Source organism: Podarcis muralis, chromosome 7 (assembly GCF_964188315.1).
Source record: "Podarcis muralis chromosome 7, rPodMur119.hap1.1, whole genome shotgun sequence".
Classification (NCBI taxonomy): Eukaryota; Metazoa; Chordata; class Lepidosauria; order Squamata; family Lacertidae; genus Podarcis; species Podarcis muralis.
The window spans coordinates 71,857,388-71,979,283 of record NC_135661.1 but is presented as its reverse complement, the minus strand read 5'-3'; the positions used below and the strand labels follow the sequence as shown (position 1 = coordinate 71,979,283).

The following is a 121,896-nucleotide window of genomic DNA, read 5'->3' as shown; positions in this document are numbered from 1 at the left end:
TCTAGCTGAGGGCGCCTGTCCCAGCGGCACGTGCTACGGCGGCCGCTACGGGACTAAAAACGGTTCGCTGGTCAAGAACACCGCCCCCCTTCCTCCCCTGGGAATCGCGCGTTCGTAGGAAGGGGGCGGGGCGTCGCGGGCAGTGACGTCGCGCCGCCGCCGCCGCCAGGGGCGGGGCTTCTCTGCGCGTTCGCTCCCTCGCGCGCGCGGGGGCCGCCTTTGTCCCGCGGCCTGACTCGGCTCGTCTGAGGGGATGCTGTCTGCGGGGAAGAAAGCGGCCGCGGCGGAGGCTCCGGTAGGCGGTGGCGGCGGCGCGGGCGGCCCGGCGGGCGATGTCTCTGCCGAAGCCCCGGCGCCCCCTCCGCCGCCCCCACCCCCGCCGCCTCCGCCCCCCCCTCCGCCGGCCCTGTCGGGCTCCCTGGGCTCCTCGGAGGGCGGCGGCTCGGGGCCCTCGGAGCGCACGCCCCGCAAGAAGGAGCCTCCGCGCGCCTCGCCGCCGGGGGGCTTGTCCGAGCCGTCTCCCCCCGCGGGGCCGGGGGGGCCCGTCGGGGCCTCCGAGACCCCCAGCATCGCCGAGACCCCCGAGGGACGCAGGACCAGCCGCCGCAAGCGGCCCAAGGTGGGTGCTCTTGCCCCGGCCGCCGCTGCCGCCCACCGGGGCCTTACCTACCCGGGGCGGCGGAATGGCTGGCTTGGGTGGGCCGGGCATCGTCTCACACGAACCGGTTTGTGAGGAAATTTATTACTTTAAAACGGTGGAGGTTCAAAAAAGCGGCTTCGGGCTCCCGGAGCGGGCTAGTGGTTTTTATTTTTATTATTTTCGCTGCACGTTCAAGCAGAAACCGAGCGGTTACTTCCTGCAAGGAGAAACGTAAAGGCCGGGCAGGCCTGTAAGTTGCAGTCCGGCTGAGCCGGGATGTTCGCTGCGTGGCCTTCAGCCAGTGAGGATGTTTCTCAGCCTGACCTACTTCCCAGGGTTGCTGTGGGGCCGAAATGGGAGCGGGGAGCGCGCCTTTTATCCACACGGGTCATTTGGGGGAAAGCGGGGAGTAAAAGAACAACGAGAATAATCGCAATAAGTAGAAGGTTGGCATTGTAGTCTTTCCCCCGTAAGTGCTGGATTCCTCCTTATTGGCGGAGTCCAAACAAAAAAAATACAAAAGTGAGATGTCAACATCTAAAGTGGTACAGCCCACTCTTAAGGATTTAAGGGGGCGGGCAGTGGTATTGTGGCACACCGTAAAGAATGGCAGTTCTTGTGGCACAGGTTTGTATAGATTAAAGCTCATATCATCAGATACAGCTGGGATCTGGCTGACGAAACAGGCCACAAACAGTCTGCAGGGCTTGCTTGTGGGGGTTGTGTGTTCTGGGTTACTACCCCTCTGGTATCTCTTGGGCATATACTACCTTCTGCTGTATGTACCATATATTGATTATCCATTATTGTTAAATAGGTTTTTTATTCCAAAACGGTACACAAGGTTGATGTGACGTCAGAAAGTAGCTGGAGCCTATGTTGCAAGGCACTAATGAATGTCATTTATTGTTTGCTTCTTAATGTGTAGGCTAGACTGCTACCTTTGTTTTACAGAAGCAGATTTAATAGTGTGCAATGCAGTAAATGCCCCAAAGCCATCTTAATAAGGAAGGGAAATAGATCCTAACAAAATCAAGGTTTTTTCCTTTTGGCTCTTGCTTTTCTAACACAAAGGATCCTTTGTGATCAAATAAAGCTTTGAAATATGTTTTGATATGTGTATATTTGTATCATGTAAGATGCACAGGGAAGATGAATATACCTTTGGAGAGCATTGTATATTTAACAATTAGACATTGATTTCATTATATGATCATCAAGACTTGAGGGTTCTACTTTCTTTAATACAGGGAAATGCTTGTAATACATACAAGGAAGTATATAACACATGGCTTGACTAGTTTTTAGCATTGATTAATTTGGGCCCTTTTCCACTCTGAGTTCTCTGCAGGGCTTACAAATAGGAATGCTTTTTTGAAATGAGGGCTTACAGTTAGATCTGTTGGTCCTTTTTAGTTTACCTGTAAAATTTATGAAGAATTATTATTTAATTTACTCGAATCAGTTTGTACAGTATAGTGGGTAGAGGACTTGAATTTTGGGAGGGCTTTGAAAACAAAAATTATGCTGTCCTTCTCCCAATGCTTCCTTATTTATGGCTAGCAGCAGCTGCACAGGAGTTGGAGCTGCACTTGTGAGGCTCAACAATGCTTTCCATCCCTTCCTGGAATCCTATGCCTTTGTAGGATTTCATATATAATGTGTAGCCTAATTTAGTTTGAGTTTATGTGACTTAGGTTGCTACAGAACCTGTACAGATCCATATAAGAAAAAGCTTCAAAACACATTATAATGTACTTAGACTGTACATAACGTGAAATCAAAGGCTAACTCATTTTTATGGCATAAAGCTTTTGTGGATTAGAATCCAATTCATCCAATTTTGTGAAGTGCTATTCTCAGATGTGTGTGGGGGTGCTGAACAGAATAAATATACCAAATAAATTAAAAAAGAATTACAGACACAGAAAATTCAGTTAAATATGTATAAGAATGATAATAATAATGATAATAATAATAATAATTTCGTATTATTTATACCCCGCCCATCTGGCTGGGTTTCCGCAGCCACTCTGGGCGGCTTCCAACAAAAAATTAAAAATACAATAAAACATCAGACATTAAAAACTTCCCTAAACAGGGCTGCCTTCAGATATCTTCTAAAAGTCGGATAGTTGTTTATTTCCTTGACCTCTGGTGGTAGGGACAACCACACAACTTATATGTAGACTGTTTTGGTTTAAAATATTTTTACAGTATTGTAAACACAAAATTAAACATATATTAACAATTTTTGTTAAAATGTGATATTAACAATTTGCCACTTATGTGAATTATTTTCATGATTATCAAAATAAGAAATAAAAAGTGTTGCCGACCCCTTCAGTATTTTCTAAATATATTATTAACTGCCGGGAAACACTAATTGCACTAATTACACAAAAATTAAGTTACAGACCGTAGCAGTCTAATGTGGACAATGTTAGAGTGAAATATAGTGTAGTTTGCATTATTTTTAATTTAAGTGGATGAAATGAGGTATTCAGTGGATAGTGGGTTAGTCGTAGAAAAAGAGAATTGCAAATTGTAGAGTGCACAAACAGGCAACAATGCGTTATGGCACTGTCTTCAGCTTGTGTGTCAGGATATACTAGTGGGTTGCAGCCTGATCTAAGGTGGGTTGCAACAGGAGCACTACCACCATGCAAATATATAGTGGGGGGAAAAGGGAGACGTCACATCCAGTCTCCCATTCCCATGGGAATCCAACAGTAACTCTGACTGTGGAATGCAAAACAATGTCTTGTGACTGCAGTTGCTGCTCAGTGAGGGAAATAGAAACCAACATCCCCAAATGTATGTTTGTGTTTAAAGTCCTGGAACGGAAAAGGTTGACCAAGGTATAGACCCAAGTGTGAGGGACTTTTGGCCCTCCAGATTTGCTGAACTACAACCCCATCATCTTTGGGATTCAACAACATGAGGTCCACAGGTTCCTTACTTTTGCTTTAAAGCGAACTGTTCAATTTACCCATGAGAATTCATTTTAAAAGTTTGTTAATCTACTTTGCCAATTTGCTTGTTCTATATTGATTGTATTGTGGGGGCATTCTGCTTACAGGTAGAATATAGAGAAATGGATGAAAGCCTTGCTAACCTTTCTGAAGATGAGTATTACTCTGAAGAAGAAAGGAATGCTAAAGCAGAAAAAGAGAAAAAGCTGCCTCCTCCCCCTCCCCCACCACCTCCTGAGGAAGAGAATGAAAGTGAGCCTGAAGAGCCATCTGGTGAGTAAAGGGCCCCCATTCAGCAGGACAACAATGGTCTTGCACATTTGAAGGCAATATGGTTGCACAGACACTCCCCCTCCACTGAGTTTAGCTTAGATTAGCTATGGCATGAAGGACTGAATGCCATCAGAAAGTATGGATGATAGGCCACACATGAGCAGCATTAATGTGACCCTGGAAAATATTATTTGCTTTGAACATGTATCTTCAGATTTATTAATCAACATCCTTAATAGAATGACTTTACTGACTCCATTGCTTCCTTACCTGGCCTTAGAGTTTCTATGCTCGCAATCATCTTTCTGTGGTCTGTTGAGAATCCCAGAAATTGGCTGATGAAATTTTCTAGCTTTGCTTTGCTAAATTGAGTCATTCTCATCTCACTCTTTTTTGTATTCTGGGTTTTCCCCCATACATTTTAGCTACTTGGCAACACGTTCAGTTGCCTTTAATCCTGTTAATAAAACTGGTTCTGCCTGGTCTAAAACTACTGTGAATCTAGATTTCTTAATAAAAGGGACACTGTGTGTGTGTGTGTGTGTGTGTGTGTGTGTGTGTGTGTGTGAATCAAGTTTTAGCTTTGTTCTCCCTCTATTAAATGTCAGAAGTATAGCTTGAGGAGAGTAAAGAGTCTCGTTTATGTCCATCCCTAAAATACTGTCTCCAACTTGTAAGAATTAGTGGTTGTGAGCCAAAGCTGCACCCTGGGGAAGTTCCTAGCTGGCTGACAAGAGTATGCCCTCTGTTGTTTCTAAAGCTGCCTATGTCAAACTTCAATTGTAGGGTGTTATGGTAGCATGAAAGCAAAATGGCAATTGACATACTACCATGTGCTTTGGGGGGCGGCAAATTTCATTCATTCTGCATAGCACACTTCCTCACAGTTTGGGCAGGGGCTGATGAGAAGCCTAAGTGGAGCTGTAGCAACCCTTTAGCCGCTGATCTCCTGGCTCTATTATTTGGGTTGAGGAGTAGGCATCAGCTGAGTGAGTACAGCTTGTTTTAGGCCACATAAGTAGGTTTCAGACAAAATGTTTTCTAATTGAACTTGTGTTCATACTTGAAAGATCCATGTGCTTACCTTCCTTGTTACATGTCATTGTCATCTGTTGCAAAAGGGGAGAGATGTCCATCTCATGCAAAATGCAAGTCTTCTGCAATTGGATATTTTTGTCATTATTTTTTTCTGCCACAAGCTTTTTCATAGCCCACATCTGCTAAGAGTTCAGCTTCATGGAGTAGATGCTAAGGACATTTCCTCTTCCTCTGGTGAAGAGGGAAGTGGATGTTTGTGCCTCTTGCTATGAGAATGGACTAGTCATACAGGGTGCGGCTTCCAATTGTCTGCAGGAGCATCCTGCACTCAATCGGAAGTTGTGTTGGACGTTTGGCTTCCAAAAAGCGTTCACAAACCGGAACACTCACTTCCGGGTTTGTGGTGTTTGGGAGCCATATTGTTCAAGTCACAAGGCATTCCTGAACCAAGGTACGACTGTATTTATGTTCAATGCCTTTCTGCTGTCAGTTATAAACATAAATATTTTGGGTTTGGTCCAACCTAAATTAGTTGAATTTGCTCACTGATTTCAAGTTAGTAATGACTTAATTTAGATTGACTTTGAGGGGTTTAGTGCAATGAACGTTGTAAATAAATAAATTAGTTTGGATCAAGCCCATTATCTCAAATTTATGAGTATTTTCTCTCCACTTTAAGGCTCCATTCTTTCCCCATTATTCATTTTAGACATTTTGCTAGCTTTAGTCCAAAGTGCTACATATCTGTACTCCTACACTAGTTCACCTGTATATTTCTTCTTAGTGACCTATTTTGCCTCCCTTTTATAGCAGATAACTAGTCACATGCCAGCCTAAAATGGTAAAATCTTCAACCTCACTGCTTTTCATACTGCCCTGGAATGCGTGCCACTCCTAAGCCAAACCATGTTCTAGTGAGAGAGTGCAGGCTTCCAAGGTGGAACTCACAGCTGCCTCCCTAGTTATTTTTGCTGACACTCTGCACTGAGCTAAGCCAAGGTCTGGTTTCACATTTTGTTTGAACAGGCACTCATGGTTAAGCATTCTCTGGACCAGGGTTTCCCAAATTTGGGTTTCCAACTGTTTTTGGACTACAACTCCTATCATCCCTAGCTAGCAGGACCAGTGATCAGGGATGATGGGAATTGTAGTCCAGAAACATCTGCAGACTCAAGTTTGGGAAACCCTGTTCTAAACTAACCATGAGGAAATAACAGACCTTGGCTACATGTGGTTGTTAGTCTGGAGAGTGCTTAACTACAAGCCTAGGTCTGGACAACACACTAAACCAAACCTTGCCTTAACTCATAGCAGCAAAAGGATTGGGAGCCAACAGGTTTGCATTATGCCATAGCTAGGCTTAGTGTGTTGTGCAAACCAGGCTATTGAGATAGGGTCTTTTTTTTGGCTCCTTTGTCAAGAACAACCATGTTCTTATGTTAATAGGACAGCAAGATGTTGAAATTACTGACCACTTCAGTGTTCTGCAGATATGCAGGAGAGCCAGAATTAGAAAAGTGAGTTGTTTTGTATGGAACATAAATTTGCTTTGTGATTTACTGAGAGAAGCTGTTTCGAAATATCCGAATAAAACGTTTTAAACTCTCCACCTGCATTCTTGTGGTTTTTGGAGCTTTCCAGAAATAAATCAGAACTTTATATTCATTTAAATAAAAGAACTTTGAAAGGTATATTTTATTATATTTTTATTTTTTAAGACCCCAACATATTTTGTGTCATTTCCCTATGTGTAAACATGGCTTTAGAGAGAAACGTTAGGGAATATTTTTAATTTTTTTGCCAGCAACTCTATAGTTGTAGTTCAATCACATGCTTTTATATTTTCCCTGCCACAAAAATGGAATGCAAATGAAATATGTTGACTTTGAAGTGAGAGTACTCTTACAAGGTCGTTATGAAGTTAATGGTACAGAAGACTTTTGTTCAGAAATAGTTTGGTTGAGAATCAGTGTGGTGGTAATAGAGTGCCAGTCTAGGACTGGGAGAGCTGGGTTCAGATTCCATGCTAGCTCCATGCAAAACACAGTTGGCTAGTCTGTGGTTTAAGCATTGCTTCCTCTGTTCTTTCTTCACAGTAATGCCCCCTGTAATTTCACAGCTTTAGTCATTATTTCACATTGCGTATGCTCCAACATAAACTGTAGATAAGACAACCCATTATTGAAGTAGTTTGCACATTACAGCAAACCATTGTTAAACTATGGTTTAAGAAGTCTGAGCATCATGATGGTGCATGCTACTTATTAACACCTGCTTTGTTCCTCTGTTCCTGTCTTTGTTGTGCTGAGAGGAAAACAAAGCAGAGGCTGGCTTTGCATTTTGTATGAATCCACTTGCTTTGTTTGTTTCCTCCAAAACATCATAGAGTACTGGTTTGCACATAACTCTAAGCTAACTCTAAGCTAGCCTCTAATTTGACACAGCAAAGGCAGGAATGGGGAAGTGGGCACGAAGGAACAGTGTGATCAGCACACTACTCATTCTTTTGTAATCAGAGATTGAATTCAATATACGCATGGTTACAAGGCAATGTGATATATATTGGTTTTGTTTATAATGTATAATGCAAAATCATGTTTCATACTGGAAGTGGGGTTGGGTACACAAGTGCTCCTGAGGTCAGCTCCCAGTTTGCAAACAATGTCTTGCAAGGAACTAGCATTATGTCTGCACAGAACCCAAGTGACTTTAGCCAGTGCTAGGAATTGGGATAGAAAAGCTTGGGGCCAAATGGCTTCTGGGACCTGGGTTGTGGGTGCCAAAACAAGACACTTCATTATTTTGATAAGCATGAATTAATATGTAATTCACATAAGTGAAATATTGGGATGGTAAAATGTGGGGAATGAAGGAAGGTGAGGACAGGTGACCCCACCTAGGCCCGAAGTTGTCCCCCCAACCAGGCCTCAAGCTGTCCAAAATTCCTTTTGTCTTCTAAAAATCCAAAACAGCTTTTCTCTGCTCTTCTCTGCTTTTCTCATAAGATGCTGTGGCAAAAGGCAAAATGTTACTTTTAAAGGCTAATGAATAGGCTCTGTCATTGCCAAGAATACTCAGGCCTGTAAACGAATCTTATCTCATTTGGTTGCAACAAATCTGAACATGCTGAACCACTCTCATTCCCCTTTCCTGGGAAGGATGCCAAGAGTCCCAAGACAGCTTTCTGTTCATGCTCAGAGGAACTCATGAGGCAAGACTCCTGAGGGAGGAGAAAGGGGTATATATGCTTGTGCACATGATTGTGAACTCGTGCATGCTTTTTGTGAACTATCACACTTGCTCCTTCTACCAGTTCATGGATGGTAGAAATAAAAGCCTTTTCTCCAAAACTATTCCTTGAGTGTCTGTTGACTCCCATTTCCCTTTCCCAGGCGCAATATTTTTCCCACCCGAGGGCAAAGCCTCATAAGGCTACAGGAAGACCCGTAAGGATAAAGAATGGGTTACCTAGGACATAAATTTAAACACACAGATTATGATTGGAGAAATATGCTTGGCCAAGCAATTTGAAATCCTGTTTTACAACTCCAAATGCTTCATAGATGTGTGTGAAATAGTATAGTCTGCTAGAAAGAAAACCTTTGCAGTAAATGTGTAGTTCTGTATTTCTGTGAAGCCCATTTTAATTGAGGGGCAGAGGAGAGTGTTGGTTAGAATTGGAGTTTGCGGGAGGCACAAGTTGTGTGTTTCCACACAATAAGTGCAAGCTGCTAGTTCACTTTTCCATAATAGAATGGAAATAATTGTTACACACGCATGCACATGTTACCTATGGTCTGTTTTCATTTTTTATGTCAGTAGTCAATAACTGTTGTGGCTGAGGAATCAGATTGAGTACCACTGTTGAGCAGGAAGCCAAGTCCCAGGACTCTCCTATCTTCTGTGCTTCTTCTCTGCCTTTGCATTCCTTTCTTAGTGCATGTGTCTTTCACTGTGCTGCCCCTTCATGTTCCATATAGAATTTCTTTCTCTATTACTTCATGGACAACTAAAAAGGGCAAAATGGGGTGGGGGGATAATATCCGTTCTTTAAAAATTCTGAGCATAATAAAGACACATGACCATATGGCCCTTGTATTTTATTGTGATCCCCTCTTCTGAAAAAGGGAGACTGGAGAGCAAAAGTGAAACAGTGCCAGGAGCAGGTCAGAAATAATTCACACGGCTTCAGTGAAGTTAACTCTTTAGTCAGAGAAACAAGGCAGCTTAGGAGGTCAGGCCTAGAGAGCACAGCAACACTGGGTATCTCAGACGAAAGAAGGAGCTAATTTATAAGTGAGAGGGTGATTTTTAAATGATTATATAAGATAAAGAAGTGATTATAGAAATGTGATAAATATGTTAACGTTATAGGAAAGTCAGAAAAGGGAGGGAAGGAGGTCGTTGCTCTTTTTGAGTAAAAATGTAAGCTTTGGATATGTATTATGAAATGAAATATGGAAAACTCAATAAAAATCATTATAATAAAAAAAAGAAAATTCCAAGGATGCAGGTTCGATCCCCTTAAGAGACAGCTGCATATTCCTGCATTGCAGGGAGCTGGACTAGATGATTCTCAGGGTCCCTTCCAACTCTTGTGATTATGATTATCCTTCCTGATAGAACTTGCCCCTAAATAATAATAATAATAATAATAATAATAATAATAATAATAATAATAATAATAATTAACAACAACAACAACAACAACAGCTTTATTGTCATTGCCCCCACAACAACAACAACAATAGCTTTATTGTCATTGCCCCCTTCGGGGACAACGAAATTACTTGGCTGCTCCATAAAAACACTAATTAAACAATACAGTATAGTACAGCAAGGAAGATTAGATGACTTTCAAAGTCCAGGCTTCCCAATCAGGGCCGAGATCGCTCTGGAGAAGAAGCTGTTCTTAAGACGGCTCGTTCTTGTCTTCATCGTCCTGTATCTCCGTCCCGACGGCAGGAGCTCGAAGAGACAGTGACCAGGATGCGATGGATCTTTTACTATGTCCAGTGCCTTCCTATGGCACCTTGTGGCATAAATCTGCTCTAAGGTGGAGAGTGGGCAGCCAACAATGCTCTCTGCTGCCTTAACAACTCTGCACAACCCCATCCTGTCCTGAGTAGTACAGCTTCCGTACCACACACATAAGCCATAAGTAAGCACGCTCTCAATGGCACAGTGATAGAAGGCAAGCAGCAGTTTCTGCGGAAGATGGTTTTTCCTTAGAATTCTCAAAAAGTACAGTCTCTGCTGTGCCTTCTTCACAAGCCCCCTTGTGTTGACACTCCAGGACAGATCCTCTTGTAATTCAATGCCCAAAAATCTGAACGTTGTTACCCTCTCCACACAGACCCCATCAATCAAAAGTGGCTGGACATTGCTCTTCTGTCTCCTGAAGTCCACCACAAGCTCCTTTGTCTTCCTTGTATTTATGAGCAAGTTGTTAGCTATGCACCACTCTGTCAGCCGCTCCACCTCATCTCTATAATCCGTTTCACCCTCCCTATTTGCAAGGACCGAAGGTCTCCTTCACATCTCCTTTTGTCTCCTCTTCCTCCAGTTCCTTTCCAAGCAATCTGAGGCTCCTTTGTCTTCAGCCTGGCTTCCTAACCAGCCTGACTCATTGCTGCCCCTATGCCCCCCTCCTCTCCAGCCTCTTTTTCTGCCTCTTGTTCTGGACTGCTCTCTGTCACAGACTCTTCCTTCTCACTAAACCCTGTTAACTCTTCAGCTTCCGACACCTCCTCCTCCTCCTCCTAGTCTGCTTCCTCTGACTACTCAGCATTGTTGCACCACCAGTCCCCTGGCTCTGAGCCTTCTTCCCTTGGGAGTTCCCCAGCTGATGCCTCTCATCACTCCTCTGCATCCAGTCAGTCTATGACAAGACAGGTGGTACCCTGGACTACTATTTGCTGGCCATTTAAACCTTGAATGTAGTAGTTGAATGAATGTAGTTCATCATTAGGATTCAATAAATCCTCTCACCTTCTCATCATACGTAAGTGCCTTTTTCCATCTGGTGAGCACCCATGCTTCAACTCAAAGCCCTGCTTTTCAGAAACTACCTTTCCCTTCCCACTTGTAGGTGCATTATCTCCTACAAGTTGAGCTTTTGTATTTTAAAATAAAAAAGTGCTTTAAAATAAAAAAAAGTGCCAACAGCACATTGCTGCTGCTTTCTTTAAAAATCTGATGGGAATGGATAGATGTTTGCCAAAGAAACAAGACATAGTCCATTCCTCTTACCTTTTTGCAAGCAACAGGGAGAAGGTGCTGCTTTCTCCCAAATGCCAACCCACAGGGAGAAAGTCAGCACTGGTTCTCTGCTAGCCCAAGCACAGGAAGGAAAGGTGGTTTCACTCTGTGTTGGGGCTTTTGCAGAAAACCCCAGCTTTGCCTCTTTGTTGCCTCTTGTAAAAACCTAAGGGGAAGAGAGTAAAGTTGCCTTTTTCATCAACTGACCTCCATTGCAAAAAGAGCCAGTAGTTGCTTTCTCTTTCTCTTATTTTTTCACAAAGAATGAGGGAAAGTGAGAAGTGGCTTCCCACCTGCAGACTGTGCTTTTGCAGAATATGCAAAGCATTGTCTTGCTGCTTCTGCCTCCTGGAAACTCGCAACAGAAAGCAAAGAAATGAGATCTTGCCTTGGCAGAGGAGAAGGGAGGGTTTCTCTTGCTTCCTATTGAGCTTATAGAGGTGGTAGCAACACAGACGATGTTCTGCTGGTGTTTTCTGCAAAACCACAGCTTGCAAGATGGAAACCTCTCCTTTCTCTTCCCCCACCCCCAGTCAGCACAAATAAAAGAAGTGTTTTTTTCTCTTTCCCCCTTGTGCTTTTGGAGGAGGCAGCACTAGGGCTGCTCAAACCCTTCTTTTCTCTGAGTTGAGGAAAGGAGGGTTCAGTACAAACACAGTAATAGTAAGCCAGCCAAAAGATGTCACCACTGTTCAAAGTGCCCTTTTCACCATATGAAACAGAAAAGATGGGGATAGTAGTTCATTGAGAATAGATAGCCATGATATGGCTCCTACTGGGTCTGATTACCAAATCCTTTGAAGTTTTACTGTGTTCAGAGTAGGCCAGAATGGTATGGTGAGCTGCTTACTGATATGTTAGTATATGGATCAAATATGCTCCCCTGTTAGCACCCATTGAGTGCACCCTGAAAGGTTATTTTGCATGTAGGAGACCTTTATTAATCATACTCGTTCAGAGAATTGGAGCTTCCCACAAGGTACTGTTTTGGAGGCATGTTGATGTAGGCGCAGCCTAGCAATGTGTAGCAGAAGTGTATTCCCAATCCTTTTCCTTTTAGAGATGAATTACATAGTTAGAAGCAGTAGAATGAAGCTCAGGCCTGGTGTGTGTGTACACGTGTACACACACACACACACACACACACACACACACCATACACACACACACACAGTGGTACCTCGCAAGACGAATGCCTCGCAAGACGGAAAACTCGCAAGACGAAAGGTTTTTTTGTTTTTTGAGCTGCTTCGCAAGACGATTTTCCCTATGGGCTTGATTCGCAAGAAGGAAACGTCTTGCAAGTTTGTTTCCTTTTTCTTAACACCGTTAATACAGTTGCAACTTGACTTCGAGGAGCAACTCATAGCACGTGGTGTGGTAGCCTTTTTTGAGGTTTTTTAAGACTTTGGTGATTTTTGAAGCTTTTCCAAAACTTTTCTGACACCGTGCTTCGCAAGATGAAAAAAATCGCAAGACGACAAAACTCGTGGAACGAATTAATTTCGTCTTGCGAGGCACCACTCTCTCTATATATATATAGTTTAGTGGTATACATACATATAACACTAAACTATAGTTTGATATTACAGGAATGATCCTGCTTCAACTCAAGTTATCCCATCTCCCATTCCTCCTCGCAGGCACGGCTAAGGAGATTTGAAGCATTCAATTCCGGTTTAAAAGAACTGTAGCTTCTTATTGCCTTCACTATGATTTATTGAAACAAGCACGGATCAAACCATGGCTTCTCACCCTGGCTTGTTTAAATAAATGGTAGTTGAAACTACGGTAATTACAGTTTGCCTTTATGACCCACAGTGACAAACTGCTGTCACTTTAAAACAACTCATCCTGGTTGTGTGCCTGGTTGTGTGGTGGGCTTATTGGGCATGCTCATTCCCATAATGTAGGGGAGAGATAATTTAAAGACTTATTTCAGGGACATGTTTTTCATGCTTCTTTCTTAGGATCTCTTGAAAGTTCTAAATCCTGTAGTTCAGTTCTTTATATGTGACAACAGTACGTTTATGGGTGAATGCTAGCACAGTCAGCATAAATGTTATTTAGTATTTGTGTAGTTGTAGCCTGCATATAGAGTCAGTGAGTTTCTAGCCTTAATATGTTTGTAGCTTATGGAAGAGAAGTAAGGTAGCATCAGATTGGTTCATGTTTCCAAGCAAGACTTGGCTAAGCCGTAACAGATCCTTGGTGTTTCAAACCCTTGGCTAGACTGTCCATCTACATATTCCTCCTACTGGTCACAGGAAGTATTATCTTTATTTTGTACTAATCTGTTTAAAAAATTGTTTCATAAATTTTTAACAGCCAGGTGCCCTGCCAATACGGTGTATATCTATTGCTCACGCCCCGCAGGAGTCTGACAAAGGGTTCCAACCACAAGGATGAAGCGTTAGAAGATTGCAGAGTGTGATGCCCTTGACCCACATTCCAGAAGATGGAATTCTCAGGAAATGTCCCCTCACTAGTTGGTGAACTACTAAACCTGAATCGCCAGCTATCAGGCCTTCATGTCCCCAAATGACTTGAACTTGTGGAGCAAGGTCCCTGAGATCTCCTCTTTCCTTCCACAGGGCAAGCAGGAGGACTTCAAGACGACAGTTCTGGAGGGTATGGAGACTGCCAAGCATCAGGTGAGGGTGGCGTTTGATGCTTGCCACTTTGTAGCAAGAGCCCCCAAAATCAGGGATTGATGCTTGCAAGTGCATGTGTGTGTGGGGGGGGGGTGCTCAGGTTTTAGCATGAGGTGGAGGAGAAATCATTTGCCCACTGAAAAGGAGGGATTTCTATTGCAGCTGGAGAACATGATGGGAAATGAAAAGAACTCTGAAATTCATTGGACCCTAACCCTAACCCCTTCCCTGTGTTTGGTAGAGAAAACAGAGTCACTTTACAAGTTGAAGGGGGAGTTAGACTCCCTCCTTTCGGAGCTGTAGGACTTTTTGCACAGTGTGACTCTGAGTGGGATTCCAAGGAATGATATTGAAAGGAATATCTTTTTTCTAGTTAGTTGCTGTATGTTTACATAGAATTAGGGAGGAAAGCCCCATGAACTTTGTGAGACTTAATTCTCAGTAAACATGCAGGAGGACTTCAAGTGGATAGTTCTGGAAGGCATGTGGACTCTCCTTCCTTGGAGGTTTTCAAGCAGAGGTTGGATGGCCATCTGTCATGGATGCTTTAGCTGAGATTCCTGCATTGCAGGGGTTGGACCAGATGACCCTTGGGTCCCTTTCAACTTTACGATTCTATGATTCTGTGCATAGGATTGTATTGTAAGTGATATAATAAGCTCAGGGTATGCAGACTGTTTTAGTGTGGTTTCTTTAAGAACACCTCAGACAGTTCCAGTTGATGCACATGGACTAGAATTTATGTCTAAGAAACCACAATTTTGAAAGCTCTTTTTGGTTCATGAAACAAAATCTATGGAGTTGGCTCTAGGTACATTTGAAATTGTAAAACCAGTGCCGATAAGATGTGGTTTCTAGATACGGTAGATTTAGGGGTGCATAGTTTTCAATTTTTTCTTCAATTCATTTGCAAACCAGTGCATGTTTTAGATATATGACTTCTTCAGCTTCACTGATTTGTGTGAGTGGTGGAGCAAGAGAGCAAGATGTAAATGATTAGAAATTCAGCCTGAAATCTCCATGGTAGACATGTCAGAAGTCAGACAGTTCTTACTTTGAAATGTATTGTAAGCATTTTAAGTACTGCTTGAAAGGTCTGCAGTGTTGTCTTTTGAAAGAGTGGGCAGGGGAAATGCTTGGCTGCATTTCTGATGCAGTTTGATGAAGCTTTAAAGATTTAAGGTTTGTGTACAAATATTTCAACGGGTTTTTTTTCCTTTCATGTCTCAACAAGGTGTTATATTTGTATGTGCGATTATTTTGAGTCCTTAAGTGGAGACTGCCCTAAATCATTTTTTCTGAATTTGGGGTAAGTGGGTCATTTGCTTGTTAAATTGTATCCTGCTTTTCTTTCATAGAGGAGGGAGATCCAACATATTTGGGTTTCCCGGGCAGGCTGCTATTCAGTGCTTGCCTGGCCGACCGCTAAGCGTCAGACTTCAAAAATGGAACTGTGTCAGTACGTTTGTTTTGTTTTCTGGGCAATCTTTTGGAAGGCAGGAGTTAACACACATAAGCCAGATATGCACCTTGATTCAGGCCACATGATGGTATCATTTCCAAGTCATGCATTAGAAGTGGATTTCTGTCATTGCCAGAGATTGGTGTGACTAATTCCTACCCTCAAACTTTAGGAACCAGCCAGAGATGGAAAAACTCAAGCTCAAGGGCCAGCCAAATGGTGATCTCCACGCCCTTGGGTTTCTGCCCAGACCACAGCCCTCACTGCTCTACGCCCTCCACTGATTTTACCTGGCTGGAATGTATGTTTGGTCTGTGATAATACCTTTTGCTTTCCTGGATGGAGAGTATTGTGCATCTAGCCACACCTACACTTCGGCCATACCCAGCCACTTGTGTGTAGCCCGCAGAAGATCACACATGGAGTGTTGCCCTCAGGCAGAAAAGGTGCCCTGGTTCTACTTCAGACCCATGGGACCCTGCTAGCATTTTCTTTTTCATATACAGTACTTGCATTTTGGTTGAATGCTGCTAGGGTATATTTTTGTCTTTGGCATAACTGCGCACATTGACATAGAGGAGCTTGCTTTATGAATTGCTATTCCAAACAAAACATTTGAAAATAGTTTCACCTGTATCAGGATTTATTTAGCTGGCTCCACACCAGGAAGACTTTCTTAAGTGAAATCTGAAAGCTGTTCATCATACAGTGGTGCCTCGCAAGACGAAATTAATTTGTTCCGCAAGTTTTTTCTTCTTGCGAGTTTTTCGTCTTGCGAAGCACGGTTTCCCATAGGAATGCATTGAAAATCAATTAATGCGTTCCTAGGGAAACCGCTTGCCAGGCTGGCGGTGCGGAGAAGGGCTTTTCTCCCCACCGCAAGCCTTCAGGACAGGTACGGGAACAGAGGGGAAGGCGCGCAGCGCTTTCCCTCTGTTCCCGGGGCTTGCGTGGGAGGAGGGTTTTTCCTCCCCACCGCCAACATTCAGAACAGCATTCTGAATGTTGGTGGTGGGAAGGAAAACCCTCCTCCCACCCCAAGTCTTCAGGAAAGCCATCCGAAGCTGGGCGGCGGGAGAAGGCGTTCCCGCCCCGCCGCCCGGCTTCGGAGCTTCGTTCCAATGCCGGGCGGCGGGAGGAGGCGTTCCCGCCCCGCCGCCCGGCATCGGAGCTTCGTTCCAAAGCCGGGCGGCGGGAGGAGGCGTTCCCGCCCCGCCGCCCGGCATCGGAGCTTCGTTCCAAAGCCGGGCGGCGGGAGGAGGCGTTCCCGCCCCGCCGCCCGGCTTCGGAGCATCGTTCCGAAGCCGGGCGGCGGGAGGAGGCGTTCCCGCCCCGCCGCCCGGCTTCGGAGTATCGTTCCGAAGCCGGGCGGCGGGAGGAGGTCCGAGGACAGTGGGGAAGACGCGCTGCGCTTCCCCGCTGTCCCGGAGATTTCCCTATGGGCTTTCGTCTTGCGAAGCAAGCCCATAGGGAAATTCGTTTTGCGAAGCGCCTCCAAAACGGAAAACCCTTTCGTCTAGCGGGTTTTCCGTCTTGCGAGGCGTTCGTCTTGCGGGGTACCACTGTATTGATCTATATTAAAATGTGCACTGTGCTGCTGATTATATTCTACACACTTTTGACTTGATTTACAAGTCACTTCCTCAGTGTACAATGAGTTCCTGAGCAAGATAAAGCAGATGTGTCTCTAACATAGGGACTTAGAAACTAGTTCTTTGTTGTTACACTGAACTGTGTGTTGACAGCTGCTCTGTGCTAAAGCACCCATGCTTAAATAACCTGCAAGTTTGTACGCTTCCTTATTTTGTGTGTTTCTGTCATACAATTTTAAGCTTAACTGCAGGTATAAGGCCTAGAGATCTGATTACTTAAAATAAAATTGAAACATCTCAAGATACTGAATTATGTGGCAAAAACCAAATTTCAGCAATTGCACTCTGTGGCAGCAAATAATTGAACATTGCATTGTAACAAATACCTTTCCAAAATATGTAACCATAATGCTCTTGCAGCTGAAAGAGACTGATTTTCATCGAGGAGAACACGATGCTGGACTTAGATGGGAAGATCTAGCACAACTCTTTTCTGTTTAATTTGGGTAACTAGTAGACTGCAGCTTCTCAAATCTCCTGGCTGGATTTATATATTTTTAAAATACAAATGTGCTCTTGGGAGCTTGCCGTGTTATGAATATTTATGTAGTGAATGTGTTAACCACCCTTCATGACAAAACTGCCGGTGTCTTATGTGGCTACAGCAGGCGGTTGCCAATGTGCCTGCATGCCCTCCTCTGGCACCTACGAAGGGTCTAAATAAATATCCCCTCAAAAATCCACAATGCACGGGAGACGGTGTTCCTCTTGGCACTAGCTTGACCTCATAAACATGCTCCCATTTCTTGGATGGCAGTGTTAGTCACCCACTTCTGTTTCATTCTGAACAGAGGAGAAGTACAAAGTGCTTCTCTCTGTAAAGCTGGTGTACGTTTCATTTCCCCATCGATGTGGGGCATGCCGGTACCATTGTGTTGTCCTGTCTTTATTCTGTTCTTTTAGATGTGGCAGCCATTTTGTGTTATGCTACCACCACCACAATTTTGTACTATGCCATGCCCTACTGAAGCCATTTTCTGACTGGTGCCCTTGGCACTTCCTCAAAATTCCAAATGTGCTCTGTAGATTTAGTTGGCAAAGGCAATTGCTCCATCCTCAGGATGCCCACTGCAAAGTTCTTTCCTGATTTTTCAGCATATTTGAGAGAAAATGAGGAGGAAGGGAGTTCCCCTCCCCTCCGTGTTGTGGTTTTCCAGAAAGCAGAAGCTTTGAGGGCAAACTGTGCAGGAAATGAGATAAGACCCTGTTCCTTGACCAAGTCTATACAGCACAGGCAGAAGACAACTGGGATTGGGGGCTGTCAGGGTGGCAAGGAAGGGACTGGTGACTACTATGAAGTCAATGCTTCAGTGTGGATATATGTTTGAAGGTACAAGGTTGGAATGTAGTTACCTGAAGCAAGCTTTAAAAGGTACAGAAAACTTGCAAGAAGAAAAGGTACCCCTGGGAGAAACAGTTACCAAGGGAAAGGAAGGTGAAGCAAAGCTTGTGGCGAGCAGGAAAAGGAAAGTTTGCTTACCCAGCCACAACTACAACCCAACATTATGGCCATATTTGCAGGCACATTCCTACCATTGGGGGAGATCTTGCTAAGAATATTTATAATATCTGTATCCAGTTATCTGAAAGGTAGGGAGGGCTGCCATACTTTATCTAACCAATTGAGCTAACTGAGTCCTATTGTTTTAGATTTCCATTCTGTTGTTCCCCACAGAAGATTAGGTTAACCAGTGGGGTATAACACCCGTCACTTCAGTCACATTTCTTCCTTAAAGGTAAAGGTACCCCTGCCCGTACAGGCCAGTCTTGCCAGACTCTAGGGTTGTGCGCTCATCTCACTCTATAGGCCGGGAGCCAGTGCTGTCCGCAGACACTTCCGGGTCACGTGGCCAGCGTGACAAGCTGCATCTGGCGAGCCAGCGCAGCACACGGAACACCGTTTACCTTCCCGCTAGTAAGCGGTCCCTATTTATCTACTTGCACCCGAAGGTGCTTTCGAACTGCTAGGTTGGCAGGCGCTGGGACCGAACGACAGGAGCGCACCCCGCCGCAGGGATTCGAACCGCCGACCTTTCGATCGGCAAGTCCTAGGTGCTGAGGCTTTAACCCACAGCGCCACCTGCGTCCCCAATTTCTTCCTTAGTTGACTCATTTTCTCCCAGGTTTAGTTTGTCCTCTGAATGTGTTTTCAGCAGTGCCAAACTGAAATGCGTTTTCAGTTGTCTTGTGTCAGTCTGAAGAGCGTGGTCTGTTTATCCCTAACTCATCATTTAGAGCTGTTGTTATTGCGCTTCCAGGAGACATTTATCAGTGCATTTGTCACTACATGTCTGCCATCATCTCTTGGGATTGTTCTACACAGATATTAGCCAGTAACCTTTACACAAGGCTTGTTCTTAGTCCTGCAGGTGTTGCTTATTGTCCAGATCACTCATTGTATAAAGGCACAGAGTATTTGGGCAGAATTCAGTAACTTAGCTACTGAAATTTAAGTTAAAGCTATTTTGTTTTTAAGAAACTTGCACAAGTTAAATTTAGCTTTAATGGCATAATATGTATTAGAAAAGCAATTTATTTCACTCATCACATTACAACTTGTAAGTCCATACTGTGTCCCTAATATTGTTAAGATGCCAAGTTTTTCCATTTTCAGTGTAGTGCAAATACTTAGGCTGTCATTATAAGTTTGCATATTCAGCCTGAATTCCTAGAAATACTTAATAGGGAATACAATGAACCTTACTTGGATTCAGTGGACCTTACTTCTGAATAAGCATGCATAGGAGTTTGCTTTCAGTTATATTCCTATTGATTACAGTGGATAATGATCTACATTCAACTGCCTCAATGAACATTTGAGCAGTCATGTAAATTATTTGTAGGATTTTAATCTTATGCACTCAGGTCTGTGTTGAAGCATCAGTGTAGAACCAATGACTAGATCTGTATTTTGTGACCTTTTAGCACTTTAGCTGTTTTTATTTCTGAAGAACTTAATACCTAAATAATGCTCATTCTTGCAATAGGAATGAGTGTTATTTTTAGGGCATTTTATGAATTCAGAGAAGCCGTCTGTTAATTGCACATGAAGTTGTTGCAGAGTTTTAGCCCACCCACTTTTTGGTAGGTGACATTAAAAACAAAAAACATTTCAATATAAACCTGCAGTTGTTTTTACTTCAGTCTTTATTTCAATCAATCAGCTTCTTGGCCTTACTAATATCTGGAAATGTCAACGAGAGCTTAACTGTTTTTGACATTGTGAAATTGGAAATGAGAAATTTTGTGCACTCAGTACAAGTTGTTGTAGAAGAGAAGGGCTTCTGCCATAGAGACATTAAGAACTCAGTCCTAAACCCACTTATCTGTGGGTGAGCCCCATTGAACTTTCTGTGACTTACATGTGGGTAAATTTACTTAAGAGTTCCCCATAAAAGGTGGGATTTGGTAGGGCTGTGTCCTGATATTTAGAAAAAAATGATAAAAATTGTAAGTAAATCAAATTAATATTTGTGAACATTTGCATATGATTAAACAGATGTTGGATGACCATCTGTCACAGATGCTTTACTTGAGATTCCTGTTTCACAGAGGGTTGGACTAGATGATCCTCAGGGTCTCTTCCAACTCTGATTCTATGATAAATTAATATTTTTAATAGAAAAAGTATACTTTCGGTGGTTGTCAGCTAAATTAGAATAATCCCACTGAAATTAATGAACATGAGTTAGTTAGGGACATTAATTTCATTGGGTCTACTCTGAGTAGAACTTTGTTGGCTACAATCCATAGTTGTCGGTTTTTTGTTTTTAAACGATTGCCCAGTTACAGATGCCCATTGCATGTATTGAAAAAAAATTTAATTGGTTAATCTTATAGATTAATCAATGAAGGATTGCATTCCTAGATTTTATTGAAGATGAGTTTCATTGCCTCCTTTCATTCCAATCCAAAATGCCTGTAAAATGCAATGGTGTAAAAGTGAAATGCCTGGGTATGGAATTAGTGTTGCAGTGTTGCCCTCAGATTAATAGTCAAAAACCTGTTTGAGGGACTTGGGTGGTGTTGTGACGAAAATAACCTTGCTAATGTAAACTAGAATCCCCCCTCTAAGTAATCCTGTGTAACAAATACATTTTGGCATTCTTGATTAGATTGTTGAATTGATGCTTCTTGCAAATCGCTTGGGTTTCTAGGTTAACCATTAAGATGCACCTTGACGTGATAGCCTTCCTTCCTCAGTCTTCCTGATCCTGGAGTCTGACCCCTTTTTTTACTTCCTCCATTCTGTCTTCCCCCTATTCCTACAGATGTACCAGACAACTTAGCCTCTCCTGAGGTCTGTGATTGCCTCCTGGTCTCAGTGGGTTGCTGCTGTTGACCGAACTGCCCCACACTCCATGTCCTTTTGTGCTCCTTGCCTCCTGCCATCCCATACCTGGTCATGCCTGACCTGATTCCTTTGTTCATCTGTGTCCTTGCTGTTCCTGAGAGGCAGCTGTGCACTCACACAATGAAGATAACTTCTCCTATCCACTATTGACAGCAGAAGTGCTCTGCTTTCTGTACAAAGCACTTTGGTAGTTGCCTGCTGTTAGGCTGGCTGTATGAATGCTTGCCCAATACCCCCCACCGCACCCTGTTCCACAGTTGTCCACAGTGGCTGACTTTTAAATGGGCAATTATTGCATTCTGCACTTTACAGTATATAAATCAAGAACTTTGCCATTGGTTGATCTGCCTAACTGCACTATGACACCGTGAATGTGTTCATACACATTTGAGTGCTAGCCTGTTAAGTTGTGTCTTGCGTTAATATATCAAAGAACTAAGTTTTTAAAAGTAAGGAGGTCCAAATATTTTGCAGGCAGACACAGTTTGAGGTGACACACTTGCACCTCTTAGGCAGGGATGAAAGTGTCTCCTGGGTTGCAGCATCCTGGCTTCCCAGGTGTTTCGGCAGTACTTGTCACATGTGGGTTCTTTCATTGTAGGTGTGGAAGGTGCAGCTTTCCAGAGCAGACTTCCACATGATCGGATGACATCACAAGAAGCTGCTTGTTTTCCGGATATCATCAGTGGGCCACAGCAGACTCAGAAGGTCTTCCTTTACATCCGAAATCGGACGGTATGTTGATTGCTAAAAGTTTGATGGAATATTCTCAGTGGTCTTTGGTACTGGGGTCTTTAGTTTTAGATGGTTGTTGTTGTTGTTGTTGTTAATTGAATTTATATACCGCCCTATACCAGGAGGTCTCAGGGTGATTCACAGAAAAGGTTGTGTATGCACTATATCTTCAAAGCACAATCTTTCCCTCAAAGAATTTGGGGCACTGTAGTTTGTTAAGGGTTACTGTGAATGGTAATTTGGGGAGGGTTAAACCACAGTGCCCAAAATTCTTTGAGGGAAAGAAGTTTCTTTGTTTTTGTTTTAATGTGCTTTAAACGCATAGCGTTTACACAGACTAAGACTCCAGAGTGAGGAAGCCACACACAGTCCTCAGGGCCAAATATTCAGATGCACCAGCTTCTTAACAACAACAACCAACCAGTCTCAGGAGGTCTGGATAAAGGAAGCTGGTAGACATGGAGACGAGTTATGACACTGCAGGAATTAAAATGTTGAAAATATTTCAGATTCTTTAAAGAAGCCCATTCTGCTCCAAACCCAGCTGTCCAAATACTGATTCTTGTGGCACATCCTGACAAACATTCATTTTATTAAGAACAGAATTTGTAGCCTTCCATGGCATTTGCATTTTAGGGCTTGACTACTCAGATGAACTATGCAGCCCAATTAACTTCTGTTTCATTAGCCATACTCTTTTCTGCACGTCACTGGGGAAGCATGCCAGTCATTTCACTTCATTAAGAACAGGGGTCAGCACACTTTTTCAGCAGGGGGCCGGTCCACTGTCCCTCAGACCTTGTGGGGGGCTGGACTATATATATATATTTTAAAATGAACGAATTCCTATGCCCCACAAATAACCTGGAGATGCATTTCAAATAAAAGGGCACATTCTACTCATGTAAAAACATGCTGATTCCCGGACGTCCGCTGGCCGGATTTAGAAGGCAATTAGGCTGGATCCAGTGCCCGGGCCTTAGTTTGCCTACCCATGATTAAGAAAGTTACCCATAGGCAGCATAATCACTGCACATTAGAATTCTTAAGTGGCCACAAAGCATATATATGAAGGGTTTTCCCCCTCAAAGCTTTCTGGTAATTACTAGCTCAGTTACAGAATTTACAACAGTTTTGTATGTTTGTGTGATTCAAATAGTTGCAGCTTTGGTTGGATAACCCAAAGATTCAGTTGACGTTTGAAGCAACACTACAACAGTTGGAAACACCCTATAATAGTAAGTTGCCATTCTTACCTTGCGCATAATTGTAAGCTCCTTGGGATACTTGACTAGTAAAGCTGGATAAAGAAAATAATAACAATAATCTTTTTCATGTACAGTCGTGCCTTGGTTTTCGAACAGCTTAGTTCTTGAACGTTTAGACTCCTGAACGCCGCAAACTTGGAAGTGACTGTTCCGGTTTGCAAACTATTTTTGGAAGCCGAACGTCTGACGGGGCTTCCGGGGCTTCCAGTTGGCTGCAGGAGCTTCCAACGTTTTCAAACGTTTTGGAAGTCGAACGGACTTTCAGAACTGATTCCGTTTGACTTCCAAGGTACAACTGTAAATCCAAACTGCTGTTACAAATAGACATTTGTACAGTCAAGTCTCTTCTTCAGGTGCTGAGCAGAAAAAGCCTCTTGTGACTATTAAAAACATATTTTGCTTGAGGTTATTTCTAGGAAAGGAGTTTCCCAATTTGTGTGTGCCTTGGGGAAATTCGCTCTGAAAATGCCTTGTTTATGTACATGCCATTCAGAGCCCATGACTTCCCCATCCAGTAGATCAATATGCGAGCTATTACTGCAGGGAGATATCTAAGGATATGAATTCAAACTAAAGCATGGTATTTCAGAATAAGCTTTCCCCCCACTATAGTGAAACTAGCAGCATTGTAGGCCTGCTCTTCAGCAGTTTGTATATTAAGGGACTTTTCTATTTTGTAGGTGATACTGTACTAGTTCACAGAGTCCACAGCTATCTGGAACGCCATGGCTTGATCAATTTTGGCATCTACAAAAGAGTGAAGCCCCTGCCAAGTAAGGAGTTCAAGTCAACACTTGTTCTTTGAATCAGAACGTGTCATTTGCTTCATCATTACAATAAAGATTTGGCAGTGGGTGGGATGGTTAATTGTTCATTTTCAGGCTTGATCTGTCATACATCGCTGTCTGGAGTGCAGACTCACCTTTGTGGTTTATGCCATATATAAATTCAGTTTGAAGCCCAGTGCTCTTTCCGCAGCCCAGCATGTCTGTTTGCCTCCTATGTTGCAGCCCTTCCTCTGAAGCTGTTTGAAGACAGTTTTGAGACTAGACTGAACCCTTCAGCTGCTAGTTCTCATCCCTAATATATTGCCCACTCATTTGTTGTGTTTACATCTTCCCTTTCTTTCACTAGAGAAATTCAAGGCAGTTAACTATCGAATCAAAATGGTTCAAAGCAGTCCCGTGGAAGGAGCCTCATCCTTTCTTTTCTCCTGCAAAATAGTCACTGAAAGCAAGAGAGGGGAGGGATTGGAGCTGCATCATCTGGCTACTGTGTCCTTCTGTAGATCTGAGTGCCTGGCCTTGTGGTGCTGTATGCCCGTCAAGTTCAGAGGGTCACTATTTATGAAATTCTGACCCTTTGGAACAATTACTTTTCTGTCAGGGTTCCAGGTTTGATCCAAGAGTTCTTTCTGGGTTGCTGATTTGCTAATATTTTCTGATGCATCTGAAAACTTAGTTCAGGGGTTTGTTCAGAAAGGCTTGGTTTGCTTTCCCTCCTAGTGCTAGCATGCAGTGTTAAGCAAATTTCTTAATCTTGTCACCTACAAATATTTCCCCAGCTGACAGAGAGGGAGAAAGAGAAAGAAACAGAAACAGTGATCATAGCTCATATTGGTCCTAGCCTTGCTTATTTCCCCAGAACCTAGCCTGGGCTAATCAGTTCCCTAACATACCATTGTTTATCCATGCATTTGTTCTTTTAGCTAAGAAGACTGGCAAGGTGATCATTATTGGTTCTGGGGTCTCCGGCTTAGCAGCAGCTCGCCAGCTACAGAGCTTCGGAATGGATGTCACACTTCTAGAAGCAAGAGTGAGTGTCTTGCGCAGTATGTCTCAGCCTTGTAATTAAGTCCAGAAGTTACTGGTCTACAGTATTTTTTACTAGGAGCCTGCTTACCTACACATACCTGTACAAATCATTTGTGGCTTACTGACAGCTCACATGATGGCACCACACATCAAAACCAGTAGAAAACCTCTGCTGAATGAGAAGGAGGAGGCTAAGATATCCCTGGAAACTGCCTGAACATCTTTACATCGCGTTTCGGTCCCTGTCACATGTACCTTTGAGCACGGCCTCTTCTGCACATCTATGTTCTGTCTTTTGCAAAAGTGTAAGATGCAAGGGTTATGAGGACAGACTTTCTCTGCAGTGGCATTTGCAATCTGTGGTCCTCTCAGGTACACTAGCGGGGTCCTTGCTGATCATTTTCTATCACTACGTAAAAACCTGGCTTTTTGAAAAAAGCCTTCTATGCAGACTGATCTATGCTGTTGTAAAACAGTAATACCCACCAGCTTGGATGGTTTTGATTAGACAAATCCATGGGGTATAAGGCTATAAGCAGCAACTAGCCACGGTGGCTGTGCTCCGCCTCCATGATTTGAGGCACTATGCTTCTGAATACCAGTTGCTGGAAACAGCAGGAAGGGAGAGTGCTATTGTGCCCATGTCCTTGCAGGTTTCCCACAGGCATCTATCTGGTTGGTTACCATGGCAACAGGATGCTGGACCAGATGGGTCATTGGCCTCACCCAGCAGCCTCTTCTTATGTTCTTAAATGGCTGTGTAGCACTTTAATAAGTCTTATTACCTGTTTTATTTTACTGTAGATGGTTTACCATTTTTATTGTAATATATTTTTATATTTTTTTGATATTTTATTTTGCAAGCTGCTTTGGGGGCTGTGTGAAGAAGAGAATGAGGCACAATAATAATTTGAATAAGCACATGAAAAACTTGTTTGTTCTTATGCAGACCTGTTTCTTGTTTACAAGCCTCTTCATTTCCCCACACAGGATGCTACAGGGCCTGAGAGATGGATTTGATTAGACACAAATTACAATGAATTCAGGCAAGAGATGAGAAATGTAGAATGATTTTGTCACCAAGAGTATAGTGGTGTAACAAAAAAACCCTAAAAGTCTTCTGATTCCCTGGCCTTTTATAACTGCTTCATGTTTTTAAGATACACACCTAAAATACTTTCTGTATATCTAAAAGTGCAGCTTGTATAACATGGAGTTTGGATTGACAGTGGCTCCCAATAGTGGTTTTAGGCATTGGAACTTGACTTTGCCACTGAAAAAACTGTGAAGCAGCCCACATTAACATTCATTTTAACCAATAACATGGCCTTGAGCCCTCTTGTTCAGTGTCCTCTTATCCTTGACCATACCTAATTCTTCCCGTGCCAGAGTGCTATTGCCAGTCTAGGGTAGACAATACTGAACTAGATAGACCAATAGTTTGAAATACAGGCAACTCTGTAACTGCTTCCGGCAGTGTATTTGAAGTTAGATAAATATTTACTCTTAATTAATACTGAAATGGAGCTCCCAGATAGTTTTCCTATTCATGCACTGACCAGACTGAGACTTAGTTGTATTACCGTATTTTTTGCACCATAACACTCACTTTTTTCCTCCTAGAAAGTAAGGGGAAATGTCTGTGCGTGTTATGGAGGGAATGCCTACGGGTGGCATGCCTACGGATTTTCCTCCTCTAAAAACTATGTGCGTGTTATGGTCGGGTGCGTGTTATAGAGCGAAAAATACGGTACGCGCCTTCAGATCATGCTTGGGATTGATGAGAAGTTCAGAGTGTGGCCGCAGGGACATAGTTACCGTACTTTTCTCTCTATAACACGCAGATTTTTTCTCCTAAAAAGTAAGGGGAAATGTCTGTGCGTGTTACTGAGCAAATGTGTGGTCCCTGGAGCTGACTCGCCTGAGCGCAGGGGCAAAAATCAGGCAAAAATCCGTTCAGATCCGGCGAGAGAGGAAGCTGTTGCTTTCCTGCATTCTGCCTCAGGGTCCTACTGCCCACCCTCTTCTGTTTCGTTTTCTGTTTGCTCAAACGGAACAAAGAGCAGGGAAAGCCCCTCCCCTCCAGGCGTCCTTCCTTCTAATTCCACTCCATGCTCCGGTGCTGCTGCGTCCAGGGAAGCATTTTAGGGATTCGCAGGCAGCCGGAAAACATGCAGGTGGGAGGGGGGGGGGGGCTGGCTTGGGTGGCTGGGTGGGGGGAAACTTTTGCCTTCCTTTCCTCCCTCCCGTTAAATCCCTCTCCTGCATTCTTAGCCAGCTGCTTCTCTGCACACCCCTCTCGTGCTCCTTGTCCCTTCTGTGTTTTTCCTTCCCTCCCCACTTAAAACGTGGTTACAAAGCACGGATCCACATGGATCCTCAGGATCTTTGCATTGGGTCACCCCAAATTCACCATCAGATCACATAGCATGTCCATGGTTACAGCCTGTACCAAAAAAATCACGCACCCACTGTTGCCTGGGGCCACAATGGTGCAAAAACGTGGTTACAAAGCACAGATCCACAGCGTTTCTCAGGATTTTTGCATTGGGTCACCGCAAATTCACAATCAGATCACATGTCTGTGGCCACAGCATGAGGCACAAAAATGATACATCCACTGTTTCATTCAGAATCCCCCCCCCCCCCTGTTTTCCTCCTCTAAAAATGATGTGCGTGTTATGGTCAGGTGCGTGTTATAGAGCGAAAAATACTGTAATAAAGAGAAAAGTAAGACAGGTGTCAGGGTAATACTTTACAGGTACAATTCTCCATCAAGCTGCTGCAGTCTGTTTCCTCTCAAGGGGCTTCCTGTTTAGTTTTAAACATATTTGGATTTACTAACCTGTTAGCCAGTTTCAACACACTTGTTTCCTACTCTGTTTTTTGGTTTCTTTTACAAGAGGGTTGAGTTTTATTTAAAATTCACTGTCCAACGCTTTTTGAAAAATAAAGCATTACTGCTAGTGTTTCAAAGGGTTTATTAAAATTAGCATATTGTTTCAGTGAAAGCCCTGTAAATGTAACCCCTGGAATTTTTCTCTCTTAAAGGATCGTGTAGGGGGCAGAGTTGCCACTTTTCGCAAAGGAAACTACGTTGCAGACCTAGGAGCCATGGTGGTAACAGGACTTGGTGAGTCTTAAAAACAAATCTGAATTCAAACTGCATCTATGGGCTAATTACTGAGTAGTTTTGCGCATTCCTTGGCACCCATTTTTTATGATTAGCAATAGCAGTACTCCATAGCTTCCCCATGAATATTTTTTCTCCCTTTTTTCTATCTGGCCTTACTTGGTGGGCCTGTGGCCTGATTCAGATTTTCAGTTTATTTCATCAGACAGTTGATCAGTCCTAGATCATTCTCTCTCCGAAAGGGAATGGTGAGAGAAAGCAAAACTAGAAGGAGAGGAGGGCTCTTCCCAATCTCACTACTGGGACTCAGAGTAAACTATCCAATATTTGTGATTAGTTTTATCTAGCTGTATTGTAAGAATGAGATGTGTTCCTTCTGCAAGTTTTCCAGGTTTCACTTCCTTCCATTTGCTAGATACAATCCCTCTGGAAATGGGAATCGAAACGATTATATTCTTCTCTGTACAATCTCTCTCTCTCTTTTTTTTAGGAGGAAACCCAATGGCTGTAGTGAGCAAGCAAGTAAATATGGAACTGGCCAAAATAAAACAGAAGTGTCCACTCTATGAAGCCAATGGACAAGCGGTAAGTTTGATGTTTCTTGGAAAGTTCACTTGAGAGAATAGTTTGGAGCAAAATTACATACTGGCTTGAAAATATAAGTCTGTTGCTAAGCTGGTGTTATACTAGATAATATTGTCTTACTGTTTAATCAAACTCGTCCTCCTACAACTTAAAGCCTTTAGCTGCTCTGTCCACATTTTAAAAGGGCTGGGTGGTATATATTGTGTGATTGGAAAGTGCTGCTTGAGCTTTTGTTCCTGTTTTACTTATGATTAACTTCAAGGATCTTTCTTGTAGGTTCCAAAGGAGAAAGATGAAATGGTAGAGCAAGAGTTCAATCGTTTGCTGGAAGCTACTTCATATCTCAGCCACCAGCTGGACTTCAATGTCCTTAATAACAAGCCTGTCTCCCTGGGTCAGGCTTTAGAAGTCGTCATACAGTAAGTGAGGTTACATTTTATTGATAACTCTGAAAATGTCCTCAGTTGTTACTGCTGCTGCTGATGAAATTAATCTGTGTGAAGAAAGAAGCCTAGATTAAATTCAGTGGATCTGGCCACTGTGTGTTAAGTATATTTTGCTGGAACATGTCTTCAGGTTTGTAGTATATTAACTCTCAGATCTCACTTTTGCCCGCATGCCTTCAGAGAAGCCCTATATACCGTATTTTTTGCCCTATAGGACGCACTGGCCCATACGATGCACCTATTTTTTGGGGGGGGGGGGAATAAAGAAAAAAAATTGTATTCCCCCAGCCGCGGGGGAAGCCCGAGCTTTTAAAAACACACCTACCGTAGTTTTTAGAGGAGAAAAGGATATCTTCCCGAAGCGCGGGGCGTTCTGCTTCAGCGCGCCCCGCGCTCCGGGCAGCAGGCTGCTATCCGCAGCCTAGGGAGCCTTGCGGGAACTCCCGCAGGGGTCCCCAGGCTTGCTGATAGCTTCCTGAAGCCTGGAGAGCAAGTGGGGTCGGTGCGCACCGACCCCTCTCGCTCTCCAAGCTTCAGCGAAAGCCTGAATTCACCCCATAGGACACACACAGATTTCCCCTTCATTTTTGGAGGGGGAAAAAGTGCGTCCTATAGTGCGAAAAATACGGTAAGCAATGACAGTGACCATTTCATGTGGGGGTTCTGTTCCAGGCCCCCATGTGTGTCAGCAAAGTGGGTAGAAGCATGCCCCACTCCTTTACACCCCACATTCCTTCTGCTGCCTTAAGGGTCCAAAAGGACCTGTGCGTTGGCGCTCACATGTCAATTCGACGCACCTAGAATGGTTGCCACTTGTATTCATGTTTGATTCTGCCTTGAACCAAGGAGGAGACTGCCAGTCAGTGGGCTTTACACCTTTCCTTGAGTGTTAAATACGGGTTTCTTGTGTTTTTGAAATGCTTGCCAAATGTTTCTGTATGCCCCACCACTTCATCTGGGAATTTGATGGAGTTGGCTGCTGATGGAAGGCAGTTTCACACATGACCAGAACAGTACTTTGAGGCAGCTGCTTGAACTGCTATCTAGCAAGTGTTGCAATATGGCCTAAGCCATGTGTGGAGAACTTCATACCCAGGGGTCAAATGCAGCTCTTGGGGGTCTCTCTTTCTGGCCCTTGGGGCTTTCCCAGACCCCCCCCCCCCACCGGCTCTGCTTTGCACCCTCCTTGAGTGTTTTTGTGTTGGTAGAATACATCCTTGAACTCTGACAATGTCTCTTGCTTGTTTGTATGGAGGATAGGGATATGTGTGTGTGTGTGTGTGTGTGTGTGTGAGAGAGAGAGAGAGAGAGAGAGAGAGAGAGAGAGAGAGTAGAAACTACCCGATACAAAGGTAATATTTGAATTTGTCGCTCAAGCCACTTTTGCCTTTGGACCTGCCCACAAGAGGCATGTGCCTTGTAGAAGGTTTGCAGAAGGGAATGTGGATCTTGGGCTGAAAAATGTTTCCCTATCCCTGGTCTAGGCCCTAGATACTGCTGCGGCCTGAAATCCTTACTCTACCTCTTGTTTTGCCATCTGCCATTCTTTCTCTTTTCCCTACGTAGATTGCAAGAGAAGCATGTGAAAGATGAACAGATTGAACACTGGAAGAAGATAGTGAAAACTCAAGAAGAGCTTAAAGATCTTCTTAATAAGGTCAGATGCTTATCCCAGCTTGAGACACGCACAGCTCCGTTCCCTTTACGTACAACTTACTTCTTGGTGTAGGAAGGTTTTGGACCCATTTTGGGGTCAGTGCAGTGGCTTGAAAGAGTCATTTATCTGTGCAGTCCTACATATAAGAGTATGATACGCCATTGCTGTAGAACAGAGCTTTCCAAACTTTTCAGGTTGGTGACACGCTTTTTAGACATGCATCATTTCGCGACACAGTAATTCAGTTTTACTAGCAAACCGGAGGTTAAACTAACCCCTTTCCAGCTCTGGGCAGAGTGTGGGGAGCATTTGCCCAGCAAACCTACAGTACACCTTGCAGCCGATACACTAATGTGTCGTGACACACAGTTCAGTAAGCTCTTCTGCAGAGTCCTGAAAGGTACAAAAGGGCTTTCCCCCTCTCTTCCTGCTAAGTGTTTTTTCTTTCTACCCCACCCGCCTTTATAGATGGTGAACTTGAAAGAGAAGATAAAGGAGCTCCACCAGCAGTACAAGGAGGCATCTGAAGTAAAACCGCCTCGAGACATCACTGCAGAGTTCCTTGTGAAGAGTAAGCATAGAGATCTTACTGCTCTCTGTAAGGTAAGGATCAATGTGAAAATGGCTTTGCCTACTGAATACATTTCTTTTTGAAAAAGAGTCCTCCAGCTGCTTTATATCACAGCTCATGTAGTTTGCACTGCTACATATGACTGAATTTTGCATCTCATTTTTGGATTGGTGCATAAAATTTTTTATTTCATGAAGCTGTGTGTGTGTGTGTCAAGGCAAGTTACAAAGATGTCATAGAAGATAGTTAAGCATCGTTTCAAAAAACAGCATAAAAAATAACTGAATGTAGCATTAAAAACAATACAAAATGAACAACTGAGGCAGAATTCTTTTTATCCAGCTGAAGAAGCCTGTTGAAACAAAAAATGTTTCCAGAAACTGCAAATGGTGGGCTGTGCAGCCCCGCTGGTCAGTCCTAAAAGTTATAGTAGAGAAGGAAGATTATCTCCTATCCTCCTCGGGCGTAATAATTACAGAGACCTTACTGGCTTCAACCAGAAATCAGCCAATTTAGTGTTGCCAGTCCCATGCTATGGAAAACTCTTCAAGCAGAGATTCAGCAGCACTCTTGCTTTTGACTCTCAGAGGTCTCTTAAATATTTTTTTATACTGACAACACCTATGCAGCTATTAAAAACTTCTTGACTCACCAATCATTTTAATAATTATTTTGATCTGTTTTTAATGTTTTTATATTGCCATGTATTCATATGGCTGTATACCAGCCCAATATTTTATCAGAGGGTAAATACTATTATAAACACTAAATAATAAGAGATTTCTTCAACATTGCGCTTCAGTAATGTTCTCTTTATCTATGCACTTATCAGGAGTATGATGAGCTGGCTGAAACACAAGCAAAGCTGGAAGAGAAGCTTCAGGAGCTAGAAGCCAATCCTCCAAGGTATAAAAATGTAGACGCACTCATCTGAGTGGCTGGATGCTAGTGAAGGTGCTCCCCCCCCCCTTTTAGTTACGTCTTCCTTGAGTTCTGCTTGTCAAAGAGATGCAGTGGAATAGTTCAGGTGATGAAGAATAAGCCAGTGGTTCTTGAACGGTGTTCTGAAGACCAGAGGGTTTTGTCGTATTCACAGCTAGTCCCCAAGTTCATGGTGAAAGTAGCATTCTGAAGAGTTGGTGGTTTCTTGGAGGCTCCCACCGCATGTCGAAGAGGAAATTTGCTTCTCAGCCTAATGTTAGTTTTAACCAAAAGTGGTTTGCAGTGGTGGAAGCATCAAAGAAAGCTTTGCAGTGCGCACAGTTCTCTCCTGCGTGCACATAGCACTTAGTTCAGTTGCAGCAGAAGGCAAATGCAGCACTTGAGCTCTAATTCATACTGCCTTTCAAGCATCACCTTTCACAATTGTTTTATTTATTTCATAAAATTTGTACACAACTTGATTGTAAAAAAACACACACCCAAAACCTCAAAGTGGCTTTAAGGGGAGTAAACGTGGTCCTCGACAGAGCCGTGTTTAAGAAAAACTCAGTAAATTTATTGTAAAGCAAAAAGCCTTCACGGTTGAAGCAAGCTGCCATGGGATATAAAATCTGGAAGCTAGAAATAGATATTGAGTGAACAAGTGCGTAGGTTAATAAGTGCACCTTAAAATGTTGACAACTTAAGAGGATGAACAATGGGGAAAAGTGGTCAGGGGGAGGGTACCCTTAAGGATAGGGATAATTTCAGTTGGCTTATCACTAGGATAGTGTGGAAGCTATAGGACTAGATGTGAAAACGAAAAGAGGACAAAGGTATGAAATAGTGAATTGTACATGGGAGAGAGGATTTTGACTGCTCTTCAAGGGACTGGATGAGTCCATATTTCACCTTCTTCCCCCCCCCCCCTGTGGCTTATGCTCTTATGAGCCTTCAAGGCAGAGACCAGTCTCTTCCTGTTTATAGACCCACTCTGAGCTGATAGGTTAATATGCAGTGCAATAAAATTAATAAAAAACTGGGTGCCGTCATCAGCAACATTGGATAAAATCTGAATGATTCTTCGATCAGTAACTTTTCAGCCTTAAGGTGAAAAAGAAGTGAATGAGTTCCTCTCAAATGTGGCTGTAAGCACAAGGTATATCCAGTTGTGTTGAAGGGCAAGAGGTTTGCAAGCCACCTGATACAGGACCATGCACTGGTAGCATCCCCCTAACAGCATGTTTTGTTTTTCTCTTTGTCAAATTTATTTGCAGTGATGTTTATTTATCATCAAGGGACAGACAGATCCTTGACTGGCATTTTGCAAATCTTGAATTCGCCAACGCCACACCACTCTCTACTCTGTCATTGAAACATTGGGACCAGGTAACTCCATGTTTTCTCCAGACTGACATTTAAGTGAGTGTTTCAAAAGAAGTTTGGATTTACCCGTATGGAAAGATGGAATTGTGGAGCAACTCATGGCCAAGATTGTGTATATTCTGCCCTGAACACAAATCTGCTCCAGGGTAACACAAATTCTGTACCTCCAAAGAGCCTGAATGTTGATTTTGCAAAATTCTTTTTTTTAAGTTATTTTGCAAATAATTATGTAAAGCACTGAAGTCCCAACCTTTGATCACTGAAAGTGCTGTGTATATGCTCTTTCCAAGCCTTTCCTCACAGGCACACACACTTTCTATGGCTTAGCAGTATGATTGCAGAATATACACAGCCCTGGCACCGTTTCTAAAATTCAGCTTTGAGACACAGGACACACTCAAATAGAGACTGAAAACTCCACCTGCACTTTATTGGTTTCTTTTGCAACGTTGCCAACCATAGCAGATTAGATGCTACTTGGATTTATTACTTCAGCATTCTGGTTTCCTCTGGGCTGGACGGGATGTTGCCTGGATCAGCTCCCCTATGCACACATGGTGGGAAATGAGAGAGCACCTTCCTCCCCACTTATCTGGTGCACCTTCAACACTACTGGATGTCCATGGTATAACATTCTTAAAAGGGATATATCCAATAAAATCTAACGCACACAGGCCTAATCATGCAAATGATATTCCAAATAAATTATATGAACCGACTATACAATCTGGGTACAGGGATTTCTACTTAGCATGCCTTTTAAGAACGTTGTTCCCTTGTGTAGACGCTCACAGGTGAGACAAGCACGCTGGGTGGGCAGGAAGGAAAGAAATGCTCTTAGCTGCTTCCGCCTTCCTAGGATATTCCTCCCTGATCTGGCTCAGTTTAGGCAATTTCCACTCCTTTCAGAATGCCCCTGTTTCCCCCCAGAGAGACCCATTCACTGCAAGTAGCCAAATGTTCTGTTTCACATAAGCAGCAGCCTTTCGTCATTGCCATCCGTGGGAATTTGTCACCACTTTTCGTCCATGGGCAGCGTGAGGGGAATTCACCAGGACCAAATAATTTCCCTACAAATTCACTAATGGGACTTCTGAATCTCCCCTTCTCCATTTCAGGATGATGATTTTGAGTTCACAGGCAGTCATCTGACTGTGAGAAATGGTTATTCCTGTGTGCCTGTGGCTCTGGCTGAAGGATTGGACATTAAACTTAACACAGCCGTTCGACAGGTTCGCTACACAGCCTCAGGTGAGCAAAACTTGCAGTCATCTCTGATGGTCCCGTAATTTTAAGGCTATTTGCTCACTACCTCCAGGGAAAGCCAGTGAATGGTGTTGCACCCACTAGTCATGTGCCTTCTGTCACTGTTTGGTGATGAAGGATATTGGAATGCTGACAAGGTCTCAGGATGTGATGTACGTACGTAGACAATGAAAGGGAAAGCCAGAGCTTGAAAGTGGGTGTGACAAGGGTGGGTGAGATTAATCAGAGCCAAGAATATGAGTTTGTGGTGGGCAAAGACACAATGAGACCACAAATATTGTGGTTTGGGGGGAGTATATAGAGGAGAAGAGAGGCAGTTGAAACTGAGAAAGGGTGACAATTCAGGCAAGAGGAGTCATGTCCAAAGATGTGAAGATAAATAGGGGCTACTGTGGATGAGCTTGCATGGAATGAGGACAGCCAAAATTGGGAATAAGGGGAGATGTGCAAAAAAAAAAATCTATAACTGGCTGTCATTCAGTGGCTTCAGTGCAAAGTCAATACAGTGCCAGTAGGAGAGTTTGATTTGGAGAAGGGAGAGGCAGATTTGAATCCCAAGTTAGCTCTAATGTCCTAAGGTGGCATTGAGCAAGCAATTTTGCAGTGATTTTTGAGGCTCTTGGAGATGAGGATTGTGAAGCAGGTTGTATACTGGAAAGACCAATAGACATGATGCTAGGATTGTGAGCCGGCAGAATCTCAATCTACCTCATATTCAGGAATTCAATTCAATATTCAGGAATTCAATTCAAAAAATTGTTATTAGTACTTTAAGATGTTTGAGCAGCCATTCTTTCACCCCTATAAAACTACCCAACAATACTAGTGATTTTCTTTCATGGCATTCTCTTCTCTTTCCCCCCTCCCTTCCTTTTTCATTTTACCAGGATGTGAAGTGATAGCTGTCAACACCCGGTCCACTAGCCAGACATTTATTTATAAGTGTGATGCTGTTCTCTGTACCCTTCCCTTGGGAGTGCTGAAGCAGCAGCCTCCTGCTGTACAGTTTGTTCCTCCTCTTCCGGAGTGGAAGACATCTGCTGTGCAGAGAATGGGATTTGGAAACCTTAACAAGGTAGCTTGAAATGTACAAAAGTGGAGCAGTGGGGGGTGGGGTGGGCAGCAAAGAGCAATTACAGTAGCTATACCCTTACCTGCTGTGGATAGGTGGAAGCTTTCTTCCTCAATTCATTTCAGCTGAAGAAAATCATGCCCTAGAAGAGATGAATCAGTTCTAGCAGCATTGAATCGGAAAGCTTAGCTTGCTTTCCACTTACACTTGATAGCGTACTGGGGGTGTCAATGAACGTTGGCTGGAAATCAGAGAAACACTTCCCGAAGCAAATGTATCTTACTCATATAGTCTCTTTCATATATATTAATTCATACGTGTATGTCAGAGTCTGAAGTATTTTCTGAGTTTATTTTGTGAAAACACAAAACCTGTACATAGATTTCCTGTGACATGAAAGAAGAAGGGGAAATTATTTAAAGCACAGCTTGGAACTGGTGAGAAATGTAAAGTGCCCCCCTTCCCTTGCGATCCATGTGAAAAAGACGAGCGGCAGCAAATCTTAAAACGCTGAACCAGACCAGAGTCTTTCCTGAATCCTAACGTTTCCTTCCTTTTTAGGTTGTGCTGTGTTTTGACCGTGTGTTCTGGGACCCCAGTGTAAATTTGTTTGGTCACGTTGGCAGCACAACAGCCAGCCGAGGAGAGCTTTTCCTGTTTTGGAATCTTTACAAAGGTAGTTGGCACCAAAGCATGTAAATATTTTCATGGGCGCCTTTGGCTGAAATCCAAACTGTGTTCCACCTCTGGGGTGGTGGAGTTGGATGGAGTGGGGCTCTGCCAGCCCTCAGGGGGACACCAGTGTTCTGCCCCCAAAATTGTGTCCTGAAGTACAGGAATCCCCCGTTCTGGGATAGGGCTGAGCTTGCCTGGCGCCCACTGACCCAGTCCTGTTGCTGTTAGCTGACTGCATTTGATCTGATCCAGCCCCCTGCCCCCTTGCTATGCCAGCTTCTGGTTGCATGTCTCACCATAGAAACTAAAAAACTATCAGTCCACCTCGCTCAGTGTTGCTCAATGTCACTGGCAGCAGTTCAGCTGGGCAGTGAGAAGTCTTTGCCTAGGTGATTTTGGTTGAAGTGAGCTCCCTTTTCTCACTTCTCAGTTGGAGACACTGCATTTATTGTCAGAAGCAATATATATAACTTAAGAAATTCCTAAGTGGTTAGGAATGACTCCTACTTGGCACTATCTTTGCCTTCTGTGCCCTCTTAAGATGATAAACTCTGTCTCCTTAAGAAACAAAAGCCATCAGTTTTTGTTTGGGTCTTTATCTCAGTGAGAAATCTTGTTATTTAGGCTGTTTGCCAGAGAACCTTAATAAAGCACATTCCTGTGCAGGATGAAACTAAAGCTGTTTGGCTAGCGCTTGCGTTCTGCTGATGTCCCAATAATCTTTTCCACAGCACCAATTCTTCTGGCCTTGGTGGCAGGTGAAGCAGCCGGAATAATGGAGAACATCAGTGATGATGTCATTGTCGGGCGCTGTCTTGCAATTCTCAAGGGCATTTTTGGCAGCAGTGCTGTCCCTCAGGTATCATGTTGAGCTCTTTATAATTCCATATTCAGGTAGGTAGTTGTGTTGGTCTGACGCAGTTTATATATATATATTAGTCCAGTAGCACCTTAGAGACCAACCAAGTTTGTTCTTGGTATAAGCTTTCATGTGCATGCACACTTCTTCAGTTCCATATGTTCAGGATCCTAGCCAACCTTACCTTTATCAGTGTGTGGCACAATATGAGCCTCTAGATACCACCTATAGCATGATCAAATTTTCCAGCTTCCTTAAAGGGATTTATGATTAGAAAAAGCCTTCCAACAGAGAAGGGCCATTTCTAAAATGAGGAAAAAGCCTAAACCCTGTAGGTTAGGATTGCGTACTTTAGGCTGGCTATTGGCTGCAAAGAGAATCACTTCCTTAGGCTTTGTTTTCACCACCTGCTGCCCTCAGCTAGAACTGCTTGGACTCCCTTCCCTCACTCTGGATGCTCCTGCTTTCCATTCTGCAGACATGGGCCAACCTTGAAAGCATAGTTGCTTTCTGTTACTTGCAGTTTTCCTCAGCCTAGGAAAAAAAATGTGAGTATGTGTGCCTGCACACATCCTCCTAGTATCAGGGACTTCACGAAACGTTACACACTTGAGTAACCTTCCCCCCCCCTTCTTTGTCCTCAGCCTAAGGAAACAGTAGTATCTCGTTGGAGGGCTGACCCCTGGGCCAGAGGATCCTATTCCTATGTAGCAGCTGGATCTTCAGGAAATGATTATGACTTGATGGCTCAGCCAATTACCCCGGGACCAGCCATTCCAGGCGCTCCCCAGGTGAGAACTGCATTCAGATTAGCACCAAGAAGCAGCAGGAACCTTTGACTTTGTACCACACTTTTTTCCTGGAACATTTCTTTATATTTATAAATTTATTTTTATTATTAATCTCATCCCACTTTGCTTCCTTGTCTAGAATGGGAGGGAACTGCTTTTTTTCTTAATTACAAGTATCAGTACAACTCCTCATGAAAGCAACCTTTTAACTTTTCTTCGGCATTTGGGGGGGGGGGAGGGGAATCAAAAGGGAAGATCAAAAAAACCTCGCAACTTTGCTGGTTGTTAACATTGACTAGGAGCAACCCATAGCTGGGTGCTATTCAGGCTATAGAAGGATCTGATGTCTGCCCTTTGGGCTCACTCTGCAGTAGGTGTAAGGAATTATGAATAATGGGAATGAAGTAACAGTTCCCTCTTGCCACTCCCCCCCCCCCCAATGTGTTTGTTTGCAAACTCTAGAAAGGGGGACATGAGACTAAATTTAAGGTGCACCTTGGGAATTGGTCCTGCTATCTGCTTCTGAAACCAAGCAAGTGGCCTTAACCCCAGTGCACTTGGGTCATTCAATTCAAGCACATACACAGAAGTAAGTTTAAACCAGCTTGAGATGCTGAATATGTTTTTCAAGTTCACGACAACCTGTGGCTAAATTTGCACTCTGCTTCCCTTTAGACCACAGAGAGGAAAACTGGTCCTCTGCCACATTGAAATGCCAAACACATTTCTTCTACTCTCTCTGTGGGCAATCCATATGGGATGCTTGATTCTGGGAAAAACAAACAAATGATAAAATTATTCCCAGGCGTCACTTGGAGTGACAGCTTTTTAGGAAACCTTCCTTGTTTTGCAGGTATGCTATATTCAGCAGGTAAACTGGGGCTCTTGTAACATTGCCAATCTCTCATTTCTTTTCCAGCCAATTCCCCGCCTGTTCTTTGCAGGAGAACATACAATTCGCAACTACCCAGCGACTGTTCACGGAGCTCTGCTGAGTGGACTGAGAGAAGCTGGACGCATTGCAGACCAGTTTCTCGGTGCAATGTACACACTGCCTCGCCAAGCTACTCCTGTTGCAGCTGCACAGCAGGCTCCTGCCATGTAACAATTCAGTGGGTTATGAATGCCTTGCATGGACTCGTGATTAGAAGTGGCCTTCCTGGTCTGTAGCACTACCAATTATAAGGCATAACCAGGAGTCAAAAGCATTGCCCCTGTTGAGCGGCCTTCCTAGACTTCAGTCATCCAAGAATGCAGTTCCTGACTGCCGCAGCAGCCTCGATTCTCTGGAGCGGTGCACCTTCTCCCCCAAATCCAGACTTCTGGTCTCTCTTGACAGAGATCTCTTTTGGTACAGATGCATTTTTGTTTGTTTCTTTCCAGGGTTTAGAACTCTTGTAAGTTAGCTGCTGTTAGTCACTAAGGTAAGATTGTCTTATGTGGGTTTTGTTTTGGGAAGCAAAAATAAAACTTCCTTTTTTATAAAAACACGGACAACAGAAACACAGTTTCTTTTCATTTTGAGTATGATGCAGGATGCAATGCCCTACTCTCTGCTATATGCAACTAAAGTTAGATTAGATGCCATTTAAGGATCCTCAGAGATGTGAGGGGAAATGGCTGAGTAACTCAAAGTGCTTAGAATAATGGGTACATTGAATCTGGGACAGTTACAGATAAATGCTGGTTCTTGCTAGGAAGCTAAAGGGGTGGAATCGGTTTTGGTGCAGGCAAAGTATGTGCTGGGATTTGATGCCAAGTAAGGGGATATTCAAAGGCCAGGACAAGAAAGAACAAAATTGGAGGACACCAAGGACTGAGAAACTATATTTATACTTGTTTTGTAGTGAGATTCCACTTTCCTGGCCAGGCTCTGAATCCTGTGTTTCATGGCCCAGTGTCTCATCCAGTCCTGCCTTCATTTGACAGGGTTGCCAGAGGCCAGCGGCAAGAGGTACCTGATATGCACAAGGGCAGGTTTTCTTGTAAATCCTATTCTATTATTGGGCAGGTCCAAAAAATGCCTGAAAAAGTGCTAACTATTTAGCAACCATGTGGATCTTGAACAAGTCAATGCAGTTCTCTGTACTTAGAGCTGTTGCCAAAACACTGTGGGTGGGGTATGCAAAATTGGCTGGCCTTTATTCTTCACAAGAAGCAAAAGGTTTTTTTCCATCTCAAAGCAATTCACACATTTGAGTAACATACAAATAGTTTTATTGATTAAGTACTGTAGAACAGACAGCATTAGTCAGAAGATAACATGCGGACAAATGTTTGCATTTAAACATAGCATGCAGACTTGTTGCTCTGTGACTAGCAGGCTAGCACCACCTGCTGTCCCATGTGCAGGCAGGTTTGGGAGGTGAAAGAGCAGGGCCTTTCCCCAGCTGAACATACTAGCACCACAGTGCTTCCTTTTGAGTCAGGAGTGGAGTGATTGGGACAGTGCTGGTAGCTTCCTGGGTTCTGGAGGGCTGGCAAATGAGGATCTCTGAACACATTTTGCTAAAAATTGCACTTGCTTTCTCTTAACCTGAAAGCGAGGGAATGTTAAGGCAGGAGATGCTCATCTGCCTGCAAGCACACCATGTCAGGATTCAACAATCCCTTTCCACCCAGTCTTAACATTAGCAAGTAGAAAAAATATATTTCCATCTCTTAAAAATACATTCCACACAATCTGAAGGATTCTCAAGTGTTTATAAATGGCAGGAAGACCGGCGTGCCTTCCCCCTTGTGCAGACGTGGAAGGAGTAGACTGTACTCCCAACAGCCACAGAAAGGTTGAGCAAATCCTTTGGTCTCTAGCCAAGAGGAAAGAGAAAGGGGAGGAAGGATGTGGGCCCTGCACTGCAGTACCTTCACCACTTTATCCCTCTTTGGATATAAAGTTGGGGTTTCAACTGAAGCAGCAATATCTTTTGTGGGGTTGTCTTCCACTGATGCCCAGGGTAGAGGGGTGGCATCATGTAAGCCTCTCTCATCTCATATGCACATTTTGAGAAGGGGAAATGTCAATTCCAAAAAGCCTGTGAGACAATAAATGTCCTGGCTGCTTGCATATGTATGGGTCCCTTCTGACAAATCTATGGCTAAAACTCTAGGTTCTTGGCACTCTTGACATCTTGTCGTAAAACCAGAGATGCACTAATGGCCTGAGGAAGTATGGCGTTACCCTACACTGGGCTGGCCTACCCAAGTATTGTCAGTGGACTGGCTCTCTTTCAAGGCCTTGTGAATCCAGGACTGTCTGCATGCAAATCATCTGCTCTACCACTGAGCTATGGTCTCTCTCTGGCTTTTCATCGGAGAAGCGGTTCTGCTTTTTGCAATGAAGGGAGGTGAAGGAGCAGATCTTACTAGGCTATGCAACGTTGTGCGGGCTGTACATGAGGGCAATTCTGACCTCCAGTTGGAAGAAATTGCTTTTTTTTTTTTGTTTTGTTTCTCGACATAAAAAGGAATAATCACATGCAGCACATATAATTACAACACTGGAATTGTTTTTTGTTTTGTTTTTTTTACACACAAATTTTCAGCATTAGAAAGTCCCTGGGGGATTCCTACTGTATTTATATGCTACAGTTAAAACAAAAATTAACTTGCCAAAATGCTGGCAAATATTTACAAATACACTTTACAGCTGTTTATTTTTAAAGTGTGCAACTTGAGCCAAACAGTCTCTTGTTTCCTGAACTCACCACTGCTAGTTCAATAATACAATCAGCTCCTATTGCACTCAGGGTTAAGGTCTCCTTAGGGTTTTGTCTTCCTTTTTTCCTTTTTTTATGGGGCCATCAATAAAATAACCCCCAACCGATACTGTAACGGATATTTACATTCATTCCTTATGCTTAGTGAAATGTAAGACTATCAACAGACCCCAGGCCTGAAAAACAAAAAAAGGGGGGGGGTGTCCTCTGCCCTGAAGCAATAAACTAGCTAAAATAACTCAGGGCAAATTCATTTCTCTTTTACGGGTAGGTGGGGGATCCATAACGTGCCTTCAGAAAGGAGGCAGCAACCTCATCCATCAAGCCCTATTGCCGAAGCTGAGGCAGATTCCTTGGTTAAGCAAGGCCAGGTGTTACGGTTATAAAAGCTTCCTATCTAATCTGAAGGGGGGGGGGGACTTGTATTCTTCCTCTTCCCAGCTGCTCAAGTATGTTCTAGGAATGTGGAACCTGTGGCCTTCCAGTAATAGTTGACTCGCAATTCCCCATCAGCCACACCCAGGATGGTGGTCAAACTCTAGCTGGAGGGCTCACAACGCTCCCCATCTAGGGAACAAAGGCCTAAGACATAGATAACTGGTTCCTTTTAAGTTTTCCCTTTTTGTAAAAATCTGGACTGCCGCTGGGTCATTTCTTCCCCAGCAAAGATGAAGAGGACTTTGCTATGTCCACTTGGCAAGGGAAAGGTATCAGTGCAGCTTTCAGAGGTGCTATCAGCCTAGGAACAAGGGACACTTGCCCTCATCTTTCTGTGTATGGCTCAAATGCCAAACCCTTTATTTTTGGGCGACTTTTACTTGGACCCAGATACTTAGCTTTCTGACCCTGAGCACTCAGTCCTGGAGAAAGCGTTCAGAACGATCTTTTGCGCCAGTGCGTGTATGGTTAAATTTGTGAACGCATTAGTCATGCAGAAAATAGTTTCAAATTCAAGTGAATAATCTCTAGCTCTTATGGTAAATGGAGTGCTCAGAGGGGGTGGAGCATTTTCCAGCTCCTGTGAGAAGTTTGCAGTGTTGAATGTGGACAAGCCAGCTTTCTAACAGGGGGGAAAATTACCTGGGTTGTCTTATGCATGGTGGGGCTTCTTTTGCACCAGAAAATCAGGCAGGGCGTTCTAAGGTCACTCAAAGTGTCACTGCTTTGAACAGGCACAATGAAAATGGCTCCGATTTCATCATGCAGAGGAAGGGAAATGTCCATTAAGGCTGCATTCCCAAGTATAATTACAGACAAACAAGTCCAAGAGGAACTTATTTTCATATAAATAAGTTTCAGTAAGGGGCTATTTTATCACTTTATGAACTAGTGGTCTTGGAGCTGGTGCACGTCACAGGAAATTCTAAGCATTTATGACCCAGCCAAACAAATGGCTCAGATAGCAACACCCCCCTCCCCGTTGGTTGGTGGCTTGCTTTAATTTTCAAGTAGGCTGAGATCCAACATCAGCGTTGAATCGAACTTTTCAGGTGCTAAAGTGCTTTCTTGAATCAACTACGACATGGCTTTAAAAATTTTTTTTTAGCAAAAACAATCACCATCCTACTTTGGATTAAATCACAACCCCCCGTTGAACACTAGACAGGCACCATCTGAGCATAACGGGGTGCGCCAGTTCAAAATGGCTGCTTACAGATCAGTTATTGCTGAGACCTTTATGTAAACAGACTACCCATCAATGGAAGCAAGCTAAAATCTGTGAATTGGCCCCCCAGTGAGAGGCCTGTAATTGGTGAATGAAAGTGGGACCACAGATATGCTGTGATTACATCACAAAGAGACGGGAGCATGAAACACAAGGTTCTAGACTTCAACACTGAAAATATGCGTGAAAGAGCGTGGGCAATACTTGAGATGATCTCATTGTTTGGCTTCTGTGTCTCCCCCAGTCCACTGACCAGCGGAAGAGCACGTGAAAATGTGAATGATGCATACAAGTTGCAGAAGTTAACTTTTGTTAGCACAGTTCGGGTAATAATTATTTTTAAAAGATGGTGCACACCCTTCTGCCCACCTCTGTGAGAAATCAGTAGGGAACAATGGTGCCTTTTATAGCATTGCTAGCCAAAACCAGGGGCATGTAAACTTATTCTTAGAACACTCATGCTTCAAGATCCTCCTGAAGCTTGTGAACACTTAACCACTTGGTCCGATAAATGGCACCATTGTCCGCATTCTGTGCCTCTCACATCTGAATCGGTTAAAATACGTTTTTTAAAACCTTTGGCTGAATTAAAAACTGTCGGGTAAATAGAGTAGGAACCACAGCAAACCTCAGTTATTTCTAAAGGTTCACAATGTGTGTGGTTTTTTTTTAAAAAAAGGCAAAGTAGCGAATTTGGGGTGTTTTTTTCCTAAGCCAGGTTTTCCATCTGAAACCCTGGAAGCCTAGCCTGTTGCTCTTGGCTTTTCAACAGAGTCGTAGGCCTCACCTAACTGTGCATGTGTGAACTCCGGGCAGAATGAATGCACTTCATGCACCAAACCCATGTGGCGATGCATTGCTAATGCACATTAAACTCTATCTAACTTTTAAAACATTGTTTTGTTCCCAATTCCTTTTCATGGGGAGTGAAACTGAGCTGCCTCCTCCTTAAGTCTGAATGGATTACCTCTGCTTGGAGGGAGAGTGGCGGGGGCACTGTTCCTCGTGGGAACAGTGCTGTCCGATCTGCCACCAAATGGATACCTAGAAAGGCCTGGCAGGGGAGGTGGGTACAAAACACTTACGTTTACAGCAGCATCTAAGCCTTATGTGCCAAATGCATGGGGGAAGACTGAGAAGACTAGGCCAAGGTGAGCAGCTGCCGTGGCACTGGTGGGGTCCAACGTTCTGTCTGCTGACTCGGGTGCAGAAGAGCGCAATCGCTGTGTCTCTGGATGAGTCTCCGCTGGTCCCTTTGCCCATGCAAGTGAAGAGTGAGGTAGCAGAAATAAAGGAATAACACCACCCCCCCAAATATGTTGAGGTGCTGAACAAAGGAGCCTCTTCTTCCCCACTTCTCTGAACAGGCTGTGTCAAATGCCCAGTGGCTGCCCCAGTCCTGAGGTGTGGTGCAGCCCACACTGAGGCCTCAGGCTGTTAGTTCAAGTAATGCGCCACAGGCTCTTCCAAGCAAGCAAGGCCCCACGGAGCACTCCGCCTCCTTTGGCTGGGATGACATTGGGCTCGGGGTGTCGGTGAGGTTTCTTGCTCCGCCTGATTTGAGTCTAGCCAGAGTTTGGATCCTGCGAGGCTTGCGGGTGAGGAAGGAAGCGAAGGCAAGAACTCAAGCGTTTGGGGAGGGAAGGGGCTGCTTCCTTAGCACCCAGCCTGCAGAGCGGGAGATGGGCGAAAATCTTGGATGTCATGCTTATTGCTTATGTGTCAGGCTCAGGCAGAAGTACTTGCAAATGGCCAAGCCACTGCAGTGCAGGTATGCTGCGAGAGAGCTATGGCTGGTGGGAAGCAATGGCCTTGGAGTGGGGTTCCTGGAACTGCGTCATTCCCCTCCCCGCACCATCCTTTCCGGAGCGGCATCTCGGAGAGTACTTGCGGCACACGGAAACCAGCTTCAATGTAAACTTCTTTCAGAAGATGGAACAGCAAAAATCCGGCAAGGAATGGAAATTCTCAACGTGCCGTTCTGGGCTCTTGAGATCCGGCAAGCAGGTGTGTCTGGGGCAGTTCTCGCTTCTTGCAGTGGTTACCAACACCCACCCGCACACACACAAACACACCTCTTGCTTCTCCAGGAAAAAGCGCGGCAGATGGCAGAGGTCAAGGCTGTTCGCCTCAAAGGTTTGTCCAACCTGATCCAAAGTTATTGGGTACCTCCTAGAGAGATGCAGAGCCATTCACCAGCCATAGGTTACCATTGATTCAAGCTCAATAAGATTTCAGAGTGGGATTCCCCTGAGCGAAGTGTCTGCGGCCTCCTCCAGGGAGGAGAAGGAAAACACAAAGCCACCTTTTAAAAAATAAAAAAATAAAATCCACCCAAGGCTAGTGGGCAGAAAGGACCTTGAGCACTGAAGGGGTTAAAAGTCAGGCACTGTACATGTCCCTGTGTTGGACTGGCTGCAGGGAAGAGACCAGTGTAGGGATGAAGAATGAAGCTCAGCTTCTGGAGGTCATGCAACTGGAGGGGGAAAGACCCTAGGAAGAGAGAGAAGAAGAAAAAGGTCACCACATTAAGCCATCAGACAATAATTCTTTTTCACAGATCACTACTGCTTTGCTCTTCCTGGTCTGCGCAGTCACACCTACGGGCGTCAGAAGAAGAATACTGCAGGGTCAGATCAAATCCCCATCTAGTGCATCTAGCGTCGTTTTCACAATGGCCAACCAGAAGGGAAACCTGGAAGCAGGACCTGAACACAACAGCACTCTCCACACTTGTGACTCCCAGTAAATATGGGTCGTGGGTGGCGCTGTGGTCTATACCACTGAGCCTCTTGGGCTTGCTGATCAGAAGGTCAGTGGTTCGAATCCCCCGACAGGATGAGCTCCCATTGCTCTGTCCCAGCTCCTGCCAACCTGGCAGTTTGAAAGCACACCAGTGCAAGTAGATAAATAGGTGGGAAGGTAAATGGTGTTTCCGTGCACTCTGGTTTCCATCATGGTGTTCCGTTGCGCCAGAAGCGGTTTAGTCATGCTGGCCACATGACCTGAAAAGCTGTCTGTGGACAAACGCCGGCTCCCTCGGCCTGAAAGCGAGAGGAGCGCCGCAACCCCATAGTTGCCTTTGACTGGACTTAACCGTCCAGGGGTCCTTTACCTCCTCCTCCCACTTTTTTTTACTCCCAGTAAATGTTATACATAGACAGACTGCATACATTTGCAGGCCCAATTCAAAGTTCCAGTTCTAAACTACAAAGCCTTTTTACAGATTGGGATCCCAATATCTTAGGGAACATTTCTCCCAGTATGCATCAACCTCTTGGACCTTTATGTTATCTGAGCCTTCCTCTTCATGTCTACTCCAGGAGAAGTACAGAAGGCTGCCAAGAAAGAGGGTCTTGCCAGGAGTGGCCCCTCTGACTGTGGATTGCTCTCCCCAGGAGGCCCGCCTGTCATCAACCTTGTAATTCTTTTCAGTGGTAGGTTAAGATTTACCTCTAGGTGGTTTGCTAGTTTTTGTTACTAGCTGTTTTGATGGTGATTATGCTAATGTTTGTGCGGGTGGTTGGAGGTTTTCAGTAATTTGAAGTTGTGGTCAGTTTGTTCTTGGTTTCCTGAAATGGAATCCATTTTTATACGCCTTCTGTCCTACACAAACCACCTTGAGATCGTACGGCATGAAGCCATATACATGGAGCAATACATTATCATCACCATTCATGGAAAGCCTGAGACATTTTTGCACATGCAGGGAGACTTCGATCAGATGCTTTCAAGCAAGTGATTTGCATGTTGCCCCGTCCAACTTAAGCACATGGCTGAGATGGGCACTACCCATAAGATGACAAAGTGGGGACAAGGACCTCTTGTTTAAAACAACACGAACATACCTCAACATCAACAGGCTCAGTTGTCTTCTGAGCAGCCTTTGGTCCAACGCCTCCGCTCCTCAGCCTTGCTGTCCGACAGCTGGCGTGTCGCCTCCAGCCTGGCGTCTGGCCTCTTCCTCGGTGTCTCAGCCCGGGCAAGCTGCTCAGAGGAGCCAAACGGTTTTCTTCTGGAACTGGGAACAAAATCTTTGTTTTCCTCCTGTACCAGAACCGGGAAAAAGGTTGGGTGCTTTAATATGATGGAGCCCCGCAGGAGTTGCTTCCAGACACAGAGTCTGGGCAAAGCCGTCGAGCCCTGCCCTCTCACTTCCCCCAGGGTGAGTTTTCCCTCCCCAAAGCGCGACTCCATGGCTTGGTAGGAAGGCTGTGAGCTTCCTAAAAACATAAGCCACACAGTCCCCAAGTCTCCCTCTCCAGCCCTGCTTTCCCTTTCGGTCAGCCACAGGGCTCTCTCATTTCCTTTCTTCTCCTTGCAGCTAGGATATCAATAGTGGGAAAGTGAGAAACATCCTCAGCCCCCTCCACCGAAAACTGGTACCAGGCGTATTTGATGTCTGGCTTTGATGGAGAAATTACTCATAATTTGAGACTGGCCAAAGGCCAAGCTAAACCAGACACATTGGAAAATGTGCGGTTTCCATTTCTGACTTTTATTAATTCCACCTCCAAAGGTCTGAAGCCCTCTGCTCTATATGCTGGCTTTGCGAGAGACTCTGTGCATTTGCATAACTGGTTCACCCTTTTCCTTGTTCTGTATTTGGCACACTGGCTTTGTAGCCCCACCTGCCATGTATCTTAATTCACCAGGCCGGGGGGGGGGGGGAGAATGATATGAGATCTGCATTTGTTCAATTGTACTTTACTGATCTTTTGTTGATCTTGGATGAAAAATTGCTAAAATGCCTTAAAAAGAAAAAGAAACAAAGAAGGGTAGCTGTGGCCAGCAAGGAGCCTCCTCTCATTGCCTTCCAGTGGATTTAGAAATGCCTATCTGCGCAAATGCAATGTTGAGACAGCGCCTAGGGCTTGCCGATCGCATGGTCGGCGGTTCGAATCCCCGCGGCGGGGTGAGCTCCCGTCTACGGTCCCAGCTCCTGCCCACCTAGCAGTTCGAAAGCACCCCTAAAAGTGCAAGTAGATAAATAGGTACCGCTTTATAGCATGACTCTATAGTTTCATGGCCGCATGGGGATTTGAACCCTAGTCTCTCAGGCACTAGTCCAACCAGCGTACCAATGAACCGCTCTGGGCATAACAGTCTGACAACTTACAATTTATTAGGTGGTCCAATATTTCCCTCCCTCCCTCTCTTTCTTTTTTTTAAATCATCTTCAACTTCCTTGGAGCACCTTGGAGCACAGCACCACATGCAGAAAATGCCTTTTAAAATGCTCTAGGAAGCAACCGCACATCATATTGGGCAGGCCCCCTCCTGGGGTATCGTAAGGAGAAAAAGATGTACGGTAACTTTTAGGGGCATTGTATTGAGGGGGAAAGGTGGCTGCCTCCATAAGTTCAAAAGGGGCAGCAATCTTTTTCTCAGGAGGGGACTGCACTTTTGACATCTGCCAGGAGGGCATTCTGCAGGGTGGGTAACAACAACCAAAATTTCCCTGCAATTTCACTTCTCACAAAAGACAGAACTGCCAGAAGGCCCTCAAAGCTAGTGCCCAGGCTGAATGATGGAGGTAGAGATGCACCTTCAGGTATACTGGGCCAAAGCCATTTAGGGCTTTAAAGGTCAGCACCAACACTTTGAATTGTGCTCGGAAATGTACTGGGAGCCAATGTAGATCTTGTAGCACCGGTGTTAGATGGTTCCAGCAGCCACTCCCAGTCACCTGTCTAGCAGCCACATTCTGGATTGGCTGTAGTTTCCAAATCACCTTCAAAGGCAGCCTCATGTAGAGCGCACTGCAGTAATCCAAATGGGACTTCATTGGCGTGTGCATTTAAAAATAATAATAATAATACTGCACTTGCAGGCTACCACCAGCAGAGGGAACTACAGCACAAGGCCGAGCTTTAATTTCAAGCTGGTATTATTCAAGTAGGGGCAGTAGCCAAACCCAGAAACGTTCAAAAATCATTCCGTATGCGTCCCTCAGAATCACATGTCCTTTAAAACAAAAAGTGCATGCACGCACGCACTTTTAATTGTTGCCTTCTGCTTCCTCGAGCATTCGGAAGGATGTGCGCTTGAGGTCTGCTAAGTCTTCCCTCTACCCGAAATGTTATGAATGTTTCGCTGATTATATTATTTGAACAAATGGCTATCACCAGAAAGGGAAGACCTTCCCTAATGTCAGGGCTTTCCCATTTCCAATTTTTCCTGCACACAGGTGGGCAAAAGCAACAGGATTTGATTCTCATCTTCCATGTGTTCAAGAGACAGCTGCGAAACAAGAGATCGTCACTTAGGAACATAGGAAGCTACTCAGGCCAGTATCCCCAGGTTTTTAGGGGAAGCGGACATTCTCAGCAGTACCTGGAGATGCTGGGGACTGAACCCGGGACCTTCTGCATGCAAAGCATGTGTTCTACCACTGAGCTATGGCTCCCCTGCTAAAAGCTTTTGTTTAGGGAAATGGCATAGGAGTGAGTGGAACTACGCGGCCTTTTGATTACAATCAAACTATTTCACTGGAATGTGATTTGTCAAGCTGCCTGGTCTTAGTACTCTGCGCTACCTGTGACAGTACTTTAAAAGGTCATGATTTCCACCAAAGCATCTTGAGAGCTGTAGTTTGTTTAGGATGGAGGGGGTTCTTAAAAGGTAAAGGGACCCCTGACTATTAGGTCCAGTCGCGGACGACTCTGGGGTTGAGGCGCTCATCTTGCTTTATTGGCTGAGGGAGCACCGGTGTACAGCTTCCGGATCATGTGGCCAGCATGACTAAGCTGCTTCACCCCGTCACGGGGATTCGAACCTCCGACCTTCTGATCGGCAAGCCCTAGGCTCTGTGGTTTAACCCACAGTGCCACCCGTGTTCTTAGGAGACCTCTATTCCCCTCCCTCATAGAGCTACAATTCCCAGAGTTCCCTGGGAAGAGGGACCGTTAAACCACACTGAAAATTGTAGCTCTGTGAAGGGAAAAGGGATATTTCCTAACAAGAGATTCCCCTGCTTCTTAAGATCTTCCAAAAAAACTTTTGGCATATCTCAGTGTCTTCTCCCAGGGCATGACTCTGAAGGGATACGATGCAGCAACTTTGCTGATGCTAAGCAGGGCTGGGTCTGGATGAAAGACCCCCGTGGATCACAGAATCGTGGCGTTGGAAGGGACCCTAAGGGTCATCTAGCTCAGCTCCCTGCAATGCAGGAATCTCAACAAAAGCATCCGTGGCAGAAAGAAAGGAAAGCTATAAATGAAATACCGTATTGGCCCGAATATAAGCTGCACCCGAATGTAAGCCGCACCTTTAAAATTGGAGGGGGGGAGAGAAAAAAATAAAAAATACCCGTAAGGTTGTGAAAGAAGCCACACTTTAACTTTTCAGTGTCGGAATTTGAGGGAAAAGTGAGGCTTATATTCAGGCCAATACGGTAAATGAAATCCTTCAGTAGCCAATGCTGATTGCGCTTTATGTTCATGATTCAAGTTGTTCTGAGATTGATCAGTTTCCTGTCGAGCTATATAATGCACTGTCGTTAGACCCATTTTCCTATCGTTGATTAATCCGCAGATAACGCCCTTGTAAGCCGGGCGGTTAAGACTCTTGTTACACTGTATTTGCTAATGATTTTGAAATACTTTTACTTTTGTATCAGTGTATCCTTAATGAATTTATATTTGTGTATACTTTTTTTTTTTTTTTTTTGGTCCATGCATTATGTATATATGAGGTGTCACTGTGGTTGTTCTTCATTTCCACTGTCAGCAGGTGTTTAAGTCTGAGAAACGATATATATCTCCTACCTGTGACAGTATTGGGGCAATGGAAGGAACTGCCTAGGAGAGTCACAGGATATTTATAGTGCAGGTGTAAAAGAGCACAGAGAGGCAGCAGAGCTGATTTGGGTGGAATAAGTGCTTCCTGCCTTGCTGCATTCTAAATTTAAGGTGCCCAAAGTGTAAGAAGGGTTTAAAATTTCATTTCTCACTGACATGGTTCCTATTAGCACTGTAAATACTGCCTACATAATTTATTTTTAACAGATGGGATGGGAAGTGCTGCAGTCTGGAATGCTTCTGTTCAGTTACGCCCTCTTCCAGGAAACTCCATTCCACACACAAACACACCCCCATAGTTTTGTGTGAACACCCAACAAACAGCCGGTCGTTATTCTGTGCCCAGTGGTGGGGTGTTTTTTTCCATTCTTTTCTTCTTCAATTAAACTTATAAACCCAAGGCCCATTGATTTCAGTGAAACCTAGGCACACTTTGGGCTGGTTAAGACAAGCCCGCCTTCACACATTAGTCACATGATGGGAGATCACGTGATTACAGGGCCTTGGGACTGCACTGCCACCACTGCTGAAGCAAGGCTCCCCTTGGGTCTACCTGGCTGAAGCAAGAAAGCCTATATGCATAAAAGTCTACATTTTGAATACCATTCTGATCGCCTCGCCTCAAAAAGGATATATTTAGAGTTGGAAAAGGTTCAGGAAAGAGCAACTAGAATTATCAAGCGGATGGAGCAACTCTTCTGAGCTGCATCAACAGAAGTATAGTGTCCAGATCAAAAGAAGTAAGAGTCCCACTCTATTCTGCCTTGGTCAGACCACACCTGGAATACTGTGTCCAGTTCTAGGCACCACAATTTAAGAAGGATGTTGACAAGCTGCAACGTGTGCAGGCGAGGGCAACCAAGATGATCAAGGGTCTGGAAAGCAAGCCTTATGAGGAACGGTTGAAGGAGCTGGATATGTTTAGCCCGGAGAAGAGGAGACTAGGAGGAGATATGATAGTCATCTTCAAATATATTAAGGACTGCCATATGGAGGAGGGAGCATGCTTGTTTTCTCCTGCTCTGGAGGGTAGGACTTGAACCAATGGCTTCAGGTTGCAAGAAAGGAGATTCTGACTAAACATTCGGGGGGAAATTTCTGACGGGAAGAACTGTTTGGCAGTGGAACAGACTCCCATGAGAGGTGGTAGACTCTCCTTCCTTGGAGGTTTTTAAACAGAGGTTGGATGGCCATCTGTCAGGGATGCTTTAGCTGAGATTCCTGCATTGTAGGGGGTTGGACTAGATGACCATTGGGTCTAAGATTCTATGCTCCTATGCATTTGGGTGAGGGTTTTTTTTTCCATTTAGCAGCAGTTCTCAACCTGTGGGTCCCCAGATGTTGTTGGACTACAACTCCCATCATCCCTGAGCTCTGCCCTTGCTAGCTAGGGGTGATGGGAGTTGTAGTTCAACAACATCTGGGGACCTATAGGTTGAGAAAGGCTGATATAGAGGAAAGGCAAGCAAGAGGTGACACGATAGAATTTTATAAAAATTATGCATACTGTGGAGAAAGTGGGCAGAGAAGAGTTTACTTTGCTCCCTCCTAACACTAGAACTCAAGCGCCAAACAAGAATCTCTCCACTAGATTAGGTGCTACACACATCCCCAATGAACTGCACAAAGAGAATACAGTGGTGCCCCGCAAGACGAATGCCTCGCAAGACGAAAAACTCGCTAGACGAAAGGTTTTTCCATTTTTTGAGTCGTTCCGCAAGACAAATTTCCCTATGGGCTTGCTTCGCAAGATGTTTCGTTTCCTTTTTGTTTCCTTTTTCTTAAAGCCGCTAAGCCGTAAATAGCCGCTAAGCCGCTAATAGCCGCTAAGCCGCTAATAGCCATGCTTTGCAAGACGAAAAAACCGCCAGACGAAGAGACTCGCGGAACGGATTAATTTCGTCTTGCGAGGCACCACTGTATAAAGCAACTGACTGGATAGGGAGGGCCTGCGGTATTTTGGTGCCTGAGATAAACAATCTGAGTAGAGCTCATTCCCCACCTCCTCCACAGAGCACAATCACTGTATGATGAAGAAAACAACTCATTTCAGTTCATCAAATAATGTGAAATTTATGACAACTCTGTGAAATAGTAAGAATTATTTAAAAGTGCACCCATCTCTCTCTCTCTCTCTCTCTCTCTCTCTCTCTCTCTCTCTCTCTCTCTCTAATTAGCATGGATTATGCTGGAAAGTTCCCCAAGGACCATGCCCCAACAGGTCAGACATGTTAAGAGTACAATTCTATAAATGTCTATGCAGAAGAAAATCTCACAAGAATTCACTGCAGCTTAGTCCCAGGTAAATTGGTACAAAACTGTAGCCACAGTCTCTCTCACTTGGCCATCGATGATGACATCCTGGGTTTGTGCTTAGCCAGGCTTCCTCAAACTCGGCCCTCCAGATGTTCTGAGACTACCATTCCCATCATCCCTGACCACTGGTCCTGCTAGCTAGGGATCATGGGAGTTGTAGGCCCAAAACATATGGAGGGCCAAGGCTGAGGAAGCCTGTGCTTAGCTAAGGGATGGGGACAAGTCAGTACAGCACCTGATCCAATGAAGAGGTATGGGTTGCTGGTACTTAAATACATATTTGGTGTTTATTAGAATCTGGGTGACTCTGCTATTTGGGGTGAGGTAAGGTGGGTAGTGACAGGGCAGGGGGCCTTTTTCAGACGTGGCAACCCATTTACAGAATTCTGTAGCCAAACAGGCTTGCCTTACACACACTTTGTTGTCTTTTGAGAACCAGGGAAACCCAAGAAGTTTCCTTTCCACTGGATATTTTTTTTGCGCAAGAAAGGAACAACAGGGCTCCCTTCCGAGCAGCGGGAGCAACTCCCTCTGTTTCTTTCATCTCCCATATCCCACGGAAATGAGAAAAGCCCCCGTCTCCCCGATGCCAAATAATGCAGGGAAGGAAAATTATGACAAACACAAATGACAGCTGGCTCATAAGCCAAGTCAACATTTGTGAAGCCCTGCCCAAGGTCATGTACAGTGGTACCTCGGGTTACATACGCTTCAGGTTACAGACTCCGCTAACCCAGAAATAGTGCTTAAGGTTAAGAACTTTGCTTCAGGATAAGAACAGAAATCAGGCTCCGGTGGCGCGGCGGCAGCAGGAGGAGGCCCCATTAGCTAAAGTGGTGCTTCAGGTTAAAAACAGTTTCAGGTTAAGTACAGACCTCCGGAACAAATTAAGTACTTAACCTGAGGTACCACTGTATTTTATATTTTACTATTTGACCGTTTTTATAATTTAAAAAGAACTCTGCAAGCGGCCTTCTATGAAGCTGCAAAAGGCAAATATATTATACAAATAAACACATACATAAAATATGCCAATGTTATTATTGTATTATTACATATCGAGGGAGGTGGGGAGGCCAAGACTGAGACAGATTCCGACTTTCCTAGCAAGTGTAGCTCATGCCCTCAAAAATGTTTCATCTTCCCCTTGATTTAAAAAAAAAAAAAAAGATATTTCCCCACCTGTCTTGATTTAGGAATGCAAAAGTTTTACAGTAAAAGTTCGGAGCACACTTACCGGTAATACTGTGCAGCTCCAAGGGGAAGAAGCAGTCGCAGGATCACTAATGCAGCTCCGCTGGCCAAGCATCTCGGATGCAGTTAAGCTACTTTTGGTCCTTCTAGAGTCTAATTCCAGAGCATTCCAAGAGTTTATACCAGCGCTGGCCCTCCTGGAATTCTGCTCAATTGCATATATGCGTGCACTAGTCCCTTCTGGTTTGTGGGGGTCCGTAGATGACCTATATGGATTTCGAGGGGTTGCATTTGCAACCGCCTTCGTCGCAGAGTCCTCCGAAGATTGCAAGCCCCGCCGCGTTCGCCACGCGCTCCTCACCGTGACGTGTTTGGTGTCGGGTGAGTTGGCCTCTGAAGCCCCGTGATTCTTCCAGTTGATTGTCTCCATGGGCGGCTCGCTGTTCTTCTCGCCGAATTCAGAAGGTTTTATCGTGATGCTGCTTTTCGAGACGACCGTTTCCACCCTGCTCCTAGGAGCAGGGTCCCCATTCTTCTCAGCCTCGGGTAACTTCAGGGTTATATTGCTCTTGTTAATCGGTATCTCGTAAGGTGTGCCAGTCGCGTTTGTCCCCAGCGAAAGCTCGTTCGGAAGCACTCGGATGTTGCTGGCGGATATGTGCTGCTGTTCTTTCGTGGCATCGCTCGCGCTGGTCCTTTGAGTCACAGGCTCAGATGGGTAAATGGTGATGCTGCTCGTCATTTTGTGCGACACCGTCTTAAAGACAGGCTGCTGCTTTTCAGAGCTGGCTTCTGGCCCTGTGCCACCCATGATTTCCTTCACGTCCTTTTCCACAATCGCAGGCTTGATGACGGCTTTAGACCTCAGTGCTTCTCTGGGACTGAACTGCCTTCTCGATTTCGTCCCTGTAAGGGCAGTGGCTGAAGAAGCCCTGGAGGACCTGCCGAGTTCTTCCTCGCTGCTAGTACTTTTATCGTTTTCAAAAGGAGATGTTCGAATACCCCTCTTGGAGCTTGCAAACTCTCTAGATGCAGGTTCCCTTTTCAGCCCTATGTCAGCAATAGCAGAAGCGGTTGCCATTTTACTTGTCTCTTCACTGGTGCTGAATTTTTCATGGCTGTTGGTGTTGATAGCTCTGGCCCTTGCAGAAGTGGGTTTTAGGCCCCCGTTGTTAGAGTTTGCGGCTGAGGCAGCGGTCTGATCCATTTCTTCCTTCTGAGGATCTGAGGTACTCTGCAAGAGATCTTCCTGACTTCTTGAAATGAGCCAAGATTTTGCTAACGGTGAGGGCTTTACCATTTCGTGCGGAGGTTCTCTTTCCTGGGAGTTTACTGCCTTCGGAGAGCTCTCTTCCAAGTGCTGCCTGCGAGATGAGACCAAAGCGGTTTCCATCTTTGAGGTGGTAGGTTCAGCAGCTAACGTTTCCGTAGAGAGGTAATTCCTATAGGACAAAGCAGCTCCATTGGAGGCCCCGCGGTGTGTTTTTGAGATGCGAGTCTCTGTCGAAAGAGCGGGTTGTTCTGCAACGTGCGTCTTAATTCCCTTTTCAGAAGGTGATGTGGAGGTTTCCGTTTTGCTGGGCTTCTCTTCAAGTTCGTCAGACTTACAGTGATGAGCGTCGTTTGGTGATTGGGAGGTTTTTTCCGCTTTGCTCCTCAACGCACTCTCGTTCTTGGGTTTCGGAGAGGCTTTCCAAGACTTGTGCTCCTGTGCTGCAGGTGGGTAACGACTAAGCACAGATGGCTGCTCTCTAGATTTCTTTACTTCCGCCGGTGGGTTTCCACTGTCTTTCTGCGAGGAAAAGTGCGTGCCCAGCGTGGATTTGTCTTCTGTCCGTTTAGCATCGGTTGCTAAGGTGTCCAATAACGCTGATGTGCTCGATGCTTTGGCTGCTCTCCTGCTATTCAGGTTAGGGCTTGTGACCCTCTTGCCGCCTTGGCTCTCGCTATTAAATGAGAATTCTCGGTTGCGTATTCTCTCCCGCCTGTGCTGAGGAGAAACTTCCCGAGACTTATGCTTAGAAACAGCTGACTCCGCTGTGACAGCCCTGTGTTTGGGTCTGTCGTGCTTCACTCGGCTGGGTAAGTTAATTTCCTCTGTTTCTGCCTCACCGTTCTCCAGCTCTTTCTGCTTCTTCATCTGCGCCTTTATTTCTTCAAGCTGGCCTATGAGGAGCTTGTTTTTGTTTTGCTCGCTCAAGTAGCTATCGTGCAGGTCATTATTCTTCGCTCTCAGGGTTTTGAGCTCCTCTTCTAAAGACTCAAAGTGTTTGATTTGAGTCTTTAGCTTCTCAATTTCTTGGTTGAGGTCCTTCACTTTGTTGTCTTCTTGATTCTTATTCTTCTGATTTTCTGATTTGTTCCGAGTTTCGTTTTCCACAAGCTTTAGGTATTCCAAACTCCCTTTTCTCCTCGTTTCCTTTGAGGACAGCGCCGAAGTTGTCAAGTCAACTTCAATCCTCAGGTCATTTCTGTCCAGAATACTATTGGATGATCTTTCCAGCAGGTTAGATGTGTTTCGCGTTTGATCTGCCCGGTTCAGTTTATTATTTTGCTCAAGCTTTTGTGTCAGCTCTTGTATTATTTTCTCATTCTGCTTCTCCTTCTCAGTGAAGTGTTTCTTTTCGTTAACGAACGTGAGAGCTAGCGACTTCAGCTTTTCCAGTTCACTCACTAAGCTCTGCTCAGTTTTATCCAGCCTGTCTTCAGATTGCTCAAGTTCTTTCACTTTTGCCCTAAGGACTTCCAGTTCCGTCGAGATTTTCTTCGTCAAGTTTTTCTCCTCGTTGAGGCTGAGGCAGAGCTGAGTACAGTCATTCTTACTTCTGCCAAAAGCTTCCTCCAGCTTCTCCAGCTCTGCCATTCGCTTCTGAAGACGCTCGATTTCGGATTTCAGCTCCCGAGTGAGACTTTCCTCCTCCTCCAGTTTCTCCTTCATCAGCTGGCAAAGCTCTTCCGCTTTCCTGATCTCCTCATCCTTCCCTTCAATTTTCAAGACTCTTTTGCGCAAAACTTCCACATCGGCCAGCATGCTTGAGTTGCTGCCTTCTGCCTGGATAACTTTGTCCTGCAAGTCCAGCAACTCATCCTCAGCTTTCTGGAGGTTTTTCGTCGCTTCCTCCAATTCATCGAGACGGCGGCCGAGACTCTGGAGCTTGAAACGTAAGTGACGATTCGACGTCTCTTTATAAGCTGAATAGTCCGCCATGTTTGTTCTACCCCTCTGCTTTCAGATTTTTTTTTTTCCAAATGGGAGCGAGGAAATAGATTTTTATAGCTCTTTATTCTTCTACTTGTTTCATTAAGTTCCTTGGGAAGATGACCAGCACCTGGAAAGAGAAAGCAGGTGGTAAGTATAATGGAAAGGATATTTCTAACTGCTTTTCTTTTCAAGAGCTGTGATTCAAATTGATCTGATTGGTAGAGGAAGGGCTCTTGCACAGTGGCAGAACACAAGCTTTGCATGCAAAAGGACCCAGGTCCAGTCCCTGCCATTTCGAGACAGGACTGGGAAAGACTAATGTACACCCCCCCTCCCCGGAAACCGCTGCCAGTCAGTGTGTAGACAATGCCAAGCTAAATAACACTTTTCTGTCACACATGCAGAACAGGTCCTGACGAGCCTGGATAGCTCAGCTGGTTAGAGCATGGTGCTGATAATGCCAAGGTCACAGGTTTGATCCCTGTAAGCTGCATATTTCTGCATTGCAGAGGGTTAGACGAGATTCTCAGGGTCCCTTCTAAACCTGCAATTCTATGATTCAAGGTTTGTTATATTGCCACCAAGGATGCTGAACAAGGGCGATGCAGAAGCAGCCAGCCCTTATGTGTTTATCCTCACAAGAGAAGACTGTCATGATGCGCATTAAAGGCCATTGCGGCGCCTTTCTGCGAAGCCTGTTTAGAAATGACTCACATCCCGCAGGCAGAAGGTCATTTAGCAGCAACTCGGCCACCTGCGGCCTCTGCCAAAGCAGGCCACGCTCTTTTCCTGAAGTTGCCACTTTGAGCAGAAGGCATAGGCAGTGTTCCATGTCCAGAATTTCAAGATAATGCAGCCCTTCACCTCCCCAACTCAGCCTTGAAGGGGTGGGGTGGGCTATGTATTTGCAAAGGTATGCAACATTCTCAGCTCTGATTATAATGAGTCCCGTTATGCCAAGGGGAAGGAGGAAAACAACAGAGAACGCCCCCACAAAAGTGACAAAGGTGGGGGGAGAAGGGACTGCCCAATTTTATGATGACACAACATATACGAGCAAGCCAAAAATATACTCCTGTATCCTCCTTTTATCTGGCAGCAACCTTCCTTTCCAACGGTATCCTGATGCCATCTGTTTGCAAGGGCAGAAGTCTCTGTCCCAATTCCCACCTCAGGTGTGAGTCACAAGGTTATAATGCAGTTCTCCAGTTTTTCAAAGGGGAGCTGCTGTTCTTCTCCCAAAAGGGTCGGGAATTTCCTCTTCCCTGCCCGTCACTCAGTACCTGGGGGCTGAGGAGGGTGCAAAAAGGGGGCCTGGAGGAAACGAGAAAGGGGTTGGAGCAATTCGCCTATTGGGAAAGGTTGCTTTTTAGTTTTAGGAACATGGGGAATGTGCTAGAGGTGCATATTGTTAGTGCTAGAGGTGCATATCATTACAGAAACGAACAGTGGTCTTTAATAGTCCAACTTGGCAGAAGACAACTCCCTATGTCCGTATGTCAGAAGGTGTGCAGCAGTCTTCTGTGACAGCTGAAACTTCCAAGTCATCTTCATGGGTAGCCCCATGTGAAACCAACTGCAGTAATCAAGGCTCCAAGTTTCAGAAGCATGGATTGGCACGTAGCAAGGTCTCGCCTTGCTATAAAATGGCCTCCTAATTAGCCCAAGATGGGGGGGGGGGGAGACACCTCCTGGCAACAGCTCTTAACGTGAAAACCAAGGATCACAAAAACCGTACTGGTCACCGGTAAGCTGATCCCCTCCAGACTAAGGCTATTTCTCAACCACCCCCACCTCCAGCTTGTCTAGGTTCAATTTTAACTTATTCACCCTCAGCCATTTGAACATGACATTCAGACCCTGGTTCAGGGCAAATTACACTGAACCCAGGTACAAGCTGTCTCTGTACATGTTCAAGTCGTTGTGTGAAAGAGTGCAGCTTGTTCATTTGTGCATTTCAACTATTTGTGTACAGTGGTACCTCGTGTTATGTACCATACTCCTTACGAATGCTTTGGGTTAGGCCCTCCATTCACCCGGAAGTAGATGCCCCTTGTTGCAAACTTTGCCCCAGGATGCAAGCGGAAGTCGCGCTCCGGCAGTGCGGCAGGCGCCATTAGCGAAAGCGCACCTCATGTTACAAGCGTTTTCTGGTTACGAACGGACCTCCGGAACTAATTAAGTTCGTAACCAGAGGTACCAATGTACACAGATTGTGCACTCACTATCAGCTGTAAAACAACCCTGTAACTTGACCCTGAATGTTCTGTTATTTTTAATTGTTTCATTTATGGGTCACTTTACACATGAACAGTCCCAAAGCAACTCAAAATATATTTAGAGTGAGGTCTCATCAGTGTAGCAATATATATTGATCACCCTCCTATCAATTTACATTGACAGATGAAATCAATTGGATCGTTCGGTTGAACTGCTAAAGCAAATCATTTGGAAGGCATTTCCCTAAACACTTGTCAAATGCAGCAGGCAACGCAACAGAAGAGCATGGTCTACGGTACCAAAAGCTACAGGCAGATCCAGCAAGACCAGAAATGAGGAATTTTCCTTAACAAGTTCATAGAATCATGAAACTGTAGAGTTGGAAGGGACCCCGAGGATCATCTAGTCCAGTGTTTCCCAACCTTGTGCCTCCAGCTGTTTTTGGCCTACAATTCCCATCATCCCTTGCCACTGGTCTTGCTAGTCAGGGATGATGGGAGTTGTAGGCCAAAAACATCTGGAGGCACAAGGTTGGGAAACACTGATCTAGTCCAACCCCCTGCAATGCAGGAAACTCAGCTAAAGCATCCATGACAGATGGACACCCAACCTCTGCTTAAAAACCTCCAAGGAAGGAGAGTCCACCACCTCTCGGGGGAGTCTGTTCCACTGCCGAACAGCTCTTACTGTCAGAAAGCTTTTCCTGATGTTTAGCCAGAATCTCTTGGAACTTGAAGCCATTGGTTCAATACAAAGTTCAGTGCAAAGATCACACACCGGGTCAACTAACGTCTTCTCCATCTCACAGACAGTGCAGAAACCACATGGGAAAGGATGGCTTTCGAATGCGACCTAGAAGGACCCAGCACTTAACAGACACCATGGGGAATGTAACTGCAAGGACCTTTACTCCTAATGTGCTTCTTGACTGAACGCTCCTTCGCACAGCTATCCCAGAGGGATCCACCAGGACTGGTCCTCTGCAGCAAATCCTCATTCATCCCTACATAATAAAAGGGGCCATGGCTAGCCTTGTGGTCTGATTAGCCCTGCTGAGATAGCCTTGCAACATTTTGCCTTCAGCTGCCAAAGAGCCAAGTGATGCTATCCCAATGAGCAATCTTGTGGCGCAAATGGCTATTTGTTGTTATTCACAGAGTTCCGTGTCTTTAAGCCGTATGACTACTCAAAATCATTGAGAGCAATTACTGTGTTTATCTTAAGAAACATGGGTAATGATGGCTGGCACCTGTGATTTTAGTAGGAGCCTGTCACAAGTCCATTGCTGTCTGGGCTGTTGTTTCCTTAGGACCTTTGATCTCTTCAAGTGCTAGACAGGGAAAATTCACAGACAATGAAGGGAAGAAGAACAGAGGGAGAGGGGGCAGGTGATGGACTTGTGACATGCCCCCACTGACATCACCGCCTCTGGTAGAAGAAGAAGAAGAGGAGGAATTTGGATTTGATATCCCAATATTTAAGGAGTCTCAAAGCGGCTAACATTCTCCTTTCCCTTCCTCCCCCACAACAAACACTCTGTGAGGTGAGTGGGGCTGAGAGACTTCAAAGAAGTGTGACTAGCCCAATGTCACCCAGCAGCTGCATGTGGAGGAGCAGAGACACGAACCCGGTTCCCCAGATTACGAGACTACCGCTCTTAACCACTACACCACACTGACTCTCACCAGTGGTACTTTAGGTTTGTGCATTTAAAGTAGATTGAAGCACGACAAATCCACTTTTTTAAAAAAATTACAAAGCGTGGTTTGGAAAGTGACAGGGAAATGCATTGAACTAATGATTAACAGGATGGTATATAAACACCCCACAAGCAAATCAGGATGAATGAAAGATTGTAGAGTTGGAATAGAGACCCCAAGGGTCATCTAGTCCAACCCCCCTGCAAAGCAGGAATTTCAGCATGAGGTCCTGCATCCAATTTGAAACCTGCTTAAATTTGCAAATGCGCTAGCAGTTTTTGAATGCTTATTGTTATGTAAGTGCCCTGTAAACAAATCAGAACAAATGCTCAATAAAGACCAGACATAATCTAACCGCCATGTAAGCCTTGTGCAAGCAAACTAGGATGAATACTAAATAAACAGGTCATCTTGAGAAGCCCTCTAAAAATAACCACCATCTGCACACCAACTCCACATTAGTTGAAGGCAGCGAGACTGATGTTTACACTCTATGAAGCATGAATGCTTTTTAGCGGTAAGAATTATTTCCAACTAAGTTTTACTCAAAGTAAAAGGTAAAGGTACCCCTGCCCGTACGGGCCAGTCTTGCCAGACTCTAGGGTTGTGCGCTCATCTCACTCTATAGGCCGGGAGCCAGTGCTGTCCGCAGACACTTCCGGGTCACGTGGCCAGTGTGACAAGCTGCATCTGGCAAGCCAGCGCAGCACACGGAACACCGTTTACCTTCCCGCTAGAAAGCGGTCCCTATTTATCTACTTGCACCCGAAGGTGCTTTCGAACTGCTAGGTTGGCAGGCGCTGGGACCGAACGGCAGGAGCGCACCCCGCCGCAGGGATTCGAACCGCCGACCTTTCGATCGGCAAGTCCTAGGTGCTGAGGCTTTAACCCACAGCGCCACCTGCGTCCCGCTTTACTCAAAGTAGTTCCATTGAAATTAATATGCCTTAGTCGTTCATTAATTTCAGTAGGTCTATGCAGACAAGGACTACCATTAAATATAACCCTAATATTCCCTCTCAATAGGATCCCACGATCATCAACATTGGGCTGCTCCCGTCACTATAAGTCACAGTTCTCCGGGGAAAAGGACAGAGTCTGGAAAGGCCCCCTGCACTAGGAAATCAGTGGCGGCAGCAGAACCATCTTCCATTAGCCACACACCCAATTTCACTTGGAATATCCAGAGAATAAGCATATACTGTATTTTTCGCTCTATAAGACACACCAGACCACAAGATGCACCTAGTTTTTGGAGGTGGAAAACAAGAAAAAAAATATATTCTGAATCTCAGAAGCCAGAACAGCAAGAGGGAACACAGCTGCGCAGTGAAAGCAGCAATCCCTCTTGCTGTTCTGGCTTCTGTGACAGCTGCACAGCCTGCATTCGCTCCGTAAGACGCACACACATTTCCCTTTACTTTTTAGGAGGGAAAAGGTGAGTCTTATAGAGCAAAAAATATGGTATATATAGGCTTTGCAGCCACTTTTTTTGTTTGTAGTTCCTTTCACCAAAACAGCATTCTACCAATATTGATCTGCACATTCTGTGCAATTGTGCAATATGCATCCCTGCAAATTTCGGTTTAATTACTCTTCTGGCTCCTTTTGATTTGATCAGGCACACCTTTCAAAGTTACCTATGCACCCTTAAAGGACAGAAAATAGACAATAATGCTGAGGATGCTGAATTCTTCACTAGCATGGTGTGGTCCCAGAACTGTGGAATACACACAGAGCCCCAATTTCTATAGAAAACTGTAGTGTTAAAGACGGTAGAACAGAGGTAGGGAAATGGGCCTTGGCTGCTCCCCTGTCAATCACCTGGCCACATAATAATGCCAGGTGAGTGTGCAGCTTGAAATCAAACCGTGTTGGCAGAACAGTGGGCAAAACACCAACCATCAACTAGCTGGCGGTGTGTGCAAAGCCCTTTGAGCAGCAGGTCTTCTCCAATGTCGAAGATCAGCTGACTGTCAGTGTGTGAGTAGCCTTACATTGCTTCCCAAGTTCTGAATGTCAGCTTATGCCTAAGGCAGTGTTGGCCAAACTGAGCCCTCCAGCAGTTTTTGGACTACAACTCCCATCATCCCTAGCTAACAGGACCAGTGGTCAGGCATGATGGGAATTGTAGTCCCAAAACACTGGAGGGCCAAGTTTAGCCAACACTGGCCTAAGGAGTCTTTCAGGCACCGCCAATCAGCTGATTGGTGGTGCCTACAAAGTTCCTCTTGTCCAAGCCTCTTGTTACCTGCCCCACACCTACCGTCATATATGACACTAGGTGTTGTGCAGGTGGGAATGACTTGGTCATAGGACCATCTCAATTCTATGTAAAATCCCTATTTGCTGTTTCTCTGTCTAGCAGCTGGTCTCTAAAGTAGCTGATGATAGCTCAGTTGGTTAGAGCATGGTGCTGATAAAGCTAAGGTTGTGTGTCTGATCTCCATATGGGTCAGCTGCATATTCTGGCATTGCAGGGGGTTAGACTAGATGATCCTCAGGATCCCTTCCAACTCTACAATTCTATGAGTCTAAGACACAATAAACTTAGCAAGATTTAAATTAAATATAAGGCAGCAGTGATTGATGAAGCCAGGGGCGGGAATGGTAAAAAATGTCTTTCTCCCCAGCCCTTAGATGTTACTGCTGCTGCTCTTTAACGATTCCATGAATACCAGGGGGAAACAGACTTGGAAGTGTTCTATTTAACAATCCGGGCCATGTACCACCTGATCTTGTCATCCATGGAAGGTGGGGCTTCCCCTCACGAGTCTATGGCTCTTCCCTTAAGTTAAAGGCAGCTAGCAGAGACACCCCCAGCCCAATATTCCTTGTCTAGCTTTCTCTCTTATCCTGAGAACACCAGGAAAATTTGCAGTCACTTATGTCCTCCAAAGGGTGGCACTGTGGGTTAAACCACTGAGCCTAGGACTTGCCAATCAGAAGGTCGGCGGTTCAAATCCCCGCAACGTGGTGAGCTCCCGTTGCTCGGTCCCTGCTTCTGCCAACCTAGCAGTTCGGACGCATGTCAAAGTGCAAGTAGATAAATAGGTACCGCTCCGGCAGGAAGGTAAACGGCGTTTCCGTGCGCTGCTCTGGTTCGCCAGAAGCGGCTTAGTCATGCTGGCCACATGATTCGGAAGCTGTACGCTGGCTCCCTCGGCCAATAAAGTGAGATGAGCGTGCAACCCCCGAGTCGGTCACAACTGGACCTAATGGTCAGGGGTCCCTTTACCTTTATGTCCTGCAAACATAGGCTTAATTGCTGCAGTTTACAGATGATCCACGCAAAGGTAAGTTTTCCTGCTGATCTGATGCCCTTGTAAGGGGTGGGGGTGGGGAATAATAACTGCACCCAAGTTTTTTTTTTCAGCTGTATGCACACAGCTGCAGCCAACATGGCTGGCTGCAGGAAGAATTTTGGTTAGGCATGTCAAGGTAAGCTGGACGTTTAAAAAGAGAAGGTACTTTCCCGACAATGGAAATAGCCAAGAGATATGCATCCAATCAAACGAAATTGACTGGGATGTTTCACAATGTCATCTCCTCTTAGCACATTCCTCCCATTGCTAAATATATTTCTTGTAAACACACACACACACACACACACACGAGGACTAGGAACTTGTTTACAAAACCAGCTTCCCTGCGATAACCTCTTCAATCTTCATTAGAAGGCAAAATAGTTCAAAGGACTTTAAGGGCTATTTAATCCAACCTGTGTTGCAAGCATAGCTATTGTCTTGTCTCACACCCCATAAAATTGCCCTTGCAGTGCAGGCTAGAGTATACAGTGGTACCTCGGGTTGCATAAGCTTCAGGTTACATACGCTTCAGGTTACAGACTCTGCTAACTCAGAAATAATGCTTCAGGTTAAGAACTTTGCTTCAGGATGAGAACAGAAATTGTGCTCCAGCGGCGCGGCAGCAGCAGGAGGCCCCATTAGCTAAAGTGTACTTCAGGTTAAGAACAGTTTCAGGTTAAGTACGGACCTCCGGAACGAATTAAGTACTTAACCCGAGGTACCACTGTATCGAACACGAGCAGAGAGCAAGCACACCAGCAAAGAGAGGTTAACGGCTCCACACACATTAAAACCAAGTGAGCCAAGCCAGTTTCCAAAGCAGTGAACTGCCTTGTGCTGACTCACTGGTCCATCTAGCTCAGTACTGTCCACACTAACTGGCAGCAACTGCCCAGTTTGAGGCAGCAGCTTTTCCCCTGCTCTCCCTGGGCTTGAACCGGGGACCTTCTAATGCAAGGCAGACTCTCTGCCACTGAACTACACTATAACCAAGGAGAAGGGGGTTTACCAATCTGAGCGGCCAAAAACTGTGAGCGCGCACAGCGCTCAGAATGGCTGGCAATGGTTGAAGAGGAGTGAGGGAGATAACCCAAGATGACCTCGAAACACAGAGCCAGCTCCTCTTTGTATGCCAAGTGCAAGCTCTGGGAGCTCGTAGCAGCAGAAGTGACAGAGCAGGTTGCTACTGACTTAAAAAGATGAGCCCAAGCAGCTTGAGAAAGGGCTCATCTAGCCAAGCCATGCACTTCCAACATGGCCAACCACAAACAGGGCACAGAGACAAAACATTTATGTTTGCTTTAGAAGCCACTTAATCTTTTTCAAAAACTCTCCAATGCTGTCCTCCCCGCCCCCTAGTATTCAGATGTTGACAGCAATTCAACATGGAAGTTCCATTAAGCGATCTAACAGCTGTTGACAAACCAATTCTACTCCATGGATAAGCAAACTAAGGCCCAGGGGCCGGATACAGCCCAATCGCCTTCTAAATCCGGCCCACAGACGCTTCGGGAATCAGCGTGTTTTTACATGAGTAGAATGTGTCCTTTTATTTAAAATGCACCTCTGGGTTATTTGTGGGGCATACGAATTCGTTCACTCCCCCCCCCCAAAAAAAAATATAGTCCGGCCCCCCACAAGGTCTGAGGAACAGTGGACCGGCCCCCTGCTGAAAATGTTTGCTGACCCCTGGTCACTAATCCCTCAGTAAAGCCATCAAATGAATCAGGGTCCATTTTCACATCTCGGGGCACTTCAGCAAGCAATAAATTATTCCGTCACCGGTCCAGCCTGGAACCTGAGACAGCCCTGACTTAGCCTAGAAGCCGAGTCAGGCACAGGCCGGTGTACTATGGTCTGGCCTTGAAGGATGTTGTTCTGTACTTTTTGTGTTTGCACAGCGGCTGGGTTGAAGCAGCCTTCCTCCTTCGTGGCAGAGTGGGCTTTATGGCCGAGCTGGGATTTGAGGTCAGGTCTCCCCACTCCTAGTCCACCCCTGAAACAGGTGGGGGTGGGGAGGCTGCCTCAGCTCGAGGGCCACATTTCCTTCTGGGAAACTGTCCGGGGGCCACATGCCAATGCTTAAAGTTGAATGCAGCAGCAAATGTGCATTTTACTCTTGCATTGTAGGCCTCTTTCTACACACATTCCCGCAGCCCTCTCTATCCACCATTAAGGCAAGCAAGAGGTACGATCAGAGTTCAAGGACATATTCCCGCCAGGCAAAAACACTCAAGGAGGGTGTGAAGCAGGGCTTGTGAGGGACCTGGCCTGAGGAGAAGGGGTGTGGTCTGAGGAAGGTCATGGGGGCCAGACAGAGAAGCTTGGGGGCCACATTTGGCCCCTAGGCCTGAGGTTCCCTACTTCTGGTCTAATTCAACTTCAGTTTTTGCTCTGCGTGATACCAACTGCACAGAAGAAACACTTACAGCGGGATCCTAGGCTTGCTGACTGAAAAGCAGGTTATACTGCATCTATTGGGGCTCATTCCCAAGTAAGCATGCATAGGACTGCAGCCTTTTGACAGAAACATGGGCTGTTAGCAAGAAGCGGTGTCAGGGTTTTTTGTCTTCAGAGAAAGCAGGACATTCAACAAATAGCGTTTGTCTCTGTGATGGATCATAAGTAGTTAATGCAACAGCTTTGAAAGATGAGGATGGAAGACGCTGGCCATTTGAGGTTTCTCAAACCTGAACTTTGATTTGTTCACATATTATCATCACTTTGGACTGGGCTCCATTGGCAACCTTCGTTCATTGGCTGCAGCCTAAAGGCCTATTGTCACCTTACATTTCCCCTAAACCCAAAATATACTTTCAGAAAAGGGAAATACCCCCGTTTGTAACTGTAGTGATCTCACAACATTAAGCATGAGTCTTTCCTGTCCTCCAGGCCCAATTTGCATGCTCAGCCCCTCTGCAGGCTGTTTGAGAGGGCCCTTTGGCCCCTTATCCTTCTCCCCTCTAAAGTTTGTTGTGCTTCCGCAAAGCTTGGAGTTCCCCCCACAGCATGCTAATGCCTACTTTCTTCTGCAAGATAGTGCTGTTTTGGCTACATAAGGAACCACACTTGAGGAAAGAAGTCACTATTAACGCATGGGATGGGGAAGCTGTGGCCTTCCCATCAGCTCTAACCAGAGTGACCAATGGCAAGAAATGATGGGAGTTGTAATACAACAACACAGGGATTGCAGGCAACTCAGGTTTTCTGCCCCTGGTATATGGGGTGACCACTAGAATTTCTCATATACTACTGCTTACAGTGCCTATTCTTATTATTTATTGCAAGAATGTCTAATCCACCTTTCTGCAATGAAATGCGTCCAATGCAGTTCACAACAACAACCACTAAGTCAATTCAAAGATTTTAAAAGCCAGCACATGCATTTTACTAATTTGGCCTCTTTTATGTCTACTTCAACTGCTACTATTTATATGTGACTGCTTGCATTTTTTTGTTCTTTTAATATCTGCACCAGCTGCTTCAATTGTGTTTTGCTGCAGAAAGAGTGGGTAGAAATCCTGGCCCCAGATGAACTTCTCAAAACAAGCCAATCCAAGGTCTGAGTGCCGTAACTGCAAAGGCCAGCTCTCGTTTGCTGTACTGCAAAAGCTACTCTTTAGCTGTACATTGAATCAAAGCCACAGCTCCCATCACCTGCATCAAAGCACCCTATATATTCATTATCATCATCAACATATATCCTACCCTTCCTCCCGAATGAGCCAAGGGAGGCAAACAGATCCACAATTTATTTATTTCTTTATTGGGGGGGACACACATTCTAAAGCAGTTATAATATCTAAATGCAGTTTATGTGTTTGACTTTGATCAAGAGCCTGCTGCAAGTCTTGAAATTCTTTTAGGACAGGGATGGGGAACCTGTGGTCCTCAGGACATGGCTGGACTATAACTCCCTTCACTCTGTGATCATTGGCTGGGGCCGATGAGAGCTGAAATCCAGCAACATCTGGAGAGCCACTGGTTCCCCGTTCCTGTCTTAGGGGCTTCTCACATGCAGCTGTTGACGAGCAACAAGATTGCAGGCCTCTCTCTTCTCTCCTTAGCCCAACTTGAACCCTTCTCCTTGTTCCATTCAGCAACCGGTTGCCTCTGGGAGTGAAGGACAGGCCAAGGGGACAGGCAAGTCAAGTTATGATTTGCACGTCAGGAAGCCCTGTCGTCAAGTTAATCAGAAATGACAGATACCCCACCCATTTCAGCCAGACACTGAGTCACAGCTAGGCACCTCGCTAGCTAAATGCCCTTGCACGATTTCACTGGGACTGTGTTTTCGTTAGGCGGAGGACCTAAAATTATGTGCTATGGCAGGGTGAGTAAACTGCTGGATCCTTGACACTTTACTGCTATGTATAATGCTCCGGAACTTGGTCGCTTGGCTCCCAGCCTCACACACTCTGCTTATTGTTCTTGTACTTCCTTGTGGCATTCGAATTCCTACTGCGAAAACAATGCCAAGCCCTTGCGACGCAGCTTTAGAAGATGCAGAATTCCTGTCTACATGTTGCTCAGGGCTGGACGGCTGCAGGGGACACAGACCCACAAGTTTCCACACGGGCAGAAATGCAAATCACGTGCAAAAGCGTTGTCAGTGGAACAACGGGGTCTTTCGTTCGCTTCTGCCTACTTTTGGGTTGCCTTTGTGAACTAACCCAACAGATGCATGGAATTTAGTATCTGGAGCAAACGTCAACAACCTCGAAACACACAGCTCTTAGGTATTGTTTCTTTAAGACCTGCTGGGATTCAGAACATTCAAAGTGCTCACAACTCAAGACCCCAGCCAGGAACCTGTTAGCCTTCCCTGCAGGCAGCAGGCAGTGGCTGAATGTGCTTTATTCACAGGACACATCAAAAGGTTGTAATGGCACCCTCACTAAGTACCCAATATGTAGCTTTTTTTATCTACCATACTGGAAACACATTTAATTATTCCACTGAAAAGGGAACATTACATAATTGAATGTTATGTGTTAAAATTATTTTTTAACTGGTAAATGTCCTTAGCACACCACAGCTTTATCAATAGCTAATTGCAAATATTACAAGCCATACTACGAAATACAAAGGGAAAGTGTTGCCCTGGTGAAGACATGTTAACTGCTGACTCATAACAAAGCTATGGATTTCAGTTCTTAATGCATTATAAACTGATACTTTACATTTGTCCACAACCGTACTTTTTCTGCTGTACTTTGCTTTTTAAAATCCATCTTACCACAAAGCTTTCGTACCTTTGTTTTTGTTCTCTACATCTAAGATACTGAGTTGATTTAGCCAACGCAACGAACTCACAAAGTTTCTCCATTCATTATTTTGATAGATGCATGCGTTGCATGCTGCTTTTATTTGAATTGGCACCAAGCAGAGCGGAGAACAGTGGTGGGCCAGGGCATCTCATATTCCACCCTGTGCAATGCCAAAATCCCGTCCGCGCCCCGCCTTCCATTGGATGCCGTAGCTGTGGTTCCTGCTGTGGCACCCTGGAAGCTCTGCGTCTAGTGCCTAGATCTGAATTTGTGGTGAAAAAGCAGTGACAAGGTCTTGGGAGAACAGAACTCTGTGTGTCCTATGGCCTGCCCTGAGCCGGTGATAGTCTACTGCCCTTACATGTGGGTGGCTGGGTGCTGCAGTGCACCAGTGTTGAATTAAGATTCAACGGCCAGGCCAGTCGGTTTCTGGGAAAGGGAGGAGTGCCATCTTGTCTTCCCCAGGCAACAAAATGACTTGGGCCAGCCCTGCAAATCCTCACATGAAGCTCACTGCATGGCCCTTGACCACCTAATCATCTCTCAGTCCAGAGGGCTGCTGTGAGAGGGAAAAACAGAATGAGATCACCCACGTCCGCTGCCTTAAGTCCGTGGGAGGAAGGGCAGGGTAAGAACATAACTCCCAAAATCAGGTGGAGAGTGAGAGATGGGAATGGCTCTAATAACCCCGTGACACCTACTAGTTTAGAAATCCACGGCCTACTTTATCTAGGTTTATAAAACTCTGACTAATCGGAATGGAAGGCAGTTGTTGAGAGCAGGAGCGTGGGCCTGGCCTGTTGTTCCTGTCTTACCATTCACTCTGTCTAACATGTCATTGTTGTTGACGTTGCTACTGCCCTAGGCCAGAAATGATGAGTCTGTAACCTTCTAGATTATTGCTGGACTCCAACTTCCCGCAGCCCCAGCTGCCGGCATGGCCAACAGTGAGGGTTGAAGTGTGCTGCAGAAACCATTTGGAGAGTGACAGATTCCTGTAGCTTGTTGTAGGTCTGTACCCGGTAACCATCACTCAAATATCCAGGACTGGCAGAACATCACAAGAAGTGCATTCTTGTCTCCCTCTCTGTGGCCCTTCTCAGCACAAGCTGTAGGGCAGGGGTATGAGCTTTTTGTAGCTTTTTGTAGGATTTAACCCCAAAGTTGTTGAGTTATGGACTATGGACATGCCTGCTGCTGTAGGGGCTTCAAGGTGAGAGAGCAGAAATCAAGGTAAGAGAAGCAAGCACTTGCATCCTCAACTTGGCAGAGGGAAGAGCAGGGACAGGGAAACTATGGCCTTCCAAAAGATAAATAAAAAAATTGTCCCGTAGCACCTTAGAAACCAACTAAGTTTGTTCTGGGCATAAGCTTTCTTGTGCATGCACACTTCTTCGGATACATGCACACGAAAGCTTATACCCAGAACAAACTTAGCTGGTCTCTAAGGTGCTACTGGACATTTTTATTTATTTATTTTGACTGCGTCAGACCAACACGGCTACCTACCTGAACCTCCAAATGATGTTTAACTGCAACAGCCATCATCCCTGACCACTGGGTATGCTAGCTGGGGCTGATGGGAACTGGAGTCCAGTAACACCTGGAGAGCCACAAATTCTCTATTCTTGGGTTAGCATGTTGGAGTAGCCCAAATACAAATCTCCTCTCAGCCGCAAAACTCACAAATATACTTGAGAAAGTCACCCATCTCTCAGCCTCATCTGCTTCACAGGTTGTTGCAAGGATAAACCAAGGAAGAACAACATCTACAGCCCTGAGCATCTGGGATGACTATAAATATAATAAATAACTACAAGTGAGTTGGAAGCCTATCATCACCCATCATCCAGCAGAACTAGTGAAACTGCCTGCAGAGACAGATATTCAGAAGTTTTCTGATGATTTCCAAAGTCATCATGTCTTTGCTAATGGAAGCTGAAAATCACAGAGCATGCAATATTTGCAATCCATAGAAACAGAGGTTAGTCCAGGGTTGTGTTTTGTTTTGGGAAGTGGGGTTCTCCTGAAAAGCAGTCTCATATTAATTTACCTTATTACTGCAAACGTGAAACATACTTGCCACCAAAGCCAGCTAAAAATGCAATTTAGATTTTGTTTCTATGTTTTTGCAATCATGCGCCTTGTTTTGATTTTATATATATATATAAAATACCAACTTTTTTTCTAAGTAGAAAAACTGCTTGTGGAGGAGTTGGATGTGATGACCCCAGCTGCTCAGAGCCAACTTCTTTCTGCAAACTGATACAACTACAGTGCTACCTTGGGTTACAGATGCTTCAGGTTACAGATGCTTCAGGTTACAGACTCTGCTAACCCAGAAATAGTACCTCAGAACTTTGCTTCAGGATGAGAACAGAAATCACATGGCGGCGGCAGTGGGAGGCCCCATTAGCTAAAGTGGTACCTCAGGTTAAGAACAGTTTCAAGTTAAGAATGGACCTCCAGAACAAATTAAGTTCTTTACCAGAGGTACCACTGTAGTTTGTTTCTCTTGAGCTCAGTCCTCGAGATAACAGAATCACAGCATTGGAGAAAGACTCATGGGCCATCTGATCCAAACTCTCCCACCCCTCTCAATGCAGAAAACCTAGAGCTCAAGCACAGTGGCGTAGCGTGGGTTGTCAGCACCCGGAGCAAGGCAAGTAATTTGCGCCCCCTAACCCGTGGATTTGCGCCCCCTAACCCGTGGATTTGCGCCCCCTAACCTGTGGATTTGCCCTAACCCCAGATGTTGCGCCCGGTGCGGCCGGCCCCCCCTGCACCCCCCACGCTACACCACTGCTCAAGCATCCCCAAGAGTTGGTTCCCATGAGGAAAAGCCCACAATGAGTTTTGCCCCTCCACAGAAGTCCTACTACTGCTCAAGTTATCTAGGTACAAACCCCAAATTTATTTACACCAGTTATGCAGCTTACATTGCTCTGGGCCGAATCAAAGAAGGGGACCTATTTGGCTAAAAATAATATTTGATCAAAGCCCTTTAGCTTTGTCCTTGGAGCCTGCCACCTGCAAAAATCTAATTACATCCATCCTGTTACATTAGTCTTGACCTTTGAGAGCTTGGGAAAAAATGAAAGCTGTTAAAAACACAAGGGCAACAACAACAAAAAGGCTTATATCTACCAGCCATCAAAATCAGAATTAATTCTGCTCGGTGTTTACATCTTCAGATCACCCTAGAGCAGGAGTAGGGAAACATTTCCAGCCCTCATTCCCTCCTGGGCAAACTTCTGTGGGCCACATGCCACTGCTGGGTGGGGCCAGAGGCAGAATTGGGAAGAGCCATGCATGCAAATTTTACCTTTCTACAGGAAACCAGTTTCTACACACACTCTCTGGCCTCCATCCAGACAAGCCTGGAGCATTCAAAGAGGCTTTCTGACCAGGCATAAACAACTGGGGTGTGAAGCAGGGCCAGAGAGTGGCACGGCCTGTGAGGGGTTCAGAGGGCCAGGTAATGAAGGCTGGAGGGCCACATTTGCACTCCAGGGTCTGAGGTGCCCCAACCCTACTCCACAGCTTGTGCTGCATTGTCAAAGATACTTGCGTCTGAGCTAAACCCCTGCCATTTCACATCTTGGCCAAGAACAACCTCCAGGAAGGCAAGACCGTGATTTTTTTAAATGGGGCAAGAGGGAGAGAAAATGAATTATTATTGCTTTCCCCCAACAAGCATCAGATATAGGCTTCAGGTGACTCGCCAAGGGTCCAGAAAACAAACAACAAAATCCCCTGCCCCTAGTAGCAGGAGGCAAGTTCAAGCAAGCTATCTGCAACCAGATAATGCCCCCTGCTGACTCATCAGAAAAGAAGTCCTCTTGTTTTCAGCAGGGACAGGCAGTCTATGGTTTCTGGCTGGAGGCAAAATACGTCTACAAAGCAAATTGCTCTTCCTGAAATGAGGAACGTTCGGTCTTCAGTGGGACGGAAGAGTTTGGTTTCAGCTTTATTTCATATCTGTCAGATGCCTGCTATTCTCATCCAGATGAAATGATTAATCTCTGATTTCCTTCTCAGGCCCACCTGATGGCATCAGGGGTTCCCCCAAAAAATCAGAGGGACAGGTAGCTCCTCCCCTCCCAGAACTTGCCTTCATCTTCGACCATGTGAGATACTGGGGCCCTCTGCCCAAGCCTTCCTGGGTCTAGGTGACATTTGTCTCCTCCCCTCCCAGAACTGCCTTCATCAGCAGCCATTCCACAGGTTGTCCTGTCACTTCATTATATAGCAGGATGAATGTTTTGGGAACCTACATTTGCTTATTTTGCCTCTTCCCTTCCAAGTCCTTTTCCCATTCATGTTATGTCCCTTGGATTGTAAAGACATCATTTTATATTGTACAATGCCTTGATTTCTGTGGCAGAAAGACAGCATATTATTCATTCATTCATTCATTCATTCATTCATTCATTCATCCAGCCATACAATTTACAGACTGTATAATATTTTTTTTAAGTCTCTGAGTGGCTCGCAAAGTAACAAAAATGGAAAATCAAGACTAGAATACAAATAAAATGAAAATACATGATGTCAATAAAAATCCAGAATCAAAATATTGAAACAAAATACAGAGCAAGCTAAGAATTAAGTCAGAACATCAGTCTAGAAAGTAAATAAACACTATCTGGCAGTCACACATATTCCAATCAGTAGAGCCTTACTACATAATTTTTAAGCAAGTCTACTAGCATGATTAGATTTATTTATACACACGACTTAATCCTAACCAGTCACATCCAGTATGTAGATGATGGTCTTGTAAGATAAAGCTGAAGCCTTTCTCTCAAATCCACCAATTTTAACAAAAACCGGCAATTTATTTAGTGGGGGGGGGGGAGGGACAATTTACTTGTGCACAAGGTCAAGTGATGATGTTTATGTGCGCAATAGCCATTCTAGATTAAGCACAACTTGACTTCGAGCACAATGCTTTTCAACGGGGGTGGTTCACATCCGTGGCTGCGAGTCATCAAGTGGATGAGCCATTAACTGATGTACACTTATGTATGAATCAGTCCTTAATTACCAACAACTCAAGCTGTGGTTATTACGCCAATATAGGGGTGGGCGGAAGGCACTCTCCCGTTCCTGGTTTCATGCACAAGTGATGCCACCCAAAAGTCAGGTCTGGCTGAACAAGGCAGGAAAGCCAGGCAACCAATAGATCAGGACACTGCCTGGAATCCTAAATGGTGGGTTGCCATTTGTATGGGCTATTTGCGCATTTCAAGAAAACTTACTGTGGCCAGAATTTGTCCAAAATTTAAGCTTTGCTTTGTTCAAAAGATGCTAAGGACACCTCCAACCAGAAACGTCAGGGCAGTCTGCAATAGTTAGTGCCAAATACAAAACAGAATAGCAACTAAAATTCAGCAAAGCAGATTAGACTACCAGCCAGCAGCTCATGCTGCAATGCCTGGGGAAATAAAATGCGTCTTTGCCTGGTGCTAGAAAGATATCGTGATTGGAACCAAGTAAGGCAAACCTCCCGACAGAAGGCATTACATAAAACGGGTGCCATGTCACAGAAGGCCATCTCTGGCCCCAACTCATCTAATTTTAGGAGGTGGTGGGTTCTGGAAGAGAACCTCAGATGATAAAGTAGTGCTTGGGCAGAACTGTGTAGCAATAGAAGGCAACTCCTTAGACACCCAGGCTCGGCAAGCCACTTAAGGCTTTTTAAGCACCAGCATTTTGAATTATGATCAGAACAGTAAGTAGCCCGTATAGTTGCTTAAGACCTGGTAAGATAAACTGCTCCCTGTAAATAGCATAGTAGTTGCATTTTTTACTAACAGGTTTCGCTGTGGGTTAAACCACACAGCCTAGGACTTGCTGTTCAGAAGGTCGGGGTTCAAATCCCCGCAACGGGGTGAGCTCCCGTTGCTCGGTCCCAGCTCCTGCCAACCTAGCAGTTCGAAAGCACGTCAAAGTGCAAGTAGATAAACAGGTACCGCTCTGGCGGGAAGGTAAACGGTGTTTCCGTGCGCTGCTCTGGCTTGCCAGAAGTGACTTAGTCATGCTGGCCACATGACCCGGAAGCTGTACGCCGGCTCCCTCGGCCAATAAAGCGAGATGAGCGCCGCAACCCCACAGTCGGTCACAACTGGACCTAATGGTCAGGGGTGCCTTTACCTTTACCTTCTGGGAAGTCATCAAAGGTGGCTGGCCCCATGCACAATACATTGCAGTAGCCCAGCCTTGAGGTTACCAGGGCATGAAAAAGAGCAGCCAGGTTCTCTTTGTGCTGTCATCCCATGAGCTGCCAGAGTCGGCTAAAAGTTAAGACAAAATGCTTGCATGTTCAATGGCGTCTGCGGTTGAGAAGTGTGTGCACGGGGGTGGGAATTATTTGGCCCATACTAAGGAATACCTTGAAAGTGAATGAACAGAATACTTTCACAAACCAAAGCAGAATGATTTTTTTTCCTGCCAGGAGGTGGAGGAAAGGCAACAATGAAAGATCACCGACTTTCCAGCTCTCCTTTCTCCTCTGGTATGTTTTGCTAAGGATTACCACATGTAACAACAAGTTCACAAAGAAAATTCATCAGCTATGCGCGTGCACAAACACACACACACCTTCCAGGTTGCTTTGCACACTTCCATGAGAAAGGGGATGGGCTGGCAAGACATCAGCGAGCAGCTGAAAAGTACTGCAATGGAATCAGGTGACTTGCTTGCATTCCCAGTGTCTGCAATCACCTCTGCTGAGAAAGTCTTTCTCCCTCCCTCTCTCCCCCGTTCCCCCACCCCAGCAAATCACACATACGCAGCAGGCATCCCTTGGCTTTTGGAAGACAGGAGTGAATTAAAAGCTTTTAATACTACTGATGACTAAAAGGAAAATAAACAACAACAACAAAACAACAAGGGCAGACCCTGGTGTAGGACACAACAAACTCGCGGCACTGCAGCAAAACCAGCTACCCAGAATGCTAAACTGTGCTGCTGAATGCAGTACAGCTACAGCCTGCTAGGAGACAGCTGTACTTGCACAGCCAGCTTGGGAGGAACTTTGCCTTTATATCTGCTGACATTTACAGTGGTACCTCGGGTTAAGTACTTAATTCATTCCGGAGGTCCGTTCTTAATCTGAAACTGTTCTTAACCTGAAGCACCACTTTAGCTAATGGGGCCTCCTGCTGCTGCCGTGCCGCCTGAGCACGATTTCTGTTCTCATCCTGAAGCAAAGTTCTTAACCCAAGGTACTATTTCTGTGTTAGTGGAGTCTGTAACCTAAAGCATCTGTAACCTGAAGCGTCTGTAACCCAAGGTACCACTGCATAGGAAAGTTTGCCTTCTACAGTGAGGTGTAGTGGCTGTGTCTGTGTCAGATGAGGGAGTCTTGGGTTCAAATTCCAACTCAGCCATGAAGCTCGCTGGGGTGACCGTGGATCAGTACCACCCTCTTAGCCTAACTGACTGAGACTAATTGTGGAGGAATGAAAACACTGCAGTAACATGTTTTTAAAGCTATCCGTACACAAATAACTGAAATAAAAAATAGTTCCCACTTTTAACTTAAGGTGAAAGAATTGCCACTGGTGAACTGTGCTGCCATCTAAAGCAGGGAAGGGCTCTCCAGATGTTGCTGGATTCCAACTCCCATCATCCCTGATCATTGGCCATGCCAGCTGGGGCTGATGGGAACTGGAGTCCAACAAGATCTGGAGGGTCACATATCCCGCCCCCCTTCCCGGTTGGCCTGACTAGAGTGTTGGTCTATGACCAAGGAGTTCTGGGTTGAAATTCCTACAAAAATCACTCTGGGTGACCTTAGTTGAGCAGCCTAATCTACCTCAAAGGGTTGTTGTGAGGAAAAAAGTGGTTTTAAGTTCATGGTAGGTAGGTTGGGAGAGAAAAAATGTCATTTATAAAGGCAGAACAATAAAGTAAACATAAAATTCTGGATGCAAAGGACTGGTTTAGACACTACCTACACACGTTAATCCAGTATTGAATTGGTTGAACTATGGCCCTATTTGCTCCTAACAGTTAAAGCAGTAGGTATAACGTCACCTTAACAGTCCTGGCATCCCAAAAAAAGTCCTGGGAACTGTTTGTTAAGGGTGCTGAGAGTTGTCAGGAACTCCCCTATTCCCATCACTGAGCTATAATTCTCAGAGTCATTTAAGAACCAATCCCTCTTCTCAGGGAACTCTGGGAATTGTAGCGCTTTGTGATGGGAATAGGGCTCTCCTAACATGTCTCAAAACCCTTTACAAACTACCGTTCCTGTGATATTTGGGGAGAAGCCATGACTGTTAAAAGTGGTGAAACACTCCTTTAAATGTAAGGTGCAGATGCAGAGTGTTTCGGATTCTCAACGCTGGAACCCTGGGAATGTCAAGTTCCCGTGAAGTCTTTTAAAGAAATCTTAGCACCTATTCAAGGCTATAATTACTAGGGTCAAAGAAACCACAGGCAGCGAGATGGGTTTCAAAGCAGTTTAAGATTGTAGGCTATAGACACATCCTCAAGATAAAACACATCAGCCCCAAAATAACAATTTTTCTCCTGGTGCTTCCTGGAATGATGTGAATAAACCTTGCACCAGAATGGATTTCTTTCCCCCTGCATTTTCCATTCTGGTGGTATGTTTATCCATATCATACCAAAAAGCATCCCCATGTGGGGAGATATATATACACACACACACACACACACACACACACATACACACCTGACTCCCAAAGAAACACACCCTTTCCAAGCAAAGGCACTGACAACCTCACCCTTCCTTCCCATTTGCCTTTGCTTGCTGCTTCCCAAACTAGACCAGTTCAAGGGATGCAGTTCAGTGGCTTTCCATGCAGAAGGGTGCAAGCTTCAACCCCAGGTATCCCCAGGTAGGACTGTGAATGTCCCCTGCCTGAAACCTTGGACCGCTGCTGCCAGTCAGGGCAGACAATCCTGAGGTAGGTGGATAAGCTTCCTATGTTCCTTGTGTTCCTATGTATTCCCCATCTGCTGAGATCCTGTTTGTTGCAATTTGGACTTCAAACTGGATTTATTGGGCAAAAGAGCCATCCATGAACTGATCAAATGATGCGACTCACAGCTCAATACACGAAACTCCCCCTTTTTTTACAAAATACTGCATGAGTATGTACGTATGTATGTGGGATGGGGACAGGAAGGCCTCTCTGTCTGCAGCGTCTTATCTGTATCTCACAAATGCAAGTCATCCCACAATGTGACAGTTACTGACCACATTCAGACAAACACATGAGTTTTCTAGCCACAAACACACACAACCCGTCCCATCCTCCCTTTGCATGTGTGTCTTCCATTCACTATAATTTCCCAGCTTATTACTGGAATAAACCAATTTACTAAATCAACTTAAAAACCATGGTCTTACTATTCTGGCTTGTTTGGAAGTGGAGTAACCATAGTTTCCCAGCTCATATGAAACAGGAAACCATAGTTAATGGGAGACATCCCTGTTTAGTGGCTGGCTTGCACAAAGGGGCTGTGTGATCAGCAAAAAAAGCTTGTTCCACCGAGTGTTGTACAGTGGTACCTCGGGTTAAGTACTTAATTCGTTCCAGAGGTCTGTACTTAACCTGAAACTGTTCTTAAGCTGAAGCACCACTTTAGCTAATGGGGCCTCCTGCTGCTGCTCTGACGCTGGAGCATGATTTCTGTTCTCATTCTGAAGCAAAGTTCTAAACCTGAAGCATTATTTCTGGGTTAGCGGAGTCTGTAACCTGAAGCATATGTAACCTGAGGTACCACTGTAGGTGTGAATGGCTCAGCTTTCCTAATCTGCAAAAGAGAGTGGAAGGTGGCCTACCTCACAGGGTTACTCTGAAAGCGAATTATTATCACTCCATCCCCAAACATCTAGGATAGGACCATCTGTAGGTCTAAATGAGTCATAACATTCCTGTGTCACTCCCTTGAGACAAACGCAGGGAACATCCTGTTCTCTGCAGAGGTCAAGCAGGCAAGGCTTGATGCTGCTTAAAAAAAATTAGCTGCCCCCTTCCCCAACTGAATGGCAAAGGCTGGTGCATTCTCTCCCCCACCCAAAGTCTCACTTGTCTGTGTGTGCTGAACTTTAAGCTTGTTCTGAATAATGCAAAAAAAATGGGGGGGAGGAATGGGGGGGGTAGAGGTATCACAATCCAACCAGTTTGAATTCCCCTTGATTTCAATGGGAAAGCTATAAAAGACACACGCTGCTTCTTCAGCACGACTTCAAAGTGCTTAACTAGGGCTGAAGCATGCACCCACGTCATATTCTGGGTGTGTTTCAACCCACTCCCGATTTTCATGCCAATCAAACTAGCAAGTTGAACAACAACAACCTGGTAGCGGGCAGGCAGAAGAGCAAAAGCAAGGGGCCAAGAATGGTACCCAAATTACTGGGTGGGGAGGAGTAGAACCAGAGGGGAAATACCCTCTCAGCTGATGTTCTTGGAAGGTTACAGGAAGGCTAAGATTTGGCTTTAAAAAATGGAGGGACCACGGAGGGTCAAGAGCATGGGGCTTGTAGATTTCACTAAGCACCACCCTTTCCCCCATAAATGATGCACTGACCTAGAGTATGGCAGGCATGTCGTGAACTGTATATTGCATGCACTGCACTATACACTGAATTAAAAACAGGGCACTGCAGTTCTGCAGGAGACAAGTTGCTTTGGCTCTCTCCAGTTCCTCCTGGGAAAGACCCACTGAGCTCAAACTCAGGACTGGCGCACAAATGCAGAAGAGTGAAGTGAGGATAAGGCGACAGAAAGGGAGGGACAGGCAAATCTAACGATTTTGGCTTCTCTCAGTTTCTCATTTCTCCATTCTTAGATTCCGATCTCCACATTTCCAGATCAGTTTGCAGTGGTGTGTTTTTTATTATTTTTTTTTTTTTAAAAAGGCATCATGGCAATTCACCTGCATTTTAATAAAAACTTTTACTTTCGGAATGCTACTTTGCCTAATATACACACTTTTGCAAGGCGATTTTGTAATAATGCTTTTGTATGCTATCTTCATTCATATACACACTCCCCAGAATGTGAATTTTTGTTTACATTACTTGGATGGAGAACTGTGCTGTGCAAAAGTCAGAGAAGTGTGAATTTTGAAGCGTGGCTGCATTTTGGTTTGCGTATTTTTTCGGAGAGTGCAAATTAGGTAAGTTCAACTTTAAATGCAAACTGAACCAAATGTCTCTCCCATCCCTACACAATGGGCTGCTACAAGTGGAAGAAAGCATTTTTAATACTACACACACAGGCACACAAATAAAAAAAAACCAGCACAGTGGGGAAAAGCCTGGGAAATAACCTTCCTCCCTGACATCCTAGTTTTCTCTTTGCAAGGAGTTTATTATGCACAGAAAACCACTGAGACGCTACACGCTTTCTGCCTTCCAGAGTACACAACATATGGCTAGATGGACAAATCTGTCACTCTTCCCCCAGCGCAAGCAACAAGCTACTATTCCTGACTCAGTTATGCCCAAAATGGGGATCATTGTTTATTTCACTCCAAACAAACCACAATGTTAAGCCAAGGTTTACTCTTGGCTTGCCAACAGCGGTTTGAGCTAAACAAACCACACACTTCAATTCGGACTTAACGCTAAGTTGGGGATTGTGGGTTTGACGGAGGTGTGAACTCCAGCCTGGTGGAAAACGGTTTGCTATGGTTTCCTATGGCACGTGAACTGTGCCACTGCCTTGCCTTCAGGAATGGCCACAGCTCAGTGGCAGCAGACACGTTTTGCATGCAAAGCGTCATCTGGCATCCTCAGCCTGGGCTGGGAAATACTGTCTGAAACCCTGGAGAGCCACTAACTGGAGAGCTGGGGTAAAACAAGGGTAGCCAACGCACTTCTATTTTGTTATATCGTTGTATACTTCCTACTGTGAAACCTAGGAAGTCCCCATCTAATGGGGTAAACCTACAACAGCACCATGAGTAACAAGTTCAGCCACTGAATCATGAAGCTCGCCACCTCTGAATGCTCTCTGATCCAGCTGTGTCTGCACCACTGCTCACATTTTGGGCTGAGCTGAAACGTGTGGGTTACATGCTCCTAAAACTGCACATTGTCGCTGGGACAATCCATGCTTGCGTCCTTCCTCTGATTTTTGCAGGAACCTCCATTCAGCCAAGCAAATGCCTCAAATCTTCACCAGCTGTTGTGTTGCAGAAGCCTAATTAAGAGCAAATGCTCACATGGATCCACCATGCTTGCAAGGCTGTTATAAATGCATTTTTGTTTTCTGCTGGGGGGGGGGGGGAACTGGGGTGAAACTCCAAGCAGATAATTAAAACTCAACTTTAAAAGATTTATTTAGTGTCAGATTACATTACAGCATAAGCCTGATACAGCCTATTAAAATCCATTGAGATATATTACACCACAAAGCGCACAGACTCATAATCCTCCATCCAACTTCCAAGAAGCAGCAAATTTACCTGGTGAAATGACATCATAGTGCAACATGGATGACACAAAGGCCAAATGATTATGGTGGGACCTTTGTGGAAGAACCAGGGCACTCTGTTGCTTTCTCCTAAACTGCAGTCAACAGCAAAAAGAAGATGGGATATGTTTGTGCACATATGTTTGTGCACAAGAAGACAAAGACTTCTCTATATAATGACAAAGACACTCTATATAATGGATAGCACAAGACACTCTATATAATGGATGGCACAAGCATACAGTGGTTTATGAACCACCAAGGCGATATAGGGTTTATTGTTTTGAACTAGGAACAGGGAGATCCAGAATCAAATCCCCACTCAACCATGAAGTTCATATTTGGTCTCCCCTTTCAGAGTTTTTAGGTGTTTTTGAATGTCTTATGTAGATTTTTTAATTTCATTGTTCTGTATGGGACAATGACAATAAAGATATCGCAAATCATAAAATTTTATTGAAGAATAACAGGATATTTTAATGCCATCATCATCACAGAGGTGTCTGTGGAGGGGATATATTCAACTGAAAATGTTATCTTGTTTTTCTTTTAATTTTTTAAAAAGGAACCCGTTTGTTAAGTCTGGCACCAGACTTCTATATATATCCCTGCCACTCTGTAGGTTTTCCAAATAATAATTACTATTATTTATATGCCGCCACCTGACTGGGTTGCCCAGAGAGCCATGTTTTAGACATACATATATATACATATACATATTTTAACCAGGATTTTAACTGATACCTGCTGCTTTTAGTATTTTAACTGTTGCTACGATAACTGCTTTTGTTTCTGATGTTTCTGATCTGCTTTATATTTGTTTGATGGTTCTCTTTAATTAAAGATTTTTTAAAAAAAGTTCAGCAGCTGATATTGTGGCAGTCACTATCTCCGCCTCATTTCCCTCACAGGAGAGAAAATCTTGTGGAGACAAAACGGAGTATCCCTTTATTTAATTTAGCACAGAGATTTCTCGGCTTGTGGAAATTCCTGACTAGGCTCAGATCACATGTAAGCTACCTGGTGTTGCCCTGCGATTAACAACTGGTGCACACAAGGTATGTTACGCCTTCCACATAACTGGTCCAGCCCATCCTTTACTGCACACATGAATGAAGAAAGCGAAAGGTAGACATATTCAGGTGCCTATATCCAGTGATAAGGAACCTCTGGCCCAACTGGCCTCCCCACTTGGCTTACAGGTTCCTATGCCTGATGACATTTATAATGGCAAGTTGGGGGGGGGCAGAGAAATATGCAGCTCCCCCAAGAACAGATTGGCAGGCACTGCTGATCATCTGCAAAGGAATATGGGTTGCTTGATGTCATTGTGACATCATGTGACTGACAGGTGCGTAACCCTACCCAATGGTCAAACGTGGCCTGTGGGAGTGGCCTACCAGTTGGACCCCATTCCACTCCCTGCATTCTTCCGAATCAGATTATCTGGCCTGTCTAGCTCAGCATTCACTTTTCTGACAGGCAGAAACTCTTTCACCTGATCCTCTTATAGCTAGAGATGCCAGCGGCTGAGCCTGGGATATTCAGCATGGAAAGTGTGGTGGCTAAGCTTTGAGTTACTAGGGGACCAACAATGGGATAGGTCAGTTGGCTTAATGTCCCACAACCCCCACTAAATTCTCTGAACACTTGCATGCCAGCCCTATAAAATTCATCCGATGCAGCATTCTCACTTCCAAGTTAATAATAATAATTTTTATTCGATTGTGGTGTCAAGTTTGGTTTCCTAGAATAAACAAAAGTACGAATTCAACTCTAGCAACTTCCATATGCAACAGCAGTTAAGTGCTCTTTCACTCCACTGAATAGAATTTGCTGTTCTGAATGAAGCTGACTTCTGCCTGATCATGCGAATGAGGACTGAACACAAGAAGTGACCGGAAATAAACACAATGCAGTCAATGATTGCACCAACAGAGCTCTGCAGAAGTACAAGGAGGGTATAAGCATAGCTCACTTTACTGGAAGTGTAGGTAAATCTAATTACCGGTAAATAGTTGTGATTGTGAATCTCCCAAAATTATTATATTATACTATAGTGCCATATAGAAATCTCACCACTCCATCTCCTGAAATTTCAAATACATCCGCATCTCCACAAAAACATCTGATTTTCAGTTTCTAGGGGGAAAGACTAAGTTGAGCACTGTGAAGAAAAGGTTACTAAACTGGATGGTTCATTGTCTGATCTTGTGTTCTTACAAATTATGGCTCCTCCCCAGTACTGATGTCTTGGTGTACATTCTGTTTTTCTCTAAAACATTTCTTTCGACAGAAGATTCCAAGGCAGCTTGTAGATGATTCTGAGTGGATGAGTCCAGGCCCAAATGCGTTTTGTGAAATACACTTTTAAAAAAATAAACTATTTGATTTACTACCGTAATTACTCGAGCCTAATGTGCACCTCAATTTTCAGAACCTCGAAACGAAAAGGAAGTATTTGCTGGCAAATGTAAATGTGCCATCAAATCTAATGTGCACCTTAATTTTTGCAACCTGATTTGGCCAAAAAAAAGTGAGCATTCGATTCGAGTAAATGTGGTATATTTTTAGCCCACTTTCTGCCCCATTAATCAAGAAAGTATTTAGGAACACAGGAAGCTGCCTTACACTGAGTCAGACCATCGGTCCATCTAGCTGAGTATTTTCTACAATGACTGGCAGTTGCTCTCCGGGATATTAGACAGGAATGTCACCCAACCAACCCTACCAGGAGATGCCAAGGTATAAACTATGAAGGATCTAATGTCTGCTCAAATCACTGACCGAGTGGCCTTCAGCAAGCTAATCTGCCCCTACCCTAGCCTGCAGTACAGTCATCCGTCATGTTGCATCCGGGTTTCGCCACACGCACATGTGCAGAAGTGCCAAATTGCACTACACGCCTGCGCAGATGCGGCACTTCGAGTTGTGGGCATTTCATGTTATGGACGGGATCCGTTCCGGAGGTACCACTGTATGTAAGGTAAAGATAAAGGGACCCCTGACCATTAGGTCCAGTCGTGGCCAACTCTGGGGTTGCAGTGCTCATCTTGCTTTATTGGCCGAGGGAGCCGGTGTACAGCTTCCGGGTCATGTGGCCAGCATGACTAAGCCGCTTCTGGCAAACCAGAGCAGCGCACGGAAACGCCGTTTACCTTCCCGCCAGAGCGGTACCTACTTATCTACTTGCACTTTGATGTGCTTTTTTGAACTGCTAGGTTGGCAGGAGCAGGGACCGAGCAACGGGAGCTCACCCCGTTGCGGGGATTCGAACCGCCGACCTTCTGATCGGCAAGTCCTAGGCTCTGTGGTTTAACCCACAGCACCACCCGCGTCCATCCACTGTATGTGGATGGTAGTAATAGCAGCCTACTTGTTGTAAGAACATGAAACCCTGCATTACATACCAATATTACCATTCTAAACACATCTGGCCACCTCCCCACAACTAAACGGTAGATTTTAAAGCAAAATCCTTGCACCAGTGAAGCACATTTATAGTGTAACTACTCTGTAGTTTCTGCTTTGCATTTTCCCCGAGACGCATTCAGTTATATACAATCTTCGCTCTTATGCAACGAATACCAGAAGTATTATGTTACCCACATTACTTCAGACAGGATTGAAAAGAAATAAAAGCGAAAAGGGGGAGATCAAGTGTTGCAGAACGAGGGTGCTGTAGAGATGAAATGCATTAGGAAACAGGGAGCCCACAAAGTCTCCTAAGCTAGGCTCCCTGGAACAAATGAAAAGTCATGCAAGAGCATGGTTCTGTGCCATTTGCACAGAGTGCATGTTGGAGACATAAGAGCCATCACAAGAGAGCATTAGCTGTGATTACCTCTTTGCAGACCTGCAAAAAATACATCTCAAAGAGTTAAAAAAAAAAAGAGGGACTGTAATGACTCTTGAAGGATTTAGAGCCCAGGCAGAAGACAAACTCCGGGTGGGGGATGGACCACATCATGTGAATTCATGGAGGATTATGCAGATAAAGGTGTCCTCACCCAATATCAGGAATGCTTCTGTTCAGAGGGCCAGCCAGTCAGGAATGCCTTCCTCTGGGATACAAAAGGGGCTCAAGCTTTCAACTCACTGTTCACCCACCTCTATCCAGGTAGTTTTTCAACTGAGGGCTGGTCAGCACTTCCGCTTGTCCCGTGCCTGGAAAGCACAGGTCCAAGCAGTTTCCCTCTTGCTCTGCTCCTTTCCTAGGGAAAACCAGCTCTTTAGTGCTAAATTGCAGTAAATGTCAATACAGAGAAAACCCCAATTGCTGCTTGCTCAGCCTGAGCACTTTACCTTGGTGGAAACAGGGGTTAAGTCCCGAAACACAACATCCTTTGCCTTCTGGAGGCACTTTGAATTCTTTGTCCTCATTTGGCTGGGGGGTTTTTTGGGTGGGGGGCGGAGTGGCTTTTGCTCTTTGAATGCTTTTTAAAAAAGCATGTTTCATACATGTCTGCCTGAGATCCTGGAAAGCTACAGCTCCAGGTGGAAAAGCAACACTGGCCATGTATAAAAAATGACAGGATTGGCTCTGGTGAGGCAAGATTTGGGGTCTTGCTGGAGACCTCCAGGCTCAGAATTTGAGGTAGAAAAATATCTCTGTGAAGCAAAAATAATAATGATGCTTTTCTGGCTTTCAATGGCTTTACACTCAGAAAAATAAATGTTGCTAGCAATAGCACAGCCCAACTATTCCTGGATGAATTGCAGAACTAGAGCTGTTTTGGGGAAACTGGGGGAGGTTCTTCAGTTCTCAGTGATGGGACCTATTTTAACCTTGCATTTTATTAATGGGAAACAGTAGCTTGCTGAAATCTGCTGGTGACACCAAGTTTGTAGGCGGTCTTGTCACAGAAAGAGATCAGGAAGCTTCCTACACAACAAGTTAGGTGACCTCATGAATGGAGCAAGAACAGAACGAAAAGCAAAATATAAGGTCATGCACTTTTGAGGACTAATGGTAAATGGACTCAACAAGAAACTGCAGAGGAGGAGGGAATCATGGAAGGCAACAAAGATGGTGAGGGTCCCAGAGACCAGGGCCACATTTCCACCATCCATTTAAAGCATTATTATACTACCTTAACAGTCATGGCATCACCCAGAGAATCCTGGGAACTGTAGTTTCAGGATGCTGCAAGTTGTTAAAGGTAAAGTTAAAGGGACCCCTGACCATTAGGTCCAGTCGTGGCTGACTCTGGGGTGGCGGTGCTCATCTCGCTTTATTGGCCGAGGGAGCCGGCGTACAGCTTCCGGGTCATGTGGCCAGCATGACTAAGCCACTTCTGGCGAACCAGAGCAGCGCACGGAAACACCATTTACCTTCCCTTCCCGTTTACCTTCTTGCCGGAGTGGTACCTATTTATCTACTTGCACTTTGATGTGCTTTCAAACTACTAGGTTGGCAGGAGCTGGGAATGAGAAAAGGGAGCTCACCCTGTCACGGGATTCAAACCACCGACCTTCCTATTGGCAAGCCCTAGGCTCAGTGGTTTAGACCACAGTGCCACCCGCGTCCCCGCTAATGAAATTAATAGACATGACTAATTTAGGTTCATTAATCTCTACGGGCCTACGCTGAGTAGGCCTTAGCTGAATGCAACCCAATGTTTTCGACATTCAAAAATATTCCAGAATAAGATTATGCAAGTAATGCAATGTGTCTACAGCCTGTGGACATACCCCATTAATCAAGATGGAAGCTCTAGGTATGTAATTTAATAACTCTCTAAACTCTCAATTATTCTGTTGGCAAAGACAGCCCCATACAATTGTTCCGGTAAGACTGACTTCCAAGTGAGTGTGCTTAAGATCCCAGCTGTGAGGCACCAACCAGATCTTTTCTCTTACACATTGGGCTGATCTGCCCTTCCACCTTCCCATCACTGCAGGCAGCCAAGCCCTGGAAAAATCCCAAGCATGCCTGGGAGCTAGAGAGAGTGGAGTCACAGAACCACCACCAACACTTCCCCATTCCTGGCTGAGAAGTTTTGCAACTGGTTGAACCAGTCACAACAGCCCCCAGCCTAAGAATAGGGTGCTGCAAGCCTGCAGCTCATGGAATTTTGCTTTCCTGGCCACAAGGCCACAACTCAGTGGTAAAAAGCATGCTTTGCATACAGAAGGTCCTAGATTTGGTCCTTTGCTTCCACGGTCAAAAGGATCGATGATGTGGAAGACCTCTTTTTGCCTCGGAACTTGGAGAGCCACTGCCAGTCAGATAATACTGGCCAATATGGACAAATAATCTGACCTGGTATAAGGCAGCTGCTTATGGTTCTAAGTGTTGCTAGAAGACGCCAGGCCACACAGCCTCTGGATCCGAGATACAGCTGGGTTTAACTGGTGAAAGGGGCATCTGCCCAGGACCTTTCAGTGCTGTGCGGTGCAACAAAGCCATGCATTAGAGCCTGAGACTTTCATTTGACGAACCATAGTTAAGATTGAAAACCGTTTTTTGGAATTAAGAGGACACAAAAAACCTTGCTTAATCGAAAACATAATGTGCAACTGGCTTGTTTCCACAAACCATAGTTAAATTAAACCACAAGGTTCTTGGTAATTTTATCAAGTGTTCCTCAACGACAACATCAGAAACAGCCAACAAGCTTGAAAGTGAGCCCTAAAACTTTTCTGCGCTATGCAAGGGTTCATTGGCAGAAACACCAATGCAGAATGTGCCACTGAAGATGCTAAGTTCTTCTTTCTTGAAGGAAAGAAAATGCTGCCACCCCCAACACCATCTGTCCACAGATCCTTAAGGAACTAATTCCAGAGGTCTAGCCAGGTGAGTCTGTTACAGCAAACATTAAGAGAGACTTGTGGCACTTTAAATACAACAAATGTGTTAAGTCTTCAAGGTGCCACAAGACTTTTTACGTGCATTTCCTTAGGCAAATCCATCTCCCAACACAACTCAACCATGTGTGTTTGTGTACATGAAAGAGACTTCTATCTACACCTATCACAATTGTGACCACTTCGCTGGGGAAGAGGGGTGGAGAAATGAAGTGATGAAAATCTGATCCTTAAACGGCCTAGGAACTACACACTTTAAAAGCTCATCCGAGTTTCTTCAATCTGATTTAAAAGCTCCTTTAGCAGAACATCTAAAAATTCTTACCAAAAGCAGAGGGATGAAATTTGAGCACGTTCCTTATTATAATCACAAAGACCTTTGTGAACATCCAGGTAATAATAATAATAATAATAATAATAATAATAATAATAATAATAAATTTTTTATACCCCACCCATCTGGCTGGGTTTCCTCAGCCACTCTGGGCGGCTTCCAACAGAATATTAAAATACAATAGTCTATTAAACATTAAAAGCTTCCCTAAACAGGGCTGCCTTCAGATGTCTTCTAAAAGTCTGGTAGTTTTCTCTTTGACATCTGGTGGGAGGGCATTCCACAGGGAGGGCGCCACTATCGAGAAGGCCCTCTCTGCCTGGTTCCCTGTAACTTGGCTTCTTGCAGCGAGGGAACCGCCAGAAGGCCCTCGGCGCTGGACCTCAGTGTCCGGGCAGAACGATGGGGGTGGAGATGCTCCTTCAGGTTCAAAAACAGGATACTGGTGAATACTGATGAACAACATACAAAAGAAGGGATATTGGTATTGCCCTTGTGTCCCAGTTGTGGGCTTTCTGGAGGCACCTGGTTGGCCATTCTGGGGTGTGGGCTTCTGGACAGGACATTGGTCCAATCCAGCAGGGCTATTCTTATATTTACTAACAGAGCACTAAAGACCCGCTTCTGGCTGGGTGCCTGGATTGCTCTCATCCCTGCAAGCCACCGTCAGCCTCCTGCTGCCCACCACTTGAAAAGTGATGCCAGCATGACTTCACTGGCATGAACTCCCCAATCCACCCAAGCATGCAAGCAGAAGTGCCTCCAAAAACCCCTAAAATGGGGCTTATCAGGGTGGGCTGAGCCAGCCCCATTCCCATCATATGATTGCATTGTGCAACAGCTTCAGTCTCACACAATAATCTGCCTGCCCACCACTGTCTTCCACCCCAGCCACTGTGCATGGAAGACGTGCAGATGCAGCAATGACTCCATCAAGCCGTGCTGGCCTGAAGTGGTCTGGAAAGGAGTTAGGATTGTTTCCTAATAACTCAGTGGGACACTTCCAAAAAGAGATGTTTGGAATCAGGCTATAAAAGAAAGAGCGCTAATAATTTTGTCGTTTATTTGTGTGTTTGCAATATTTCTTGCTAGATGGATCTTTTAGTCTGATCAAGCGGGACTCTTCATTGAGTTCTTCCATGGTGAAGATGCCTATAATCCACATTGCACAGTAGCTAGTTGTACGGGTGCCATGCCAATGTTTTCCATTATCCTCTCTTCCACACCGATTTTATTTTGTGGGGTTAAACCATGATGATTATTTTCTTAGTATTTGGAACACACAATACCTGGAACCTTTGTTACTTCAGCCAGCAAGACTGGACTTGTCCACTCTTATTCATGCAGATTGCTAAATACGTGAAGTCAGCTCAGGATGAGTTTGCAAGACGCTGAACAAGCTGCCTGCCCCTGATGTGAAGATTAATGAAATAGATTTCCACGTTGCATGACTGTTCACCGCTTAGGTCACGGCAGAGCAAGATGCCCAGCCAATTAGAAGAGGCCCCCTCCAAAAAAAACCCCCCAATGAAGTTCAAATATCCCTTGTTACCCAATGCATGAACTACATGCTTGAAGTTCCCAGTTCAAATCTCATTAATGCAACTACTTAGGCAAATCCAATCCCTCGCTTAAGAATCTTCAGTCCCTGGAGTGGGCAGATGAAAAGTCACTGGGAAATGGATCATAGTGCAATAGTAGATCATTTGCTTTGAATGCAGAAGGTTTCAGGTTCAACCTCTCCAAGGATGGCTGGAAAAGATGCCCTGGAGAACTCTTGCAGTCCATTTTCCTTTAACCTCAGTAGTGTTTACCAATCTCTCTCTCTCTCTCTCTCTCTCTCTCTCTCTCTCTCTCTCTCTCTCTCTGTGTGTGTGTGTGTGTGTGTGTGTGTGTGTGTGTGTACTATATATTTTGGAACTTTGTCCATTGTCTTTGGGTACCTCTTAAGATATTGTAACCAAATTATGCATGCTGGTACCTGCTTCAAGGAGCAGGTTTTCCTATGTTTGGAAACAACGGGATGCTGTCTAAACCAGGGGTTGGCAAGGTTTACCTTTCCTGGGCAGGTTCACTCCAGCGGAGATCCCTCTGTGGACTCGCCGAGCGGGCAGCTCGGCTTGGGGGCGGCTCGTGGGCCAGTTAAATGATCCCCATGGTCCGCTTGTGGCCCATGGGCCTTAGGTTGCTGACCCCTGGTCTAAACCAAGACGGTGGACTGAATCTTTCAAAACTGAACTGATTTTTAACCACTGATTTCAAAACTGCACTGATTTCTTCGGTTTCATAGAATTCCTAAGTAACACCAGGTATGAGGCTATGTGAAACGTGGGATAACCCTTTCTTTCAAAACTGATAGAAGCTAGAGGGATGAGAGGTGGGAGTCCAGAGACTTGTGGTATGGAGAAAGAATAAACGTTTTCACTCTTTCCTTGCACTTTTTTTTTTTTTGGGTATGCACCATTATTCAGCCCTGAAGTCAAGATCCTTATGTGGCACTGGCACAAGCAGACTGACGACTGACAAATGTCATATGGCAGAAGCTTTCATGGTCTACCAACCATGTCATCAGATGAACTCTGAGCAATACAGAGTACAGGGCCTTAAGTGAAACTTGGGATAACACTCCATACATCTGATGAAGTGGTCGGTCGTCCCTGAAAGCTACTGACCAAGCTCAGACATGTTCTTGGGACTCAGAATTGAAGCACAAGTATCTCGTAACTGGTGGTCCTTGGAGGCATCAAGCCGAAGAAGCAAACAAGCTGGTAACTCTACTTTCCCCTGCAAATGGCCTGAGGCTTTTTCCTGGAATACCTGGGAGCAGAAGGGATTGCCGCCTTTTTAAAAACCAGCCCTATGAGTTTAGCAGCAGCAGCCGCCTGATATGCAAAAACTAAGCTGCTGAAACCATGCTCCTAGTCTAAAGAGTGAATCCTCTTGAACACAGTGGGTCTAAGCATAAGTTTTTTCCCCACACCACAAATAGCTTTGCTTGTTTAATTTCCACATGGTCAGGCTGCTGTTAAATGTAGAGGAGCGGGACCAATAGAAAAAAAATGGCAAGGGGTTGGGAATGGTCACACCTACTGCTGGCTCTGCCTATTGTAGCCCCAGGTTCCCCCTACCATAATTTGCCTACCTTTCACTCCACCAGGATCAATGGGGACCAGCCGCCACTGACATCTACATTTGCTGAACTTTCCTATTTAAAAGGCGCAAGAGCCTTGTCCTCTTTTGCAGCAAGCCGCCCTATCCCTTCTGGGTATTTTGTTGAACAATAAAGGCCTGTCTTTTTAGAAGGGCATTTGGCCTACGGCATCTGTTTTCATAGCCAGCTGATAAGGTTTTATGTTGTTGGGATGAGGTGCTAATATAGTTATTTAATTTCTGCTGCTGCCAAAGTTATCCTTTTATCAGTTGTGTTTTATCTCACAGTTTCACAGCCTTTGTAACTAGGCTTCCCTCCCCCAAAGAATCCTGGGAAGTATAGGTTGCCAACGGTGCTGAGAGTTGTGGGGAGACCCCCCCTATTCACCCTATTCACCTCAGAGCGACAATTCCCAGAGTTCCCTGGGACATTGGATTGACTGTGAAACCACTCTGAGAATTGTAGTTCTGTGAAGGGACTAACAACTGTCAGCACCCTTAACAAACTACAGATCCCAGAACTATTTTGAAGCATCCATAACTATTTAAAATGATATGATACTGCTTTAAATGTGCAGTGCATATGGGGCTTAAGTTAGTCAACTCAAGTTTTTTTTTTTATTTCAATAGGAATGATGTTCAACTAATTTACCAGCCTTGAATTGTTTTTCTAGGCAAAGCAGGGTATAAATCCTGTAGAAATATTGGGATCAATGAGACTTAGTCCCAGGGAAGTGAGTATGAAACTGCAGCCTTAATTAAATAATTAAAGAAAAGTAATGTATGCCTGCTATTATTACAGTAGAGTCGTATTTCCTTAGATTTCTTGCCAAAAACCAAGAAGTTTAAGCAATTCTTCAGAACTACATCTCAAAGCGTCCATGTCGCAAACCAAAAAATTCAACGACTGACATTTAATCACTGATGGAAGAGAAAACGAATAAAGGGGTAACTCATATAGCCTTTATAATCAGATAATTTCAAGATAACTACCATTTCAGAACTGCTGGGTGGATTAATTTAGTCATTGTTGCCCACACTACGGCATAGATTTCCTCTTCTCTTCAAATTCGATTTTAAAATGTGGACTTCATTTTCCATAGTGACAAGGCATGATCCTTTAGCGAACAAAAGAGGGAGCTGCAATAAAATGTTGCAGTGTGAAGGCCTGTTCACTCTTCTAGTCAGCCTGAAATGCTCCATGATATTCCTCCTCCCCTTTGGATTTCTATTTTTTTCCCACCAGCAAGCCAGTCCTGGGATATTGGTTCATAGCTACCAAGCATGTTCAGTCATCACTGGGTTTTGGGGGTGATTCCCCCCCTCCTCACAATGTCCCCCCAAGAGCTTAAAAAAAACACACACACACACACTTCTACAACCATATACCTTCCTCTTGTGCCCAGATGGTGACATTTTCCCCTACATAAACTACATGCTTCCCTACATAAGCATCAGCACTCACACCTGGGCACTGGAAACAGGACGAATGGAACAGATAATTTCAAGACGACTACCAGTTCAGAACAAAATGAGTGGATTTTCCTTGCCTACATAATTGTGCAGCTTTGCCCTTATCCATGATAAAGATCATGTCCAGTATCTATAAGAAGTGTCTCTCTTGTGATCACTTCAAGTGCTTTGGAAAGGTTTCCCAAACATGTGACAGCTATCCCAACAAAAACGGTTGTTAAATTTCAGTTTCTGTTTTCCTTGATTCCTACAGTTAAGATATTATTATTGTTATTCTTGAATGGGCCTGTTAACTTATGGACACACATACACACCCAGTTCCAATCATCCTATCACCAGCAGCTACATACTTCTGTTGTCTGGTGGAGATCAACTGAGGAATTACATTTCCATTCCTTTCTCTAATCCTAAAGCATACCCTTGTTCTCTTCTGGTCCTTTGCTTTCGCTATTTCCCACCAATCTACTTGCCTCCACACCTTGCAAAACAGTTGGCTTTATCTTCATAGCACAGGTGGGTTGGGATCAAGCTTTTGTTTCTTGACTTAGGAAAGGCTTATTGCAAGAAAGTTTGAAAAGCCCAGGTATAACTGGTTGCTGTCCTACAACCTTCAAAGAAGAAAAAATTCGGAATAGCTATGGAAACATCTTGTTACTCAATCATCCTCTCTTATGCTGACCAGTTCAGCAGATTTTCAGCCAATGTCAAGATCCCTACATAGATGCTCAATTAAGCACTTCAGAAGCTTTTCATCTAGACCCCAACACACACCCCATCCTCATCCTCACTCTGAATAGCTATACCAGCTTTGGGGCAAAGGCCTTCAGTCATTATGGACCTCAGCTGGCCAATATTCTTTACCCCCTCCGCCCAATTGCTGATAGCCAAAGCATCTGATGCTGAGCCCTTACATTTTCCATGCATCTGAGATGATCGCTTTCATTTGCTTCTGCTCACACACAGGAAGCAGCAGCTAAATGGACAAGGGAGGCCTTTGCCCAAAACTATCCACACCAGGACCAAAGGGGTTAAAAGAGCCCTTTGCCCATGTCTCAGCTTGTATAGGACCCAATTCAGCAAGTGAAGCCAATTGAAAGGGGCTGTGGACTCAAAATGAAGTGACTGCCAGTTCCCTGTTGAATGCACGGAGCTAGGGTAGCCAACATGGTCTCCTCTCCCCCCCCAATCCAATGTTTTGGACTACAACTCCCATCAGCCCCAGCCACCATGGAACGATGGAAATTGTAGTCCAAAACAGTTTGAGGGCACCACGTTGGCCACCCGCTTGCGTACAGCAATCAATGCAAATAAAAAAGTGAAAAGAACTACAGGAATCTGGAGCCTGCCTTATGTTCCTGCCTCCGTACAGAAGTATTCAAACAAAAACCAAAAACATGTTCCTTTGTTTCATCTTCTACCAGCCACTGCTAGTGGCCTTCAGTATTTGCTCAACTAAAAATATGATTTTGGAACAGATAAATTCAAGATGACAGTTGATGGCCAGTTAAGGAATACACGCATTTTGGGAATCCACCCTTAACCAATGTGCCCCTATGTATTGGCAAACACTACCTGTAGGGACTAGCTGCAGGGGTAACACTGGGGGGGGGGGAGCCAGCCCCCAATATTTAGTTGCCTAGAGTAGAGCACAAGTGGTACACACACACTTATGATTAGGACCAACACTGCTTTTTTAGAAGTCTTGCCACACCTTTCATATACCAGTTCCTGCTTTCAAAGAGGCTGCCTTATATCAAATCAAACTATTGGTGCCATCTACTTCAGTGCTGTCTACACGGACTGGCAGCAGCTCTCTAGGGTCGGACATTTGTTCCCACCCTACCTGGAAAATATGAGGTTTGAACCTGGGACCTTTCACATGCAAATTACATGTACTACCACTGACCTACAACCCTTCCCTATCATCCCTTGCAGCCTGAAGGCAGAATGTGTTGCATGAGAATGGGGGAAACACCTAAGAACTTTCAGTCTCACAACTGAAATGTGCATGCATGAAAATGATAAAACAAGCAACCAGTTTATGTGGTCCTTAAAATGAGAAGACCCACATTCATTCCTTGCTTAATATGTGCACATTCCTCATTTTGTATTACCAGAAAACAGGCACAGAGAACACACAGAACATATAAAGCTGCTTTATACAATGTCAGATCATTTATCTACTGTTGCCTACTCAACTGGCAGCAGCTCTCCAAGGCCTCAGACCAGTGGTGAAGAATGTGTGGCCTCCCAGATGTTGCCAGACTGCAACGCCCATCACTCCTGGCCACTGACCATAGCGGGCAGGGCTGATAGCCGCTGCAGTCCAACAACAACTGGAGAGCCAGATGTGACCCACCACTGCTTTATGCCATCAGTTCCATAGGAACATAAGAAGCTGCCTTATACTACATCCGAGCCAGTGTTAGAAACTGGGACGGAAAAGCTAGGAGCCAAAGGCTCCTGCAACCTAGGTTGTGGGCGCCAAAACAGAATCTCTTGTCGCCATTTTTTGGGGTGGGGTAGGCAAGACTTTTTATTTATTGTTTTGATAAGCAGAACTAATATGCAATTCACATAAGAGATACATTGTTAATATCACATTTTTATCAGAAATCATAAATGCATGTTTAATTTGGTGTTTACAATAAAGATATTGGTACCATACTTCGGTTTTCAAAGCACTCTACAGTCGTACCTTGGTTCTCAAACCGTTCGACTTCCGAAAACATTCAGAAACCAAGGCACAGCTTCCGATTGGCTGCAGGAGCCTCCTGCACTCAATCGGAAGCTGCGGAAGCCTCGTTGGATGTCCAGCTTCCAAAAAACGTTCACAAACCGGAACACTCACTTCTGGGTTTGAGGCATTCAAGAGCCAAAATACTCGAGTCACATGGTGTTCGAGAACCAAGGTATGACTGTACTCTTTATTGTTAAACTCCTTAACATAGTGTCTATCTTTAACATATTCTTCAAGGCTTCAAAGCACTTACATTTCAGTAATCCTTGAGTGTCAGCCAGGCGCAAAAAAATGGCACCCAGACTTGTTGAGGTGTTCACAAATAGAGAATCTTTAGGTGCAAAATGCGCCTGGCGCCCTGCTAATTTCGAACCCTGCATCAGACCTCTGATCCATCTAGCTCAGTACTGTCTACACTGATTGGCAGTAGCTCTCCAAGGTTTCAGGCAGGATCCCGTCCCAATCCTACCTGTAGATACCTAGGTTGAACCTGGGCCCTTCCGCATTCAAAGCAGATGCCATAACCAGCAACCTACAGCCCATCCCCACAAGCCTGCCTTTCATCCACTGCAAGTGATATCCTTAGGGTCAAAATCCCTATCTTGCAACACCCATTTTTTTGTCTTGACTCCAACACTAACCAACGATAATAAAGAAAAGGTCTCTTATGTGACAAGTACCTGTTCTTCAAATAAGTGCAGGGTTCTAGCTATGAGAGTGAGGGGGTGCAAGTCCCCACCACAGCCACCCCCACCCTTGCCTACGGCTTGCTGAGTACCTGTAGTTTACTCCTGAATGAGAAACCAGATGCAATTAATAATTAAGGAAAGCAGAAACCCTTGGCCTGCTTTTGCTTGCAGACAATAGCCGGGCCACAGCCAAAAGTGCTAAATTCCATTGCTCTTTAGTGAAAACAAATGCCATGTTTCCTCTCGGAGTAATGAGTCGTCAGTCGGCTCGCTCGTCAGCCCTGAATGAGCAAAAATGGACTTACAAGGCAATAAACATTGCTTAGCTTCACACCCAGAATCTGCCCCTGTGTGCGAGGGAAAGATGGTTTCATTTTAGAAGAAGCTGGAGAAGAAGAAAAATTCCTCGGAGTAAATTGAGCAAAAGCATCTCTACCCTGGGGGTGAAGTCTGATTAAAATAAGTCTTTTTGACGCAGAACAATTCTCGGCTCTCTACTACATTTAAAGATTCCCTGCTCTGCCAGGCCACAAGAAGATTTGCTCTCTCTTTCACGGCAGACCTATTTTTTTTACATTTATATTTCACCTTTCCTCCAAGGGGTTCTAAGTGGTGAATAAAAATATTATTATTATTATTATTATTATTATTATTATTATTATTAATACCCCGCCCATCTGGCTGGGTTTCCCCAGCCACTCTGGGCGGCTTCCAACAAAATATTAAACATTAAAAGCTTCTCTAAACAGGGCTGCCTTCAGATACACCCGCCTCCCCATTTTCTCCTCAAAACAACATTGCACAGGAAGGTAGGCTGAGAGACAGTGGACTGGTCCAAGGTTACCCAGTGAGCTTCACGTTCGAGTAGCGATTTTGAACCCTTGTCTCCTAGATTCTAGTCCATCACTGTAACCACTACACAACACTGCCAACCAAGCAAAGCAAAGACACAGACGCAGACATATCCCTACAACTGACAGTGCCTTGCCTAACCAACATTTTCCAGTGCTTTTCCTTACTCCAAAGTACTCTTCTTTGGAGTAGTCCAGCTTCTGTGTTGATTTATTTTTGTTTAAATGGAGGTTGTTTGGAACTGTATCTGAGAGCAAAGAAAACCAGGAGTCCTCACATGTTATTCTGTGTTTGTTTGTTTATCTTAAACCTTAGAGCAAAAGCTGCAGTCACCAAGGCTGGGGCAAGAAGCAACAAGTCTCCTCCACCATTTTCACCCAAATCCTTTCCAAAACTGGTGAAGGGAAAGGTTCAACTCAAGTAGGTGAAGACAAAGTTTGCAGCCCCCACTCAGAGTTTGGCAAGATGTAGCAAAGAAGAGTGGGGAACCTTGGACCTTCAGATGGAGTGAGGCTCCAGCTCCCATCAACCCCAGCCAACATGGCCAGTGGTTGAGGATGATGGGAGCTGTAAAACAACAACATCTGGAGGAACACAGGCTCCCCATCCATTGACTAAGAACCTTGAGTGGCATTTCTACCACGGGCAGTCTTGCATAGTGGTTAGACTCTAGCTGTTAATGGTGTCAGACTGATCCTGAGTTTGAATCCCTGCTCAACCATGAAGCTTGTGACATGACTGTGCAACATTTGCTTTCTTCCACCCTAGCCTACTTCGCAGGACTGTCACAAGGATAAAAGAGTGGGGAAGAGCCATGTGCCCCGAAGGTCCTTGGAAGAAAGGTGGCATAGAAACACCATAAAGACAGCAGTGCAGAACTACAGAAATATAATCCAGATGAAAAAAGTGTTTCAAAGCCACACTAGCGCTAGCAATGACAAGCCTACCACAGGGAAATCCATCTCCCAAATTCTTAGGCACACAGACCTGATTGCAAGAGTCCAAACACAATTCAGACAGTAAGATTTAGCATCCTCCTCGTAGCCGTGCACCCATCCTAAATTGCAACCTTTCTTCTAGCTCACCTTCCCTGTACTTTTAACAACTGCATGACAGGCGGAAATTCTACAGATGCAGCTTTTGCTGGCACATATATGCATTCAATGAGGGAAGCCATATCTGCTGAATGTCTATTGCAACCCTGTGAAAGGCACCAACAGAAAATAGAAAAGGTGGTGGCAACCATAATGTTATTCCACCCGCACTAATGTTCAACAAACCTGTGAGGTATGAAACACAATTACTCCCCTTTTCAGGCCTGGGAAAGTTCGTCCAAGACAAAGGGACTTTTCCAAGGGTACTCAGGAAGTCGATAGCAGAATCACAATATGAGGCAGAAGTTTTTTCCAGCAGCTTTGTTCAAATGAGAAGCAACACCCCAAAAGGGTACTTCCTCTGAAAGATATTCACCGGATTGCAATGAGGACCTGCTCTAAGTATAGTACATTCAGGATTGCAGCCTTGCGGCCCAATCCTATGCATGTTTATTGAATTCAATGGGGTTCACTTCTACATCATGGTGTGCTGTGATGGTGGGGAGATCCAGGTTTATATCCTGCTCTGCCTTGCAGTTTACTGGGTGATCACATGCACACACGCACACACACACGCAGTCTCAGTCCAACCTACCTCACAGGGTTGTTGTGTAGATAAAAAAATGAAGGAGCCATGTCCATTCCAACTCAACAATTACATAATTTTTTCTTTAGAGAATGGGAATAACAATAATGATACAAATCTAATCCAACAAGAAGTCTTAAGAAGATGCAACTGAAGCCAATCCCTGCGGCTGTGTAACCCTAAATATCCTTCTAGAGTTAAGCTTCACTGAAATCAGTGGGGTTTACTTCCGAGTAAACCCGCTTACGGTTATGCTACCAAAATGAAAAATCCGATGCGCTCCTCCTTGCTCGCAACTCCCACTGCGTGACGTTTACTTCTGAGTAAAGCATGGCTAGGATCGGGCCGGAAGCCGATCCCTTTCGCCTGCGCTTGCATCCTTGGGAACGGTGCACCATCCCCGACTCTTACCGCCAAGCCGTTTTTCCTACGAAGCATTTCCTCTGCAGGAAAGGGCCCGGCCTCTCCTAGAGACACCCGGGCAGAAACTTGGATGCTTGGGAACTTCCCAGAGCGAGCGAACGAGAGCGAGAGCGAGAGAGATCCTCAGCCTTCTCTCTCTCTCCTCTATCCCAAGCTAAGATTTCAAGGGCAAAAACTCGAAACATAACAAAAAAAGAAAAGAAGTAGTCATCCTTTTTTTTTAAAAAAAGATGAAAAAGAACCCAGCCACAGGAAACCCTCCCAGTTTCCAGTCGCTAATTAGTTTTTTTAAGGGTCTGTCTACACACACTGGCAACTTGAACAAAGCGGATGCCTTGAATTCCTTCCCAGCCCCAGCTTGGTTTTGGCAGCGCTCTTGGAGCCCAGAAATCAGCCCAGGAGGAGGAGGAGGCGGAAAAGGGCGATCGGGAGGCAGGGAGGAAGAGCCCCCCGCAACTTCCCCTCCTGCCCTGACCCCCAAAGCGCACCCCGATCCCACCCTGACCCAACTCACACATAGCAAACCCCACCCCCACCCCACCAAAAATTAAATAAAAAATCCCCTCGCCTACCTCCTTCTTCTCCCCGCCGAATCCGCCACCTTTTTCCTTCCCCTAAGGAACTTAGCCGGGAATCGAAGGATCCAAGTCCGCCAAGGACTTTCTGGAGGAGCGGCGAAGGCGGCGGTAGCAGCCGCGCCACCAACCAGCAGCAGTTGCAGTTGCAGCAGCTGCAGCCCGGGGTTTCGTCGCCTCAGGCTGCGGCAGCGGAGACCCCCGGGGCCCCCCACTCCGCGATGCGCGGCGGCGGCGGCGGCCCGCTTGGATCCGGCCCGCTCGCAGGGCTGGGGCTCCTCCTGACAATGAGAGGCGGGGAGCAGCAGCAGCCCCTGCTGGCGGGCGGGCGGGCGGCCCTGACGTCAGGAGGAAGGAGAAGGGTGGCGAAGGAGGAGGAGGAGGAGAAAAGGAGGGCCTGGCCGCTCGCCTCGCCTCCGCAGACTTTCCCCCAGCCGCCTTCTCTTGCTTCCCTCGCCCGCCAAAGTAGGGCCTGGCGAAGGGCCGCCTCGCGCGCCGCATTCGAGCCAGGACTCGCAAGGTCCCGCGCAGACGCGTGGTCGTGAGGAGGGTTGTCCTCCTCCCCGTGTCAGCGCCACGCGCGGACCGCGGCTCCTTAAAAGGCAACGCTTTTTCTCCTCTGAGGAAGGTTTCGCGCGTTCCATTTGCTGCCTTTCCTTTCCTAAGCCCGCCTTTCCCCCTCCACTCCCTCGGCGTTGCTTCTTTCTTGCTCCTTTCCCTTCCTCGCGTGTTTGTCCTCAGAGCAACCCTGTGAGGTAGGTTAGGGTGAGCGAGACTTAGCCGCAAAGTCACGCAAGCGAGCGGGGGGGGGGCGGGGGGAGGTTCAGCTCAGGGCTCCTTACTCCGGGGACGCGGGTCGTCTGGATCTCCAGGTGTGGGTGGTTTTCCCATCATCCCTAACCATGGATTGGCCGGTGCTGATGGGAATTGGAGTCCAAAGGACACCTGGTTCCTCATCTGCACCCTGCTCTTCAACCAGCAGTGTGGGCACTAAAATAAATTGGTACGGCGTTATCTATCACCACTGTGGCAGGTGGGTGGCACCGTGCTGGCTACACTCACAGCTGCAATATATGGGACTGTGGCTATTTCAGATCAACCCACTGAGCTTACAAGAGTAGCAAAAGGTATTTTTTTATAAAGAGAGACACCTTTGATTAAACCTCCCCCCGCCCCCTTTCTTTTCATACATCAGAAAAGCAGATAGCAAATTTCTCCCACTGGTTTTGCAAACCTGTCTCTGGAGAGCCTATATCGACCCATTAATGCCCTAGGATTATGTAAAATAACATTATAATCTTAATGCTATGTTTATTTTTGTGTGGAGACTGTATTAAATTTGATTTAATAAATAAATGAGAAAAGGAGCAATTGTGAGATACAAGAGGCAGAGGCAGACAGTTCTATGCAAAGCGTTAGTACATACTAGCTAAGCACAGTGACCTTTATTGTATTTGTTTTCTGGGGGGGACGGGGACACACAACTTAATTTGGAACAGAGCCTACAAGAGCCTACCTTATAACCTATTTCTAATGTTGCCACTCTTACCCCAAAGTCGAATTCTCCTACATCTTCCCAACATTTTATACAGTATATGGAAATCATTCATTTGCCACACATATCCTCACATCAAGATTGATACCTGAGACCACCAACCCTCTTTCTCCATCCTGCTGTGGTTTGTGCTAGCCTGCCTGGCACTGGCTTCCGAAACTGGCCATAACTTCTTTTCTTTTAATAACTTTAATAAAATGATATAACAATTAGTCACAGAAAGGAAAGGAAATCCATATTAGGGCAAAACCTTTATAGGATGGCTGCAGGTCAAAATGTACTCAACAATATTCACTGTTTGGATAGGTGATTATGGGGAGGTGGAAGGGAGGCAAGATAGAGCAGGGGTATTTGGGAAGGTACCATAGCTCAGTATCAGAGCACATGGTCTATGTGCAGGAAGTTTGAGGGTCTATCCCTGGCATTTCCAATTACGTAGAAGGATCTCTGCTACCCTAGAGAGCGGCTTTGAGTCATAGTACATATAGCATTGAGAAAGATGGGACAGTGTCATCAGTTAATTCATGTTACTTCATGTGGACTAGAGGCAAGATGCATGCATTACTTATTTGGAGATTTAACTGCTTAAAGACCCAAGAAAAGGGGCTGATTTAAAAAAAAAAACTCCCCAAAAGACAAAACACTGTTTTGCAAGTGGCAGATAACAGAAAGCTCATGTTGCCCCCATCAAATAGGAGCAATGTGTACATATGGGCCAGATTCACATTTTCTGTCGCTTGATTATTCAATCCTTGGGACTAAAATTTAGTACACATAATAAATTCAGCAGCATTTTGGCAATTGAAAACAACTTTAGCAGTTGTTAGCATCTTCCATCTATTGTTTTTGAAATTCAGCTCTTAAGGGACACTTTAAAAAAACAAAAACCCTGCAACCTTGTGATCATTATTCCTTTTCCTGTTCATAGAAGGAAAGGGGTGGGAATCTTGCATAAGATTGTTGCTCTGACAATGTACACTGCCCATGAGAGTACAGCTGCTCAAATGAGTAATTATTTGCAGAAGGGAGCAGCAAATTGATAGTCAGTGCAAGAAGTGAGTTTGCATATTTCTACTCTTCCCTCCACATCCTGATTTTTAGATTGTATGCTCCTTGAGACAGGGTCTTCTCCTTCTTGTAATTTGTAAAGCACCATCTATATGACAGCTCTGAGTCCAATGGGACTTACACCCAGGTAAGCAAGTAAGCCCTGGATCTCGAGAATGTATTAATACCGTACATTATGCAAGGCAAGAGGCATACATTGGTTCTTAATACATTTCAAGGAAATGCTTATATCAACCTGAGTGACATAATGGTTGCCACTTTTACACAGATGTTACACACCATGTTGCACTAGTAATGTTTGGAAGGGTGAGACTGTGCGGGACAGGAGAAGATGTTATAGTTATTTCCATGCCAGTGCTGTCTGTCGCCTGGGAGTTGAGGCACTGGAGTAGAAAGTTACAACTTCATTCATCTATCCCATGTGATCTCCCACTTTCAAGCATGACCTGTTTATTGCATATCTCAATCACACGCAATATCTCAATCACACACAAGCAGCTATCATGCTATACCACAAATGGTGTAAGCATCAGTTCTCAGAATCCTTCCTGTCCTGTTGCAAGTTGATTTTTCTTAGGGTGGCAATAATTGCTGGTGTCATCATGCAGTTTCCTAGACAAGGGATCCAGCCCTAAGGTCTCTCGACTGCCTCTAGGGTCAGATCCTAAGTTGGCTGGCCAAATATCTTCTAATCATTTAGTTCTGGGGTGGGAAAGCTAGTGCCCTGTGGGTGATTTGAGGGGCGGTCCTTCAGCACCTGCAGGTTCCCCACTCCCTGATTTATTTAAATAAGTACATGCAGGTCAACTTCTGACGTCCAAGAATCATAGAAAAAAAAATCAGTGACAAAATTCTAAATATGTAAAGTGTATCTTAGCTTGTATTACTTTATTTGTTGATATTTTATTGGTCCCAGCGCCTGCCAACCTAGCAGTTCGAAAGCACCCCCGGGTGCAAGTAGATAAATAGGGACTGCTTACTAGCGGGAAGGTAAACGGCGTTTCCGTGTGCGGCTCTGGCTCACCAGGGTAGCTTCGTCACGCTGGCCACGTGACCCGGAAGTGTCTGCGGACAGCGCTGGCTCCCGGCCTCTAGAGTGAGATGTCAAGACTGGCCCGTACGGGCAGGGGTACCTTTACCTTTTACTAAGCCCCAAGCTAAGATGGGGCCTAATAGCAGCAGCACAACGTAAAAAAAAAGTGTCTGTCTTCCCCCACCCACCCCCAAAAAGCTTTGTAGGACTGAACTCTATTGAAAATGTTTAGAAACTTTTATCAAAATACAAGTTATATTTTAGTCTTGGATGCATGCAGTTCGACAATTGATCCCTCTTAAATTGGTACAGAATTTGTTATGCACACCATGATGCCATCATTTCCCAAATTGAGAGATACAGCACCAAGCAGACTTCTTACCAGAACTTTCCCCCGTTCCCTTTCCCTATCGCGCATATATATATATATATATATATATATTCCTTTGATTTACCTTCCTTATCTCATTATAAAAGCTCACACCCTTCCACTCATGTACTGTAATAGCAGACATGAGAGGAGGAGGGGTGGGATGCAGAAGATAATACGTTAGGTTTGCAGAGTATTAGAACAATGGCTTTATTCAGCATTGACAGAAGAACGTTGCACTTGTCTTGACGCTTTGTAGTAGCCTTAGTTACATGTTAATAGAAGGTTAATAATAGTTAACAGCAAAAAAGGGGGACTAAAATTAGACATAGAGACTTAATTTGACACTTGTCCCCGCCATCCCAGTATCCCCCATAGTACTGACTGCATGAACTAAGAAGGCATGTCAAAGAGGCAGCTATAATGTTTCTAGAGAATGGGAGGCATTCAATAAAAGCAACGTCCTCCCATATGCAATTGTCCCATAAAGTGTCCCAATTTTTATTTTATTTTTAAAAGAACCTGTCCAGAAATACAGGTGGGACAGAAAAATGCATTTAAATATTAGCAAATCCAGATCTTTTTGTATGAACTGTCTTGATTTGCTATGCTGACGTGCATTGTTCCATCCATTGCTAATTCAGCAATATTATTATTTATTTCACTACTTCCCACTCTTGTATAAGCCATGCAACGCATTAGGTGTTTTAGACTGCATTCTCAGTCTGACAGAGGAAAAGATGCTTGAAATGAACCTAAGTATTAACTGGGGGAAAACACAGCATATACTCCATAAGCTTCAATAATTTCAGTTACATCCATATTACACTGGATAAGCAATGCAAGGTAGTTTTCTACTAAACCATGCTTGCAGGGTGGGCGGAGTGTATTATTTTATGAAACCACAGAGTTCTGAAAATCTCATTGGCAAACCTGTGCAGATAACTTAAGCCATCAAATCCAAATGACTTTAGAATAGTCCCACTGAAACTTACTTTGATATATACGAACTGAGGACTGCAGCCTTTTTCACTAGGGAGAATTGTTCCTAAGAGTGCAAACTTACCTGGAAGTAAATCCTATTGAAATCTGTGGGATTTACTCCCGTGTAAATCTGGATATTATGGTGCAACACATAAACCTTGGGAGGCTTGCTACTAAGTTCGATTGCAGCCCTAGACTCCTAAAACCCATTCGCTTGGAAGCAATTCTCATTGGCGTGTCAGTCACATATAGCTCTAAGTGTGCTGAATCACAGGGTTCTAAATGGCTCATACAGTACAGTACTCTAATATCCTGCTCAGATTACACACACAAACACTCTCTCTCGCTACTGTCTTATATTCATAGCATAATGCAGTACAAGAAAGCACAACAGAGAGAAACCACCGGATTTGACAAAAGCCTGTTTTCAACTTGGCAATAGGAAATAAATGGGGGCGGGGTGGGGAAAAAAGCCTCAATAATACCTGGAAGTAGGGTGAAGAAGTCTTGCTTCTAGTCATGCTGGGGCAGGCTGCTGCTGCTGCTGCTTTTGTGAAATGCGGCATTGCACAACGGATCCCAGTATGGAGGCACGGGTGCGCTGCTGCAGTGCAAAATCCTGCCAGCAATTACTTGGTTAAATCTCTGCTCTGCTTGCTGATTCCAAAGGCTCAGCATAATTTCTGAGGAAGGGAAAGACAGTCCCTTCTGACTGCTTTGCCAGCTTTTGGAATCCGGATAATCTTCAGAATGGGCAGGTTAGGAATGCACTCACGAAGCTGGGATAGGACAGCTCTTCTTGCCATGAACTCTTCCCAAAGCATTCAGGCTTCATCCGGAATGAGGAAATGTGCTAGCTCTGGCAAACAGGATGCTCTCCACCATTTGAGGAGCAATGCATCATCACACGCTCCCAATACTTGAAAAAGCAAGGAGCATTTCTTGATGACATATACGGTGGCGATGTTGCAGTTTGGCTTTCTTTTGGCTCCTCTGCTTTTTAGAGGATTCCTGGTTTTGAAAAATATAACCATGGTCCCATGGCAATTGTGAGGAAGTGTGATCAGCATGAGGGCCGCATACAATTCTGGGCAGCATTCCAAGGGCCACATGCTATTGGCAGGTAGAGCCAGAGGCGAAAATGAGCAGAACAATGAATGCAAACGCAACCTTTGTGCAGTAGGCTAGTTTCTGCCCACATTCACACACACACACACCCAGCTCTATCTGCCATCAAGCAGGAGGTATTATCCTGACTTAAGGACACATTCCAGCCAGGCAAAAACACTTGGGAGTGCAAAGCAGAGGGGTGTGTCCTGAAGAGCTTTCCAATGACGTGATAGAGAAGTGTAGAGAGCCGTATCCATCCCCGCTGTCCTATGGATTCTATGCCTGTCTCTGGTTCAGTTTAAGGAAAATCTATTGGTGCATGATCTCTGGTTAACATGCCAGTATAAAGCACCTTCATTCATGTTTGTGGCAGCTTGCCATCTATGCATGATGGCACATGGAGACATGTCTGCTGGTGTGTGGAATTAAGTAATGAGGTTTGAAAATAGGGGAACCCAGCATGTTTACTGTTTATCGAAGTCCTTCCCAGCTTCATCAGACTACCCATAACCTCCCCTTCTCAGGATAGCAGAGCCCAGGATGTTAACAGAGAACTACTGGCAGACATTGTTGTCAACCTGCAGAAGATACCATGTGAGCAATTGCAGTTGGGAAAGATATACCCAAACCTACGGAGGCTGCAATTCTACCTCTACAGTGGTACCTCGGGTTACAGACGCTTCAGGTTACAGACTCCACTAACCCAGAAATAGTACCTCAGGTTAAGAACTTTGCTTCAGGATGAGAACAGAAATCACATGGCAGCGGCACAGCAGCAGCGGGAGGCCCCATTCGCTAAAGTGGTACCTCAGGTTAAGAACAGTTTCAGGTTAAGAACGAACCTCCAGAACAAATTAAGTTCTTAACCCGAGGTACCACTGTACTAGTAAATCCCACTAGATCCAGTCACCTTAAGAGTAATGGGATTGGCTGGATGGTACAAATCAGTTTGCATTTTATTTTTGCTTAGATAAAATGGTTGTGCGGCATTTATGATGGTTGACATGGACCGGGTAAGGTAAGCAGACAGAAAAGTACAGAGATGTGGAAGTATTTAAACAGCCGAATGAAGTTCACATCTAGCAAAGCTCTCAGAAAATGACTCATGTTGGATTGCTGATGTTTTGCAAATGCAGGTCTTCAGCAGTTCTACATTCTCCTTACTTTGTTGTTGTCGTTTGCCCTGCCTTTTTCCTTGACAGGACTCAAGGCAGCTTACAGATAAAAACAAGAACCACTAAAAACATAGAAAAAAACCACCATTAAAAACAAACAAACATTAATAGAATGAAAACTATTTATATACAGTGGTACCACGGGTTAAGTACTTAATTCGTTCCGGAGGTCCGTTCTTAACCTGAAACTGTTCTTAACCTGAAGCACCACTTTAGCTAATGGGGCCTCCTGCTGCTGCCGCCCGATTTCTGTTCTCATCCTGAAGCAAAGTTCTTAACCCGAGGTACTATTTCTGGGTTAGCGGAGTCTGTAACCTGAAGCGTATGTAAGCTGAAGCGTATGTACAGGTACCACTGTATATAATATCTGTTTGAAATGTACAGATAGTTACAATAAAAACTGCATGGCACCAGCCCTTTCATTGAAAGCGGTCAGTTTTCAAAGCCTGTTGGAGAAGAAGGTGGAAGGACAAGGAGGGAGACAGTCGAGCTTCTCCAGGTAGGGAGTTCCAGAGACTGGGAGCAGCCACTGAGAAGGCCCTTTCCCATCAAGTGGGCCTGTGTGGGTGACTGCACTTAGAGAAGTGTCTCCTCTGAATATCTGAAAACCCCAGCGGGTTCATATGAGGAAATATGATATTTAGGATAGCTTGGACCATAGGGCTTTATAGTTCATAACCAGCCCAGAAACAGACTGATAGAGCTCTTCTGACAAAGGAGTCACCAGCTCCCTATAACCAGCCCTGGTCAGCAATCTGTCTGTAGCCAGCTGAAGTTTGCGAGCACTTTTCAAAGGCAACCCCACATAGAGCACGTTACAGTAATCCAAACAGGATGTAGCTAAGGCGTGTGTCACTGTGGCCAAATCAGACATCTCAAGGAAAAGGCGCCGCTGGCGCACTAGACTTAAGTGTCCAGATGCACTCCTGGCCACTGCAGAAACCTGGCCATCCAGGTTGCTGCTTCAGTTTTTTGTTCACCACTTAGATATGTTTTGATTATGATGCAGTGTATAAATTAAATAAATAAATTACTTATGACAAACACTGGTTCAGAACCAAGACAGCTTCCTTTGATTTAGGTGGAAAGGAAAAATAGAACCAGATGTCATCATCATACTGGTGGCACTGAACCCTGAAACTCGGGACAACCTCTCCCAGTCCCATCTCTAATTCCCAAGGCAAGATTAATATAGGTACGCTGTGAAGCTACCGTAATTCTTTCACCAGTACAAGCTGCTCAATAAAGGAATCTCCTCACTCACATTTATTCAGCCTTCTGGTAGTTCCCTCACTGCGAGAAGCGAGGTTACATGGAACCAGGCAGAGGGCCTTCTCGGCAGAGGTGCCTGCCCTGTGGAACGCCCTCCTACCAGATGTCAAAGAAATAAACAATTATCCGACTTTTAGAAGACACCTGAAGGCAGCCCTGTTTAGGGAAGCTTTTAATATTTGATGAATTATTGTATTTTAATATTTTGCTGGAAGCCGCCAAGAGTGGCTCAGGAAACCCAGCCAGATGGGCAGGGTATAAATATTATTATTATTACTATTATTATTATTATTATTATTATTATTACTACTACTACTACTACTCTATAATTATATAATAATAAAAAAGGGATGTGGGTGGTGCTGTGGGTTAAACCACAGAGCCTAGGACTTGCTGATCAGAAGGTCGGCGGTTCGAATCCCCCGCGACAGGGTGAGCTCCCGTTGCTTGGTCCCTGCTTCTACCAACCTAGCAGTTCGAAAGCACGTCAAAGTGCAAGTAGATAAATAGGTACCGCTCCGGCGGGAAGGTAAACGGCATTTCCGTGAGTTGCTCTGGTTCGCCAGAAGTGGTTTGGTCCTGCTGGCCACATGACCCGGAAGTTGTATGCCGGCTCCCTCGGCCAATAAAGCGAGATGAGCGCTGCAATCCCAGAGTCGGTCACGACTGGACCTAATGGTCAGGGGTGCCTTTACCTTTTTATAATTTTAAAACACAGGTGTGTGCATATGCAATTTAAGATGTATGCAATGGCAGGCTGGAAAGTGCTTTATGCCAAATCAAGACTGTCCACCGAGCCCCATATCATCTGCCTAGCAGTGACTCTCCAGGGTCTCAGATCGCTTGCTGTTTGCCTGATGGCCATCCTTTTAAACTGGCAATACCTAGTTGAACGAGGGTCCATCTGCATGCAAAGCACATGCTGTACCACCACTGAACTATTGTTCCCCCTGTAGCAAAGCAGGGCCAGCCTTCTTATTATCCATCCTGAACCAGTTGCCTCAGGTGGCAGATTGCATACTGATCAAAGACAGGGGTTCTGTGGCTTCAGAGCCAGCACCCTGACATCCTTGGGCAATTGCTGGGCCCCTTCACTCTGACATCACCCACTGATGTAGCCTGCCCTGCCTCCACCCTTTCCTGTTTAACCCCAGCCTGGCATTCCAAGCAGTGCCAACAGCCTGAGATTTTAATTTCCCACAATGCCCCAATACAGCATCGCTCCAGGGTATTATGGGAAATATAAATGGTAGCTAGACCCAGCATCTCAAATCTGCTCATAGCACGGTCACTTTCATCCTCTATCAAAGTAAGATCACCAGGTGCCATTGGTCCTACCTAAAAGAGACTCCTGGGAGGCCAGAGGGACATTGCTGGAACAACTCTTGGATTGGGGCAACACACAAAAAATGTTTTAAATGGTTCTAATTTTGGTTCCTCCGTTTTGTTTTTGTCGGGTTGATGTTGGTTAAATGTTTAGTTGGGGTTGGTGATTATTTTAATTTGGGTTTAACTGTAAAATGTTTATTCTTGTTATTCTTCTTGTTATTATTATCTATTTATTGGTTTGTTTGTTGCTCGTATAGGATATTTTGCTTTTTAATGTTTGATGCTTTGTTGTGTTTTTATATGTTGTAAGTGGCCTGGGGAAACCCAGCAAGATAGGTGGGATATAAAATTTAAAAATATTATTATTTAAAAGAAGGAACCTCACTAGAAAGTAAGTTGTGCAGCCACCCCCCTTTTGCCACATGTCCACTTTCAGTGAGAAATCTATATTCGTATATGTGGCTGTGTACACACAACATTTTATTTCAAAATCAATGGAAGCTGGAGAATCACTGGAAAAGAATGGAGACTTCTGTTTTCTACGCAATCCACAATCTAGATCCATTGCATATATCTGTTGCCCCTGAAAAGCACTTCTTGAAAAACTGGTTTCATTCAAAAAAATAAAAGCTCATTGCAGATTGATTCCGCATTTCCTCACAGTGTGTCCATTTGAAGAAGAAAAAAGGTGAACACACATAAAGGCGGTCCCAGTAATGAGAGGTGTTTCCACGCCTGCCCAATGACGTTGTGGGTGGACCATGATTATTGCAACCGCCACTTCCTCCTTCTCTCACCTGGAGCACGTGCAGGGAAGAAAAGGCATGCATAATCGAATCAAGGTGCGGGCTTTCAGACACGTACCAAACAAACCACACCCACCCTTCTTTGGGCAGCGGTATCTAGAATCAATCTAGATTAAGAGCAGCACGTTGAGGACGAGCTTGAAGAATTCCGGATGGAGGAAAAACTGCATTTTTGTGCTAAGGACGTATTAGCGTGCACACAGCTTGTGTTAAGCGTGATACCCCGTTTGACCTTGGATTTGCTTTGTAAGGCAGACATGCCTCGCTGTATCTTTGAAAGATAAATGGCAGAAAAAGGATCTATTAAGTGCCTTCAATTTTGTTATCTCTGTTTCTCAGTGGGGCACCCCGGCTTCATGCAGAGGAAGAGCAATTTGGTTGGTTTCATTTTTCTTTTCTTTTTTGTCCTTTTCAATCTTGGTAACATTCTTCTCCCACAGCTTGTTGAACAAAAGGAAGCCCAGTACTCAGAATGCATGCGTATACCGCCCTCTCCTGACACACGACTATTACTACGTTAACTGACAGTAACTTCTTTTCTCAATGTATTTTGTTTTCTGTTTCACAGAATCATAGAATCATGGAATCACCTAGTCCAAGGATCACCTAGTCAGAGTTGGACTCAATGCAGGAATATGCAGCTGTCCCATACCGAAATCAAACCTGCAACCGTGGTCTTATCAGCATATTTCACACGGGGTCAAAGGCATACAAATACAGGGCTCATGTATGTTTAAGAGCATAGGCAGGCAACCTAAGGCCCGGGGGCCAGATCCAGCCCAATCGCCTTCTAAATCTGGCCCGCAGACGGTCCAGGAATCAGTGTTTTTACATGAGTAGAATGTGTCCTTTTATTTAAAATGCATCTCTGGGTTATTTGTGGGGCATAGGAATTCGTTCATTTCCCCACCAAAAAATATAGTCTGCCCCCCCCCCCCAAGGTCTGAGGGACACAGGACCGGCCCCCTGCCAAAAAAGTTTGCTGACCCCTGTTTAAGAGGGATGGTTGAACCTATCAGTTCTGGTTTCTCAGCTTCTAACTTTCCAATCTTAGGTTCAGTTTTCCATATTTACACATCAGTTTGGGAATCTATTTGCTTAAAGTCCTCATGAAAAATTGCCAGCATTTTACTGCAAATTTCCTCATGCATATATATGTGTGTGTGTGTGTGTGTGTGTGTGCATCCATTTTTGTCTAAAATGCACAATTTTGCAAAGCAATTATCCCCTAATACAATGCATTTCTCTTGGTTTCTCAATCTTCCAGCCTTCAGTTCACTGCATTTCTATGTCTGTTTGTGATTTTAAAAAAGTCCTCATGAAAATTAATTCACACTTTAGCATAAATTTATCCTGATATACACGATTATGCAAAGCATTTTTCCATAATATAATCCATTTTTGTGTATTTCCCCAAGTATATATGCATTTTACATGCACTATTGTGCATTTTTCTGCACATTCGTTGGCTGAAGAACTGCACTGCAAGATTTGGAAAAGTGTGGATTTCAAAGGGTGGCTGTGTTTCTTTTTGGACCTTGTTTCTGAAAGTTTGCATTAGGTAAATCCAGCTCTAGATGAAAACTGAAAAGAATTTCTCCCTCATCCCCATTGCTGAATAGTTGGAAGAATACATTTTATTAGGTATGACTCTCTTAAGCCATTTTATTATGCTACACAAGAAATACAGAAATGAAACCAAACTTCAGACACAGAGTACTATTTGAAAGTTTATGAACTAGATCTCATAGTCAGATGGAAGTGGTTGCCTCAGAAATAAATTAACTGCTTAATAGGAAGGCCATGGGAGATTCTAAAGGTTTCTAAGAGGTGTGGGAATTTGGGAGTACAAATGGATGACACTGTGTTGAATACAGTATTGTCTAAACCTCTGCTGAAAACCACATCTGTCAGGGTCCAGGAAGCATCTCTGAAGACACTTCTTCAATGGCATTGGACTCCCTGGAGTCGATCTCAGATCAATATGCCCATCTTTCCCCTTTGCTGACGAGGCTGCAATGCTACAAGGACATTTTTAACATGCGCCCCAAAGTGGCAACATTTTGGGAATTGGTAATTTGGGAAATTGCCAATATTACTTGCCAACCATCAACTCCAGGGCTCAAACTGCTGTCACCGGGTACTGATTCTAATCATCTCATGTGAGTAAAGAGCTGCTTTCACTATTCCAGGCTGCTGCAAGAATAAAAGTTGGTGGATGCTGGAATTTGGTAAAAAGTCCTCCGGGGAGGGGTGGCTAAATAGTGTTTGGGCTATAACCCTATCTCAGGGGTCAGCAAGATTTATCTCACCTGGTCCGGTTCCCTCCAGCAGAGATCCCTCTGTGGGCCGGATTGCGCGTGCGTTTTGACATCTGCGCATGTGCAGATGTGATTTCCATTGCCGTGGAAGCAAGTCCCCACCCCATGCCGCACTGGTTTAACGCAACGCGCGGGGACTCACCGAGTGGGCGGCTCAATTTGGGGGCAGCTCGTGGGCTGGTTAAACGACCCCCGTGGGCTGCTTGTGGCCCATGGGCCTTAGGCTGCCTACCCCTGCCCTATCTGAACACCTCACCCCTCACCAGAGAGGGTGATAAAAGGCGACCAATCTCATAAGAGCATGGCATTCATTTCTCTGCTTTATGAATGAAAACAGGGAGGCACGTCCACCTCTGCTAACCCAGGTAACCTTCTGGAGGGGCTATTTGAATATGATCTGTTTTGGAGGGGTTGATAACGATAGCATACTACTTTACAATAGGGCACCTGACCTTAACTTCTGTCCGCCATATGTATGCAAACAGCATTGTGACTAGTGTTGTTCGTTCACAAAATTTGTGTGTGGGGGGGAGACATATATTATGATAAAGGGAAAGGATGGCTTTTGTGGCCTTGAGACAGCAAGCTGCACCTGCCAAGATTCCACCTTCTACACACCTGTACAACATACAGCAGCTGTGGGTCATAGGGAAAAGACCATGGCTCAGGAGCACAACACCTGGTGTGTTTGTAAAAGGTTCCAGGTTCTAATCCTTGGTATGAGGAAAGACCTCTGTCTGTGAGACACCCTGGAATGCTCATGCCGGTCAGTGTGCCTGGTGTGCCTGTAATGCTTCCGGGGCAGCAGTGCTTCTAAATGCCAGTAGCACAGGAGGAGAGAGAGCTCTTATGCTCATGTTCTGTTCCTTTGTTTCTCACTGGCATCTGGTTGGCCACTGCGAGAACAGGATGCTGGGCTGGGTGGGTTATTGGCCTGATCCATCAGGCTGTTCTGGCTTGGTGACATAAATATATTCTTATGAGTTGGGGGCGATTGGGATGTATGCATGGGCCCCCTTTCTAATTCCTGGAATAGCCAGGCTAGTTTACTGGTGAGCTAATGGGCCATGAAGGAAACAGAGGGATAGCTCTGGCTGGTAGTTAGAAAGATAAAGGTGAGAGTTGAGTTGAGAGTTGAGCCAGAAGCTGGAGGCAAAGTGGCAAGCCAAGAAGTCAGAGAATCAGAGAGGCAAGGTCCTTTTGGAGCGTTAATGTCGTGAACCCATCATCATAGGCTCAAGTTGAATATACAGTACAGTGGTACCTCGGGTTAAGGACTTAATTCATTCTGGAGGTCCGTTCTTAACCTGAAACTGTTCTTAACCTGAAGCACCACTTTAGCTAATGGGGCCTCCTGCTGCCGCCGCACGACTGGAGCACAATTTCTGTTCTTATCCTGAAGCAAAGTTCTTACCCTGAAGCACTATTTCTGGGTTAGCGGAGTAATAATAATAATAATAATAATAATTTATTATTTATACCCCGCCCATCTGGCTGAATTTCCCCAGCCACTCTGGGCGGCTCCCGATCAAGTGTTAAAAACAGTACAGCGTTACATATTAAAAACTTCCCTGAACAGGGCTGCCTTAAGATGTGTAAGGAGTGTGTAACCTGAAGCGTATGTAACCTGAGGTACCACTGTATGTGTAAATAAACCATTTATAGTAGTGATGTACGGAAGTGAGAGCTGGACCATAAAGAAGGCTGAACGCCGAAGAATTGATGATTTTGAATTATGGTGCTGGAGGAGACTCTTGAGAGTCCCATGGACTGCAAGAAGATCCAACCTATCCATTCTGAAGGAAATCAGCCCTGAGTGCTCACTGGAAGGACAGATCGGGGAGCTGAGGCTCTAATACTTTGGCCACCTCATGAGAAGAGAATACTCCCTGGAAAGACCCTGATGTTGGGAAAGATGGAGGGCACAAGGAGAAGAGGACGACAGAGGACGAGATAGTTGGACAGTGTTCTTGAAGCTACCAGCATGAGTTTGACCAAACTGCGGGAGGCAGTGGAAGACAGGAGTGCCTGGCGTGCTCTGGTCCATGGGGTCACGAAGAGTCGGACACGACTAAATGACTAAACAACAACAAAACCATTTATCTTTAAAAGACACCACTGCTGTATCTCATTCCAAAGGAAACATGAAGTCTGGGTAAGCATCTGGAAGCTCTGGAATCTTGCACCGCTCAGAGATTGGGGTGGGGTGCAACAATATTAGTATTTTTTATGGATCTTTTGTGCAAATTTTCCCATTGGATTCTGGGGACCCAACACTTTTGCTGAATATCTCACAAAATCCTGAATGAATAGTGAAAATTGTTCAAAGCTGCGTTGGAGGAAAAGAGAATTTGGGATAGCCAGGAGCAAAGCTTTATACCCATTTCTCACACTGTTATCTTCCTACAACCAACAATGTACAATTTCTTCTCATAATTTGCACAATGAAATAACAAGAGCAGCAGCAGCAGCAGCAACAACAACAACAATAATAATATATAGTTCTTTGCCCAAATGCTCAAAAGCACTTCATATAATTTGCTCCGTAGCCCTTAGAAAACAAACCCTGAAAATTCAGCCAGTGTTTCATTCCCAAATTACAAAAGTGGGTAGGTGAGAAATCTGAGACAAATAATACAGATTTGTTAATTTGTAGTAAAGCAAGAATGAAAAGATTGTGTCGAGCGACACAGTTCATAACAACTCCATTATTTATTTCATCCTGCTTGTTTTGAAATCTTCTTCTGGTTTTGCAGATACATGTATTCAATGCACAGACTAGTAAGTCTTAAAAAGTTATCTTTATCACAGAGAACAAAAGAAAAGACAGTGAAAAGTCACACGCAACAATAGACTGGTTTGTTCCACCACGTTTGCTTACTAAGATTTAAATAAGCCTTGTGGGCATGCATGCAGCCCCTTTTCTCCTCCCTTTGCAAGAGGAGTGAACAGACAAGGAACCCTGAAAATAACTATGGTTTCCTGTTTCAACTGAACCAGGAAACTATGGCTAATGGCTTCAGAACAAGCCAGGATATCAGGGCTGCAATCCTACACCTGCTCACGTGGGCATAAGCCCCACTGAAATGAATGAGTATTACTCCTGCATAAGGCTGCACTGTAGGGTATCTTCACGAATTCATACATACTGGTTTGTTCTGAAGTCATTAACCATAGTTTCCTGGTTTGGAAGAAATTGAAGACTTCCATTCCGTTACTGTAATACTTCCTAGTTTGTTCAGCCAAAGAGGAAAATAGAGGGGCTGCATGCAAGTTGCCAAAAAGTGTCATTAAGCCAAGTTATAATCAGCTGAATACAGTCAGTGAGACCATCATCATCTACCCCATAGGAAACAATGAGTGCAGGTGGGGTACTAGTTTATGCATTGGCAGCTATGTCAAACCCGGAAGGAGTTTCGGGACTAGGAGCACTTCTTAAACCGAATCATTTTCTGAAAAGCCTGTTTGAAGTCTTCGTTAAAGGCAGTATATATCACGGGGTTGATCAGTGAGTTCAGGTAGCCTAGCCATGTGAAAATGTCAAGCAGAATGGGATGAGACCAGCAAGCTTCGTGACAGATAGGCAGGACTAAAGACACCACAAAGAACGGGAGCCAGCAGAAAATGAATGCTCCTAAAATAATCCCCAGAGTTTTTGTGGCTTTTCTTTCCCGGGCTGCCGAAATCCGTTTCCTCTCCAGGATGCTATCGGCGACTTTGATCTTTACGTGGTTGATTAATACTGGGGAGCTGCTGGAATGAGAATGCCCTTCCTGAAGGTTTGAGCTGAGGGAGCAGAGGGAGGAGCCTGCTGAGCCAGTGATCAGGTGGGCCGTGGTAAATCGCTTCCCATACAGCGATGGCGGCTTAAGAATCCGGGATCGAGCGGCCACGTAAATCCTACCATAGAGGATGATGAGCAGTACCGTTGGGATATAGAAGGCGCCGCAGGTGGAGTAAATGGTGTAGGAGATCTGATCCGTATTCACGACGCAGTGCAGTATTTCTTCCTGAGCTTTGGCCTGTCTCCAGAAAAGGGGCGGCATGGAGATGCAGATGGAAATGACCCAAACCACAGTGATCATCAAGGCGGCTCTGCTGGCAGTCCGGCGCTTGGTATATTCGAGAGCGTCCGTGATGGCCCAGTACCGGTCCAAGGCAATCACGCAAAGGTGCAAGATGGAAGCCGTACAGCAGGTGATGTCTGAGGACAACCAGATGTCGCACATGATTTGGCCAAAGTTCCATTTGTGGCTAATGGTGTAAGCAATGCTGATTGGCATGACCAGGATGGACACTAAAAGGTCTGTGGCGGCCAAAGAGCCAATGAGGTAATTTGCAGGAGTGTGGAGTTTCCTGGTCAGAATGATGGTGATGATCACAAACATATTGAAGAGCATTGTCGCCAGAGTGATCACAGCCAAGATGGCGGCAAGCAAAACCTTCAGGCCTAGCAGCGTCCCCTCGTCCCACTCCTCTGTCATTTCACTGGCGTTGAGAGACCTGTTTGACATGCTGAGGAGAATAGACTTTGCAGACCAGTTGGCTGTGTTGGATTCCTCCCCTCCTCTTTTGAACTCAATCCTTTACATATACTTGATAACGTCTGTCTCGGTCTTTAACAAAACCAGGTTTTCTGAACTAGATCTTCGAGGTTGGTAAAAAAAGCACGCCACTGTGAAACAGAAGCAAAGACAATAACGGAAACATTAACTACAGTGTGCTTTGTGATGCAGACTTTGGTACTATGGAGACCAGTGCAAGGCCAAAATCTGGTGGACACCCCCCCAAGCCCTTGTGCTGCCTTCCCAAAGGTGAGTAAGGAGGTGGCCAGCTTTGGGAAAGAGTCATGAGGCTCTGGCAGGGTCCTAGAGCCCTCCTTCCCAAAGCTGGGAAAGTGCTAACTAGGCTTTGGCAAGGAGGTGGGAGGACTCTAGGACCCTGTCAGAACCTCACACTTCCTTACCAAAGCCCAGAGCCTTGCTTACCTGGCTTTGAGATTGCGCCCCCTTTGCTTGTGGCCAGTGAGTGTGCACCACTCAGACAGCCCTACATAACTGTGGTATGACTTCAGCAGCTAATCCTCAGGGGCATATTAACATAGGCTATACAATCAACAGTAATAATTTAATTTCTACTGCAATTCTAACCGTGTTCACTCAAAAGTAAGAGCCAAACTAGACAGTATGTGAAATATGTAATTGCATCTGTCTGTCTGTCTGTCTGTCTGTCTCTCTCACACACACATATCAGCTGCTGGAGGCAGAATCAGGACCAGGACCATGGCACGTGTATGTCTGTGTATTAATATTTCCATGCTGTGCAGAAGTCCAACCAAAAATTGCTCTTATTTGACCCAGGATGAAAGCAGCTATTTGTACAAATAGCAGTTTCTTTCCTGGGCAAAACAGCAGCTTTGGGGAGGAGGGGATTTTTGTAAGGACTGCAGTGGAGGGAGTGAGGAAGAGTGGACTCTTTACATTCACACATGTCACACACCTTCTAGTTTGGCCCCAAATCTAGGCTTTACTGGGTTCACTGGAACATACTCCCTAACTCTGGAGTAGCCAACATGGCACCTTCAAGCTGTGGTCAGACTTCAATTCTCATCAACCTACGGCAGCATGGCCAATGTCAGGGATGATCATAACTGCAGTCCTTCAAGAACTGGAGGGCACAATAGCTAGCTCTGCCCTAGAAAGTGGTTGGATCCAGAGTTCAGCAAATGCAACTCCCATGTAGCTCCTGTTTGCAAAAGATAATGCTGCAGAATGTTCCGGAATGCATTTACTGCATGGGAGTTAAGGCAGACACTTCAACATACAATTTCAATGAGTTTCTCTGTAAGCTCCTGAACTCTTAAACCGATTTAAGAAAGCAAACAAACCCAAACCTTGGATATTCTCGTGTTTGTGAGTTGTATTTTCAATTAGCAAAAGCCTCCACTTTGTGCTTAGATTCTCATCCAAGAATGAGAAAGGAAAGTGTCCCATCATCACTGTAGTGATTTACCTACCCAACTGTTCTCAGCAAACCATCGCTCCTCTGCCCTCAGCCATTACAGGTTCCAGAGTTAAACAAGCAGAGCTGCCCAAGGAAGGAGGGAAGGACGGTAACAAAGGCCAATCCAGCAACTGGTGCTGCTCAGGCTGTCAAAAGCAATTGCTCCCTTAGCACAGAAAAGTTTGCACTGGCATTTTGCAATGAGTCAAGACAGAAAATCCAAAAGGAATGCTGTTCGTTAAAGCGTTAAATCGTTTTTGAATATGTTATTTTCCACTGCTAAGCACCATTAAATTGCAAGGCCTTCAGGGGCAAAGATACTTTTTTTACCCCCCCTTTCCTTTTCAGTATATAATTGTAGAAACTTGGGCAACTTTCTTGAACCCTTTAGGAAATCTATACATCTGAAGAAATACTGAACTATATACATAGAAAAATAAATTCAGTTTTAAATGCCAAGGCACACACACCAAGTCTTTGTGATACCTGAATAGAACAAAAAGAGCTCTTCTAGATCAGAGCAAGGGTCTATCTAGTCTACAGTCCTGTTCTGTTACACACAGTGACTTTCCAGATGCCTCTGAGATGTCCCCAAGCAGTACAGGGAGGCAACCCCTCTCTCATAACACTAGAACTTGCTTCAGAACAGAAAGTATTTCCTTAGGTACCTTCCCCTCTATCTCTATCCACTTTCTCTCTCCCTCATCATTGTCCGTTCACTGCAACGATGTCATATTGCCGAGCTGCCATCTACCGCCATGCATGGACGAAGGTCTCTGCAGGTTCTGTGATCTT

At 44.9% G+C, this 121,896-nt stretch overlaps 3 protein-coding genes and 1 non-coding gene across 6 annotated transcripts in view; 1 reads left to right on the top strand and 3 right to left on the bottom strand.

Annotated features, from left to right (window-relative positions):
- The first annotated feature begins 226 nt into the window (after positions 1-226).
- On the top strand, positions 227-39,991 carry KDM1A (lysine demethylase 1A). Its single transcript, XM_028742723.2, has 20 exons — positions 227-619; positions 3,723-3,888; positions 13,782-13,841; positions 21,911-22,044; positions 23,204-23,282; positions 23,993-24,085; positions 25,021-25,127; positions 28,178-28,259; positions 28,750-28,844; positions 29,121-29,263; positions 30,857-30,947; positions 31,416-31,550; positions 32,351-32,424; positions 33,717-33,828; positions 34,944-35,076; positions 35,979-36,166; positions 36,725-36,839; positions 37,570-37,697; positions 38,342-38,488; positions 39,408-39,991. The coding sequence occupies exons 1-20, from the start codon at positions 254-256 to the stop codon at positions 39,591-39,593; spliced, it is 2,634 nt and encodes an 877-aa protein (XP_028598556.2). The 5' UTR covers positions 227-253; the 3' UTR covers positions 39,594-39,991.
- Positions 39,992-40,688: 697 nt separating this feature from the next.
- On the bottom strand, positions 40,689-107,707 carry LUZP1 (leucine zipper protein 1). Of its 3 annotated transcripts, none has more exons than XM_028742721.2 (4): positions 107,571-107,707; positions 55,226-58,511; positions 47,719-47,917; positions 40,689-46,363 (listed from the first exon to the last, which is right to left on the bottom strand). In XM_028742721.2, the coding sequence occupies exons 2-3, from the start codon at positions 58,388-58,390 to the stop codon at positions 47,735-47,737; spliced, it is 3,348 nt and encodes a 1,115-aa protein (XP_028598554.2). In that variant the 5' UTR covers positions 58,391-58,511; positions 107,571-107,707; the 3' UTR covers positions 40,689-46,363; positions 47,719-47,734. The 3 variants fall into 3 exon arrangements, with proteins under 3 accessions (XP_028598554.2, XP_028598552.2, XP_077788197.1); XM_028742719.2 differs by lacking the exon at positions 107,571-107,707 and adding an exon at positions 102,073-102,341; XM_077932071.1 differs by lacking the exon at positions 107,571-107,707 and adding an exon at positions 80,274-80,413.
- Positions 107,708-117,791: 10,084 nt separating this feature from the next.
- On the bottom strand, positions 117,792-119,637 carry HTR1D (5-hydroxytryptamine receptor 1D). The gene has a single exon (XM_077932069.1). It carries the CDS (start codon positions 119,610-119,612, stop codon positions 118,521-118,523), a length of 1,092 nt encoding a protein of 363 aa, XP_077788195.1. The 5' UTR covers positions 119,613-119,637; the 3' UTR covers positions 117,792-118,520.
- Positions 119,638-119,654: 17 nt separating this feature from the next.
- The window catches only part of LOC114603592 (uncharacterized), a 12,733-nt gene continuing 10,491 nt past the window's right edge, over positions 119,655-121,896 (bottom strand). Inside the window, exon 4 of the transcript XR_013393732.1 lies at positions 119,655-119,773. This is a non-coding gene — a transcript (uncharacterized LOC114603592). The remainder of the gene's footprint in view (positions 119,774-121,896) is intronic.

Excerpts from the sequence above, each read along its gene's own strand:
- LUZP1 (XM_028742721.2), bottom strand. The coding sequence starts at position 58,390 with ATGGCGGACTATTCAGCTTATAAAGAGACGTCGAATCGTCACTTACGT. Across the intron at positions 47,918-55,225 it reads GGAGCTGCACAGTATTACCG|GAGGAAAACAAAGATTTTGT; the intron begins GTAAGTGTGCTC and ends GTTCTGGTACAG.
- KDM1A (XM_028742723.2), top strand. The coding sequence starts at position 254 with ATGCTGTCTGCGGGGAAGAAAGCGGCCGCGGCGGAGGCTCCGGTAGGC. Across the intron at positions 13,842-21,910 it reads TGGAGACTGCCAAGCATCAG|GTGTGGAAGGTGCAGCTTTC; the intron begins GTGAGGGTGGCG and ends CTTTCATTGTAG. Across the intron at positions 24,086-25,020 it reads AAGAGTGAAGCCCCTGCCAA|CTAAGAAGACTGGCAAGGTG; the intron begins GTAAGGAGTTCA and ends TTGTTCTTTTAG.
- HTR1D (XM_077932069.1), bottom strand. The coding sequence starts at position 119,612 with ATGTCAAACAGGTCTCTCAACGCCAGTGAAATGACAGAGGAGTGGGAC.